The sequence below is a fragment of the Oncorhynchus tshawytscha genome, linkage group LG13, assembly GCF_018296145.1.
Source record: "Oncorhynchus tshawytscha isolate Ot180627B linkage group LG13, Otsh_v2.0, whole genome shotgun sequence".
In the NCBI taxonomy this organism is placed as follows: domain Eukaryota; kingdom Metazoa; phylum Chordata; class Actinopteri; order Salmoniformes; family Salmonidae; genus Oncorhynchus; species Oncorhynchus tshawytscha.
In genome coordinates this window covers 42,337,026-42,481,204 of record NC_056441.1, presented here as the reverse complement: position 1 = coordinate 42,481,204, position 144,179 = coordinate 42,337,026, and the positions used below count along the sequence as shown (strand labels likewise).

General features: G+C 43.2%; 1 long non-coding RNA gene across 2 annotated transcripts; it reads left to right on the top strand.

The window, feature by feature from the left end:
- Nucleotides 1-48,015: 48,015 nt before the first annotated feature.
- On the top strand, nucleotides 48,016-128,299 carry LOC121839068. Of its 2 annotated transcripts, none has more exons than XR_006078624.1 (4): nucleotides 48,016-48,441; nucleotides 57,997-58,199; nucleotides 96,611-96,684; nucleotides 107,799-108,143. It is a non-coding gene; the product is annotated as an uncharacterized LOC121839068 (long non-coding RNA). The 2 variants fall into 2 exon arrangements; XR_006078623.1 differs by lacking the exon at nucleotides 107,799-108,143 and adding an exon at nucleotides 125,967-128,299 and having other exon boundaries at nucleotides 48,017-48,441.
- The last annotated feature ends 15,880 nt before the right edge of the window (nucleotides 128,300-144,179 follow it).

Genomic DNA, 144,179 nt, shown 5'->3' with positions numbered 1-144,179 from the left:
GGGTCTTGACTTGACAGCCTGTATGGTGTCGTGTGGGCGAGCGGTTTGCTGAAGGTAGGGAGATTTGAATTTAACACTGAGCTTCAACCAACTATCGTCGTGTCTATAATAACAAGTATATTAATGCACCAAATTAAACTTTATACATCTCCTGTCTTCCTACATCACCTTGTAAATGACAAGACAAGAGGCTGGGCAGCTAAATGTTTGAAACACACACCCTCCAGGCGCTAAACAAACACCCTTCAACCACAACGTGCCACGTCCTCCAAGCCACGTCCCCTTGATTGAAACAGAAGTAGGTGTCCATTGTGTTTTCTTCATCTGCAGTTAATAAGTGAGTGAGGCGGAGGGGGTGACTGTCTGATACACAAATCAAATCAAATTTTATTTGTCACATACACAGGGTTAGCAGATGTTATTGCGAGTGTAGCGAAATGCTTTTGTTTCTAGATCCGACAATGCAGCAATATCTAACAGGAAAAATCTAACAATTCCACAACAAAACCTAATATCTAATAAATTCCACAACAAAACCTAATACACACAATCTAGTAAAGGAATGGGACAAGGATATATAAGAATAAAATACAGTGCCTTGCGAAAGTATTCGGCCCCCTTGAACTTTGCAAACTTTTGCCACATTTCAGGCTTCAAACATAAAGATATAAAACTGTATTTTTTTGTGAAGAATCAACAACAAGTGGGACACAATCATGAAGTGGAACGACATTTATTGGATATTTCAAACTTTTTTAACAAATCAAAAACTGAAAAATTGGGCGTGCAAAATTATTCAGCCCCTTTACTTTCAGTGCAGCAAACTCTCTCCAGAAGTTCAGTGAGGATCTCTGAATGATCCAATGTTGACCTAAATGACTAATGATGATAAATACAATCCACCTGTGTGTAATCAAGTCTCCGTATAAATGCACCTGCACTGTGATTGTCTCAGAGGTCCGTTAAAAGCGCAGAGAGCATCATGAAGAACAAGGAACACACCAGGCAGGTCCGAGATACTGTTGTGAAGAAGTTTAATGCTGGATTGGGATACAAAAAGATTTCCCAAGCTTTAAACATCCCAAGGAGCACTGTGCAAGCGATAATATTGAAATTGAAGGAGTATCAGACCACTGCAAATCTACCAAGACCTGGCCGTCCCTCTAAACTTTCAGCTCATACAAGGAGAAGACTGATCAGAGATGCAGCCAAGAGGCCCATGATCACTCTGGATGAACTGCAGAGATCTACAGCTGAGGTGGGAGACTCTGTCCATAGGACAACAATCAGTCGTATATTGCACAAATCTGGCCTTTATGGAAGAGTGGCAAGAAGAAAGCCATTTCTTAAAGATATCCATAAAAAGTGTTGTTTAAAGTTTGCCACAAGCCACCTGGGAGACACACCAAACATGTGGAAGAAGGTGCTCTGGTCAGATGAAACCAAAATGTAACTTTTTGGCAACAATGCAAAACGTTATGTTTGGCGTAAAAGCAACACAGCTCATCACCCTGAACACATCATCCCCACTGTCAAACATGGTGGTAGCAGCATCATGGTTTGGGCCTGCTTCTATTCAGCAGGGACAGGGAAGATGGTTAAAATTGATGGGAAGATGGATGGAGCCAAATACAGGACCATTCTGGAAGAAAACCTGATGGAGTCTGCAAAAGACCTGAGACTGGGACGGAGATTTGTCTTCCAACAAGACAATGATCCAAAACATAAAGCAAAATCTACAATGGAATGGTTCAAAAATAAACATATCCAGGGGTTAGAATGGCCAAGTCAAAGTCCAGACCTGAATCCAATCGAGAATCTGTGGAAAGAACTGAAAACTGCTGTTCACAAATGCTCTCCATCCAACCTCACTGAGCTTGATCTGTTTTGCAAGGAGGAATGGGAAAAGATTTCAGTCTCTCGATGTGCAAAACTGATAGAGACATACCCCAAGCGACTTACAGCTGTAATCGCAGCAAAAGGTGGCGCTACAAAGTATTAACTTAAGGGGGCTGAATAATTTTGCACGCCCAATTTTTCAGTTTTTGATTTGTTAAAAAAGTTTGAAATATCCAATAAATGTCGTTCCACTTCATGATTGTGTCCCACTTGTTGTTGATTCTTCACAAAAAAATACAGTTTTATATCTTTATGTTTGAAGCCTGAAATGTGGCAAAAGGTCGCAAAGTTCAAGGGGGCCGAATACTTTCGCAAGGCACTGTACATGTATGAGCGGTGACAGAGCGGCTAAGATGGAATAGATAGTGAAGAATAGATAGTGAATGATACAGTATATAGTAAATACATATGAGATGAGTAATGAGAGATATGTAAACATTCTTAAAGTGGCATTATTAAAGTGACTAGTGTTCCATTTATTAAAGTGGCCAATCATATCAAGTCTGTAGTGACAGAGCGGCTAAGATGCAATAGATAGTAAAGAATAGATAGTGAAGGATACAGTGTACAGTATATACATATGAGATGAGTAATGTGAGATATGTAAACGTTCTTAAAGTGGCCAATGATATCAAGTCTGTAGTGTCAATGGTGTGCGTACTGGGAGCGGAGTCAGGTGCAGGAGGGTAGAGAGTTGTGAACAAGCTCACACTTTATTGAGGCAGGAGAAACCAACAGACGGCCACTGTGTCGAAACCTCCAGCCAATGCAAAAGTGCAAACGCACAAACAGTCACAATAATATGGTATAAACACAATAACATACCTCGTGAAATAAAACACGGAACAAACGCAAACCAGTAAAGCACGTCAACATAGACATGTAACAGAAAACAATCTCACACAAAGACATGAGGGGGAACAGAGGAATAAATACATGCAGTGTGATTGGGGAATGAAAACCAGGTGTGCAGGGAACAAGACAAAACAAATGGATAAATGAAAAATGGAGCGGCGATGGCTAGAAAGCCGGTGACGTCGACCGCCAAACGCCACCCGAACAAGGAGAGGGGCCGACTTCGGCGGAAGTCGTGGCGTAGGTAGTCATCCGTCTCTCTGTGCTAGTGGTGGCTGTTTAACAGTCTGATGGCCTTGAGATAGAAGCTGTTTTTCAATCTCTCTGTCCCAACTTTGATGCACCTGTACTGACCTCGCCTTCTGGATGGAAACAGGGTGAACAGGCAGTGGCTTGGGTGGTTATTGTCCTTAATTATCTTTTCTGCCTTCCTGTGATACCAGGTGTTGTAGGTGTCCTGGAGGGCAGGTAGCTGGCTCCTGGTGATGCGTTGTGCAGACCACACCACCCTCTTGAGAGCCTTGCAGTTGTGGAGGGTGCAGTTGCCGTACCAGGCAGTGATACAGTCTGACAGGATGCTCTCAATTGTGCACCTGTAAAAGTTAGTGAGGCTTTTTGGTGACAAAAGCCACATTTTTACAGCCTCCTGAGGTTGAAGAGGCGCTGTTGTGCCTTCTTCACCACACGGTCTGTGTGGGTGGACCATTTCAGTTTGTCAGTGATATGTACACAGAGGAACATAAAACTTTCCACCTTCTCCACTGCTGTGCCGTGGGTGTGGATAGAGGGGTGCTCCGTTTGCTGTTTCTTGAAGTCCACGATCATCTCTTTTGTTTTTCTGACATTAAGTGAGAGGTTATTTTCCTGACACCATACTCTGAGGGCCCTCACCTCCTCCCTGTAGGCTGTCTGGTCATTGTTGGTAATCAACCCTACCACTGTTGTGTCGTCTGCAAACTTGATGATTGAGTTGGAGGCGCGCATGGCCATTCAGTCGTGGGTGAACAGGGAGTACAGGAGGGGGCTGAGAACGCACCCTTGTGTGGTCCCAGTGTTGAGAATCAGCAGAGTGGAGATGTTGTTTCCTACCTTCACAACCTGGGGGAGACCCGTCAGGAAGTCTAGGACCCAGGTTCACAGGGCAGGGTCGAGACCCGGGGTCTCAAGCTTAATGATGAGTTTGGAGGGTACTATGGTGTTGAATGCTGAGCTGTAGTCAATGAACAGCCTTCTTACAGCCTTCCTCTTGTCCAATTGGGATAGGGCAGTGTGCAGTGTGATGGCGATTGCATCGTCTGTGGACCTATTGGGGCGGTAAGCAAATTGAAGTGGGTCTAGGCTGTCGGGCTGACAGGGCCATGACAAGCAAAGGTCACAGCTATCTTTTCAACAGGCTGACCTCACTGTTGTGGGCAGTTAGCGACGGTGGTGGTGACGGTGTCAGCGGCAGTCTAATGGATGCGAGGTCATTGGGCCAGTCTGTGTGTGGAGGGTGATGGTTCTTCAAAGGTGAATGAGCAGAGGGTGTACTGTTTGTCAATGGTGACGAGTCATAGTAATGGTGAAACTTTGAAAGCTCTTTGATCTGCTGTTTGAAAAGTGTTATATAAATGCAGTTGTTATTATTATCACAGTACTATGTGTCCATGGTGACAAACCATAGAGGAGAAGAGTGTTGTGAAAATATAAGTGCAACAAAGCAGCTCTTTCCTGCAGTCGAATGGCTGATGGGTGGAATGTTATTAATATTTTTTTACATTTCATAATTAATCAACATTTAAACAAATATATGCCAAAAATCCGGTGTTTCTATGTCAAACAGTTTTGTCATATTTCAGTCTTTTGTGATGTATATAAAGTGTAATATTGGGATGCAAACAATACATTCAAAGTAAATTTGTATGTCTGTGTGATCTTAATTTAGCCCACTACAGTGAATTATTAATCGCTGAAACACAACAGCACACAAAGGGGGTGGAGGTCCGGCTGCCTTTTGAGAATTCGTAGGCGAGTGAGTAAACCCCTACTAACATCAGTCCTATTAGCCAACGTGCAATCATTGGATAACAAAATGGATTAGCTTTGATCAAGGATATCATACCAACCAGACATTTAAAACTGTAATATCTTATGTTTCACCGAGTCGTGGCTGGAGGACGACATGGAAAACACACAACTGGCAGGGTTTTCGGCAAGATAGAAGAGCTGCCTCCGGTAAGACAAGGGGTTGCGGTCTGTGTCTATTTGTAAATATCAGCTGGTGCACAAAATCTAATATTAAGGAAGTCTTAAGGTTTTGCTAGCCTGAGGTAGAGTATCTCATGATAAGCTGTAGACCACACTATTTACCAAGAGAGTTTTGATCTTTATTTTTCGTAACTGTCTATTTACCACCACAGACCGATGCTGGCACTAAGAAGGCACTCAAAGAGCTGTATAGGGCCATAAGCAAACAGACGCTCCTAGTGGCCGGAGACTTTAATAAGGGAAACTTAAATCAGTTTTACTTTATTTCCATCAGCATGTTAAATGTGCAACCAGAGGGGAAAAAAACTCCACACACAGAGACTCGTACAAAGCACTCCCTCGCCCTCCATTTGGCAAATATGACCATAACTCTATCCTATCTATCTATCTCAAAATAGGACTTAATGTTAGATCGCTTACTTCAAAGGCAATTATAGTCAATGAACTAATCACTGACCATAATCTTGATGTGATTGGCCTGACTGAAACATGGCTTAAGCCTGATGAATTTACTGTGTTAAATGAGGCCTCACCTCCTGGCTACACTAGTGAACATATCCCCCGTGCATCCCGCAAAGGCGGAGGTGTTGCTAACATTTACGATAGCAAATTTCAATTTACAAAAAAAAAAAGAAGATTTCGTCTTTTGAGCTTCTAGTCATGAAATCTATGCAGCTTACTCAATCCCTTTTTATAGCTACTGTTTACAGGCCTCCTGGGCCATATACAGCATTCCTCACTGAGTTCCCTGAATTCCTATCGGACCTTGTAGTCATAGCAGATAATATTCTAATCTTTGGTGACTTTAATATTCACATGGAAAAGTCCACAGACCCACTCCAAAAGGCTTTCGGAGCCATCATCGACTCAGTGGGTTTTGTCCAACATGTCTCTGGACCCACTCACTGTCACAGTCATACGCTGGACCTAGTTTTGTCCCATGGAATAAATGTTGTGGATCTTAATGTTTTCCTCATAATCCTGGACTATCGGACCACTATTTTATTACGTTTGCAATTGCAACAAATAATCTGCTCAGACCCCAACCAAGGAACATCAAAAGTCGTGCTATAAATTCACAGACAACACAAAGATTCCTTGATGTCCTTCCAGATTCCCTCTGTCTACCCAAGGACGCCAGAGGACAAAAATCAGTTAACCACCTAACTGAGGAACTCAATTTAACCTTGCGCAATACCCTAGATGCAGTTGCTCCCCTAAAAACTAAAAACATTTCTCATAAGAAACTAGCTCCCTGGTACACAGAAAATACCCGAGCTCTGAAGCAAGCTTCCAGAAAATTGGAACGGAAATGGCGCCACACCAAACTGGAAGTCTTCCGACTAGCTTGGAAAGACAGTACCGTGCAGTACCGTAGAGCCCTTACTGCTGCTCGATCATCCTATTTTTCTAACTTAATTGAGGAAAATAAGAACAATCCGAAATTCCTTTTTGATACTGTCGCAAAGCTAACTAAAAAGCAGCATTCCCCAAGAGAGGATGACTTTCACTTTAGCAGTGATAAATTCCTGAACTTCTTTGAGGAAAAGATTATGATTATTAGAAAGCAAATTACGGACTCCTCTTTAAATCTGCGTATTCCTTCAAAGCTCAGTTGTCCTGAGTCTGCACAACTCTCCCAGGACCTAGGATCAAGAGAGACACTCAAATGTTTTAGTACTATATCTCTTGACACAATGATGAAAATAATCATGGCCTCTAAACCTTAAAGCTGCATACTGGACCCTATTCCAACTAAACTACTGAAAGAGCTGCTTCCTGTGCTTGGTCCTCCTATGTTGAACATAATAAACGGCTCTCTATCCACCGGATGTGTACCAAACTCACTAAAAGTGGCAGTAATAAAGCCTCTCTTGAAAAAGCCAAACCTTGACCCAGAAAATATAAAAAACTATAGGCCTATATCGAATCTTCCATTCCTCTCAAAAATTTTAGAAAAGGCTGTTGCGCAGCAACTTACTGCCTTCCTGAAGACAAACAATGTATACGAAATGCTTCAGTCTGGTTTTAGACCCCATCATAGCACTGAGACGGCACTTGTGAAGGTGGTAAATGACATTTTAATGGCATCGGACCGAGGCTCTGCATCTGTCCTCGTGCTCCTAGACCTTAGTGCTGCTTTTGATACCATCGATCACCACATTCTTTTGGAGAGATTGGAAACCCAAATTGGTCTACATGGACAAGTTCTGGCCTGGTTTAGATCTTATTTGTCGGAAAGATATCAGTTTGTCTCTGTGAATGGTTTGTCCTCTGACAAATCAACTGTAAATTTCAGTGTTCCTCAAGGTTCCGTTTTGGGACCACTATTGTTTTCACTATATATTTTACCTCTTGGGGATGTTATTCGAAAACATAATGTTAACTTTCACTGCTATGCGGATGACACACAGCTGTACATTTCAATGAAACAGGGTGAAGCCCCAAAATTACCCTTGCTAGAAGCATGTGTTTCAGACATAAGGAAGTGGATGGCTGCAAACTTTCTACTTTTAAACTCGGACAAAACAGAGATGCTTGTTCTAGGTCCCAAGAAACAAAGAGATCTTCTGTTGAATCTGACAATTCATCTTAATGGTTGTACAGTCGTCTCAAATAAAACTGTGAAGGACCTCGGCGTTACTCTGGACCCTGATCTCTCTTTTGAAGAACATATCAAGACCATTTCAAGGACAGCTTTTTTCCATCTACGTAACATTGCAAAAATCAGAAACTTTCTGTCCAAAAATGATGCAGAGAAATTAATCCATGCTTTTGTCACTTCTAGGTTAGACTACTGCAATGCTCTACTTTCCGGCTACCCGGATAAAGCACTAAATAAACTTCAGTTAGTACTAAATACGGCTGCTCGAATTCTGACTAGAACCAAAAAATTTGATCATATTACTCCAGTGCTAGCCTCTCTACACTGGCTTCCTGTCAAAGCAAGGGCTGATTTCAAGGTTTTACTGCTAACCTACAAGCATTACATGGGCTTGCTCCTACCTATCTCTCTGATTTGGTCCTGCCGTACATACCTACACGTACGCTACGGTCACAAGACGCAGGCCTCCTAATTGTCCCTAGAATTTCTAAGCAAACAGCTGGAGGCAGGGCTTTCTCCTATAGAGCTCCATTTTTATGGAACGGTCTGCCTACCCATGTCAGAGACGCAAACTCGGTCTCAACCTTTAAGTCCTTACTGAAGACTTATCTCTTCAGTGGGTCATATGATTGAGTGTAGTCTGGCCCAGGAGTGGGAAGGTGAACGGAAAGGCTCTGGAGCAACGAACCGCCCTTGCTGTCTCTGCCTGGCCGGTTCCCCTCTTCCCACTGGGATTCTCTGCCTCTAACCCTATTACAGGGGCTGAGTCACTGGTTTACTGGGGCTCTCTCTTGCCGTCCCTGGAAGGGGTGCGTCACCTGAGTGGGTTGATTCACTTGATGTGGTCATCCTGTCTGGGATGGCGCCCCCCCTTGGGTTGTGCCATGGCGGAGTTCTTTGTGGGCTATACTCAGCCTTGTCTCAGGATGGTAAGTTGGTGGTTGAAGATATCCCTCTAGTGGTGTGGGGGCTGTGCTTTGGCAAAGTGGGTGGGGTTATATCCTTCCTGTTTGGCCCTGTCTGGGGGTGTCCCCGGATGGGGCCACAGTGTCTCCTGACCCCTCCTGTCTCAGCCTCCAGTATTTATGCTGCAGTAGTTAATGTGTCGGGGGGCTAGGGTCAGTTTGTTATATCTGGAGTACCTCTCCTGTCCTATTCGGTGTCCTGTGTGAATCTAAGTGTGCGTTCTCTAATTCTCTCTTTCTCTCTCTCTCTCTCTCTCTCTCTCTCTCTCTCTCTCTCTGAGGACCTGAGCCCTAGGACCATGCCCCAGGACTACCTGACATGATGACTCCTTGCTGTCCCCAGTCCACCTGGCCGTGCTGCTGCTCCAGTTTCAACTGTTCTGCCTTATTATTATACGACCATGCTGGTCATTTATGAACATTTGAACATCTTGGCCATGTTCTGTTATAATCTCCACCCGGCACAGCCAGAAGAGGACTGGCCACCCCACATAGCCTGGTTCCTCTCTAGGTTTCTTCCTAGGTTTTGGCCTTTCTAGGGAGTTTTTCCTAGCCACCGTGCTTCTACACCTGCATTGCTTGCTGTTTGGGGTTTTAGGCTGGGTTTCTGTACAGCACTTTGGGATATCAGCTGATGTACGAAGGGCTATATAAATAAATTTGATTTGATTTGATTTGATCCTCCTGATTCCCGCTTACAATCAAGAACTAAAGCAGGAAGTACCAATAAGAAAGTGTCAGAGAACGGAGATGCTAAACTACAGGACTGTTTTGCTAGCACAGACTGGAATATGTTCCGGGATGCTTCCGATGGCATTGAGGAGTACACCACATCAGTCACTGGCTTCATTAATAAGTGCATCGATGACGTCGTCACCACAGTGACCGTACTAACATACCCCAACCAGAAGCCATGGATTACAGGAAACATCTGCAATGAGCTAAAGGGTAGAGCTGCCACTTTCAAGGAGCGGGACTCTAACCCGGACACTTATAAGAAATCCCGCTATGTTCTCAGACGAACCATCAAACAGGCAAAGCGTCAATACCGAACTAACATTGAATCATACTGCACCGGCTCCGATGCTCATGGATATGGCAGGGCTTGCAAAATATTACGGACTCCAAAGGGAAGCACAGCCACAAGCTGCCCAGTGACACGAGCCTACAAGACAAGCTAAATGACTTGTATGCCCTCTTTGAGGCAAGCAACACTGAAGCTTGCATGAGAGCATCAGCTGTTCCGGATGACTGTGTGATCACGCTCTCCTTAGCCGATGTGAGTAAGACCTTTAAACAGGTCAACATTCATAAGGCCGCAGGGCCAGACGGATTACCAGGATGTGTACTCCGAGCATGCGCTGACCAACTGGCAAGTGTCCACATTTTCAACCTCTCCCTGACCGAGTCTGTAATACCAACATGTTTCAAGCAGACCACCATAGTCCCTGCGCCCAAGAACACCAAGGTAACCTGCCTAAATGACTACCGACCCGTAGCACTCACGTCTGTAGCCATGAAGTGCTTTGAAAGTCTGGTCATGGCTCACATCAACACCATTATCCCAGAAACACTAGACCCACTCCAATTCTCATACCTCCCCAACAGATTCCCCAGATGATGCAATCTCTATTGCACTCCCTTTCCCACCTGGACAAAAGGATGCTATTCATTGACTACAGCTCAGCGTTCAACACCATAGTGCACTCAAAGCTCATCACTAAACTAAGGACCCTGGGACTAAACACCTCCCTCTGCAACTGGATCCTGGACTTCCTGACGGGCCGCCCCCAGGTGGAAAGGGTAGGTAACAACACATCTGCCACGCTGCTCCTCAGCACAGGGGTCCCTCGGGCGGCGTGCTCAGTCCCAGTCATATTTTTTTTTTCATTTTTTTTTCAACTGCGTTGATGGTTAAACCTCTTCAGGATCTGCCCCTTTTTTTAAATGTTCACCTAAAATGACATACCCAAATCTAACTGGCTGTAGCTCAGGACCTGAAACAGGGATATGCATATTCTTGATACTATTTAAAAGGAAACACTTTGAAGTTTGTTTAAATGTGAAATGAATGTAGGAGAATATAACACATTAGATCTGATAGAAGATAATACAAAGGGAAAACCATGCGTGTTTTTTGTCCCGTTATCTTTGAAATGCAAGAGAAAGACCATAACGTCTTATTCCAAGCCAGGATGCAATTTAGATTTTGGCCAATGGATAGCAGCAGTGTATGTGTAAAGTTACATGCGGATCCTGCGAACCATTACATTTCTGTTCAACATTTTGTATCAAGATTGCCCAAATGTGCCTAATTGGTTTATTAATAACCTTTGAAGTTCATAACTCCTCAAACAATAGCATGGCATTATTTCACTGTAATAGCTACTGTTAATTGGACAGTGCAGTTAAATTAATAAGATATGTAAGATATGTCAGCTATGTCTATGTCCTGGGAAATGTTCTTGTTACTTACAACCTCCCAGAGTAAAGAGACAGAATGACTTACATACAACACAAGTGTGTACGGACGGAGTTTGCGGACGACACAACAGTGGTAGGCTTGATTACCAACAACGACGAGACGGCCTACAGGGAGGAGGTGAGGGCCCTCGGAGTGTGGTGTCAGGAAAATAACCTCACACTCAACGTCAACAAAACTAAGGAGATGATTGTGGACTTCAGGAAACAGCAGAGGGAACACCCCCCCATCCACATCGATGGAACAGTAGTGGAGAGGGTAGCAAGTTTTAAGTTCCTCGGCATACACATCACAGACAAACTGAATTGGTCCACTCACACAGACAGCATCGTGAGGAAGGCGCAGCAGCGCCTCTTCAACCTCAGGAGGCTGAAGAAATTCGGCTTGTCACCAAAAGCACTCACAAACTTCTACAGATGCACAATCGAGAGCATCCTGGCGGGCTGTATCACCGCCTGGTATGGCAACTGCACCGCCCTCAACCGTAAGGCTCTCCAGAGGGTAGTGAGGTCTGCACAACGCATCACCGGGGGCAAACTACCTGCCCTCCAGGACACCTACACCACCCGATGCTACAGGAAGGCCATAAAGATCATCAAGGACATCAACCACCCGAGCCACTGCCTGTTCACCCCGCTGCCATCCAGAAGGCGAGGTCAGTACAGGTGCATCAAAGCTGGGACCGAGAGACTGAAAAACAGCTTCTATCTCAAGGCCATCAGACTGTTAAACAGCCACCACTAACATTGAGTGGCTACTGCCAACACACTGTCAATGACACTGACTCTACTCCAGCCACTTTAATCATGGGAATCGATGGGAAATGATGTAAATATATCACTAGCCACTTTAAACAATGCTACCTTATATAATGTTACTTACCCTACATTGTTCATCTCATATGCATACGTTGATACTGTACTCTATATCATCGACTGCATCCTTATGTAATACATGTATCACTAGCCACTTTAACTATGCCACTTGGTTTACATACTTATCTCATATGTATATACTGTACTCGATATCATCTACTGTATCTTGCCTATGCTGCTCTGTACCATCACTCATTCATATATCCTTATGTACATATTCTTTATCCCCTTACACTGTGTATGACAGTAGTTTTTTTTGGAATTGTTAGTTAGATTACTTGCTCGTTATTACTGCATTGTCGGAACTAGAAGCACAAGCATTTCGCTACACTCGCATTAACATCTGCTAACCATGTGTATGTGACAAATAAAATTTGATTTGATTGATTTTGATTTGTACTGAGTAGCTACTGGAAGAGCACAGATACTGCATTATACTGTATGTCACTGTTGAGGTATTATTTGGAGAAGTGCACTACAGTGGTAGAGGAACAAGAGCAGTGCAGGCATAGTCAGGCACCACACTGAGTGCTGTGAGATACAGATTCTTCCACACCTCGCCGTGTTCTGCCTGAGGGCTTCTCACAGGTACGATTTCTTACCCTCGAATCAGGAGCCGAAAATGAGAAATCTCCAAATTAGAGGCACAGAGTCGTGTCGGAGCCTGACCCCGGCTTCTCACCTCCCATTTTCTTGGGCCTGTGAACGCTCTGTGGCACGTCGCTTGGGCAGGCAGTCAGATCCATGGCCCTGGACTTGTTCTCCCCTCTCCCCTCATCTTGACTCGTCTGATCTGAGGTATGATCTCTTTTTCCATTTGTCTCTCTCTCTTGTTTCTTTCTCATCTCTCTCACTTTCTCTGGTTGTGATTGTCTATAGATTCATGCTGTAATCTATGGTATCAGTGGGTGCTACTGCACCTACAGTAAATAAATCTTATCCTATATAAAACATTTCAAATTATAAATAAATTACAAAAAAGGGACTCGGGACATTACATAATAGACAAATATCAAGCACAGAATAGGTTTACTTAAAATGTATTAATAGAGTACTGTCAGTTGTACATGATTGATACAGTGCCTTGTAAAAGTACGCCCTTGGCGTTTTTCCTATTTTGTTGCATTACAACCTGTAATTTAAATTGATTTGATTTGGATTTCATTTAATGGACATAAACAAAACAGTCCAAATTGGTGAAGTGAATCGAGAGAAATAAAGCAATAAAAAGGTCAGGGACAAAGTTGTGGAGAAGTATAGATCAGGGTTGGGTTATAAAAATATATATATATCTGAAACTTTGAACATCCCATGGAGCACCATTAAATCCATTATAAAAAAATTGAAAGAATATGGCACCACAACAAACCCGCCAAGAGAGGGCCACCCACCAAAACTCACAGACCAGGCAAGGAGTGCATTAATCAGAGAGGCAACAAAGAGACCAAAGATAAGCCTGAATAGCATAACGGAGATTAGAGTATCTACCACTTTAAGCTGTACACTCCACAGAGCTGGGCTTTATGGAAGAGTGGCCAGAAAAAAGCCATCACTTAAAGAAAAAAATAAACAAAAAATGTGGTGTTCGCCAAAAGGCATGTGGGAAACTCCCCAAACATATGGAAGAAGGTACTCTGGTCAGGTGAGACAAAAATTTAGCTTTTTGGCCATCAAGGAAAACGCTATGTCTGGTGCAAACCCAACACCTCTCATCACCACGAGAACACCATCCCCACAGTGAAGCATGGTGGTGGCAGCATCATGCTGTGGGGATGTTTTTCATTGGCAGGGCTTGGGAAACTGGTCAGAATTGAAGTAATGATGGACAGCGCTAAATACAGGGAAATACTTGAGGGAAACCTGTTTCACTCTACCAGAATTTGAGACTGGGACGGAGGTTCACCTTCCAGCAGGACAATGACCCTAAGCATACTACTAATACTAAAGCAACACTCAAGTGGTTTAAGGGGAAACATTTACATGTCTTTGAATGGCCTAGTCAAAGCCCAATTGAGAAACTGTGGTACGACTTAAAGGTGGCTGTACACCAGCGGAACCCATCCAACTTGAAGGAGCTGGAGCAGTTTTCCCTTGAAGAATGGGCAAAAATCCCAGTGGTTAGATGTGCCAAGCTTATAGAGACATAACCCAAGAGACTTAATTGGGTTGTAATTGGGTGAAAAGTTGTGTACGCTCAAGTTTTCCGTTTTTTTTGTCTTATTTCTTGTTCATCACAAGAAAAAATATTTTGCATCTTCAAGGTGGTAGGCATGTTGTGTAAATCAAATGATACAAACCCCCCAAAAACCTATTTTAATTCCAAGTTGTTAGGCAACAAAATAGGAAAAATGCCAAGGGGGGTGAATACTTTCGCAAGCCACTGTACATCATGGCAGTAGCATAGCATACTGTGTATAATTTTAAATGGTTAATATCCAGTAATATGAGGTCACAGGGATGGAAGCTTCTGACCAATTCAGATCTGGGACACCAGGAGAGTGCAAATTACTACCAGGTAAAAACTAAAAAAGTATTTCGGCCCTCCAGGACCGGAATTGTGCAACCCTGGTTTATCATTAATTAAAGTCAAAGATACTTTTGAGACAGCAGCGACAAACAACTTGAAACCTCAAATCTCTGTTATCATTGTCTTGACATTAATCAACCTCTAAGTTATACAACATTTCCAACTTTTATCAATCGTTTAATCATTGGGTCCCATATGAAGACAAGGACTTTGAAGAAAGAGAGTTCACACAGATATAAACTGTCCTGCTGGGTTCCAGGACTGTGAAAGGATTGGGACATACAGACCCATTACGGGACATGTCCTGTTAGTGGCTCCAGGAGTGCTACTTTTGTTTTGGACGAGGCAGGCTGGCCGCAGGAGGGTTTTTAACATCAGCCCTTCTATTCAGTTCAGTTTTTGTGAGAGAATATGAGAGGAGCGGAGAAGAGAGGAAAGGAAAATAAAAGAACATTTAAAAAAAGGAGAGGTGGTGCTAGGGGACCTGGGCAGCTTGTGTGACACGGCCTATCTGCACTCCGTTAGTGCTGGATGGATGAACTCCATCCACTGGGCCCGGGAGGGGGCCGCAGACTGCCTTCTGCACCAGTGTGGTAGGCAAGAGAAGGGGGGCTTGTTGTGGTTGGAGGTGGTGGGGGTTTAGTAAAGTGTGCATCATTGGACCCTGCTGGTACACGGGCCCTGGAACCACCACAGCAGTTATTTGAGTACGGCCCGAGGCTAAACGCGGCACCTTTGACAGTGCCGGGGTGCCACTATAGCGTCGGGCTGGCAGACACTTCTGCTACATTACACACCAACTGCTTGTCTATATTCATGCTGATTGAGATTAAGGTATTGGGAAGGAGCATTCTTACTGCACATAGAGCTCATGCTAAGGAAACAACTGTTTGACATTATCAAAATGCTAATACCTGGTATTACACAATTTGCCATTTATTTAGCATTTTTTTTGCTATGGTCATTTTAGCTAAACTGATTTTTGTAAGAAATATAATGCTCCATGTAAATACCATAGTCCTGCAATTGTACAATACTGCCACCATCAGTTGTCAGTCATCGGGGTTGAATCTTCACCACCAAACTTGCTTGAGTTAAAGTTATGAGCAATGAGTAATAGATTTATATTTGAGAACGGATGAGAATCACACAGGCCGTACCTCCCTCTGCGCTTGGGGAGCACTCTCAGAGCAGAAAAAACACCTGTCCTAGACACCTCTCTTGGTGTGTGACTGCATCACTTCTATTAATTAAACCCAACAAATGCAACTCAGGAGAATTAAATATGCTCCGTCTGTTTCTTTTTATACATTTCCAAATTTAAAAAAGTCTCAATGATATGCTGATTAATTATTCTCTTCGTTATCTTTCTTTCTCACTCTCTTTCTCTCTCTCTGTCACTCTCTCTCTCTCTCTCGCTCTCTTTCTCTCTCACTCTGTCTGTCTGTCTCTCTCTGTCACTCTCTCTCTCTCTCTCTCGCTCTCTTTCTCTCTCACTCTGTCTGTCTGTCTCTCTCTCTCTCTCTTTCTCTCTCTCACTCTGTCTCTCTCTCTCTCTCTTTCTCTCACTCTCTCACTCTGTCTCTCTCTCTCTCACTCTTTGTCTTGTTTTGAATGTCTTTAAATTTGAGCTTTTCATCCAGGGTTACATTGCTGTATGCATTACTCATTTCTTAAAATTGCATTGTAAGTAGGCTTGTAAGTAAGCATTTCACTGTAAGGTCTACACCTGTTGTATTTGGCGCATGTGACAATTAAAATTGGATTTGATTTGATGTGATTAACATGATGCACCATTCAGCTTAAAATAAAATGTATGTCCCATACAACAATCCTTAAATGAGACATTCAAGATATGCTCAGAATTGATTTCACATTAATTGTCATAGGATTTCAACTTCAGACAGAATTGTTCCACATTAAGTAGAAATGTTCACGTTCTGTGATCCTAGTGAAATACTGTGCATGACATATTGTATTTGACAGTGAGACAATGGTATGGATAAACCTATACAATAGAGTGCGAGTACACTGACTTTTTAGGCGAACTCGACAGGCCGAGTTAGAGGGCAACTGCACTGTGGCGTTAATGAATGGCCACACGTGGTACAGAATATATGAACATTTACTTCTTGTCTTAGGTCTATCTTTAGTTCTGAGAAAGGCTGTTTCACCTCAGTTTTCACACCTTAGGAACAGTAGCTGAACTTGCTAAGATAAGCACTCACTCTATTTCAGCTGGAGGCATGCTTCACTTCATCAAACTGCTGTACATGGCAGGCCAGATGCACACACTGACCTTTACATATCATTGAGTGTTAACCTGGATAGGACGAACAGAGATCTTTATGTCTCACGTAGGTTCAAATGTGGAAAAACTGTATGTCTGAAATGTTAGTCCAGTTTATTTTTGATTAGCACTTAAACTCTAACTTGATTGTCCAATTTTGGATCTGTGTATGTTTTCTATATTGTTGATTTGTTTTGTGCAAATATCTGTACCATGTAACATTGAAGACAACACCCACCTCACTATATCCATCCAGTGTTGCTTCAGGTTTGACTATGTTTAGATCTATTACCATCACGTGCATCACTTGAATGAGCGTAGTTAAGTGTCAGGGTTAAAGACTTCCCATTGATTCAAAAACAGAATGAATATTTGCCAGCTTCGATAGTTCCCTTCAGCAGCCATTGTCGCTAAAGAAATTGGCATCCACACACACACAAATACATCTATGTCAACCATTGTTAACCAATGATGGACTACTCTCACTGCCTTGAACAACATACATGAAATCAATTTCAGCTTCCATAAAGCCACCATTGTGGAGTGGACCTGTGGTAATTATGCTACGCTAGCCTCCATTGAAGGCAGCCATTTAGCCGCATGGCGCTGGCCTGTGCCTCTGTTAGTTGATCTCATTTACTGGCACTAATTAGCTTCGCTACGATTCGCCGACACTTGGCGTTAACACAGGACAGGAGCCACCAGTTGGGGACGACAAACAGGGCTATCTGTTGTAGGAGTGTAGGGAGGTTCTGCCCCCCCCCAATCTGCCTCCCTCCCCCCAGTCAATGACAGCTGGGACAGCACAGAGGGCACGACTAGCCCCCATTCACTGCATTCAGCGCATTACCCAGGGCCGCACAATAGTGCCTGCCTGTCCCATTTGCATGAGCAACTCCCTTTCTACCCCTGTCATAATTGGACATTCTCCCCTTTCCGCCAAACCTACGGGGTAGTAGCCTACTAGGTTCGGAGTTGTTTTGGGCAATGTATTTGAGATCTTAATGTGGTATGCTTTGAGACGATTGTCATATCTTTTATTAGCGTGATGAAGATGAGGAGTGAGAAAACTGAAATGCTGAGTTTACTTCCGTAGCCTGTATGTCAGTTGCCAATGTTGTGAGTGATGCCCATGGGATCATTTGTGTGTTAGTTTGGGCTAATGAATATGACACAGGATGTTACTTATCTTCTAAGAAAATCTAGTACTTGCAGGCACACCAACTGGTTACCAAACCACCAAATATAAAATCCTGCAGAGCTCTTTATTAAACAGTCTATGTGGAAAAACAACTTATTCTTTTTTATGAACCTTCTACTTTAGTGGGCTAAAATCAGGGTAACACGGAGTGATTCTTGGTAGTCTAAAACAGATCTACTGTTAAAAAAGTATACAGTACACCTCACACACATGGTTATTGGCTTAAAAAAAAGAAGACACCACACCATAAATCAAATCAAATTTAAAAAAAGAAGACACCACAGCATAAATCAAATCAAATTTAAAAAAGAAGACACCACACCATAAATCAAATCAAATTTTTTAAAAAGAAGACACCACACCATAAATCAAATTAAATCAAATTGTATTTGTCACATGCGCCGAATAAAACAGGTGACCTTACAGTGAAATGCTTACTTACAAGCCCTTAACCAACAATGCTTTAAGAAGTTTAGAGAAAAAGTGTTGAGTAGAAAACAGATAAATTAAAAATAGAAACTAGAAAAAAAGTAGCAAATAATTAAACAGCAGCAGTAAAATAACAAGCAAGGCTGTATACAGGGGGTACCGGTACAGAGTCAATGTGGAGGCTATACACAGGGTATTACGGTACAGAGTCAATGTGGAGGCTATATACAGGGGATTACGGTACAGAGTCAATGTGGAGGCTATATACAGGGGGTTCCAGTACAGAGTCAATGTGGAGGCTATATACAGGGGGTACTGGTACAGAGTCAATGTGGAGGCTATATACAGGGGGTATCGGTACAGAGTCAATGTGGAGGCTATATACAGGGGGTACCAGTACAGAGTCAATGTGGAGGCTATATACAAGGCATTACGGTACAGAGTCAATGTGGAGGATATATACAGGGTATTATGGTACAGAGTCAATGTGGAGGCTATATACAGGGGCTACCAGTACAGAGTCAATGTGGAGACTATATACAGGGGGTACCGGTACAGAGTCAATGTGGAGGCTATATACAGGGGGTACCGGTACAGAGTCAATGTGGAGGCTATATACAGGGGGTACCGGTACAGAGTCAATGTGCGGGGGCACCGGTTAGTTGAGGTAATTGAGGTAATCCTGTATGTACATGTAGGTAGCAGCGTAAAAGAGGGGTCTGGGTAGCCCTTTGATTAGCTATTCAGGAGTCTTATGGCTTGGTGGTAGAAGCTGTTAAGAAGCCTTTTGGACCTCGACTTGGCGCTCCGGTACCGTTTGCCGTGCGGTAGCAGAGAGAACAGGATATCACTAGGGTGGCTGGAGTCTTTTACAATTTTTAGGGCCTTCCTCTGACACCACCTGATATAGAGGTCCTGGATGGCAGGACGCTTGGCCCCGGTGATGTACTGAGCCATATGCACTACCCTCTGTAGTGCCATGCAGTTGCCATACCAGGCAGTGATGCAACCAGTCAGGATGCTCTCAATGGTGCAGCTGTAGAACCTTTTGAGGATCTGAGGACCCATGCCAAGTCTTTTCAGTCTCCTGAGGTGAAATAGGCTTTGTTGTGCCCTCTTTGCGACTGTCTTAGTGTGTTTGGACCATGATAGTTTGTTGGTGATGTGGACACCAAGGAACTTGAAGCTCTCAACCTGTTCCACTACAGCCCTGTCGATGAGAATGGGGGCGTGTATTCAATTTTGAGTTTGCATTCAATATTGCACTTTTTATACATCACAAAAGACTGAAATATAACAAAACAGTTTGACACCAGCAAAGCACCCCCAGCACCACCACACATGCGGAGATCATCCGTTCACCTACTCTGCGTCTCACAAAGACACGGCAGTTGAAACCAAAAACCTCAAATTTGGACTCATCAGACCAAAGGACAGATTTCCACCGGTCTAATGTCCATTGCTCGGGTGTCTTGGCCCAAGCAAGTCTCTTCTTCCCAAGCAAGTATTTTAGTTTCTTTACATCAATTTGACCATGAAGGCCTGATTCACGTCGTCTCCTATGAACAGTTTATGTTGAGATCTGTCTGCTACTTGAACTCTGCAAGGCATTTATTTGGGCTGCAATTTCTGAGGCTGGTAACTCTACTCAACTTATCCTCTGCAGCAGAGGTAACTCTGGGTCTTCTTTTCCTGTGGCGGTCCTCATGAGAGCCAGTTTCATTATAGCGCTTGATGGTTTTTGCGACTGCTCTTGAATAAACTTTCAAAGTTCTTGAAATTTTAGTTAAATGAAGGTTAAATAAAAAATTAAATAAAACCTTCATGTCTTAAAGTAACGATGGACTTGCTTATTTGAGCTGTTCTTGCCATAATATGGACTTGGTCTTTTACCAAAAAGTGCTATCTTCTGTATATCACCCCTACCTTGTCACAACACAGCTGATTAACTCAAACGCATTAAGAAGGAAAGAAATTAACAAGGCACACCTGTTAATTGAAATGCATTCCAGGTGACTACCTCATGAAGCTGGTTGAGAGAATGCCAAGAATGTGCAAAGCTGTTATCAAGGCAAAGGGTGGCTACTTTAAAGAATCTCAAATCTCAAATATATTTGGATTTGCTTAACCCTTTTTTGGTTACTACATGATGTGTTATTTCATAGTTTTGATGTCTTCACTATTGTTTTACAATGTAGAAAATAGTAAAAATAAAGAAAAACCCTTTGAATGAGTCCAAACTTTTGACTTGTACTTTTTTTTATTACAAGAACTCAGATAAAATAGTAAAAGGTGTTGAAAATAAAAAACGTATGTATCCATTGATTTGTTGTACGATGGTGGCCACCACCCATGCCTCTACACATCGGTGAAGAACAATTTCAAAGAGAACCGGAGAAAGATGGAAACACCCACCCACACCAGAGACACCCTTTGTGTTGAGCGCTTACCACTCTCTCCGTCTCTGCACACTTCACTGTATGTTCTAGGTCACTTCAAATAATAGATTTTGAACCTTTTCTTATTTCTGTCAAGCACCCTAAAAGTGTTTGAGAAACTGTCTTATTTCCCAACAGAGCATTAATTTACTTCTTCTAATTAACCCAAGCCTTTGTGGGCCTGAGTATTGACATTAAAATAAAACAAAGAAGGGAAAGATCTTAAGCTTCACAGTGCGTATTCCCTTGCTTTACAATGAAGCAGACAAGAACACGACAAGATCCAAAACCTGCAACCCTCCCAGTCCAACCCATCCCTAGTGAAGGTGAGCCATGTGTTCCGGGTCAGGCCCGCAGTAGGTCATTTCCATAAGGTGGCAATTGTGCAGGTGGTGGAGGGGCTAGCTGATGCTGTAGTGGTGCAGCAGGCCGAGGCGAGGTGCCGTGCGGGGCAGATGGACCTGTCTTGCACTGACCGAGCATCCCTGTACCACGCTGGGAGACCAGGAGGGGGCCGGCCATGCAGCCTCCCAGAAAGGGGTGCATCCCACTGAGACCCTGGCACCCAGCCCTTGCCAGCCTTGGCCTGCACCCATCCCCATCCACCACCACCCACCCCCTGAAGAAGAAAACGCTGACCAAGCCCTCCGGGTGTATAGACCTAGCCTCCTGGGCTCTCAAGGCCCCAGACTACAAGCTGGTCCTCAGGCAGGCCATGCCAAGTGTGGATGCCAGGGTTGGATGTTGGATGGCAAGGGAGAGGAATTACAGTACCATTGCGATTTTGGATTCAGCTTTGACATATATTCTTACCACCCCTCCGGTTGTCTCCAGTAAACACCACTCCAATAAAGACGTTTTGTATTGTTAGCACATCTTTTTAAAATTCTTTCTTGTTTACTATTTGGTCCTGATTTTTGAATTGTTTTAAAATAAAGACAACGATTAAACACTTCCTTCAGCGTCTAAGGACGTATTTCTATTTATTTGCTTTGTCTACACGTACGGTAATTTTGGGTTATGTGGCAAACACACATTTTGAGCGGTGAACTTTCTTGCCAGGTGCAATTTCCTGGCTATGTGCAAACAAGGCAACACAGAAACAAACATAAAGACCAAGCAAAAACATAACTGTACAAGGCCCTGTTGATAAAGTCCTGAATGTAACACAGGCCAGATATTTCATACAGTAAAATGAATATGCCAGTGATGCCTGCTAATGTACTTGGGTGAGCTCACCTTTCCTTCACACTATTGAAAAGCCCTAGCAGACCCCCTCGTGACCACCCCATTAAAAGAGACCTGAACTCAGCTACTACTGTGTGAGGAAAACTGTGTGAGCGTGTATGAGCTTGTGAGAGTGTGTATCGTGGTATAAGCATGGGTGGGGACCCCTGTCGAGTAGCCCCACCAAGTCTTCTCAATCCCTTGATTCAATTTGCAGTCACATTTATGAAGGATTACAGAGAACAGATCTTACTGTAGACTAGTTGGTAAGTGTCCTTACAAACCTCTATGAGTGGGGTTGTTGGACAATGGACCATAAATTGATCATAATTGAGCATACGAGAATGTACTGTAATAGGCTAAATACCTGCCATTTTGTGCTTCCTTTGATGTTTTCTCACTTTCATCTTCATGCCAATTAACCCTTGTGATGAGGAAAAGATCATGTGATGAGGAAAATTAGGTGTGAAGAAACCGTATAATATTCTAACTGTAGGTTAACCTTTCCTAAATGGTAATACAGAAGAGTTGCTGATGAGCGCTTTTCACCAGAGCCAAATATTCTACAATAAATCAGAATATTGGTCTTTGTGGAGAGCATTTTTTATTTTGGCCTTCCCTGGATTGTCTGTTTGAAAGAAGATGTGTAGGAAGATTGCTCTCCAAGCTCTGTCCATTTCTGTTCTGTCTACATCGTTCGTGTTCCTCCCCCTTATCGGTCATACACTGTCGTTATTGACACAAAACCCGAAATGGAGTAATGTTACTGTTTGTAAACATGCTGATTGTCATAAGATTTATTTTTGAAAAATGGTTCAGTGAAAGGCCTTACAGGCAACCACTGTGCTGCTTCTGAAGACACATTGCTGTATAAGAGTGGTGGGAAACGTGACTTCCTGTGTAGCTAACCACACCAGACATACTGTAGCTATCGGCAAGCCCAAGAGAGGTGGAAAACTCTTTGTCAAAAATGTGTTCACGTGTTCATGACAAATCTTTAAACGTTTTGTAGCCATTGTGTCATTGTTGTTACTGTACAGTGCATGACGCCTTCTAGCAAACATCCAAATAGTTCAAACCCCAAACAATGAACAGGACTATCCAGCGTATCGACAGTTGTTTAACAGAGCAAGCGGCTTGATGGGAGTTTGGGATCGTGTTAGCAGAACAGGGTTTGTGAATATTGAGTGATTCCTTTGACAGGATATCTCTGATTGAAATATGGATAAGCTTACCTTTGCTACCCTGTGGCTCATTCAAATAGGGAAGGAGGGATAGAGAGAGAGATAGAGAGAGAGAGAGAGAGAGAGAGAGAGAGAGAGACGAGGCTGAAGTAGATAGTCTCCAGAGATTCCTCCTCCTCTCCGATGATGAGTCTACTTTAATCCATGAGGACAACTGCGACTCATTTCAAAGTAAGATTGGGAGATTTGATTTCACTTTTGACTATGAGAGAGAGACAGAGAACCCCCGCAAATAAGTGCTGATGGAATTGGCTTTGGTGCATTAGATATTCGGCAGCCATCGGACCATGACCATGAGGGATCTGGTGTTTTGTCGCATCGTACATGCTGAGCAATATAGGATTGCCTCCACCGCCTCCACTGCTGTGGACAAGCATGCCACCAAGGCCTTGACCTCTTCCTTTCCTTTTGCAGGTGCTTAAAACAGATGAACGGATGCTGAATATAAATGGTTTTCATAGACAGCTGACCTTTGGCTCTCATGTGTTGCAAACACGTTTTTGAAACTACAGAATTCAGTGGGTCAGTGGTCCAATGCAACATAGGGAATACAGGCCGTAGGACTTGGTAGCGTAAGGACAGAGCAAAGCTGAGGTGTCCTCGCCTGGTCCAGGCTGCGAGTAGGATCCCTCCACGGCACTGCGTCTGTGTTTACATTAGCCCTCAAGTGTTTCCCCCCATGGCGCTCCATCCAATTCTCCTCAACAAGAGAAAACGAGAGACTAGCATAGAAGCGAGTGAAGACCATGAATGAAGGGGGTACAAATTGACATGTGGCGTTCTGTGAGGTGAGTGCGCAACCTCTCGGCCGGCAATTACCATTCGCTAATGAGTGCCCTGCGTTTGTCTCTCTCTGTTTCTCCTTCTCTCTCCCTCCGCGGTCCCCTTTTCTCCCCGACAGCTTTGTGCAGGCCCGCGGTGGCCACTGGACCATAGGTGTGCCGTTAATGGGGAGGCGCACATTGCAGTAATTAAACCAGCAGGGGGGCTTGTACGCACCCTTGATGCACCCCACTCCTCCAAAACTCCTCCCTCCCTCCCCCTTTTCAATCCCCTCCGCCGAATTGATCATTGTGCCGGAGCCAATTTTGCCCCCAGCAGTTTTGTCACATTCTAATGAAGGCTTTCAGAGAGGCAAGGCCTGTGTCCCTACCAGTACTGGGACCAGTTGGGGCCAATCAGTGTCTCTCACTCACACACAAACCCTTTCCCCAATCAACCTCACATGTAACCACACACACACACACATACACACACACACACACACACACACACACACACACACACACACACACACACACATGAATCCTCCCATCCTCATCACATCCCTCCAGCTGCTTCTCTCCTCTCCAGAAGAAAATACTAGGTGTTGAAATATCACTCAGGGTTGTTTTGAAGTCCTTTCCATGATGAGCCCTTTAAATGGACTGTATAAAATTCAACATGTGATCTTATTGTATTGCATTTTAAGGCTACCTGACAAGATGCCAATTCTAACAAAATGTGAAAAAAACAACTTGCTTTAGTTCTTGTGCTTATTAACTGTATGTGCTAAAATCAAGTGAACTGCACACACCATATTGCAATATTTTACTATGAAAACATGTTCAGGCAACTTTGCATCGTCAATAGACCACTCAATGGTTGTGAAATTGAAAAAGCACATTCAACTACATAGTCTTGTGTAATCTGTATTGATTCAGTAGTGTTATAAATCAGTGTTCTGATTAGACAGGGCTATCTGAATGGTCTTGATAGTCCCTACCCCGGAGCGGTACTCAGCAGGCTAACACAACCCATGGGGAACGTCTCTCACATTCGCTGATTGCTCTTGCGTTGTGTGTGTACTGACGACAACAGTGGAGAGTCACTATGGAGCTAATATTGTAGGCCAAAAAGCACTGTACTTATTCACTGTGGACATTAAAGTGTGTTTTAAGTGAGTGTGTGGGTTTGTTTGTGTTTATTAATGTACTTGGGTGTACTTGTTGACATATTTTCAATGAGTTGAAGAGAATGATTCTTCTATAAGATACATGCCATTCGTAGATTTTTATCAAATTGATGAGCTCCTGTACACATCCATTTGGTCAGTAGTTTTGTTTTGAATTAGCTTGACATTGCCTTTTTTTAGCTGTACTTGATTTGCCATATTTACCGCGCTTGCTTTCGATTATGGTGCCAGGAAGCAAAAGGTTACAGGAAATGCCATGAGTAGCAGCGACCAACAGTGTTCTCCCTCTGTACACCTTCTTCCACTCCACACTAAGCTGAGGCTATTATTGTTGATGGTGTAGCAGTCGTTCAGTATATAAATAAAATAACCTCAGTCATTGAGGTGTTTGTAAGGCATTAGATGCCTCTCTAGGCCACGTTTTGCATCGTTTCCTGCCCTGCTCAGCTCACCCCTTTATCTCTCAGACCCCCTTGAGTATGGCGTTTTACATTTCTGTTTGTAAAACTGTCAACACTTCCACTGGCTGTACTAACGTGTGATTTAGCGCCGACAGAGAGGAGGGATAGAGAGTGAGAGAGAGACAACTGCATGAGATCTTGCACATTCTGAAAGTGGAATATTTTTTTCTATCCCCAAGAAGATGCCTTGTTATGTACAGTGTATTGTGTTCTCTCACCCCCAGAAAAGCATTCTGTTGTCTTTCTCTCTTCTTTATGTTTCCTTCTATTGTTTTGATCTATAATGAATCTATAATGAATGATTATATTCCAAGCGTCGATATGCAGTGTCTTCAGTAAGTATTCACAACCCTTGATCTTTTTTGTCGATGTTGTATCAATGGACTGGCACTATGTTTTTGAAATTTTTACAAATTAATTTAAAAAATGAGAAGCTGAAATGTCTTCAATCAAAAACTATTAAACCCCTTTGTTATGACAAGCCTAAATAAATTCAGGAGTAAAACTTTGCTGAACAAGTCACATAATAAGTTGCATGGAATCACTCTGTGTGCAATAATAGTGTTTAACATGATTTTTGAATGACTACCTAATCTCTTTACCCCACATACAATGAATTATCTGTAAGGTCCCTCAGTCAAGCACTGAAAACTAACAACAAAGACCAGGGAGGTTTTCCAATGTCTCTCAAAGAAGGGCACCTATTGGTAGATGTGTAAAAGTTTAAAAAAGCAGACATTGAATATACATTTGAGCATGGTGAAGTTATTAATTATGCTTTAGATGGTGTATCAATACACCCAGTCACTACAAAGATGCAGGCATCCTTCCTACCTCAGTTGCCGGAGAGGAAGGAAACCCTGATTTCACCATGAGGTCAATGGTGATTTTAAAACAGTTACATAGTTTAATGGCTGTGATAGGGCAAAACTGAGAATGGATCAACAACATTGTAGTTACTCCACAATACTAACCCAATTGACAGATTGAAAAGAAGGAAGCCTGTACAGAATAAAAAATACTCCAAGACACGCATCCTGTTGCCACAAGGAACTTAAGTAACACTTCCAAAAAAGCAATTCACTGTTTGTCCTGAATACAAAGTGCTAGGTTTGGGGCAAATCCAATACAACACATTACTGAGTACCACTCTCTATTTTTTCAAGCATGGTGGTGGATGCATCATGTTATTGGTATGCTGGTAATCGTTAAGGACTGGGGAGTTTTTCAGGATAAAAAAGAAATGGAATGGAGCTAAGCACGGGCAAAATCCTAGCGGAAAACCTGGTTCAGTCTGCTTTCCAGATTAATTCACCTTTCAGCAGGACAATAACCTAAAACACAAGGCCAAATCTACACTGTTGCTTACCAAGAAGATAGTGAATGTTCCTGAGTGGCCCAGTTACAGTTTTGACATGAATCTGCTTAAAAATCTATGGCAAGACCTGAAAATGTCTGTCTAGAAATTATCAATAACCAATTTGACAGAGCCTGAAGAATTTGGAAATGAATAACGGGCAAATGTTGCACAATCGAGGTGTGGATAGCTCTTAGCTCCAGAAAGACTCACAGCTGTAATCGCTGCCAAATGTGAATCTAACATGTATTGACTGAGGGGGTTGAATACTAAATGTATTAGTGTTTGATTTTTCATGCATGTTTTACAAATGTTAGAATTCTTTCCCACTTTACAGTACAGTGTATTTTCTGTAGATCATTGACGAAAAATTACAATGAAATCCATTTGAATCCAACTTTGTAACACAACAAAATGTGGAAAAAGTCCAGGGTTGTGAATACTTTCTGATGGCACTGTATAAAACTATAGGTAAAACACAAGCGTTATGTTTTTAACAATACAATAAAGTGTATATTTTTAGGACTGCTAAAGAGGACCGGATTAAGAAATCATAGGCCCGCGGGCTTTGTTTAAAAAAAATATTATAATAAAAAATATAACGTAATAAAATAAACCCAAAGAAATGCCTGATGGGCTCCCTACGGGCTTGGGCCCAGCCCCTGACCCACACAATTGACCAGTCACATTTTTTTATTATGCATTTTTTTATATATACTTTTTTTAAATGAATCAGTTACCCAATCAAGGCAGGGCCACCCAATTACCCAGGTGAGCCCCCTACCTCCTCTCCTCCCCCCATCTGATGATTAGCAGAGTGCCAGCAAGAAGCAGCAGGCTGTCTACACATTGAAAGCAGGCTTCTGAGTCCTCCTGTGGTTGGATACAAAATATATACGACATATATAAAATATACTGTATATATAATATATACATTTAAGGACATCTGCGCTTTCCATGACATAGACTGACCAGGTGAATTCAGGTGAAAGCTATGACCCCTTATTGATGTCCCTTGTTAAATCAAGTTCAGTCAGTGTAGAGGAAAGGGAGGAGACGGGTTAAAGAAGGATTGTTACGCTTTGAGACATGTCTTGTGTATGTATGCCATTCAGAAGGTGAATGGGCAAGACTAAAGGTTTAAGTGCCTTTGAACAGAGTATTAGGTGCCAGGCGCACCCGTTTGTGTCAAGAACTGCAGCGCTGCTGGGTTTTTCAACCTCAAAAGTTTCCCATGTGTACCAAGAATGGTCCACTACCCAAAGGACATGAAGGCAACTTGACACAACTGTGGGAAGCGTTGGAGTCTACATGGGCCGGCATCCCTGTGGAACGCTTTCCACACCTTGTGGAGTCCACTGAGGCTGTTCTGAGGGTAAAAGGGCAGGATGTAACTCAATATTAGGAACATGTCCTTAATGTTTTGTACACTCAGTGTATTTCCTTTAATATAACTTTTTTTTTTTTTTTTGCTTCCTCTTGAGCCCCTGCATCAATTAATCTGTCCTTGCTGCTAAATCATTGATACAAAATGAATAACATTGATTTATACAAAGAAAATCTACAAACGTCTCAATGCAGCTCTCCATAACAAGCACAGAAAATGCAGTTACAGTATTTAACAAAAGCCTGTTATTTCTAAGCACCGTACTGAGATTTTAATCAGATGTATGAAAAAAATACCACAGGTTCAGAAATGTCTTGGATTAGTGTGGGAGGCTGCTGAATAGTGTGTGAAATGTACACTGTTCTCAAATCAGCCATCAGCCGTCAAGGCTAATAGTAGTGACAGCCTCCTCAGGACTGGTAAAACAGCAGCAGTGAATTTCAACACTGTGTCTGACTGTTAATTACACGTTCATGGGCATCCCCATGCACTTACACAACAGAAACACACACACACTCACACACTCATGTACACACTCAACACCAAACACACCACATTGTGGATACCACGATAACAAATATCCCCTTTTCTCTCCCCTATAGTCCTTTCCACAGGAGAAAAAAATGCATTTCACACTTAAATCACTGGAATACTGTAGCCTACTTACATAGTCTTTTTCTTTTTTTTTACCCTGTTTTGCTTTAATTTACACCTCTGTTTTGCAGCTGCAATAGTAATACAGCACCCCTCCCTTCAGAGTGAACAGTGGCAGAGAGGAACGTTATCTCATTATAAAGGCCACTGTAATAATCTGCCTACCGGAGGGCCTTCGGTTGGGAGTGCTGCTTCGCTCCAAAGCACTGGGCTCCCCTGTCAATAACATGACAGTCACTTCATTATAGCTTCACAAGTTAGCCATTTATTATCTATTGGCCCCATCAGAGAGTGCTCGGTAAAAGATGCTTCAACACAACACGTCTCGTGTCGCACGCCGAAATGTAATTTGGGTTTGTTAAAATGATTGGATGTTTGGATATAGTGAAGAGCATACAGGAATACACAAACACATTCGCAGGGTAGACGTAGACGCCTTGCTGTGCTGTTGCTGCTGGGATGTTCACTCATAATGTTCCATCTCTTTGTACCATCTTGCACTCTTAGTAATGGGTGAAAAAAAGACAAGTGAGATTATCATTAGAGGGCAAGAGATGAATTGCAATGGGTCTGAAAATCAAAATGAATTGTCAGAACTGCATTGAAATGCAGATTCGATGTACATTTAACGCATATTCGTCAGATACAATTTTACATTATTTAAGTCAAATATAGATTTGAGATTAATTTTTGAATATTCAAGGCTCTTATAGTGTCAAGTGTTATCAGACTAATACAAAGAGCAACGCCTCTGAGTGTATACTGACAGTATCGGAGCCTGCTACTTGTACCAGTTTCCATATGACGGATAGCACAATTAATGCGTTTAACACCCTCCTGCTCTTCCTGACCAAGTACCACTCATCACAAAAAACAAGTGGAAACAAGACCTACCCCTGTGGAGTGCCAAAGTTCCCCCCACAACAACACACAACACAGGCAATGAGCTTGTGTGAAACTCTTTTCACTTGTAATGATTACATCCCCTTCATTAAAACTGCAACTAACCCTGTTAAACTGGAATAGAATCGCTACGGGTAATCTCGAAAAAAAAAGGGAAAAAAATTAATCAATGAACAACAACAGCAGAGACCTTGCTAGAACGCATTCACTCCAAATAAAGAGGGCTGTTTTAAAAACACACCCGGCAAAAGCAAAGACCCTGATAAGACCTGCTACTTCTCCTCATCATGGCGAAACCTGCTTGTGAATCTTTCCTGACAGCTCCTAAGACCTTGTTAGGGAGAATCACCTCCTAATGATTTAACCCGGCTTGGAGACAACACACGCATACACAAACATGCGCACACACACATACCCATGCACACACACATACACACAATTGTATTACTGTATTACTGTATTTAACACTGATCAACAAACTATGGCTCAATATTCAGTTGTTTGTAAGCCCAATGTCAGTTCTGACCAAATCACTGCCCGCGGATTAAGCGGCAACAAATATCACATTCATGTTATAACTGATGCACCCTACATTTTAGATTTCAAATTAATGTAAATATCTATAATTTTAACATCGTATTTTGGTGATTTTTGGTGTGCATAGACGTGCTGATTGAGCGTTTTTAAAAATACGACTTAAAAAAAAATACAATGTTGAAAAGTGAATAATTAGATGTAAAAAAAATAACAGCAATACACATTTTCTATTTTAATTATTCATTTTGATAATACATTATAAAAAATCTAATAAAAAATCTAATAGCAGCAATGATGGGATGTTGTATTTTTTAGAGAAAATTAGACATTCACAGTAAAGCTAATTACACAGTTATTCTTCTAGAATTCACACCCCACAAAGCCTTTCAAAAAACGATTTGCCACATTCGTACCATGCAGTCTCTACAGCTAACACACACACACATGCACGCGCACGCACACACACACACACACACACACACACACACACACACACACACACACACACACACACACACACACACACACACACACACACAGACACACACACACACCGCTCAAACCCAGATTGACACACGTTGTGTTGGCTCATTATTTTGAGCAGTACCACATCTCATGGAACACATTGTGCTTCTGCACAGTGTCTTGTAGAAATGAAATGCAAATGACTACAATGCACTCTATTAATTAAAGACTGCAACTACAGTATTTTTGTATTGTCACTTCCATAACTAAGCCTGGTTACATTGATCACATTAATATATCAATGGACATTTCAAAAGAGATCCAATCTAATCCTTCCATTTTCCATTAACCTGATCATCTATTGACTAAGATTGATTTGTGACTAAGACTTTTAGCCTACTGTTATACAATATGACTCAGAAGGGTTGGTTTCTCTAATACAACAGCAGCTGTATTTTGTAGATGGCGTGGAACATTAGTAAGCGTTTGATCTGAACTTTGCCAGTACCAGTGATCTGGGGGTTGATGGGATCTGAGTCACCACAGCTACAACGTGGCTCTGGCTGGTATGACTCACTACCGGGGTTCAGGCACGGTGTCTCCACACACACAGTCACGCACACACACACACAAAGGTGCACCAACAAACACACAAGTCTATTCCCCACTTTGTTGCACAGGGTCTATGTCTATGCTAGCATAGATTGAATAGGAATCAGGACCAGACTGCATTCAATGTTTAGCATCACATCCCATGCAATGCACAGCTACAGTCAGTGCTGCCCAGAACTGACCTGGGTCCGGTTTTCTGATAGCTATGGAATTTAGGCTTAAGAGTGTTTTAACACTGCATATTTCCTACAACGGCCAAAGATGTAACATGCGTTTCCCAAAACACCACGCAGAAAGAATGTTCGCTAAGTATGTCGATGGAGGTGTGTTAACACTGATCAAAAGAAAGGAAGCACTGCTCTTGGATCCGCAATTTCCCTTTCCAAGCTTACTTTAACATTAGAATTATTCCACAATACTGACTGACGACGGATCAGCTCCTGGAGAGATATCATCATCTATGGCTACAAATATTAAGCTGGCTTATTGTAATGCTTACCTTATAATAATGCACTAAATCAAGATTTGACACATCATGAATTAGGCTATATTGAGGCAAAATATTTCATACAGTAGTGTACAAATTGTCAAGACTCAGGAGAAGACCCAGATCCAGACAGTTTAGAAGTAACAAAAGTTTAATACAAAAACAGGGGGCCTAGCATAATGACAGGTCAAAGGCAGGCAGAGGTCAGTAATCCATGGTGGTGTGATATGGTACATAACGACAGGCAGGCTCAGGGTCAGGCCAGGCAGAATGGTCAAAACCGGGAAAACTAGAAACCAGGGTCCGGTGGCGGTCCCGCTTGTTGCCGATACCTGGAGGTAGTCTTGAGAAGAGCCGACCAGGCTCTCTTCCTGGTATGGCGACAGCAGCGGACAAACATCTGGGCTGAGGGTATGCCGACCTCTTCCTCTTGTTCCAGGAAGAGCGGGGCTGATAACCCAGGGAACACTTGAAAGGCGAGAGCCCAGTGGCAGAGCAGGGGAGTGTGTTGCTGGTGTATTCAGCCCACAGAAGTTGCTGGCTCCAGGTGGTGGTTTTGGCGGAGACAAGGCAGCGAAGAGTCGTCTCAAGGTCTTGATTGTCTCGCTCCGACTGGCCGTTGGACTGAGGGTGGAACCTGGAGGACAGGCTGGCTGACGACCCAATGACAGTGCAGAAGGCCTTCCAGAACCCGGACGAGAACTGAAGACCCCGGTCGAAGACTATGTCCATCGGGAGTCCATGGATCCCGAAGACGTGCTGCACCATGAGCTGGGCTGTCTCTTTGGCAGATGGTAGCTTGGGGAGAGGAATGAAATGGGCAGCTTTGGAAAACCGGTCCACCACAGTCAGGATGGTGGTGTTGTCATCAGATGGGGGAGACCCGTGACGAAGTCCAGGGATTTGTGAGACCGGGGACGGTGAGGGACATGTTGTGGTTGCTGGAGACCTGCCGGAGCTTGCCAAAGAGTCTTAGACTGTGCACAGATCATGCAGGCGGCTTCGAACATTGAGACGTCCGGAACCATGGTAGGCCACCAAAAGCGTTGCTGCACAAAGGCCACAGGGTTCGACAGGAGCCTGGGTGGCAGGTAAGCCTGGAGGAGTAGACACACTCCAGGTTCAAGGGGAGGACAGCATCAGGAACAAACATCCGGTTATCTCCACTCTTCCAACGCCATCTTCACCGCGAGAAGCTCACGATTCCCCACATCGTAATTCCTCTCCATGGCATTGAGGTGAATGGGAGAAGAAGGTGCACAGATGTAACTTGAGATCCAGGGCAGAACGCTGGGACAGGACAGCCCCCACTCTGACATCCGAAGCATCGGCTTCCATCACAAACTAATGGGACGGGTCAGGATGAACCAGGAGATTGGAGTCTTCAACACCGAAACCATTCACCTCATGGAACTCTCATCCCCCAAACAGCCACTCATCCTCGGACACCGCAGGCTTTGTCGTCACGATCCTGCCATCTTGCGGCAACAAGGTGAACTACTGTCCCTGTCTTCTACCTGCTTCTCCAGTTGTCTCAGGCTATCATGCAGAGCCACCACCATTGAGGACTCTGCCTTGGCAGTGCCACCTACTATACCATCTGAATACGCCCAGTACAGCAATGTCAAGGTCTCTACTCTGCCACCACATCGTACAGGGGACTGTGCTATTGACTTACTCCCTGGAGTGTCCCCACCAAAGGGCCATGTTTACCCCCTATCTATCACGGAAAATGAGGCAATGGAGAGCTACATTGATGAATCACTTAAACGGTTTCATTAGCCCTTCTTCTTCCCTGGCTTCTACTTCATTGGAAAAAAGGACGTTGGTCTCCATCCATGTATTGATTATTGTTCCCTGAATGACGTCACGGTCAAGAACCGTTTCCCTTTTCCTCTGAACAAGTGGGCCGCGCCAACATCTATACTAAACTCGACCTGCGAAGTGCATATAACCTTGTCCATATACATGAAGGTGTCAAATGGAAGTCGGCCTTTATCACCGCTCGAGAGCATTACGAATACCTGGTCATGCCCTACGGCCTTACGACCACACCCGCTGTCTTCCAATCCTTTATGAATAAGGTTTTCCAGGATATAATCAACTGCTTTCTCATCGTCTACATTGATGACATCCTGATTTACTCCCACTCCCTGAAGGAACACATACAGCATATGCATATTGGCTCCTTGACCATAACCTTTATGTGAAGACTGAAAAGAGTGCCTTCCATGTAACCTCGGTAAACTTCCTCGGCTTCGTACTGACACCTGGAGGGGTCAGCATGAATGAGAACAAAGTCACCACCGTCAGTAACTGGCCCAAATCCACCACCGTTGGGGAACTCCAACGTTTCATTGGATTCTCCAACTTCTATCGCAGGTTCATTCCAAACTTCAGTTCTACTGCCACTCCCCTCACTGCTCTTACCAGCCAAAAGACCCAGACCCTTCAATGGACTGATACCGCCCTGACTGCGTTCAACAACTTGAAACGCCTCTTCACCTCAGCTCCTGTCCTTCGCCAACCTGATCCGACCCTTCCTTTCACCCTGGAGGTGGATGCCTCCGAAGTAGGAGCCATACTCTCTCAGCGGATGAGAAAACCTCCCTAATCACATCCCTGTGCCTTCTTCTCCAGGAAGTTATCCCCCTGCTGAGCAGAATTACGATGTGGGGAACCAAAAACTCTGAAGTTCTGGTGGTCCTCACTGGCATCCGACGTAAGGGATTACGTACTCTCCTGTCCAGTCTGTGTCCAAACCAAAAGTCCTTGTCATCTCCCTTACGGGAAGCTTCAACCTTTGCCAATCCCTCACAGACCCTGGTCCCACATAGCAGTTGACTTCATCACAGACCTTCATGAATCCTCTGGTAACACCACCATCCTTGTCATAGTAGACCGTTTAAAAAAAATGTGTCGTCTGGTTCCTCTTCCTCATTTACCTGTATGTTCAAATCAAATCAAATCAAATTTTATTTGCAGGTGTTCTGTCTGTTTGGGATTCCGGAGGATATCGTCTCTGACCGCAGGCCCCAGTTTGTCTCCAGGGTGTGGCGAACCTTCTGTGACCGACTGGGGGTTGCCCTCATCCTCTCCTCCGGATACCACCCCCAGACCAATGGACAGACGGAATGCCTGAACCAAGAAATAGGGAAGTACCTCCCGCAACAATGTTCTGCCTCTCCACATGACTGGAGTCGGTATATGGCCTGGGCCGAATACGCTCAGAACTCTCATGCACTCATCCCTCTGCCTTACTCCGTTTCAGTGTGTCCTTGGTAACCAACCCCCCATGTTTCCCTGGGAGGTGGAGCCTGGTACTGTCCCAGCTGTCAACGACTGGTTTTGGAGTAGTGAGCGGGGAATGGGAGACCACTCACCGGCATCTGCAGGAAGCCTCTAATACCCAGAAACGCTTTGCCGACAGACACCACCGACCTCCACCACTCTTTCACCCCAGACTGCTTGTGTGGCTCTCTACCAGAGACATCCTGCTCCGCCTCCCCCGCAAAACGTTCTGCCCTCACTTCATTGGTCCCTTCAAGATAACCCATCGCACCAATCCTGTCACGTACTGCCTCCAGTTACCCCATCAGTATAAAATCTCCTCGTCCTTCCATGTGTCTCTGTTAAAACCGGTCACCTACAGTCCTCTTCATCCTCCAGTCTCTACCCGCAGTGCGCCCCCACCGTTGAACATCGGAGGGGAGCCTGCCTACGCCATTCAGGCTATCCTTGATTCCAAACGCCTGTGAGGTTGCATCCACTACCTAGTGGACTGGGAAGGTTATGGGCCTGAAGACCGGTCCTGGGTCCCCGACCAGGACATCCTCGATCCAGAGATGATTCAGTCATTTCACCATAACAGTCCGGATCGCGCCGCTCCCCTCGGGGTCAACCCACAAACAGACCCCCTGGACATCAGCCTCAACGCAGAACGTCAAGTCAGTTCACGACCTCGTCGAACCAGCCTGCGAACCAGACGACCTCGCCCTCAAGGTATGCATCCGCCTCTGCTCCCCCGCCCGCCCGCTCCACCCTCCGGTGCCATTGGGTCATCAGGAGCCTCCCTTCCGGGGAGGAGGGGGGGTACTGTAAGGTTCTTCTTTTCTTTTCTTAGTCAACCTTAGTTTTTTTTGTGTTCTTGAACGTAGCCCTGTCTTTAATTTTTGTTCATTGATTTCACCTGTGTTCGTTTCTCACCTGGTCCCATCAGCTCCCTATTTAGTTCAGTTCTTTCTGTTTGTATGGTTGTGAGATATTGTTTGTTTTTGACTGCCTACCTGTGTTTGACCTTTACCTGCCTGTGACCTCGATTCTTGCTTTCTGCGAAGGCGTAATTAACATCTGCCACACTCTGCGCGTGAATCTACACCTTTTTCTCCCTAAGTATTCATTACATTTCCTGTTTTGTCTTCTGCGGTCACAAAAGGCCGATGTAGTCTGTAGGATTGTGACAATTTATCACCAACAACAAGTAGTAAAAACTCAGATTACTAGTGAAAAGCCTGTGTAGTAAAGCTTTAGTATTTTCACTACTTATTTACTACCAACGTTAAGTAGTACAAATCCTTACCTGACTACTATTGACAAATCAAATCAAAGTGCATTTGTCACGTGCGCCGAATACAACAGGTGTCCCTTACAGTGAAATGCTTACTTACAGGCTCTAACCAATAGTGCGAAAAAAAGTATGTGTGTGTGTGTGTGTGTGTGTAGGTAAGTAAAGAAATTGAACACATTAAAAATAAAAGACATTTGAAAATAAGAGTAGCAAGGCTATATACAGACAACGGTTAGTCAGGCTTATTGAGGTAGTATGTACATGCAGGTATGGTTAAAGTGACTATGCATATGATGAACAGAGAGTAGCAGTAGTGTAAAAAAAGAGGGGTTGGCGGGTGGTGGGACACAATGCAGATAGCCCGGTTAGCCATTGTGCGGGAGCACTGGTTGGTCGGAACAATTGAGGTGGTATGTACATGAATGTATAGTTAAAGTGACTATGCATATAAGATAAACAGAGAGTAGCAGCAGCGTAAAAGAGGGGTTGGGGGGGGGTACACAATGCAAATAGTCCGGGTAACCATTTGGTTACCTGTTCAGGAGTCTTATGGCTTGGGGGTAAAAACTGTTGAGAAGCCTTTTTGTCCTAGACTTGGCACTCCTGTACTGCTTGCCATGTGGTAGTAGAGAGAACAGTCTATGACTGGGGTGGCTGGAGTCTTTGACAATTTTTAGGGCCTCCTTCTGACACTCCATTTTGTAGTGGTCCTGGATGGCAGGCAGCTTTGCCCCAGTGATGTACTGGGCCGTACGCACTACCCTCTGAAGTGCCTTGCGGTCGGAGGCCGAGCAATTGCCGTACCAGGCAGTGACGCAACCGGTCAGGATGCTCTCGATGTTGCAGCTGTAGAACCTTTTGAGGATCTCAGGACCCATGCCAAATCTTTTTAGTTTCCTGAGGGGGAATAGGCTTTGTCGTGCCCTCTTCACGACTGTCATGGTGTGTTTGGACCATTCTAGTTTGTTGTTGATGTGGACACCAAGGAATTTGAAGCTCTCAACCTGCTCCACTACGTCGATGAGAATGGGGACTTGCTCGGTGCTCCTTTTCCTGTAGTCCACAATCATCTCCTTAGTCTTGGTTACGTTGAGGGATAGGTTGATATTCTGGCACCACCCAGCCAGGTCTCTGACCTTTATAGGCTGTCTCATCGTTGTCGGTCATCAAGCTTACCACTGTTGTGTCATCTGCAAACTTAATGATGGTGTTGGAGTCGTGCCTGGCCGTGCAGTTGTGGGTGAACAAGGAGTACAGGAGGGGACTGAGCACGCACCCCTGGGGAGCTCCAGTGTTGAGGATCAGCACGGCAGATGTGTTGCTACCTACCCTCACCCTCTGGGGGCGGCCCGTCTGGAAGTCCAGGATCCAGTTGCAGAGGGAGGTGTTTAGTCCCAGGTTCCTTAGCTTGTGTACTGTAGTAAACCTGTAGTGTTTTGACTACTCATTTACTACAAACATGAAGTAGTAAAAATCTATACCTAATTACTACTGGAAACACTACTGTTTTCCTACTGAATAGTACAAAACTCTACTTGTGTATCTTGTGTAGTGCATAAACAACACATTCACTACACAATACCTACAAATCTCTACATAGTCACTACAAAACAAATAGGTTTTGTGTAGTAATTCAGTAGCACTTTTTCATTAGGGGGCACAGCCACAAAGTCATAAAATCTGATTTTAACCCTAACCTTAACCCTAACCTTAACCACACTGATAACCCTAATGCCTAACCATAACCTTAAATTATTCATTTTTGTTTTCATAAATGTTTACGATATAGCCAATTCTGACTTTGTAGCTGGCCCATCTAGCGGAAATCACTCAGTTCTGCCTCCAGGGAAAGATTCATGACAATAAACGTCAACCTGCGAGAAATCTGGTCCTGAGGTGCTACTCCACAATCAGGCCTGGCTTTTGTTAACCAGCCAGTCTGCCAGACAGCGTAGTGCTAGCGTATACGTGAGACGTGCTGCTGTTAACCGTGGCAGCTTCACAGGTCTGCCCCCCTCCCGGACTCCACGGCTTCACGGCTGGGGCCTGGTCACCTCGCGCTCTGTCAGGCGTTAGTGGGGTGGTAGCCGTACAGTAAAGCTAAGCACTGACAGTTATACAGCCAACACAGGCCCAACGCTGCCAAAACGAACATCTCTGAACAACATTTCCACAGATGCTGTGTATGTTGTCATTTAAAATGAATGCCAGGGCAAGAGGCGCAGAGGGCAAGAGGTGGGTCTGTTGAGGTAATCTGGATGCTTTCACATGACTGTTCGGTCATAATGGTGTGTTTATGTTAAAACACTTACAGTGGCTGGCGAAAGTATTCACCCCCCTTGGCATTTTTCCTATTTCGTTGCCTTACAACCTGGAATTAGAATATATTTTTGGGGGGTTTGTATCATTTGATTTACCCTTGAAGATGCAAAATATTTGTTTATTGTGAAATAAAGAAGAAATAAGACAAAAAAACAAAACTTGAGTGTGCATAAATATCCCCCCCCCCCCTTGTAGAACCACCATTTGCAAGTATCTTAGGTTATGTCTCTATAAGCTTGGCACATCTAGCCACTGTGTTGTTGCCCATTCTTCAAGGAAAAACTGCTCCAGCTCCTTCAGGTTGGATGGGTTCCACTGGTGTACAGCAATGTTTAAGTCATACCACAGTTTCTCAATTGGATTGAGGTCTGGGCTTTGACTAGGCCATTTCCAAGACATTTAAATGTTTCCCCTTAAGTGTTGCTTTAGCAGTATGCTTAGAGTTATTGTCCTGCTGGAATATGAACCTCCCAAATCTCTGGAAGATTGAAACAGGTTTCCCTCAAGAGTTTCCCTGTATTTAGCGCCATCCATCATTCCTTACATTTTGATCATTGTCCCAGTTCCTGCCGATGAAAAACATCCCCACAGCATGATGCTGCCACCACCATGCTTCACTGTGGGGATGCTATTCTCTGGGTGATGAGGGGTTTTGGGTTTGCGCTAGACATAGCATTTTCCTTGATGACCAAAAAGCTCAATTTTAGTCTCATCTGACCAGAGTACCTTCTTCCATGTTTGGGGAGTCTCCCACATGCCTTTTGGCGAACACCAAATGTGTGTGCTTATTTTTTTCTTGAAGCAATGTCTTTTTTTCTGACCACTCTTCCCTAAGCCCAGCTCTGTGGAGTGTATGGCTTATTAATGTGGTCCTATGGACAGATACTCCAATCTCCACTGTGGAGCTTTGCAGCTCCTTCAGAGTTATCTTTGGTCCCTTTGTTGCCTCTGATTAATGCCCTCCTTGCCTGGTCTGTGAGTTTTGGTGGGTGGCTCTCTCTTGGCAGGTTTGTTGTGGTGCCATATTCTTTCCATATTTTAATAATGGATTTAATGGTGCTCTGTGAGATGTTCTGATCTGTACTTCTCCACAACTTTGTCCCTGATCTGTTTGGAGAGCTCCTTGGTCTTCATGGTGCTGCTTGCTTGGTGGTGCCCCTTGCTTGGTGGTGTTGCAGGCTCTGGGGCCTTTCAGAACAGGTGTATATATACTGAGATTAAGTTACAGATCATGTGACACTTAGATTGCACACAGGTGCACTTTATTTAAATAATTATGTGACTTCTGAAGTAATTAATTGGTTGCACCAGATCTTATTTAGGGGCTTCACGGCAAAGGGGGTGAATACATATGCATGCACCCATTTTACATATTTTTGTATTTTTAAAACGTTTTAAAATAAGTTATTTTTTAAATTTCACTTCACCAATTTGGACTATTTTGTGTATGTCCATTACATGAAATCCAAATAAAAATCTATTTAAATTACAGGGTGTAATGCAACAAAATAGCAAAAACGCAAAGGGGGGTGAATACTTTTGCAAAGCACTGTAGGTGCAGATTATTGAAACCCAATGCACAACAATTGAATAGCCTGATTGTATTTTCCAGGCCTTTTGTGTGCATCTTGTATGGTCATGCACCTTACAACACTCTTTGGCAAGGGCATTTGAAATGACTTTAGAAAAGTAATAATTCAGCTAAAAATAATTTGCATCTTGCATCTGTCATTCGTCATGGCTTTTAAGGCAAACAGTAACTTGACAGAAGTGTGGCAGGCAGTGAGCTGAATACAGCCTGGCTACAGCCAAGGCTCTGTGTGTTGAGTTGGCACTCTCTCTAGTGGAGGAATGAGAACAACCACATGGCGTGTACCTCAGCCTTCGCTCCACTGTGTTTGTCCGAACGATCGTTGCCAGGTCCCCCTTGCAAAAGAGGTTTCTAGCCTCAAGTGTCTTATCCTGATTAAAACTAAATTACATCTTAAAAGCATGGGCTTACCATGCTTACCCTATCAATACCCTAAATGATGTCTATTCGTATACTGTATCAATTAAATAATTATAAACACATTGTAGTAGTATTATACAAGACAACAAAGCATTCTTGTAGGGGCTATTTTGGCCTACTTACGTGGTTGTTGTGTTGTGTTTTCTTGTCTATAGATAAATCTGTCTTTGTATATTCCACTTATTTTGTACACAAAACTGTGAGGAGTCATGTTAGGTTATGGGTCACTGACCAGGGGCAAACAGGTGACCCGGAAGTGGGATGCACAGGTATGGAGAGCACACAATTTTTCCTCACTACAATTATTATTGAAACTCATATTACTGAGAAAATAAGTATTTATCTCTCGAGGGGATTGGATTTATTGCCATTGGATGGAATCGTTTTCCTGCAATGGATTAAAACTTTCAAATACTATTTACCAACAAACAAGTTTAAGGGAAAAACAAATCTCCTGCACAGAAACGCATGAATGGTGGCAGTGGTGGATTGGTATGTGAGCTTGGAAGGTTTGAAAATGCATGTTAACCATAGCATGTTGAAGGGACAATTTTGAAATAACTATTTAACTATGGAGTCCTTTTTTTATCAACTCCAGCCTAGAACAGGCCCGCGAGTGATTATATTTGGCCCCCAAGTTTTTTATAGCATATATTTTTCTTTTTCTGTTTTAGGACAAAAAATACTGCAAAATCGTCAGGAAATTAGTTCAAATAGATTTTAATTTAGGAAGTCTGTTCCTAAGTATTCCCAAGCATAAATAAATAGGGATATGTGATCGTATCCCAATGTAAACAAGGTTTGAAATGGTTATGTTTTTCTCAAAAACTAGTTATATCTGTTTGGGATTCTGGCAGTCAATTTGCAGTGCACAAAATATGTATAATTATGTTCTGGCCCCCCAACCATCCGCTCAAGGAGAAATCAGACCACGGCTGAATATAATTGGGGGCCTCTGCCTTAGGCTATGCCGGGACATTTGAAAATTGTGGGAGGCAACACAGTTGTCTAGAGAAACAAAGTGGTTATCAGGAACTTTTTACTAGGTTAGCCACTGCATTTATTATTGAAACGGATTTGTTTTATACTCTGTTTTATACTCTGTAGGACTACAGCAGATGGATATGCATGACATGAACATTATTTAAAAAATTTAATAATTTAGCAGACGCTCTAATCCAGAGCAATTTAGCGATTACTTTAAGAACTTTAGGGCCTTTAGCCTGTGTTCTGTAAGGTGACAAACTTGCAATAAGAAGTGTGCAAGTGCCCTCTAGTGGCTTAAATTCAGGGCCATACTGGCTGTAAAACAGTGTCCTCTTACCAAAGACTGGGTAATGGCCTGATAGTAGAGCCTTGGTCACTCAGTAACTGTCTGATAAGTGTCTGCTAAGACCAAACCAGAGCTCTGTGTGCTAAAGCAGTTGACTGCTGCACAGCATGTCTTTGGGTATACAGCAAAGTTGTTACTATAACCATGTAAACAAATACAAACACATTAAACTTAATGCACATATGTCATGATGAAAAATATCCTTTAAAAGACCGGAACTCAGTCATAAATGGAAGTCATAAATGGAGAGTGCATTATGTCAGTGGTTCATACCAACATAAATACACCATTATCTTTAAAATAGGGCATATGTTGTGAGTCAGAAGGCTCTACCTTCATATTTTTAGGCATCTCTTCTGCTTACAGAATCATTGTTTTCCCATTGTCTGTTGTCTATTCAAACCACATGGAGATGCTGGACGGAAGGGAGAATGCTGGACGCTCAGCTGCATGGAACTGCCAACCCCACATATCCATCCCTGCCTGCATCCTCAGGCACTCCCTGGCACCTCAGCCCTTGGCTGCTCCTGAAAGAAAACAATTACCAATGGGGCGGAACAACAATGTCCAGAAAACATCTGTCTGCACCGGATGGATAGGGTGGTGAGGTGTCCATGTCTGCATATCTGCTGGTTTAAACCAAGCCCAGCCGGATGGGCATGCGTACAGTTACTCTACAGCAGACCGCCACAGATCTCTGATTCCACACAAAGCCTGTCTCCTTGGCGATGGTTGCCGTTAACACAGACGAAGACCCAAATGTCGGAGCAGTTGTTCGTTTGGGTGGTTTCCATTCTTTTTGGATGATGCACCAGTATGAATGGCCCCTGAGTAGAGCCAAAGGATGTGTCCCAAAGGCTCCCAAATATTATTCAAAAGTAATGCACTATATTGGGTACAGGGTGCCATGTCTATGGGCTCTCATCAAAAGTAGTGCACTATATAGGGGAAAAGGGTGCCATTTGGGATGCAATCCTGGACTCTGGAAAAAAAGACTGTTGATTTACTCTTAGCAATACTTGACATAAGCTATAACAAAAACCATTAATTTAAAAGTTTAACAAACTTTGTGCACAAGGACTCATTTTAACAATGTACACTGGAAGAATTGTGCAGATACAAAGTTTGGTAACATAATTTTGGTAAAATCTCCCTTAGCTATTTATGTGACCACATTTTCCAAAAACACTGTTAAATATCTTCTGCGAATTAAGATTCAATGATGTCTGCAGAAGAATGGGGTGACATGAGACCTTGATTTAAAAAGAAATCTATTTTGGTTGTTGAACTACAGTAAGTGAAGTGGATTTACATCCGGTAACTGAATTATGGTAAAGGAATTACATCATGGGTCCCAAATCTGTACTATACAGAAATGTATAATTATGGATATGAATATCATTCTCTTTCTGAATAGGTAGACAAATGCAATAACCTTTTGCATATTTGTTACCGACTGGCTCAAATCGATCTTATGTAGCAAATTTTGAAGTGTTATTTTTTACATTGGATAAAGTAGCTACAAAATGGTGTATCATACACTACAGTTGAGGAACAATGGGAAAGTAATTTTGCTTTGACAGTTGATAAACTTGTAAACTCACTTGTGAGAAAATAGCCTTTGATTGTTTTGGGAGTACTATTGGAGAGCCCTTTGTCGACACCCATTCAGCATTGTTCACACCCTTTCATGCTTTAGCCCCACCCATCTCTTTAAGGGTTGATCCGAATGTACTAACAGCAGTGAAGCACCCAAGCTAACTTGCTAGCTACTTCCAGACATCTAAGTGAGAGAGAACAGCTCATTGAACATTATTCGCCCTATCAGAGCTGGTCAGGCTGTTATGTTATCCAGAGTGTTGGTGACTGCAACTGTGCTGTCAGATTGTCCATTCATAAATTCAGAGCTTTTCACATGCAGAGCTCACACTGGATGCTCTGGCTAGGGTTGATCCGGACCTCACAACGGCAGTCAAGCACCCAAGCTAACTGGCTAACTTGCTAGCTACTTCCAGACACATAATGACAGAACACCCCACTCTGACCGTTTTACTCGCCATAGCAGAGCTGGTTAGGCTGTTTTCATGTTATCCAGAGCGTTGGTGACTGTAACTGTGGTGCTGGCAACAATTTAATTACACTTTTTTTGCCGACGTTTACTGACACCGGCCATCCCCCACATACAACACCCGTTCTGCCATTCACATTCTGTTAAAGGTCACCAGAGCACACACATCTCTGGGTCGCTCGTCTTTTCAGTTCGCTGAAGCTAGCGATTTGAACGAGCTACAACCAACACTCAAACTGGACAGCTTTATCTCAATCTCTTCATTCAAATACTCAATCATGGATACTCTTACTGACACTATTGGCTGTTTTGCATGTATTGTTGTCTCTACCTTCTTGCCCTTTGTGCTGTTGTCTGTGCCTAATAATGTTGGTACCATGGTTTGGGCTGCAACCATGTTGTGCTGCTGCCATGTTGTGTTGCTACTATGTTGTTGTCAAGCTGTGTTGCTGCTATGTTGTTGTCAAGCTGTGTTGCTGCTATGCTATGTGGTTGTCTTAGGTCTCTCTTTATGTAGTGTTGTGTTCTCTCTTGTCGTGATGTGTGTTTGGAGGCTATTTGCCTTTTGGTTACCCGTCATTGTAAATAAGAATTTGTTCTTAACTGACATGCCTAGTTGAATAAAGGTTAAAAATATATTTAAATAGAATATTCAACGGGTGTTGAGCGTTCGTAAATTCATCAGTTATTCTGCGCTCTCTGGCATACTCAGACGAGAGTGCTCTGAAATCAGAGTAGATGGCCAGACTGAATTTATGAACGCACCTGAAATGGCTACTTGCATATTTGAGTATTTTGTTTAGACATGTAGCTAGGTAAATAGTGAAGCATAATCTCAACTCATGACGTTACTACCCCGCATGAATCTGCAGGTAGCTAACCAACCAGGTTCTATATTAGCTAGCTAACATTAGGCTATAGCTAGCTAAGCAAATGGCTCTGAGATACGAATAATAAGCTAACATTAGGCTATAGGTAGCCAAGCGAATGTCTTTTTCTGTCAAAATTAGAAACGTGTAACATTTGAAAATGTAGCCAGCTAGACTATACATCATTCATGGTTGGACGTGTCTCCCGTTGGATGCCATGGTTTCCCTTCGTTTGAAGATGTAACCTGGAGACAGGTGTTATCTCCATCTCCTTAGCTGTCATACTCGAATTCCACTGATTTCCAAACTCAGTCCTCCAGAAAGTGGAGAGCAACACTTATGCAGTTTTAATACAAGATACATTAAAAAAAGCTGTGTTAGACAGGATTACCTAGATATACTGACCAGCTCAAATAGACAGAAGCGTGCTATATGGAAGACCAATTCAAACTCATCTCTCGGCATGTCCAGCCCACTCATCAGCCAATCATGGCTAGCAAGAAGGTTGTTGACTTTTTCTTTGGCTAAACCAACTAGGCTGGTGATTTAACCTTTTTATTCGTAATTACAGATGGCATACAAGTTTGTTATTAAGGCACATGAAAGTTCACATGTTCGAGAAGGCATTTCTGCCCAAAATAACGATAAAAAAAAGATTACATTCAAACGGCTCTCCTGTGAAGTAGTGACCCACAACATCTACACATGACACATTATTCTAATGAGCTCCGCCCCCAAACAAGACACCATTTGGCTGGTCCGGACCAGACCAAATCTGAACCAATCATAGATGTTTTTGTTTCACAAGTTTGGACATCACAGTCTAGCGCTATACAGTACAGTAGACTTCAGTACAGAAGAGTACAGTAAAGTAGATATGTACAGTACAGTAGAGTACAGTACATTATACTGTACTCTACACTACACTAGTGTGCTGTACTGAACTCTACTGTACTTTTCTTTACTGTTCTGCACTTTGCTGTACTGTTCTCTACTGTGCCCTACTGTACTGTGCTGTCCAAACTTGTGTAACATCGACACATATGATTGGTTTAGATCAGTGGGTGAGGATGCTTGTTACAGTAAATGGAAAGAGGGTAGGTGTCATTGAGAGCCGGGAGAGGTGACATTAACTGGAGAGAGAGAGAGAGAGAGAGAGCGAGAGAGAGTGTTTTCACAGTCTTGCTTTGAGCACCAGACAACAGAAAGAGAAAGACAACAGTTATGACCTGAACATAACAGTATGTCAGTGGAAGGGAAGACAGTTGCAGGTGACCCAACTGTGGTTGGTGACTACTATGATTTCCCATTGTAGCCAATTCTACTGCAGTAATTCCATTACCGATTTGGAATTTTAATCATTTAATAATTCACAACAAAATGTGATATCAGTAAAAACTATATGAACAGAGTACTGGTCTAGCTTGCTAGCTAATACTATGAAAGTATCATGTTGACATGAGCAGTCCAATTAAAGCTACAGTAAGATATGATGTGATTTGAGGTCATTTTATCTGTGGACAATGACCATGAGCCTTCATGGATGAGCACTTCTAATGAAAGTATGGCAGCACCCAAGGGGCTTGAATTTTTGAGCTCTACCCGTAGATTTGCGGTGACGTAGTGTCCCCTTGAGTGACAGAACACTGAGCCAATCACGGCGCAACTAGAGAACATTACCAACCCCTATGCTCCGTATTTCCGCTGGCTGCCCCACCACCACAGAAAGCACTGAGCTAGGCTGAAACACCTGCATTTTGGAGCTGCTTTACTCAAGAAAGCAAAAAAAGAGACCATTTTTGTATGCTGTTTATTAACTCAATTATTAATTTATTTAACATTGTTTGCAAACTGATATGTGACATGTATTAATGCCAAAATAACATGCAAAACAGAATAAATGTTATTATATATTTTGGGCTAAACATGCCCTGAATGACCGTCGTCACTGTCAATTTGACATGCTCCTATGAACTTCACGTTGGTGCTCATGGGTCCTTTTGCATGGAAATGTAAACATGTAGGTCTACTCCCCTCCTTGGAGATATTTTTCCTCTCGATGTCATCTCCCTGCAAAGCAAGTACTTTCAAGCTAATTAAATGGATTTAATACCAATAATAAAAGTATGTTCTTGCAACAGCATGTGTGGATATTGCAAAATGATTAAAAGTTATGCCAGCTCTCAAAAGACTAGCTCTGGGCAATTAGCAATGCTTACTGTAAGCAGAAAACAAATTACAATTTGTCAAATTACTTTATGGAAGTTTGTAGTTGCTTTACTTAATGTCCTTTATAAAAGTGTGTGTTGCCACCTTGTGGTTATAGCTTGCACCTTCCACAAATATAAAACATTTTGGTAGCAGTTATTACAACACAGAATAAAGTAATTACATGATAGAATGGTCAGAGGTACTCTCATGCATTTCAACTATCACACATTCGGATCAAGGTGATTGCATGTAATTATACTGATGAAAAGCAAAACAAATATTTCTGAACTCAATCATCTGAATACATTTAAACTCATTGAAGACCCATTGCTGTCTACAAAGTGGTATAGGTGAGCCTACAAGACTGTTGCTGACTTCTTGACCGTGACTTTTTTTGTGACCACTTTTATGAAGGTGATGAGGCCACCACGGTCAAGGGAAGAAGGATGGAAGAATTTTGATTCAGGGCATGTGGTGGTACCAAAAACGCACCACCACATGCAAAATATTATTTTACCCACCAAAAAAGTATCACCACATGCCCCGAATCACGTTCTTCCATCCTCTTCCTTGTTGGTGGCCTCTTATCACCTTCATAAGTGGGTTAGTCCCGCACACTAACTCCATGGGAACCGGGACTTTTTGACGAAGAGCTCGGTTGAACCGCAAAGAGGAGGAAGATTTGTGACAGCGCACAAGGAAGGACACGGCTGCTCGTTACACGACAGTTCGTGTGGGTAGACCGTGCTTGTCGGCAGTGTGGCGAACCGAACCGCAGCCTCTTCTACAGTTGTTTTTTTGACGGAGAATGTATCATACTCACCTCTACTCAATGAACCTACCTTGAGCTCATTATTTTGTTGTGGTTTTCGGCGTCAAAGCGACAGAGATGGAAAGCAAGTTAGCCAGCACTACTCCATCTTCCTCTTCATTTGATATGCAGCTACTGACATAACCAGGTGCGCTGAAGTGACAGAGGTATTTCGGTGTTCTGGCGACGTGTTTCTGTTAGCTACGTTGAATACATTGGCTGTTGAAAATGCTATCCTCACTAGCTTACTAGGTACAGGTAGACTATGTCCAATAGGCTATGTTCACCGAAATGTAAATATGACATTATGCCATAGAGACCTCTGATGATATACTGTTAAGGGTTTATACACATTTTCCATGACTGCTCCATGACTTTTAACCAAATTGTCATGACTATTATTATAGCCTACATGAAAAAGTAAGCATTATTGACAGTGGAAGGCAGCTGTGTCTGATCCCATGTAGACCTAACATATCTTGCCTTTGTGACATTGATCAAGGCACGTAACCCACCACAAGGTAAAAACTGTACTGTTAGTTACATGTGGTCAGCCCTCCACCTGGAGAACTCCTGTGTTGCAGGCTTGGAAAAAGCCAAGTCTGCTTATCAAGGTGCTGTTGAGCAGCTGATGATTAGTCTATAATGTGGTTAGACTAGGGCTTGAACAAAAGCCTGCAAACCCATGCAGTAGCTATCACGGAGGATCCTTGATATCAAATATTGCACCATTACAAGCAAATACTTTTGTCTTTATACATTTTTTTTCATTCAATGAATCAGGGTTCAAATGGATAAGCTAGGCTACCTCAAAGCAAAATATCTATCTAGACACGTTTATCTATAAGGCTCAAATATAATATACATTTTTCATGGGAGCTATATGCACAACAAGTTATTTGTCATTTAGGCTATTCTTAGAATTTCTTTTTTTCGTTGGCACAGTTACATGGCTACTGTTTAGTAGAGGGGAATCCCAGCTTTACAACTGTGCAGTTATTTAGGCTTTACAGTGCTGGTGGAAAGGCGACAGCGACATAAGTGCTTAGTTAGCTACAGTTACCTAGCAAGGTAACTGCTATACGTTATGTTTTGAATTGGCCGTCTGGTCGGGTGCCTGTCATTATTTTATACCTGCTGATAAATGTCCTGTTCTCTCTCTTTGGGCAACGGCCCGCTCCCAATGGCAGACACCCAGCACACACAGACATGCACTGAAGGGTCATTCATATAAGTCCTGATATGTAGATTTTTAAGTGATTCATCATATTTAAAAGTGCGCCCTTAATGAATTACATTAACAAAAAGTATGACCTTACAAACCCTCATTTGACAATTTGGAACAGCGCATCATGCGCATTCAAACAGGCGCATTTTCAACCTGCCCAATCTCGAACAGCCTACTGTCACACACATATTCACAGACGAGCAGCGAATACATTTGAACAATGCGTAATCAAGAAATACATGCCCACTCCCCATTGCTATTCATTGCAGATCCCGCCTTCATTCCTATTTTTTAATCAACCTTTTTTGCCGTGGTGTGTGAATCTGGGCCGGCAATAGGCTACTTTGTCACAGTTTCTAAACCCAGAGGCGCAACATGGCCAGGCTTCCGGAATGGCTTGCAAAACAGACCAAGCAGAGCAGGCCGGGGCTTGGGGTTTGAGAAGTCAATAAGAGAAGTGAAAAATTATTGTTTAGTTGTTCATTTTCTCAAAATCTAAAGGCACAACCTAGATTGGACCGAATGTCTTAAGTAGTTGAACATTTCTCCAACATCGTAAAAGTGAAAAACTGACACGTTTTCATTTTTGTCAAAAACAACTTTATCAAAGGAGTGGTTTTGATTTGATAGCTAATGCGCAGTTCGCCGCGAGACGACTGTTACACGGAACCCAAACTGGCTGCGCGCGTTCGCCATCGTGCACTATAGTGCACAAATTAATTTTGTCCCCCCACACCAAACGCAATTACGACACGCAGGTTAAAATATCAAAACAAACTCTGAACCAATGACATTAATTTGGGGACAGGTCGAAAAGCATTAAACATGTATGGCAATTTAGCTAGTTAGCTTGCACTTGCTAGCTAATTGGTCCTATTTAGCTAGCTTGCTGTTGCAAGCTAATATGTCCTGGGATATAAACATGGAGTTGTTATTTTACCTGAAATGTACAAGGTCCTCTACTCCGACAATTAATCCACACATAAAACGGTCAACTGGATCGTTTCTAGTCATCTCTCCTCCTTCCAGACTTTTTCATCTTTGAACTTATATGGTGATCAGCATCTAAACTTTCATAGTATTACCACGACAACCAGCAAAACAGTTTGTCTTTCAATCATCCACATGGGTATAACCAATGAGGAGATGGCACGTGGGTACCTGCTTCTATAAACCAATGAGGAGATGGGAGACTTGCAGCACGATCTGCATCAGAAATAGGAATGACTTCTATTTTAGCCCGTGGCAACGCAGACGCTCATTGGCGCACGTGAGCAGTGTGGGTGCAATAATTGAATAACATGGATATCTACATTTATTTTGCAATGCTCGCGCAAGCGATGTGTCTGGTCTGGTCGGTATGTTAGACCGATGACGTGTTTCTATGCATGAGCATAGCCAGCCAACGTCGCCATGACATCGCATATAAGTGTAATAGAGGATTTCTATTGGAGAAGTAGTTAATGCCTATCTTCATACTGTACTTTCTTTGACTTTGTTTTTATAGATAGTATGCAATTCCCCCAAAATTATAAGTGTCGGTATGGCGCTCTGGACAGCTCCGGCCCAAGTCAAGCACTGTCATATGTAACGGATGTGAAACGGCTAGCTTAGTTAGCGGTGCGCGCTAAATAGCTTTTCAATCGGTGACGTCACTTGCTCTGAGACCGTGAAGAGTTCCCCTTGCTCATTTTTGGAGAGATGGGTAACGATGCTTCGAGGGTGACTGTTGTTGATGTGTGCAGAGGGTCCCTGGTTCGCGCCCGGGTATGGGCAAGGGGACGGTCTAAAGTTATACTGTTACATTGGTGCCGTGACCCGGATCACTGGTTGCTGCGGAGGAAGGTCAAAAGGGGGGTGAGTGAAACGGCTAGCTTAGTTAGCGGTACGCGCTAAATAGCGGTTCAATCGGTGACGTCACTTGCTCTGAGACCTTGAAGTAGTAGTTCCCCTTGCTCTGCAAGGGCCGTGGCTTTTGTGGAGCGATGGGTAACGATGCTTCGAGGGTGACTGTTGTTCATGTGTGCAGAGGGTCCCTGGTTCGCGTCTGGGTATGGGCGAGGGGACGGTCTAAAGTTATACTGTTACACATACACAGCCTACAATTAAGATTGTTTTATTTCATTATGTCAATTGGCCATTATAACAAGCCTAGATTTTTAATGGACAAATAACCCTACATTTGTCCATTTGCCTTGTTTTCTCAGTCACACATCATGAGCAGTCATTTCAACATAATGTGGTAGGCTATTGTGGTTGTAGCCTAGTTAAAAAATATATTGCACCCTAGGTTAAATCAACAGAAAGTTCATGTTATATTCCTTCAGAACTTCTAGCTTACCAGGTTCCGCAAGACTGACTTGGATGGAATTAGTGATATATCACATTAATATGTATAGCCTAGATACCTGTAAAGCTCACAATGTGGGACAAGAAAGGCAGTTGATAGGCCTGACATCTAGGCTTTACAAACCAACTTTCCCTATAATTTTTTAAGAGGTTGTTTGTCAAAGAAAGTGTCCTCCAACTTGAGACAGCAGGGTCTTTCCACATGATTTCAGTTAATTTCTTACTGCACTCCTTTTGATTTGATGGTGGAAGTGGTCAGAAAGTGCCTTTGGTCCTGAATGCCAAAGCATTCATGAGATAGAGGTGCTCAAAGTTGACCGATTTTGTATACCCCACACTACCATGAGACGTCCATGTCTTAATTAATCACTGAAAAAGATAAATGGATGAGTTTGATATTCTTTGAAAGCTTACAAACAGGATTGTGAAATTATTCATTGATTTCATGGAGAGAAAAAAAATGAATTAAACAATTACCTTTTTTAAGCTTTAACGTCAATTATCTAAAAATGCGTAAACAGAATTTTTGTTTATTTTCACAGATGTTGTAGTTTAGACTGGAGGTCGACTGATTAATCGGAATGGCCGATTAATTATGGCCGATTTCAAGTTTTCATAACAATCGGTAATTGGCATTTTTGGACACCGATCATGGCCAATTACATTGCACTCCACGAGGAGACTAAGTGGCAGGCAGGCTGACTAGCTGTTATGCAAGTGCAGCAAGGAGTGCAGCAAGGTAAGGTGCTAGCTAGCATTAAACGTATCTTATAAAAAACAATCAATCTTAACATAATCACTAGTTAACTACACATGGTTGATGATATTACTAGTTTATCTAGCTTGTCCTTGTCACGCCCTGACCATAGTTTGCTTTGCATGTTTATATGTTTTGTTTGGTCTTGGTGTGATCTGAGTGGGCATTCTATGTTGTATGTCTAGTTTGTCTGTTTCTGTGTTTGGCCTGATATGGTTCTCAATCAGAGGCAGGTGTTAGTCATTGTCTCTGATTGGGAACCATATTTAGGTAGCCTGGGTTTCACTGTGTGTTTGTGGGTGATTGTTCCTGTCTTTGTGTTTTGCACCAGATAGGGATGTTTTGAGTTCTCACGTTTATTGTTTTCGTTAGTTTATTCATGTATAGCATCTTCATTAAAGAAACATGAATAACCACCACGCTGCGTTTTGGTCCTACTCTCCTTCACCACAAGAGAACCGTTACAGAATCACCCACCGCAACGGGACCAAGCGGCGTGGAACAGGTGGAGGCAGCGAGGAGAGCAGAGGCAGCCGGAGAGAGGAGCCGGCGATATGAGGGAACACGGTTGGCAAGGAAGCCCGAGAGTCAGCCCCAAAAATTTCTTGGGGGGGGGCTCACAGGGAGTAGGGCTATGCCAGGTAGGAGACCTGCGCAAACTCCCTGTGCTTACCGGGGGGCTAGAGAGACCGGGCAGGCACCGTGTTATGCAGTGGTGCGCACGGTGTCCCCAGTGCGGGTGCATAGCCGGTGCGGTATATTCCAGCTCCGCGTATCGGCCGGGCTAGATTGAGCGTCGAGCCAAATGCCATGAAGCCGGCTCTACGCATCTGGTCCCCAGTGCGTCTCCTTGGGCCGGCTTACATGGCACCAGCCTTGCGCTCGGTGTCTCCGGTTCGCCTGCATAGCCCAGTGCGGGCTATTCCACCTCGCCGCACTGGCAGGGCGACCGAGAGCATTCAACCAGGTAAGGTTGGGCAGGCTCGGTGCTCAAGAGCTCCAGTGCGCCTGCACGGTCTGGTCTATCCAGTACCACCTCCACACCCCAGCCCTCCGGTAGCAGCTCCCCGCACCAGGCTTCCTGTGGGTGTTCTCGGTCCAGTACCACCAGTACCAGCACCACGCATCAGGCCTACAGTGCGCCTCGCCTCTCCAGCGCTGTCGGAGTCTCCCGCCTGTTAAGCGCAGCCAGAGCCTTCCTCCTCTACAGCGCTGCTGGAGTCTCCTGTCTGTTCAGCGCAGCCAGAGCTGCCAGCCTGCATGGAGCAGCCAGAGCTGTCAGTCTGCATGGAGCAGCCAGAGCTGTCAGTCTGCATGGAGCAGCCAGATATGTCAGTCTGCATGGAGCAGCCAGAGCTGTCAGTCTGCATGGAGCAGCCAGAGCTGTCAGTCTGCATGAAGCAGCCAGAGCTGTCAGTCTGCATGAAGCAGCCAGAGCTGCCAGCCTGCATGGAGCAGCCAGAGATGTCAGTCTGCATGGAGCAGCCAGAGCTGTCAGTCTGCATGAAGCAGCCAGAGATGTCAGTCTGCATGGAGCAGCCAGAGCTGTCAGTCTGCATGAAGCAGCCAGAGATGTCAGTCTGCATGAAGCAGCCAGAGCTGCCAGCCTGCATGGAGCAGCCAGAGATGTCAGTCTGCATGGAGCAGCCAGAGATGTCAGTCTGCATGAAGCAGCCAGAGCTGTCAGTCTGCATGGAGAGGCCAGTCTGCAAGGTGCTGCCAGTCTGCAAGGAGCTGCCAGTCTGCACGGAGCTGTCAGTCTGCAAGGAGCTGTCAGTCTGCAAGGAGCTGTCAGTCTGCACGGAGCTGCCAGTCTGCACGGAGCTGCCAGTCTGCACGGAGCTGCCAGTCTGCAAGGAGCTGCCAGTCTGTAAGGAGCTGCCAGTCTGCTAGGAGCTGCCAGTCAGCCAGACTCTTCCAGATCCGCCAGTCAGCCAGACTCTTCCAGATCCGCCAGTCAGCCAGACTCTTCCAGATCCGCCAGTCAGCCAGACTCTTCCAGATCCGCCAGTCAGCCAGACTCTTCCAGATCAGCCAGTCAGCCAGACTCTTCCAGATCCGCCAGTCAACCAGACTCTTCCAGTGCCGCCAGTCAGCCAGACTCTTTCAGATCCGCCAGTCAACCAGACTCTTCCAGTGCCGCCAGTCAGCATGGAGCAGCCAGAGCCGCCAGTCAGCATGGAGCAGCCAGAGCCGTCAGTCTGCCAGGATCCGCCAGTCAGCCAGACTCTTCCAGATCCGCCAGTCAGCCAGAGTCTTCCAGATCCGCCAGTCAACCAGACTCTTCCAGTGCCGCCAGTCAGCATGGAGCAGCCAGAGCCGCCAGTCAGCATGGAGCAGCCAGAGCCGCCAGCCTGCATGGAGCAGCCAGAGCTGTCAGTCTGCATGAAGCAGCCAGAGCTGTCAGTCTGCATGGAGCAGCCGGAGCTGCCAGTCTGCAAGGAGCTGCCAGTCTGCAAGGAGCTGCCAGTCTGCACGGAGCTGTCAGTCTGCAAGGAGCTGCCAGTCTGCAAGGAGCTGCCAGTCTGCACGGAGCTGCCAGTCTGCACGGAGCTGCCAGTCTGCAAGGAGCTGCCAGTCTGTAAGGAGCTGCCAGTCTGCAAGGAGCTGCCAGTCAGCCAGACTCTTCCAGATCTGCCAGTCAGCCAGACTCTTCCAGATCTGCCAGTCAGACTCTTCCAGATCCGCCAGTCAGCCAGACTCTTCCAGATCCGCCAGTCAGCCAGACTCTTCCACATCTTCCAGATCCGCCAGACTCTTCAGCCAGACTCTTCCAGATCCGCCAGTCAGCCAGACTCTTCCAAATCTGCCAGTCAGCCAGACTCTTCCAGATCCGCCAGTCAGCCAGACTCTTCCACATCTGCCAGTCAGCCAGGATCCGCCAGTCAGCCAGACTCTTCCAGATCCGCCAGTCAGCCAGACTCTTCCAGATCTGCCAGTCAGCCAGACTCTTCCAGATCCGCCAGTCAACCAGACTCTTCCAGTGCCGCTAGTCAGCATGGAGCAGCCAGAGCCGCCAGTCAGCATGGAGCAGCCAGAGCCGCCAGTCAGCATGGAGCAGCCAGAGCCGCCAGTCAGCCAGGATCCGCCAGTCAGCCAGACTCTTCCAGATCCCCAGTCAGCCAGACTCTTCCAGATCCGCCAGTCAGCCAGACTCTTCCAGATCCGCCAGTCAGCCAGACTCTTCCAGATCCTCCAGTCTGCCAGACTCTTCCAGATCCGCCAGTCAGCCAGACTCTTCCAGATTCCCCAGTCAGCCAGACTCTGCCAGAGCCTTCCTCCTCTCCTGTGCTGCCGGAGTCTGAAGAGCCCCTCTGTCCCGAGCTGCCCCTCTGTCCCGAGCTGCCCCTCTGTCCCGAGCTGCCCCTCTGTCCAGTGTTATTAAAGTAGGGTTGCCGTGGCTAGGAGGTCACGGAAGCGGACAAGGTGGAGGAAGACTACGGTGAAGTGGGGGCCACGTCCAGCACCAGAGCCGCCACCGCGGACAGATGCCCACCCAGACCCTCCCCTATAGGTTCAGGTTTTGCGGCCGGAGTCCGCACCTGGGGGTACTGTCACACCCTGACCATAGTTTGCTTTGTATGTTTCTATGTTTTGGTTGGTCAGGGTGTGAGCTGAGTGGGCATTCTATGTTGGATGTCTTGTTTGTCTATTTCTATGTCTGGCCTGATATGGTTCTCAATCAGAGGCAGGTGTTAGTCATTGTCTCTGATTGGGAACCATATTTAGGTAGCCTGGGTTTCACTGTGTGTTTGTGGGTGATTGTTCCTGTCTTTGTGTTTTGCACCAGATAGGGCTGTTTTGAGTTCTCACGTTTATTGTTTTCGTTAGTTTATTCATGTATAGCATCTTCATTAAAGAAACATGAATAACCACCACGCTGCGTTTTGGTCCTCTCCTTCACCACAAGAGAACCGTTACAAGTCACCTTGAATGCATTTCAATTAATAGGTTCAATTAACTTGTTAAAAGTTAAATTGGGAATTTCTTTCCTTCTTAATGCGTTTGAGCCAATCTGTTGTGTTGTGACAAGGTAGGGGTGGTTTACAGAAGATAGCCCTGTTTGGTAAAAGACCAAGTCCATATTATGGCAAGAACCGCTCAAATAAGCAAAGAGAAACAACAGTCCATCGTTACGTTAAGACATACAGGTCAGTCTGGAAAATTTCAAGAACTTTGAAAGTTTCTTCAAGTGCAGTTGCAAAAACCATCAAGCTCTATGATGAAGCTGGCTCTCATGAGGACCGCCACAGGAAATGAAGACCCAGAGGTACCTCTAATGAACTTATTCTCTGCAGCAGAGTTACTAGCCTCAGAAATTGCAGCCCAAATAAATGCTTCACAGAGTTCAAGTAACAGACACATCTCAACATCAACTGTTCAGAGGAGACTGCGTGAATCAGGCCTTCATGGTCGAATTTCTGCTACTAATGGACACTAATAAGAAGAGACTTGCTTCGCCCAAGAAACACAAGCAATGGACATTAGACCGGTGGAAATCTGTCCTTTGGTCTGATGATTCCAAATTTGAGATTTTTGGTTCCAACCGCCGTGTCTTTGTGAGACACAGTGTAGGCGAACAGATTATCTCCGCATGTGTGGTTCCCACTGTGAAGCATGGAGGAGGAGGAGGTGTGATGGTGTGGTGGTGCTTTGCTGGTGACACTGTCAGTGATTTATTTAGAATTCAAGGAACACTTATCCAGCATGGCTACCACAGCATTCTGCAGCGATACGCCATCCCATCTGGTTTGCACTGAGATGGGGCTATCATTTGTTTTCAACAGGACAATGACCCAACACACCTCTAGGCTGTGTAAGGGCTATTTGACCAAGAAGGAGAGTGATGGAGTGACTCGGCATTCTCTTGACCTCAACCCAATTAAGATGGTTTGGGATGAGTTGAACCGAAGAGTGAAGGAAAGCAGCCAACAAGTGCTCAGCATATGTAGGAACTCCTTCAAGACCTTTCAAAAAGCATTCCAGGTGAAACTGGTTGAGAGAATGCCAAGAGTGTGCAATGCTGTCATCAAGGCAAAGGATGGCTACTTTGAAGATTCTAAAATCTATTTTCATTTGTTTAACACTTTTTTGTTTACTACATGATTCCAAATGTATTATTTCAAAGTTTTGATGCCTTCACTATTATTGTACAATGTAGAAATAAAGAAAAACCCTTGAATGAGTAGCTGTGTCCAACCTTTTGACTGGTACTGTATATTATGTGCACATGCGCTTGCAGGTGTGTGACGATGTGTCTACCAGTTTATCAGCTGTGTGAATTTGTGTATCCTATTTATTTTCCCTCTGACTCTATGGTTCTTTCTCTCCCCTCTCCCTTCTCACTCTCTAACTCCTTTGGATGGCAGTGCAGCGGAAGATGGACATCCAGAGTGGCATACAAAAGGCAGTGGAGCCCCTCCCTACCTCTCTCCCCTCCTCCCCTCAACAGTCGGGTGCCCATCAGCAGAGCGAGCCGGAGGACAGCCAGGCAGAGCAGAGCGCCAGGCCCACCGCTGACAACCACAGCAAGGACACCCAGCCAGCCGCCGGCCACCGAGACGACAAAAAAGTAAGTCTCTCCTTTCCTTTCTCCTTCCACATCACCTGTGTGTGTGAGTGTACGTCTGTGTGTTAACGTGTGTTAACACATGGGGGCTGCCTCCAATGCACTGTTTCTGTTTGCAGAAAAGGCTCCCTCTAATGCTAAAAAGAGACAGCTTGGCTGTTTAGTACTGCTCACCTGTGTGTTTATGTGTCCATTGGTGAATATGTGTGTGTGTGTGTGTGTGTGTGTGTGTGTGTGTGTGTGTGTGTGTGTGTGTGTGTGTGTGTGTGTGTGTGTGTGTGTGTGTGTGTGTGTGTGTGTGGTATTGTTACGGTTAAAGCTATCTGGGGAAATCCATTGATTATTCAAGGGTACATTTAATGTGGTAATGTGTGCCCAGTTGGTATTGACTAGTTTCTTTGGGTGTGTTGAGTAATTAATTGGCCTCAGCTACAGTAGTTAGTTATCTTACAGCTGCTAGCATGCATCATTTTACGATAAGTGTGGGCATGGTTGTCTAAACATTTTTGCATTAATGGTGCTGCCAGTAATTTCGACTGGCTGGCATAATTGCGGAACAGCAAAATGCCATCCAATGCCACGCAAAGATAAAATGAAACTGGGACTAAATTGGTGGTTTCAAAGGTATGCGATGTGCATGTTAAAAGCAATGAGTCATGGCACTTTTATGACTACTGTGGGATAGAGCAGGTCAATAATATAGCTGTAGCTGTACTTGTACCTTGAATTATCTTTTTAAAATTCCACAATAATCGGTTTATTCTTAATATAGAATACATGCCAAAGCAACTTAGTTATGCTTGAATATGGGCATTTCTCTCGAAAAAGACCCTTGAGCACCAACATGTGAAGTTCATAAGAGCATATCAAATTGGGTGTCAAATGAAAGCTAAGAGTCTATGTTTTTGGGAAATGAAGGTATAGATACATTTTCAACCATTTTCCATCTTAAAAATGAGGAATAAGTAAAAGGCTTTGATTGTTGGATTAACAGATGGAAAAGGGGTCTTAGGATACATCTACCAGAAACATTCTTAAAAGTTACCAGAAATACACAAACATCAAAACACAATAATGTTGATGTAAAGACCTCTGCCAACTAATGTTAGCATTTATATTATGTTGGAGAAATGGTTTACCTTCTGTAACTTTAAGAAGTATTGCCTTAGCAAAACCCCACATATCTTTAAAGATGTTTTCTAATTTCTCTCCCTCATAAGGAGGGAGGACAATGAAAGTTCACAGAAGTAACAAGTAAAGGTAGATCTACCAATGAATTTGCTATTTTACTGATATCAATTTAGTTTATTAATTGATTCAAACTCGTATTTCCGTTACCAGATTTCAAACGGAATTACCCAAAAATCTGTAACGGAATTACCGCACCTGAATTGGCTACAATGGGTAATCATAATAGTCACAAATCACAGTTGGGTCACCTGTTCTGTCCTCCCTTCCAATGGCATACTTTTCTTTCTCTTTCTGTTGTGTGATGGTCAAATCAAGTGTTGAAACATTCTGAGTCTGGACAACCCCTCCCTATCTATCTCCCTCTCTATCTGCCTTTATCTCTCACTCTCCAGTTGATGACACCTCTCCCAGCTCTTACGGACAACTAGCCATGAGCCCCCTGGGTACACAAGAAAGTGGATATCGGCACCCACCATCTCAAATCAAACTTCACATGCGCTGAATACAACAAATGTAGACCTTACCGTGAAATGATTTACTTACAAGCCCTTAACCAACAGTGCAGTTCAGGAAGAGTTAAGAAAATATTTACTAAATAAACTAAAGTAAAAAAATTATAAAAAGTAACACAATAACATAACAATAACGAGGCTATATACAGTGTGCTGGGGTACAGGTTAGTTGAGGTAATTTGTACATGTAGGTAGGGGTGAGTGAATATGCATAGATAATCAACAGCGAGGAGCAGCAGCGTACAAAACAAATGGGGGGGGGGTCAATGTAAATAGTCCGGTGGCTAGTTGATTAATTGTTCAGCAGTGATGTACTGGGCCGTACACTCTACCCTCTGTAGCGCCTTACGGTCAGAGGCTGAACAGTTGCCATACCAGGCGGTGATGCAACCGGTCAGGATGCTCTCGATCGTGCAGCTGTAGAACTTTTTGAGGATCTAGGGACCCATGCCAAATCTTTTCAGTCTTCTGAGGGGGAAAAGGTTTTGTCGTTGCGCTCTTCACTGTCTTGTTGTGTTGTGTTTGGACCATGATAGTTTGTTGGTGATGTGGACGCCAAGGAACTTGAAACTTTCGACCCGTTCCACTACAGCCACGTTTCAGAATGTTCTGAAATCGTTTCTGTTGTTGGAAACAGATATGGATTAGCATTCCTGCAACATTTTGTTGAAGTATAATTTGACACATCAAACATCCTGATAGTACCAGTTTCTGATCACTAGTTGGTGCTGTTCACATTATTAGCTAAAAAAGTTTGTTAAAGGGATAGTTCACACAAATTACAAAATTACATACGGGTTTCCTTACCTTTTAAAAACCCTAGAGTCGATTGACGCACTGGTGCTAGAGCAGTGTTTGTCAGACCATGAGACATCCTGAAAATTGGTCTTCTTATGAAAACGTCTGTAGAAGTGATGCGCGGGTTGACTCATAACCCGCAGTCCCTGTGGTTATATCACGCGAGGATGGGTTTAGGGTCATTAAATATTGTGTGGCTGAAGGGCAGGTGGGTACGTGGCGGGACGGTTGAATAAAGATTTTAAAAATACCTACACAGCCAATCGCCAAATAATGCTTTTGGAATGGGCAGAAAAAGTTAACGTCAATCTACAGAGGCAAAAGGGACATTGTCGAAGTTTAATTCAATAAGACAAAAGCTGCGGAAGGAGAGTTGAAAATTAAGAGAAGAGAGGGCCAGCAAAATAATTTTTGTAAAAGATCTGGTGAAGTGGTAGAAGAGGATGATAGCAGTGCCTGCTATGTTATTTGTGATGATTGTGAGGCACTAATCAAATTAAGACAGTCACAAGACAGGACTTCAAATAGACCTATGGCATGTCAAGGGAAATGTAGCCTTCTGTTTTGATGGGTTAAATGGAACTGAAATCTGGACAGTGACTGTAGGTGTATAACCTCACAAATAGCCTTAATAATAACTCCTGCAGAATTAAGCATTTCTTGCAGTAAAATGATACACCAAATGTAGACTAAATTTGGACTTTGGAACAGGAGTGGAGAAATAGGATTTCTTTCTTTCTGCATCTTGTGAGAATGCAATTCTCAGTTTGATACCATCTGTAGAGGTGCTTTCTTCATCATAAAAAATGATTAGTATTTCAACTAAATAAAATATGCATTGAAGCCGAACTGAAATCTTATCAGAAACACTTTGGGTCGTTTTCACAGCTTTCTTTTTCCTTACAACCGGTCAAACTGACGTCATTTGGACATGCACAGAAAATCTTCAATTTTTTGTTATTGTATTTTCTCCCCAGTCCCTAAACTCCTTTGCTCCGCGAAAGATGACAGAGAAAACTTTACCGATGTCAACTAGATTGAAGCATTCATACTATTGATCTATTACATTATTCTGTTGGGCAAGGGTTTATTTAGTCTTCTAGGGCAACATATAATGACAAAAGAGAAGCTATGTACCTAATCATAGACAAGTTGACTAACAAATAGCCTACCAAAATGTTGGAAATTTAAACTGGAACATATCTAAAACAGGCAACAACAAATCCTGCACGCCTGTCAAATCGTTCTGCAGTCATTGACTGTAGCCTATAGCACATGTTCTATATATGCAGGTTAGGGTTGGGTGCGGAGCTCAGATTTTCACTTTGTCACATAGTCGGGCAGTTGTGGATGGGTTATTAGCAATTGCAGGCGAGTGAACAAACAGCTGACCCACGCACCACTAGTCTGTAGTGTCCGAACGATTTGACCTAAAAAACTATTATGACCACTCTATGGGAAAGGCGGAGACTCTCCGTGTTGTACTCTACCAGTGCTGGTTAAAAGAAATATGGAAGTATGAAGGTAGTGGTTAAATATGTGAGGTTAAATATGTGTAAAAAAAAAACACATTTACTTCCTGAGCTTTCTTATATCTCGTAAGTATAGGACAAACTGTTCAAAACCTTGTTTCTTATCATTTTTTTTTTGTTGCCATTTATGAATGTGTTATTTGATGCATTTCTCTGGGCTATAGTAGTACACTTTTTTATATATTTTTTTGATACCTAAAGGGGTCCTAAAATTCAAAATTAAATAGCTAAATGATCCATAGTATGACCATCTTAAAACAATTCCACGTGTCAGCTCAGAACCCCCCCCCCTCCTCCCAAACAGCTTACATTTTTAAGAATGAATCAGTACACAAAAAAATCTACTAATAGCAGGAACAGCACCATCTACACCTTCAATAATTCATTTCTCTGAACAGATGTGGGAAAAAACATCACCACTGAGAATACATTACATAGGATGAAGATACAATACTCTGAGCCTCAGCTACAATCTATTTACACTTGACATTTTTAATATTTAGCAGACTCTCTTATCCAGAGCAACTTCGTGGATTCATCTTAAGATAGCTAGGTGAGACAATAACACATGCAGCAGCTACTCTTCCCGGAGTCCACATAAAACGTACAAACACATGACAAAGTACAGAACAGTGTCTGGGACGCTGTGAGAGTTATTTAAGATACTCTTCAAAGAGGTAGGGTTTCAGACGTTTTCGGACAAAGAGAACTGATACTGTATACTCGTTGTTGGGGTGGGATTGGTGTGGGACGGGGGAGGTCCAAGGCAGGCTTTTTACCATTTCTTTGGATTCCTTGCCTTACTCATTGTTAAATAAAAGTTTGGTCCAAATCGGATATTATATATAGTATAGTGACGAAACATGCAACCCATGAATTTTGTACTGTATTCTACCGTAATGCTATAATCTACTGTACTGTACTGAACTTTACTCTACCCTACTCTACTCTACTCTGCTGTGCTTTTCTGTACTGTATTGTACTGCACGGTACTTTACTGTGCTCTGCTATGCTGCGCTGTGATGTCCAAACTTCTGAAACCTGAGGAGAATGACGTTCATATCCATAATTATGCATTTCTGTGTAGTACAGATCAGGGACCCATGATGTCACTCTGTTACCATAATTCCATTACCGCGTGTAAAATCCACTTCACTTACTGTATGTTGTTCAGTAACCAAAAGAGATGTTTTCAAAGTCATTAGCTGACACCCCATTGTTTCTGCAGACATCTTTGAATCTTCATTCGGAGGAGATATTTAAACATTTTTGGAAAACATGGAGGCATAAAAACCTGATGGAGATTTTACCGTATTTCCTTTACCAAAGTTTGCATCTGCACAGTCCAAATGAGTTTTTGTACATATTTCAGTGGAAATTCTTAAAAGTTGTCATTGTGCATTGTGTATGGTTTGTTCAACTTTGAAATCAATGTTTTTTTTTGGCATACATTTTGAAATGAGAAATAATTGAGTTAATGCGTAATTCCATTACAGTGGAATTGCCCATACATACCAACTGAGCTACTGAGCTTGTGTGTCTAGGGCCTGTGTTTCCCAATCATGGTTCTGGGGACCCAAAGCGGTGCACATTTTAGTTTTTGCCCTACCATTAACACGTCTGATTCAACCAAAAGCTTGATGAGTTGATTAGTTCAGCCAAGTGTGTTAGTTATATGGCAAAAACAAAAAATGTCTCCAGGATTGGGAAACACTGTGTGAGTAAATGCGCTCAGCATATTCACTCCCCACTCTCTATGGCCTTCATCAACATGCAGAATGACAGCAGCCTCCACTCCCCCTCCCTCCATCTATGCGATGTCAATCACCGGGCCTGGCAGGAACCTTACCCCTCCCCCATCAATCATCACAGAGAGACAGTAGGCCTTGGATGATAGGAGGGCAGGCCTATGGAGATCACCAGAGTAAACACAACACAGCACAGAGAAAAACACACTCGTTAATAGCCTGCTGTTGCTAATTTGGATGTAAGTCTTGCCATGGCAAGTCATTGATTGGAAGCTCAAGGTCATGCGAAGTCTGGCGTCATGGTGAAGAAAGGAAACGGTCCAGATGAAGATATAGTTCTCTGATTACTTCTCCTTGGCTTTGGCCATATAGATTCAATATTGTATTTATGGTGTGCAATATTGTAGACTCCTCTCTCTCTCTCTCTCTCCATTGTTGTTTGTGTTGCTTCTGCTGGGGTAATGAGGCGTCCAGTGTGCTTTGAGAGAGCCAAGATACTACATCTATAACAATAGCAGCATCAACATTTGTCGCTTGCCTCTTGGTGGGTGGCCCTAAGGATACAACACTTCAATGTGGTGCATTGGCCAATGGCCCTTGGTGTCTGTGTCCTAACCCTGCCTCTCTTACATTTGTGTGTGTGTGTGTTAGTGTGTATGTGAGGGAGGGAGGGAGGGAGGGAGGGAGAGAAAATAAGAAAGTGTGTGTGTGTTTCTGTCGAATTCAGTGCAGACACCACTGCCTGAAATGTTGTTCGGGCTGCCCCGGGGTCTGTGCCTTTCACACCAGCTGCAGCGCTATCATCGATTCGTTTGGAGAGTTTATTCATCAAGATGTCATCGGTGGAAGTGGACCAATGTTATGTTCCCTGTTAAACTGGGCTCGCCTCTAGACTGCCCTCATGTTTATTAGTGATTCATCATAAACTGTGGGCACTGGGAACAGCCTCCAGGGCTTTTGGTACTGATTCTGAACAGCCTATTTGCTGTATGGCATAGCTCTGCTGTCAGTCTGTTTACGGCTGTGTTTATGACTGTCGTAGCTTAGCTGGGACTGTAGTGGTTCCTACAGGACACGGATGTGGAACGTTGGTCCTACATCTTAGCTTTAGATGTACAGCTGTGACAGGGAAATACAAGGTGTAGAAATCAAACCATCCTTAGTGCCGAGTGATTCTTGCTTTTTGAGGTCGGTTCAGTTTTGGTTGTGTGTATTACATACGTTTTAGGTCTATTTGATAACTTTATTATTTCATTCCAAGTCATCATCTCATCTCTATAGAGCTGCTGCCTATGCTATCTAACAAAATCGCTATTTTAGTAGTTCTTCAAAGTAAATAAGACACACTTTTATGACTGCCGAATACCAACTATCAATCTTAGATCATGTATTTTTAGGTAGAGATACCTCGCGAAGCAACTGCTCTCTATCCCTCTCGATCACGCGTTCTTCTGTCTCTTCTCTCCATCTCAGACCGGACAAGTAGGCGTGTATTGGATTATGGTCACTGTAGTTAATTACCACGTTTTCTGCACTAAGTTATGTAGAATATTGGCCTGTTGGAAACTACAGCTCCCTGTTACATCAGTTCGGGCTTGATCTGATTTATCTCTAGATAAACTGTACAACAGACCGAAATGGAATTCAAATAACAGAACTGATGTCAGTCAGTTAGTTGTTTAAAAACCAGTTAAGCGCTCAGCATTATACTTCCTTCACTGTGTTCTTCTGGACTTGATGTTTTGTCTCATTGCAGCAGACAGTCTCTGTTGAACTCACACAGAATGCTAAGCTAGCTGGGCACCATGCTCTGCTGAGCTATGTTGCTGATTTGTCATTTTTATATAGACAGTCTAATTACCTTTAACTCATTAACGGCACTGGAAGGCAGAATGTCCACCAATAAGCACAAAGCTTTAAACCACACACAGGAGTTGGGCTGTTTTTCTAACTATGCTGTATTTTTGTGAATGTATATATCTGTTCTCACAGAAACCAATGTTAAAGATGTCATAAACATATAATGGAGAGTGAGAATTCAGAAGATTGGTCATTTCCGGTCTGTTTTCATTAAGGACGACTCATTTGGGAGAAAGCTTTTCAACACGGAGTGGAATTGTTATACTGGCAATTATGTCTGGAGTATTTGATTACAAAGATGACAAACATGCTAATTTATAAAGTGAGGTTACAAATTATATTCCAATTGCTCACCACGCAAACTGCGTGTGTGTGTGTTTGAAAATAAAACAAAAGCCATAGCGTGAGCAAAATGAATGTTTAGCAGATGAGATTGACTTTATTTCAATTTACATTTTTTGCCAGATAGAATAGGTTTTCTGGTGAAATTTGACTCTGCTTTAATCTCAATGCTTTATTACGAAACTATTACAGGGAGAGATGGGGGGTTATTTTTGATGGTTTGTTGGCCAGGTGTGATCTTTAACGCCTTGGGTCTATGGATTCCCTGATTCCCAGTCAGCCTTACTGAAGCTCCAGAACAGATGGTCTCTTGCTATATGGTTCAGCTAGATAAATCCCTAGCTGAACCAGTGATAGTGATTAACACCGGTGGCTGTCGTTAAAGCTACTGGCTAATTATTCTATGAAAATAGAATAGCTGTGAAGTATAGCGGTATTTTCAACCTCTTCCTGGAACGGAGAGAAGCTGCGAAGCGTTGTGTGCTCCTCGTGACGGATACTCCGTATCAAGCCCAGGTGTTTGTTATGTACCTTTTGCCGGCTTCATTGACTGCATTTGACACTTTTACTGCATTGCTCGTTTGACATTGACTTGTTGTGACTGTCGGCCCTTCGGAGATACTTGTGTAATAGCTCAAAGGTGCAAGTCGTTCATCCATTGGAGATTTGACAGTCAAGTTATGTGTGTGTATCTCAAGTCAATATTCTGCATCCTCCCCTCATCACACACACACGCACACACGCACACACACACACACACACACACACACACACACACACACACACACACACACACACACACACACACACACACACACACACCACACACACCTTCGGCAAACCTTATTAGCTGCTGCCACAACTCATTTGTCCCTCATCTTTCGGTCTAAGCATCTTGGAGCAAGGGGTTGTTCTCCGCCGCAAAGTGGGCTCCTTTTAGGGTTTTTATTCGCTCTAAAGGAGAGCGATGGCAAAGGGCCGGCCATCCCATACTCTTGTCCAGATCAGTGATTTTTCCCCCTAAAATAGCCCTGCTGTCAGCTTGCCTTAGGAACTCTGGCCTCTGAGAGGCTGTTAATGGGATCAGTGCTTGCTGGAGTGTGCGGCTCAGTGGGAAGACATGGTGCTGGTGACCCAATCCTCTTTTGATGGGATCACGGCTTGTTCCTAATCCCCCTCTGACCCGTCTAACCTAAGGGACTAGATCCAGGGGTACCACACGTTCCCCACTTCTCCTCGATACATTTTACATACAGTTGTTTCACAAATGGAACAGTGGTGGTGTTAATGTATTAACCTCGCAGTAGAATTCTTGCACTGCCCATCGCATGGAGAGAGTTGTTCTTCTTGTTAATATTGAGTTGCACCCCCTTTTCCCCCCCAGAACAGCCTCAATGTCACGACTTCTGCCGAAGTTGGTGCCTCTCCTTATTCGGGCGGCGTTCGTCGGTCGACGTCACCGGTTTTCTAGCCGCCACCGATCTACGTTTCATTGTCCGTTTGTCTTTATTGTACACACCTTGATTCCATTCCATTATTATTTATTCCCTATTTAACCCACGGGTTCCCACATGGTTTTGTGTGTGTTTGTTCGTTGTTAAGTTTCGCTATTTCTGTGAGCTGGATTCTTTTCCCTGCGTGGAATTATTTTTGTTGTTTATTCGAGTAAAGTAATTTTTTTTACTCAGTTCTGTGTCCTGCGCCTGACTCCGTCCTACCGGCTGCACATTGACACTTGACAGAAACACGCACTTAAATATGGAGTCAACAGGTGCACCCAGTCCTCCGTTACCGGTGGAGGAGCGTGTCCAGCACGTGACGATGCTCCAACATCTTGGCACAGCCATGGATCGCGTGCTGCACACCATGGAGCGATGGGAGAGAGGGGGTTTTCCCACAACACCATCAACTTCACCCCAACCCACACCGCTGTCCACCCCTCTGTCATCTGGACCCAGTGGGATTTGGCTCTCGCTCCTGAGGGCATATGATGGGTGCCAAGGGTTCCTGCTCCAGTTGGAGCTCAACCTGGCGACCGTCCACCCGGCTCCCTCGGGACACGAGAGCGGGTCCGCCATCATCTCCTGTTTGTCGGGGAGAGCACTTTAGTGGGCCAATGCCATATGGGGGAGAGAAGGCACAGCGTTGGTCCACTATGAGGATTTTACCCACCGCTTCTGGACGGTCTTCGATCATCCACCTGAGGGGAGAGCGTTTGTTCCATCTTACACAGGATGAGGAGCGCACAGGACTTTGCACTGGCCTTCAGGACCCTGGCAGCTATCGCGGGATGGAATGAAAGGGCCCTGATCGACCATTACCGGTGCAGTCTATGTGAGGACTTTCGTCAGGAGCTGGCATGCAGGGACACCACCCTTACCATCGACCAGTCGGTGGTTTATCCATCTGGCTGGATAACCTTTGGAGCTCGGAGGTGCTGCTCTGAGGGTGACCGGAGGGGGGGCCATTTCCTGCACCACATGTGGCCGCAGAGGACACACTGCTGGTCGGTGCTGGAGAGGTTCCCCAGGAAGTCGAGGCAGCAGGCAGGGCACAGGTGGATCATCCCAGGTGAGTAGGCACCCGACTCACCCAGAGCTCCCATTTGTGCACATGTGTGTGTGTATAGAATTTCCTGAGTTTTCCCTGCATTCCCAGCATAAGGCGCTAGTAGATTCAGGCGCAGCTGGGAACTTTATTGACCGTTCATTTGCACTAAGTTTAGGGATCCCCATTGTTCCTGTTGATGTGCCCTTCCCTGTACATGCCTTAGATAGTCGTCCATTAGGGTCGGGGCTGATTAGGGAGGCCACTGCTCCACTATGTATGATAACGCAGGAGGGTCATGAGGAGAGAATTAGTCTCTTCCTGATTGATTCTCTTGCGTTTCCCGTGGTGTTGGGCCTTCCCTGGTTGGCCTATCATGACCCCACTATTTCGTGGCAACAGAGGTCTCTCAAGGGAGGGTCACATAGGTGCTTAGGGAGATGTATAGGTGTTTCCATCGGTGCAGCTACAGTGGAGAGTCCAAACCAGATCTCCACTGTGCACATCCCCTCTGAATATGCCGATTTGGCTCTCGCCTTCTGTAAGAAGAAGGCGACTCATCTACCACCCCATCGACGGGGGGATTGTGTGATAAATCTCCTGGTAGACGCTGCACTTCCCAGGAGTCACGTGTATCCTCTGTCACAGGAGGAGACGGCGGCTATGGAAACATATGTCACCAAATCTCTGGGACAGGGATACATTCGGCACTCCACTTCACCTGCCTCCTCGAGTTTCTTTTTTGTGAAGAAGAAGGATGTCGGTCTGTGCCTGTGTATTGACTATCGAGGCATCAATCAGATCACTGTGAGGTACAGTGACCTGCTGCCTCTCATAGCCAGTGCGATCGAGTCAATACACGGGGCGCACTTCTTCACCAAATTGGATCTCAGGAGAGCGTACAATCTGGTGCGTATCCCGGAGGGGGACGAGTGAAAGACGGCATTTAGTACCACCTCTGGGCACTATGAGTACCTCGTCATGCCGTACGGGTTGATGAATGCTCCATCAATCTTCCAATCCTTTGTAGACGAGATTTTCCGGGATCTGCACGGGCAGGGTGTAGTGGTGTATATCGACGACATTCTGATACACTCCGCTCCACGCGCTGTGCACGTGTCCCTGGTGCGCAAGGTGCTTGGTCGACTGTTGGAGCATGACCTGTTCGTGGCCTGTTCATCATGACCAAAATTGGAGGTTGCATGTTTAAATAAGCAGCTCGTTGGCCACTTATTTCACTTCATAAAGGGTCCTTGTAGGTGATCGCCTCTTCTCTGAACCTGAACGTCCTATATTTTACAATTGTAGACAAGATATACAGCACATAGAATTCTCTGAGATACTTTTACTACCCTCAGTGTAAAGTCATGACCAAAAACATTAAACAATTATTAAGTCTTTTCCAACCCTTCTTACCTAATGAGGAATTCGTTTCTCCATTTTAAACATAGCTTCAGCACCTGCTCTTTGAAGGTCTTGTCGATCTGGGGAAGAAACAGCTGTCAGATGATCACTCCTGACAATATTAACAATGGATGTATAGAACAAACTAGAGCCCTTGTTGTGGTACTTATTCAGACAAGTGTCAGATCTGCTCATACACACATGTGCGGTAAAGTAACCTTACTGTAGCATCACTACCTCACTTAGTTTCCCCCAGTTGTTGGCTTAAAGAATTTCAGGCTGATACCTGGAAGACTATATTCAGAATAGTATTCTGGTAGTAGCCATCTTGATCAGTATCTGGCTCCATATCTTTCTGCCCGCCCGCCCTGTCCGTCTGCAGAGCCTCGTGCAGCCAGCCTGTAATGTTGGCCTGTGGAAGGGTGAGAAAGAGAGAGTGTAAGCCTCTCTATCTGCACACCTCGTCCTGGTTTGTCATAATAACAACTCTAGGGCACCCATCATCTCCACACTGGAACATGTAACTACAGTGGGATATATGGTTGAGAGAACCATGTATATGCTGTACTGTAATGTGGACATTCACACATACAGCAATGCACGCACGGCACACACGCACAGCACGCCCGCACACACACACACACACACACACACACACACACACACACAACATTTCACACACACATAAACTCACTCATGAGTGCAGACATATGATTCAACTGGTGATCCCCCCCCACCTTCCCTGGAACCGAGAAGTAGACGTTTCCCTTGGCCGCAGCTTTTGTTGAGCGATAGGTAGCAGTTGTCGATGTGTTCAGAGGGTGCCTGGTTCGATGGAAGCAACACTGTTACATACAGAAACACACAGCAATCACAGGAAATCGAAAATCGGAGAGAATATAATATGAGTGGTTCCCAACGTTGATGCAGGCTAGCTAAACAAACAAAATATATTTCTGAGCTGGCACTTACGACAGCAGCAGCGACCATGTATTTAGTTTACAACCTCAGACGATAGAAAAGGAACAGAGACTCAGTAACGGAGATAATGTATTTCCATTCCTGCATATTCCGCGGAGCTGTGATTGGACTGGTGCTCAGGTATCACTGATGCTGCATGAGTCACAGAAAGTGTTGTGTGGACAGGGCACTACAGACTTACTTTTGTAAGTATTAGTTGAGGATCCCAAGTGACGGGGGACACAATCTCGTTGGCTGTCAGGCCCTCTGAATCAAGCTCCTGCACCCTCACGGACACAGTGTTGAGGCTTGACCAACCTGTCAAGACGTGGTAGTGGGGCAGCTCTGCACCGACGTCACCAGCCACATCCTATCCGACTCGCTTGTCACCGACTGGGCACCGACTGGGTGCCCTTGATGCCCGTGTTCACTGTGGCTTCCAGCCTTAACCATGGCGCCCCGCGGCACTATCGTCCGACACACCCTGTACCTTGCCAGAGTGGTTTTGATTGAGGTTCACGTTGTGTTTGTTCATGCTGTCAATGCGGCACTGTTCGTACATGAGGTCATTCCATGAAGTCCAGGTTCATCAGCTTGTGGTGGCCCTCCTGCAGATATTCTTCAGGTTCTCCGCGGCTGAGGCAGTTCTCAATGGTGTTCATACTTTGCCTCCAGTCCTTGCTGATGTCTGCCAGAGAATTCTGGATGCCCTTCAGAATGGATGCCCTTCAGAATGGATGCCCTTCAGAGAGCTGACTGAGGGCTGTAAGTACACTGCCTAACTGGGGACCTGGGGACAGACAACTGGAAATGGTTTAGATAGGACTTTACATAAATCAAAGTGCAGTACAGATTCACATAATGCAGCCAATGTAAAAGCGAAAATAAAAAAAGGTTCTACCTCCGGTCGTGCTTCTACTAAAACACCACATCTTACTGGGTGATAAATAAATCATGGGATTTATGTCAGTTGTGAGGCCTTAGCAGGTGAATAATTCCTTTCCTAATAATTACACTAGCTATGGCTCCATACAGAAGAATTGACCTGCTGCCTAGCTCTGGTTAAAATTGCTTGCAAAATAACTTTACCTGAAAGATTTATGTAGCTAGCATCAGACTACAACGTTACAGTTACACTTAGAGCAAAATCCTGATAATAATGACTTGGACAATAGTTTCCAAAAAAACATAAAAATATATTAAAATGCTTACTACCTAGTCAGAGCAGAAAGAAATGTAAACTTTTAGTGGACATGCACACGCGGTGTCAGTTAATCTTCCAAAATCACCATTGAAAGGGTCGCCTACCACACAGTACGACGTGTGGCAACTGCTCGACCTCCGACCTCAAGGCACTACAGAGGGTAGTGCGTACGGCCCAGTACATCACTGGGGCCAAACTTCCTGCCATCCAGGACTTCTATACCAGGCGGTGTTAGAGGAAGGTCCTACAAATTGCCAGACTCCAGCCACCATAGTCATAGACTGTTCTCTCTGCTACTACATGGCAAGCGGTACCGGAGTGCCAAGTCTAGGTCCAAGAGGCTTCTAACAGCTTCTACCCCCAAGCCATAAGACTCCTGAACACCTAATCAAATGGCTACCCAGACTATTTGCATTGCCCCCCCCCCCCCACACACATTTTACGCTGCTGCTACTCTCTGTTTATTATCTATGCATAGTCACTTTAACTCTACCTACGTGCGAATATTACCTCAATTACCTCGACTAACCGGTGCCCCCGCACATTGACTCTGTACCGGTACCCCCTTTTACATGTATATAGCCTTGCTATTGTTATTTTTCTAAAGGTATTTTTCTTAACTGCGTTGTTGGTTAAGAGCTTGTAAGTAAGCATTGTGACAAATACAGTTTGATTTGATTCTGACTCACCATTCAAAGGTATCACGTACCACATATGTGGCGGTAGGGCACCACATATCACCATATGAGTGGTGTGATTGGTGAGATGATTTCCACCTTTTAATGGGGCGATTGTAGTCTAAATCGGGTGCCACAGCACCGAAGGAAACGAGACCAAAAATACATTCATAAAAACGAAATTATCTTGCGATACAGGCATTTGGAACATTGTGCGAAAACATACATTTGAATTAATCCAATTAATTCGATATATCGCCTGTTAAGTAGGCAGCCCACATGTGGCGGCTAGGGTCATCATTAAAACTTGCACCGTTACATTCCTTTTCTAATTCCGCTTTCCTCGCTCTCTTGGAGTTTAATGTGTGCACGTCCTGGCCAGCCTGCTTGTATTAAACCCCATTAGTTACACATTGCCCCAGCCGCAGGCTCTCAACACAACAACACACTGAGGCTGAACAGCAATAATAGTCTCCCCTTTTTTTTACTCTTATCCCATACTAAATTGTGTAGGTTTTGTGTGTGTGTGTTTTTGTCTTTGTCTGTTGTGTTTGTGTCTGTGTGTGTGAGCACACGCGTGTAGCTGTGTACACATGATTGCTCTTTAAACCCAACGTTGTATGATAATCGCACACCACTTAAACGGCGTAAAAAGATCTACTTTTATGCGTAGACTGGTCATTCAAGTTGTAAGAAGAGCAAACCGCTCATATGGGACGATGACCTTAGTTCATATTGCAGCAACAGATGCTTCAGCTTGTGTTTAATAGTGACATCTCCCCTCAAATATTTCACTCTGGAAGGTCTGTTTCCATTCGGAAGGGCCACACAATGAATTATAATCAAGCACTATTTGAATCAATATTTTCTGTTGTTTAGTTGATATTTGGCCCTCTATCTCAATAACATCTTGAGGAAGCGAAAAAGAGACAGATTGATTAAACATTTGCCCTGGTGCAAACTCTGCACCACTGATTTCCAAACAAATAGAAAACAGAAAGTTGAAACCCAAATCTATTCAATCAAATCCGACAGCAATAAATTAAACACACAAATCTTCTTTTACTGGAAACATGTATGTAGATTCATGTTTAATGCATGTTTTTGCACTTGGGATTTCCCAAAACCGTCTTTCCTACGGGCCACATATTAAATACCTTCTAAGGATCATTAAGCAGCACCATTGTACCATTGGCACAGTAGGGAGCCCATGTTTCTAAACCCACTTAAGCCCTGCATGTGTGCAATGTACAGCCAACCCAGGGTCTGTCCAAAATGGTACCCTATAGTGCACTACTTTTGACCAGTGCCCATAGGGCAAAAAAGAAGTGTGGTATATAGGGAATAGGGTGCCATTTGGACAGGACACAGCCAACCCAGGACACAGCCAACCCAGGAGACAGCCAATCCAGGAGACAGCCAATCCAGGAGACAGCTAACCCAGGACACAGCTAACCCAGGACACAGCTAACCCAGGACACAGCTAACCCAGGACACAGCCAACCCAGGACACAGCCAACCCAGGACACAGCCAACCCAGGACACAGCTAACCCAGGACACAGCTAACCCAGGACACAGCTAACCCAGGACACAGCTAACCCAGGACACAGCTAACACAGTCCATCTGCATTAGATATTTAGCAAAACAAGAGGATGAACACTACCTCGCCTCACCTGGGCATAAGTAAGTTAACCCACAGGCTCTGTCATAGTAAGTGCAAACACCCCCCTCCCATTCCCCAGGAGTCTGTAATATATAATGACACCCTATTAGGCTGTGTGACCAGCTCCGAGGTGCAGCAGTTTCTGCCTATGCTCACTCATTACCACAAGACACACACACACACACACACACACACACACACAATATAGGCCTACTGTACCACCTTCCAAAGGCTAGTGAGGAAAAAAGAACCCATTTGCCATCAAAGGTCTCCAGCATTAGATGCTGTGTTAGATGCTGTGTTTGATGCTGTGTTTGATGCTGTGTTAGATGCTGTGTTTGTGCGTTCAAAAAGAGGATGATGATGTGCATTTCATTTTCAAAGCCATGAACGAAGGACCACTTGCCTTGCCTAGTCTCTGTAGATTGTGTCCTGCAAAAGGTTAGGCAAAATGAAACAATATTTGAATATGTCACACAATTTCGAAATGACTGTTCTGGTGTTCCTCCACATTTTTAGTGATGGTCTTAATTAGGCAAACTGCCATTCCACTACACTGTGTTTTACAGAGCTCTGCTGTAAATCCATCAATTCGACTACTAAAGAGAGAGAGAGTGGTCAATAAGTTATTACTTCTGAAGCAATAATAGTTGTGCTTATTAAAGGAGTTAATTGTATGTGAAGGCATACTAGATGTTCCATCTCATATCTGACAGTGAAGTGAAATGCCTCAGCACTGTCAACATGACAGATGTTATATGATGCTATAGCACAGGGAAAGCTATTAAAACATAGATCTATTGAACCTTATCCTAAAGTGTCAGTGATTCCTCTGATTGTTCTACACAAGGGAGTTCACATCTTGATATCTACTTATATCTCACAATAGAATTGTTAAATCCATAAAACCTTGCTTAATAATAGAATGTAGAATCATACATGCAATTTAGCAGACACTCTTCTCCAAAGGGACTTATAGTCAGTCACGCGTGCATACATTTTACAAACGGGTGGCCCCGGGGAATCAAACCCACTATCCTGGCATTGCAAGCACCATGCTCTACCAACTGAGCTACAGACCACTAATCACAGGTCAGTATCTCGGACTTTCCCATTGGACCTTTAACTTTGGCCAACAGTCTCCAGCAGAAGAGAGAGAGAGAAGATCCCTGACTAATCCAGATTGCTCTCTATTCCAGGCCCTGCCTGCTCTCTTGATCCTCTCATTCACTTCACTGTTTTGGCACAATTTGACACGGGGGGGTATTCTTGTTAGTACTTTTTGAGGTCGGGTAGTTTTCGGTTCGATTTCGGGTTCGATTTTCTTTGTTATCACATTAAATGTGCTATGCATTTTATGGGTTGAATGCTGTAAAAACACTGCATTAATCCATTTATAAAAGTCCCATGGTGGTAGTGACGGCCCATTACTGCTTATCACTTATTAACCATCCTTTATTCACATTACTTTACTTTAATAAAACATTTGTTTTATTTGATGACTTCATTATTTCATTCCAAGTCATCATCTCATCTCTATAGAACACGATTTTAGTAGTTCTTGAAGGTAAATAAGGCCTACTTTTATGACTGCTCAATACCAACTATCAATCACTTAGATCATGTATTTTCAGGGTCGCAAAGCAGCTGCTTTCTATTCCTATCGATCAGGCCTTCTCTTCTCTCAGTCTGCTTGTCTGCCGGCCACAGACCTGACAAGTTTAAGCGGGCCCACAATGGATTATGGTCATTGTAGTTAATTACTACTTTTTCTGTTCAAAACTAGGTCGATTATTGACCTGTTGGAAACTACAACTCCCTATTACATCGCACAGTTCAGGCTTGATCTGATTTATATCTACAGGAACTCTACATCTTCTTCACAGAAAAAAAACGGAACAAAATGGAATTCAAGTAATTGAACTGACATCGGTCAATTAGTTGTTTAAAATACGAAACTTAACTTACATTTCGGTTAATCGCTCAACACTAATTCTTGTATTCTTGGGAATCCTGACCTCCTCCAACATAACAGGCATATTCAACACCTACACTCACCAGACAAGTTAGAAATTGTGCTACGCCGCAAACACGTATCGTAAAAGTAATGATGTTTTTGTTTGGTTAGCTTTTGGGAACGCCATCTAGCGCATGCAACTTTCCTTGACGCCACACTTATACATTGCAATTTTCAATTGACCTGATATCGTCGGATGGCTAGTATTCGATGTCTGCGGATGCGTTGTCTTCTAGCCAAGATATGAAATGCGATCATAATTGACTGTAGCGCATATAAACACACACAACAGCTACCGGTGGTTCCATGATGACTGAAAACACAACCGTGGGATGAACGAGTGATGAATTTCTGGGCAAGTGCGGTCTATTTAAAATGTATTCATTCTTCCCTCATCCTGCAAGTGTCAACTCATCATATGTCATGATACATAGTCAGAAGTGTCCACTTAATCTGAGGGGAGAGGGTGTGTTTTTTACGTGCTTGCAATGCAGCCACAGCCTCTCTCCCAAAGTTCATAGACGCCCATTTCTGCCACCATTTCTGCCTCCACCCCCTTACAGTCCTGGCCCCTCAGGTGTGCGTTGAGTAACACCCTTAATGATGGTGTAATCACTGTATTTAGAGGGCTGTAAACAACATTTGAAGGGAGAGGGAGCAGCGAGAGAGATTTGGTTCGTGGCACATTGGAAAAGGACAGGTAAATCCCATCAACTGTGGGCAAGGAAGGATTTATACTCTGCATGGGAAGTGGGAACCACTCCTCATGTCTTCAGATATTGGCGGATAGTCTACTTTTCTTACTCTTTTTTTTGGATGATTAATTCAATGGCTCTTATATCCCTTTTAGACATATGGAAGGTGGCGCCTTAAAAGTGCCTCAGCTACGGCATGTTTATTTGTCTGAAAAGGATCCACTACAGCTTTTTAAATGCCGCCACGAAACCTTCTCTGGAGATAGTTTCGAAGCGGGCATTTGACTTGTCTGTAAAGGAATGCCGCTTCTGAAGCGGTACTAACATCCATCACTAGGCAACCAGAACTGTCAATCAAATGATCTTGAGCTGCCTGAGCGCAGCCTGCCTGCTGCCTGCACACAGACCACTTGCTCCCAAGAAAAGTACTTTGAAGTTCGTTAAATACAATGACTCAGGGGCAGAACTTTCACTGGGGACGGGCCCACGTTCTGAAATTGCATTTTTTTGTCCCCCCCAGTTTTATCATTGGAATGTTATACAAAATGAGGCAACGGTGTGCTTTAGGACCATGCAGACACCTCCGAGGGGTCGGGTAGACTGTTTGGAATGTTTATAAATATATAAATATATTCAGTACCAGTCAAAAGTTTTGACACCTACTCATTCCAGGGTTTTTCTTTCTTTTTTTAAACAATTTTCTACATTGTAGAATAATAGTGAAGACATCAAAACTATGAAATAACACATATGGAATCATGTATTATCATGTTTTTGGGCTCCCGAGTGGCGCAGTGGTCTAAGGCACTGTGTCTCAGTGTCTCTTCAGACACCCTGGTTTGAATCCAGGCTGCATCACAACCAGCCGGGAGACCCATAGGGCAGCTCACAATTGGCTCAGCATCTTGAACTTCTTCCATTTTCTAATAATTGTGCCAACGGTTGATGCCTTCTCACCAAGCTGCTTGCCTATTGTCCTGTAGCCCATCCCAGCCTTGTGCAGGTCTACAATTTATTCCTGATGTCCTTACACAGTTCTCTGGTCTTGGCCATTGTGGAGAGGTTGGAGTCTGTTTGATTGAGTGTGTGGACAGGTGTCTTTTATACAGGTAACGAGTTCAAACAGGTGCACTTAATACAGGTAATGAGTGGAGAACAGGAGGGATTCTTAAAGAAAAACTAATAGGTCTGTGAGAGCCGGAATTCTTACTGGTTGGTAGGTGATCAAATACTTCTGTCATGCAATAAAATACAAATTAATTACTTAAAAATCATATAATGTGATTTTCTGGATTTCACAGTTGAAGTGTACCTATGATAAAAATTACAGACCTCTACATGCTTTGTAAGTAGGAAAACCTGCAAAATCGGCAGTGTATCAAATACTTGTTCTCCCCACTGTATTTATATATAGTTATATCCCCCCACTTCAAAAACCAAAGTTGCGCCCATGCAATGACTTATCAATACATTCAGTAGAAAGAAAACACTAACTACCATACCATAAAAACAGCAGAAAACCAACCCCACCAACCTTTTTTGCTGTCAGGGAAACAATACCGAACGTTCCATGCCGGAGCAGAATTCTACTGTCTGAAAAGGTACAGACGCTTCTGATGTGGCGCTTTTTAAAATTGTCTGCGCTATTGATCCGTTACTGTAGCGGCACCCTACAGTATGTATGAGAATGGTATTATACTAACAAGCTCTGTGCTGAGGATCTCTCATGGGATCTGTTGGATTACCTTCTAGTGTGTGAGATCATTATTATGCCATTATTCAGTAATGCACAAGTTATCTTCAGATAGGACACAAATGGTTTATTGAGTGGTAATGAGCAAGTGGCAGTTACAGTATGTGAAAGGTTATGCATTTTCAGAAATAGGGTGTAGTGCTCTGTAAACGCTACAAGAACAGAAATAGAGTTTTGTTGAGTATGCAGGGCCCGAAATGGATGTGATGCCCGGGGTTAGTAAATCACATTTACAATTGGCCTGGAAATATCCCTCCCTCTCTCTCTACTCCTCCCGCCCTCTTTCTCTCCCCTCTCTCTTTCTCTCTCCCTCCTCTCCTCCCGGCCTCTCTCTATTTCTCTCTCTGCCTCTCCTCGTGTCCTCTGTTAGCAGCCAAAATAAGCCATCTCGTTCAACAGAGCTGCTGGCCCGAGGCCAAGTCATTCAAAGAAACCCACGTGGAAAGCACTGCCCAGTACCAGTACCCCCATAGAGCTCAGTACATCTCAGTCTAACTCTGCATCGCTAATCCCACCATTATGTCACCGCAAGGTGATCCTTCCTCACTAAGGTCTTGAGTTACTGGATCCCTCTCGTGCAAGAAAGTTCACTCTGTTTTGCTCAGACTTGATTGTGAGTTTTAGGGATATTCTTATAATTATGGTATTAGGCAAGAAAGTTTGATTTGCTTTGGACTTGATAATTGTGAGTTTGAGGGGGAAATCAAATCAAATGACATTTTATTGGTTGCATACACATATTTAGCGCATATTTAGAAATTACAATTACACGTGTTTCCAAATTGGCCATTTTCCAAAATCTCTGGCCATTTTGACCTGCTGAAAACATTAGGTATATGTTTGTTACAAAAGACTGAAGAGTAACCTTTAAGGAAGGAGATGTCAGAAAGGCCATCTAGAGAGAAATCCCTATGGGAAGTGTGTCTTTAAGGATTCGGAGAAGCCCGTTTTGAAAAATCCAATGGGATTCACAATGACCCACTTAGAATTAAACAATATCTGAGAGTGGCATGAGGGAAGGTGACCCTCTGCAGCACTGATACAATGTCAGTGTAACTGAACTCACAGTGCAATAGAGACTGAGATAAATAGTGAGGAGTTTCAGGCCCCCTGTCCTGGTAGAGGACAGCTCAACTATGTGTAAAGTTTAGTATGCGTTGCTTCATTTGGGAATTGTGGTAAAGAAAAAAATTCATACGATTTGTTTTGAAGGGAGACTTGCTCAGAGGCAATAAATTGTAATGGACCGCAAACTCATCCCTAATAAAATTCTGGAATTAGACTAAAGATAGACATGCACTGTCTAGTATGCACAACCAGGCTTCCATCTGCAATCAATATCCCTTTATCCATGTTTTCACTGTTGCATCATAATGCCAAGGGGAGAATTCCAATATGGAACAGTGGCACTGGCCACCCTGTCCCATGCGTGTCGGCCCTACCTAGCCCGGCTCAGCCCCGTCCCTGCTTCACTGTAATGCTGCAGCAGGTGTGCAAGTCCCAAATGGCACCCTATTCCCTATATAGTCCACTACTTTTAACCAGAGGCAAAAGAAGACTTTGACGTCCAGGATGCAGGTCGTGGGCAAAGTCTTCCCCCTTGTAGCAGGTTGGACTCTGGTCAAAAGTAGTGGACCGTCTAGAGATTGGGAATAGGGTACCATTTGGGACGCAGACAGTGAGTCTGTGATGTAAGGGACACTCCTGTCACAGGCCAGAACAGCAGATATTAATCCTGCGTCTGTCAGCCAGACAGTCAGTCAGTGAGAGAGGGTAACTGCAGGAAAGACTCAGCTCAGTACGTAGGCCAAAGACAGTGGGTCGTGTCCTAAATGGCCCGTAGGGTTCTGGTTAAAAATAGTGCACTATATAGGTAATAGGTTGCCATTTTGACACACAGAATGAAATGCCCCCTGTCAGTAAGCCAGCTAGTCAGTCAGTCAGCCGTGGGCGAGGTTGAGTGGCGTGCAGCAGGATGCTGAACCTACAGTCTGAGGGACGGAGCACAGACATGTTTGTAGCATCTTACTCTGATGTAAGAGATCAAACGATTGGAAGGAAAGCAAATAAGAGAGAAGGAAACAGGACTGAATTAAAGAGCACATGATTTATGTAGTACATGCTGTATGTGGTATCATGTGTAAGGGCGTTTGTATGCAGTGTCGCCCTACGTATGTATCGAAAGAGTATGGGGGAGGGTGTATTAAAACACCATGGTGCATACACAGCACATATCTGCTGACTGACATGTTTGCATGAATGTTCTATTTCATATTCACGGGCATTGTGTTCCAGAAGTCAAATGTTACCCCAGAGTCTAGCTGACATGCTTCAGTCAGTTGATCCAGAGCACAGCTGAGCTGACCTTCACCGAGCAGGAGAGTTGAGTTAGGGCCTATCCCTTAGTTACTATCGTCGGCCGGGTCGTATTTACAGTACACCCTGCTAGCCACTATGGGTGCGTCACAAATGGCACCCTGTCACCCATATAGTGCACTACTTTTGACCAGAGCCCTATGTTTCCAGCCTGGGTGACCAGCTGCATTGAGGAAGGGTTTTCATGCACAGCCTGAGCGCCCCCCGGGCAGAACCAACAGCAGCGACTCTCTGACCTCTCACTCTCCTCTTAACAGCCACCTGTAAAACCGTGGTAAATAATGGTGTGTGTGTGTCTGGGATGTTTTAGGATGTAGTGTGTGTGTGTGTCTGTGTGCAGTACTAAAGAATTATCCCCGTCAATTCACACACAATACACCATAATGACAAAGTGAAAACGGGTTGTTAGAGTTGTTTACAAATGTAAAAAAATTCAAAACAGAAATGCCTAATTTACAGAAGTATTCAGACCCTTTGCTATGAGACTCGAAATTGAACTCAGTTGCATCCTGTTTCCACTGATCATTCTTGAGATGTTTCTACAACTTGATTGGAGTCCACCTATAGTAAATTCAATTGAATGGAAATTATTTGAAAAGGCACACACCTGTCTATATACAGTCGTGGCCAAAAGTTTTGAGAATGACACAAATATTAATTTGTGTCTTCTGCCTCAGTTTGTATGATGGCAATTTGCATATACTCCAGAATGTTATGAAGAGTGATCAGATGAATTGCATGCAAATGAACTGAATCTCCAAAAAACATTTCCACTGCATTTCAGCCCTGCCAAAAAAGGACTAGCTGACATCATGTCAGTGATTCTCTCGTTAACACAGGTGTGAGTGTTGACGAGGGCAAGGCTGGAGATCATTCTGTCATGCTGATTGAGTTTGAATAACAGACTGGAAGATTCAAAAGGAGGGTGGTGCTTGGAATCATTGTTCTTCCTCTGTCAACCATGGTTACCTAAAAGGAAACACGTGCTGTCATCATTGCTTTGCACAAAAAGGGCTTCACAGGCAAGGATATTGCTGCCAGTAAGATTGCACCTAAATCAACCACTTATCGGATCATTAAGAACTTCAAGGACAGAGGTTCAATTGTTGTGAAGAAGGCTTCAGGGCGTCCAAGAAAGTCCAGCAAGCGCCAGGACCGTCTCCTAAAGTTGATTCAGTTGCGGGATCGGGGCACCACCAGTACAGAGCTTGCTCAGGGGGCAGGTGTGAGTGCATCTGCACGCACAGTGAGGCGAAGACTTTTGGAGGATGGCCTGGTGTCAAGAAGGGCAGCAAAGAAGCCACTTCTCTCCAGGAAAAACATCAGGAACATAATAATATTCTGCAAAAGGTACAGGGATTGGACTGCTGAGGACTGGGGTAAAGTCATTTTCTCTGATGAATCCCCTTTCTGATTGTTTGGGGCATTTGGAAATAAGCTTGTCCGGAGAAGACAAGGTGAGCGCTACCATCAGTCCTGTGTCATGCCAACAGTAAAGCATCCTGAGACGATTCATGTGTGGGGTTGCTTCTCAGCCAAGGGAGTGGGCTCACTCACAATTTTGCCTAAGAACACAGCCATGAATAAAGAATGGTACCAACACATCCTCCTGAGAGCAACTTCTCCCAACCATCCAGGAACAGTTTGGTGATGAACAATGCCTTTTCCAGCATGATGGAGCACCTTGCCATAAGGCAAAAGTGATAACTAAGTGGCTTGGGGAACAAAACATCGATATTTTGGGTCAATGGCCAGGAAACTCCCCAGACCTTAATCCCATTGAGAACTTGTGGTCAATCCTCAAGAGGCGGGTGGACAAACAAAAACCCACACATTCTGACAAACTTCAAGCATTGATTATGCAAGACTGGGCTGCCATCTGTCACGCCCTGGTCTAAGTATTTTGTGTTTAGCTTCATGTATTGGGTCAGGCCAGGGTGTGGCATGGGGTTTTTGTATTGTGGTGTGTTTTGTCTTGGGGTTTTGGTGTATATGTATTGGGATTGTAGCTAGTGGGGTTATCTAGCAAAGTCTATGGCTGTCTGGAGTGGTTCTCAATCAGAGGCAGGTGTTTATCGTTGTCTCTGATTGGGAACCATATTTAGGCAGCCATATTCTTTGAGTTTGTCGTGGGTGATTGTCCTTAGTGTCCTATGTGTACTCTCTATTAGTTTGCACCAGATAGGCTGTTTCGGTTTCGTTTATTGTTTTTTGTAAGTTCGTGTTTCTTTGTTGTATTAAACATGGATCGCAATCGACACGCTGCAGTTTGGTCCGACTCTCCTTCATCACCACTAGAAAACCGTTACACCATCAGTCAGGATGCAGCCCAGAAGTTAATTGACAGCATGTCAGGGCAGATTACAGAGGTTTTTAAAAAGAAGGGTCAATTCTGCAAATATTGACTCTTTACATCAACTTCATGTAATTGTCAATAAAAGCCTTTGACACTTATGAAATGCTTGTAATTATACTTCAGTATTCCATAGTAACATCTGACACAAATATCAAAAGACACTGAAGCAGCAACTTTGTGGAAATTAATATTTGTGTTATTCTCAATACTTTTGGACACAGCTGTATAGTTGAAGTTGGAAGTTTACATACACCATAGCCAAATACATTTAAACTCAGTTTTTCACAATTCCTGACATTTAATCTGAGTAAAAATTCCCTGTCATAAGTCAGTTACGATCACCACTTTATTTTAAGAATGTGAAATGTCAAAATAATAGTAGAGATAATGATTTATTTCAGCTTTTATTTCTTTCATCACATTCCCAGAGGGTCAAAAGTTAACATACATTCAATTAGTATTTGCAAGCATTGCCTTTCAATTGTTTAACTTTTTTCAAACGTTTCGGGTTGCCATCCACAAGCTGCCCCCAATAAGTTGGGTGAATTTTGGCCCATTCCTCCTGACAGAGCTGGTGTAACTGAGTCAGGTTTGTAGGCCTCCTACGTGCTCGCACACGTTTTTTCAGTTCTGCCCACATATTTTCTATAGGGTTGAGGCCAGGGCTTTGTGATGGCCACTCTAATACCTTGACTTTGTTGTCCTTAAGCCATTTTTCCACAACTGTTGCTTCAATATATCCACATAATTTCCCCCCCTCGTGATGCCATCTATTTTGTGAAGTGCACCAGTCCCTCCTGCAGCAATACACCCCCACAACATGATTGTGCCATTGTGCCATCAGACTAGAGGACATTTCTCCAAAAAGTATAATCTTTGTCCCCATGTGCATTTGCAAACCTTAGTCTGGCTTTTTTATGTCAGTTTTGGAGCAGTGGAGTCTTCCTTGCTGAGTGGTCTTTCAGGTTATGTCGATATAGAACTCATTTGACTGTGGATAGATACTTTTGTACCTGTTTCTTCAAGCATCTGTTCTGGGATAGATTTGCACTTTTCGCACCAAAGTACGTTCATCTCTAGGAGACAGAACGCATCTCCTTCCTGAGCAGTATGACAGCTGCGTGGTCCCATGGTGTTTATTCATGTGTACTATTGTTTGTACAGATGAAAGTGGTACCTTCAGGTGTTTGGAAATGGCTCCCAAGGATGAACCAGACTAGTGGAGGTCTACAGTTTTTTTTCTGAGGTCTTGGCTGATTTCTTTTGATTTTTCCATGATGTCAAGCGAGTTTGAAGGTAGGCCTTGAAATACATCCACAGGTACACATCCCATTAACTGAAATGATGTCAATTAGCCTATCAGAAGCTTCTAAAGCCATGACATCATTTTCTGGAATTTTCCAAGCTGTTTAAAGGCACAGTCAACTTAGTGTATGTAACTTCTGACCCACTAGGATTGTGATACAATTAATTATAAGTGAAATAATCTGTCTATATACAATTGTTGGAACAATTACTTGTGTCATGCACAAAGTAGATGTCCTAACTGACTTGCCAAAACTATAGTTTGTTAACAAGAAATTTGTGGAGTGGTTGAAAAATGAGTTTTAATGACTCCAACTTAAGTGTTTGTAAACTTCTGACTTCAACTGTAAGGTCCCACAGCTGACAGTGCATGTCAGTGCAACAACCAAGCCATGAGCTAAAAGGAATTGACCGTAGAACTCCGAGACAGGATTGTGTCGCGGCACACTGGGGAAGGGGGTACCAAAACATGTCTGCAGCATTGATGGTCCCCAAGAACACAATGGCCTCCATCATTCTAAAATGGAGGAAGTTTGGAACCACCAAGACTCTTCCTAGAGCTGGCTGCTATGCCTAACTGAGCAATCAGGGGAGAAGGGCCTTGGTTAGGGAGGTGACCAAGAACCCACTGGTCACTCTGACAAAGCTCCAGAGTTCCTCTGTGGAGATGGGAGAACCCTCCAGAAGGACAACCATCTCTGTAGCACTCCACCAATCAGGCCTTTATGGTAGAGTGGCCAGACAGATCCACTCCTCAGGAAAAGCATGACAGCCTGCTTGGAGTTTGCCAAAAGGCACTTAAAGGACTCTCAGACCATGAGAAACAAGATTCTCTGGTCTGACTGAGAGACTAGTCAGGATCAAGGGAAAGATGAACGATGCAATGTACAAAGAGATCCTTGATTAAAACCCGCTCCAGAGCGCCCAGGACCTCAGACTGGGGCAAAGGTTAATCTTCCAACAGAACAACGACCCTAATCACACAGCCAAGACAATGCAGGAGTGGCTTCGGGACAAGTCTCTGAATGTCCTGAATTGGCCTAGCCAGAGCCAGGACATGAACCTGATCAAACATCTCTGGAGAGAACTGAAAATAGCTGTGCAACTACGCTACCCGTCCAACTGACAGAGCATGAGAGGATCTGCAGAGATGAGTGGGAGAAACTCCCCAAATACAGGTGTTCCAAGCTTGTAGCGTCATACTCAAGAAGAGTTGAGGCTGTAAATGTAAAGTAGTAAATGAGTAAATGTAATATTCAATTTTTTTTTTATAAATTAGAAAAAAAATCTAAATCCTGTTTTTGCTTTTTCATCATGGGATATTGTGTGAAGATTGAGGGAAAAACAACTATTTGATCCATTTTAGAATGAAGCAAAACGTCAACAGTTACGGGGTCTGGATACTTTCCCGAATGCACTGTATGTGTGTGACGGTAGCGAAGGCTGAGGGTCAGATCAGTGGCTGCTGGTCAGTTAACACCACCTGCATCTGAGGTTATGTCCTTAGCTACCCCAGCATTAGAATGCCTTATATGATTGAGGCAGTCTTCTTATTGGTATTTATGTCTCTACCACAGGCTGCAGGGTTTTTTTTGGCTGGAGCAGACCCATGATTGGATTTTGATGGTCTGATTTTGACTAGCCTAATCATTTCAATGTGCAGTATATTTCAATGTGCATTAGAATATACAGTGGCAAGAAAAAGTATGTGAACCCTTTTGAATTCCCTGGATTTCTGCATAAATTGGTCATCCAATTTGAACTGATCTTCATCGAAGTCACAACAATAGACAAACATAGTGTGCTTAAACAATTAACACACAAATTATTATATTTTTCTTGTCTATATTATTTACATTATTTAAACATTCACGGTGTAGGTTTGAAAAAGTATGTGAACCCCTAGGCTAATGACTTCTCCAAAAGCTAATTATAGTCAGAAGTCAGCTAACCTGGAGATTGGAGATGTTGGTTTGAGCTGCCTTGCCCTATAAAAAACACTCACAAAATTTGAGTTTGCTATTCACAAGAAGCATTGCCTTGATGTGAACCATGATCTCAGAAGACCTAAGATTAAGAATTGTTGACTTGCATAAAGCTGGAAAGGATGACAAAAAGTATCTCTCAAAGCCTTGATGTTCATCAGTCCACGGTAAGACAAATTGTCTATAAATGAAGAAAGTTCAGCACTGTTGCTACTCTCCCTAGGAGTGACTGTCCTGCGAAGATGACTGCAAGAGCACAGCGCAAAATGCTGAATAAGGTTAAGAAGAATCCTAGAGTGTCAGCTAAAGACTTACAGAAATCTCTGGAACATGCTAACATCTCTGTTGACGAGTCTATGATATGTAAAACACTAATCAAGAACGGTGTTCATGGGAGGACACCAGGGAAGAAGCCACAGCTGTCCAAAATAAACATTGCTGCACGTCTGAAGTTCGCAAAAGTGCACCTGGATGTTCCACAGCGCTACTGGCAAAATATTCTGTGGACAGATGAAACTACAGTTGAGTTGTTTGGAAGGAACATACAACACTATGTGTGGAGAAAAAAAGGCACAGCACACCAACATCAACACCTCATCCCAACTGTAAAGTATGGTGGAGGGAGCATTATGGTTTGGGGCTGCTTTGCTGCCTCAGGGCCTGGACAGCTTGCTATCATCGACGGAAAAATAAATTCCCAAACTTATCAAGACATTTTGCAGGAGAATGTTAGGCTATCTGTCCGCCAATTGAAGCTCAACAGAAGTTGTGTGACGCAACAGAACAACGACCCAAAACACAGAAGTAAATCAACAACAGAATGGCTTCAACAGAAGATAATGCACCTTCTGGAGTGGCCCAGTCAGAGTCCTGACCTCAGCCCGATTGGGATGCTGTGGCATGACCTCAAGAGAGCAGTTCACACCAGACATCCCAAGAATATTGCTAAACTGAAAGGTCCAAAATTCCTGCTGACCATTGTACAGGTCTGATCCGCAACTACAGAAAACGTTTGGTTGAGGTTATTGCTGCCAAAGGAGGGTCAACCAGTTATTAAATCCAAGGGTTCAAATACTTTTTTCACCCTGGACTGTGAATGTTTACACGGTGTGTTCAATAAAGACATGAAAACTTATAATTGTTTGTATGTTATTAGTTTAAATCAGACTGTGTTTGTCTATTGTTGTGACCTAGATGAAGATCAGATCAAATGTTATGACCAATTTATGCAGGAATCCAGGTATTTCCAAAGGGTTCACATACTTTTTCTTGCCACTATAAGTCTGACTGTGTGTCACTTTTGCTACATTTGAATGACTTCTTTAGTATTGCTCCATATGTTCCAAATGCCAACCATGCCAATCATATGCCACCTATAACAAACAGAAAATACATTTTAAAAAATGTATATTTTTTTATGGATAACTCGTTTGAAAAGTTCTCCACTTCTGAACTGATGGGCATCATAATTAATTAGACGTCATTATTCCTTAGAGGGATGCCATCGATTGGGTTTGCACATAGTGAGTGTTCACTGGCACTCCAGACAGCAGCATCCAGTCTAGGAGGACATATACATTTCAAAATGAGTGGCTGCAAGTCCCAATGATGAATCACATTGCCGATTACCCAGCAAATAGGGAGAGTGTGTGAGTTTACTTACGTGTGTGTGTGTGTGAGTCAACACTCGCGCTGTTAGAGCCCCTGTTGAACCACTTAAAGGATTCTATTTAACGGGTCAGCCGAGCAATTAATCAAGGGTTTAATTGGAATCCCGAGTGGAGTGACATGATTTATGCAAATTAGGTCCTTAATATGCAGCCCTGCGTCCGACGCACAAATTAAAAAGGCTCATTCCGCCCGCGCTGGCTCATGGTTTCATTACGGTAAATTAGAGAGCGATAATAACTCCAAATACACATTTATTTTCTATTGGCCAACTGAAGCTCACTGCCCCAAGGAAGAAACTAAAGAGGTGGATGCTTTCACTGGTAGTCAGTCAGTCCGTCAGGGTTTACATCCCAAATGGCACCCTATTCCCTATTATAGTGTACTACTTTTGACCAGGGCCCATAGGACTTTGGTCAAAAGTCGTGCTCTATGTAGGGAATACAGTGCTATTTGGGACATCAGGGATATATGCAGGGCTGTGGCACCGTCTAACTAACGATCTTAATTTGAGCACGTTAGAAACCAGCAGATATCTGCAGGGCCTCAATTTTAATTGGGTCACTGAGATATTTAAACTGCATTTGACTCTTAATTGCTTTTTGTGGCTCTTTTAAGAAAAGTATAGCAGTAGCTAGCCTATGCAGTATGGCAGCCTGACCAGTTACACACCAAGGCTGCTTCCCAAATGGCATCCTATTCCCTTTATAGTTCAATAATTTTGACAAGAACTCATAGAAATGAGTACAAAAGTAATATCACTACTTATGACCAGGGCCCATAAGGCTCTGCTCAAAAGTAGTATACTACATAGGAAATAGGGAGATGTATCTAATTTGAGAAGTATCCCAAACCAAACTGCACAGTCAGGCCCTTGGTGATGCCCAGACATGTCCTAAGCTGTTGCTTTGTTGCCCCTGGTAACGGTCCCCATGGGGATGGAACATGTGCCCAGTCTGATTCTTGTCTCCAAGTGTCCGGGCCACTCAGTCTCACTATGTGCTGATGCTTTTAGAAAATAAAGACGTTTGCAGACAGAACAGAAATCCAAGAAGCCTCAAGTGACGGGCTACTTTTTGGCCTCTGTGCTCCTGTAGCAGTGCACAGAGATTTGGAGCAAAGTAAGTAAATCCTTCATACTGAGAAGTTGACTTCATGAAAATTGGAGGAAGCTCTGACATGTAACACAATTACTGCATGGTCTGAGAACCATGATGTTTCAACCACATTTTGGACCATGTTTACAAGTGCATTTGTGTCCATGTGTGCCAGTGCTTGAGAGAAATAGTAAAGTCAAAATGTGAGAGGTTTAGATGATGAATTAGGAAGAGTTTGGTCAACAGAAGTATGCTTTCCCTGAATGCTGACCATGTGTGTGCAGATGTGTGAATGTGCTGGTTTACCTGTCACTGATGTGTTGGTTGGTCAGCAAAAAAGTGTCTACCTCTGACCCATCGTAGTGGTGGCTCAAGGGTGCAGGATGAGTGGACACACACACACACCTCTGTAGGCTTGCTGACTGGATGGAATTTTCTGTAATTGCAGCAAACGGGCCCCTGCGAGGCACCGGTTTCTCCTTTACGTGGCAGATGGTCCGGCACTCTGCTGTTGCATCAGGTAACCATGACAACCACCTCCCTCCCCAGCAGCTAGCTTCAGGACCATGTCTCCTTATAGAGATCAATAGTCTCCATAGTGTCTGCAGCAAGCAAGAGCCTCCTCTACATTGTCTAAGGAGGGAGAGAATGGCGTTTTGTCAGGGCACCATAGCTGCTGTTATGTAATACATTCAGGCAGCGGATAGGGAAAGACAAGGCACTGCTGATGATATACAGCAACAACGCCAGCTTTAGAATGATTTCATTGTGCTCAACTGGTTTATCTTTAACACCAGTTTTTGTAACATTAGATTTCCTCCCTTAACTCACAGGACTTACAAGCCAGTAAATGAATGTTCTGTGAAGGAGCTGTGTCTCCTATTGATTTAAGCTGATAAACAGTCAAGAGGTTTCCTTTTCTCACAATTACGTCAATGGCACATAGATCAGCGTGCACAATTTATTCCACTGTTCTCAGAAATGTGTGATTGTGTCTCCCACCTCGCTCTTGTAATAATACCATCCGTCCTCTAGTTTATCTCTTACTTGTGTTCTTGATGCACTATTGCTGCTCATGTAAATATGATGTTTTGAGATCAGTAGAAGAAGAACACTTTATTGTCCATTAACTTGCAGAGAACGGAAATGTGTCTTAATGCTCACTTCCCAACCCCCCGAGTCCCACTAAGCGTATCATAGGTATCATATGAATTGGTACACTCAGTGTCATGACTGTCCACGAGAATCCAAATAGGTCAGATCAGGTTTGGAAGGAATAACTTCAATCAGACCCCCTCTTACCCGTAGGGGGGAGGAAAGAACTAGTGGGGATTAACAACTCACGTCCTGTTGTAAATCAAGGGAGAAAATTCAGGCTCTCCATCTCCAAATGCACTAAAAGAATGTGCTTTGTCTCAACAGACCTTTTTCCCGTTGAAACTCTAACACGTTCAAAAGCATCTACTGGAACAATATAGAACGTGGGGAATGGTCAGAGGCGATCTATTAAACACTAATATAATTTTGTTTGTTATTTTGTGATGTCAATAAAAATGTTATAAATGAAATACTGTAACTTGGAAAGCATACCCACTACATATATGACGTTTCCATACTATGTGTTGTGCATGTAATATGAAAATTATGAAAGTGTTTTGTTAAGAGACTTCTTGGCGCACCCATCCCTTTAGCGGGATCATTTTTGTCAATATCCGCTGAATTGCAGAGCGCCAACTTCAAATTAAATTACAAAAAATATTTAATTTTCATGGAATCACAAGTGCAATATAGCAAAACACAGCGTAGCTTGTTGTTAATCCACCTGCGTGTCGGATTTCAAAAAAGATCTACAGCAAAAGCAAACCAAGCGTTCGTGAGGACATCTCTCTCAGCAGACAAAACATTACAAACAGCTAGCAGCAAAGTAGATTGGTCACGAAAGTCAGAAAAGCAATAAAATTAATCGCTTTGATGATCTTCGGATTTTTGCACGAGACTCCCAGTTACACAATAAATGTTCCTTTTGTTCGATAAAGATTATTTTTATATCCAAAAACCTACATTTGGTTGTCGCGTTTTGTTCAGTAATCTATAGGCTCGAGCGGTCACGACAGGGCAGATGAAAAAGTTTGTAGAAACATGTCAAAAGTTTTTTAATCAATCCTCAGGTTGTTTATACAATAAATAATCGATAATATTTCAACCGGACCGTAGCTTTTTCAATAGGCGAGAGAGGGAAAATGTCTGCTCCAAGCTGTTGGTGCATGCAAAACTCTGCTGGCACCCAGCCATCCACTGACACAATGTGATCGTTCTCACTACTTTTTCAGAATAAAAGGCTGAAACTATGTCTAAAGACTGTTCACACCATGTGGAAGCCATAGGGAAAGGAATCTGGTTGATATCCCTTTAAATGGAGGGAAGGCATGCAATGGAACAGGGAGTTTTCAAAATAAGAGGCACTTCCTTGTTGGATTTTCCTCAGGTTTTCGCCTGCAATATCAGTTCTGTTATACGCATAGACAATATTTTATATGCATATTCTAGCTTCTGGGACTGAGAAATAGGCAGTTTCATTTGGGTACGGTTTTTATCCAAACATCAAAGTACTGCCCCCGACACTCAACAGGTTAAGAGAGGGGTGTGATTTGATAAGCTATAAGAGATAATTGTTTTATATAGCTTTGCACAGTGAGTAGTCACCGCCCCAGAGTGAGGGGCAAAAGGTATAAAGGAAAAAAACACATTAGACCAGAAAAAGCGTGAAGCAGCAGCTGCACGTTTAAAATGGTTTGAACTTTGAATCTCAACACGAGGTGGACAATCACTGGTACGGCTGATTAGCTGTCCTAAGTAAAGTATCTTAGAAAGTGAATTTAAGTAGGACCATTCTGTTACTCTACTCAAACTATCTTATTACGCTACTCTCATCACCGAACTGGGGAACCATCGATACGACTGGCTAGCCTATCTTCAAAGAAGCATCTTCAAGAGCAAATGGAAGGAAAATCAACTCTGTTGTTCTGTTCAAGACTACACGACAAGTCACCAAATACCAGACAACTACAAAGAAGGACAACAGTGGAAGAGTTGTTGGAACCATTTCGGACAATCAGAGACAAGCATGTCGCAAAAAGGCCCAACCCCCTTTCAAAGGCTGCCATGTTCACCAAGAGATCCCCGGTGAACTCAGGCATTTCACTAAATACATTCATGATTTCTTACTCAAAGTGTGTGGCGGTTTGTGTGCAAAATGTATGGGTACTGTAGGTGAAAGTAGTTTCTGAATATACCAATGTTAAGTGTCTCTGTCCCTTTAAATGCAGCATTTTCACTTTTGGATGATGCTACTCAGTCCCATATGCTACTATATGCATATTATTCGTAGTATAGGATAGAAACCACTCTGACGTTTCTAAAACTGTTTGAATGATGTCTGTGAGTGTAACAAAACTCATATGGCAGGCAAAAACCAGAGAAAAAAATCCAACCAGGAAGTGGTAAATCTGAGGTTGGTCGTTTTTCAACTCAGCCCCTATTGAAGCTACAGTGGGATATTGGTCATCTTGCTTTTCCTAAGGCTTCCACTAGATGTCAATAGTCTTTAGAACGTTGTTTCAGGCTTCTACTGTGAAGGGGGCTGAATGAGAGGGGAATGAGTCAGAGGTCTGCCAGCAGCCACGAGCTCATGACGCGCGGTCATGTTAAAGTTACCTCGCGTTCCTTTGCTTTTCTACAGACAAAGGAATTCTCCGGTTGGGACATTATTGAAGATTTATGTTAAAAACATCCTAAAGATTGATTCTATACTTCGTTTGATATGTTTCTACGACCAGTAATATAACTGTTTGGACTTTTCGTCTGACCTTTCCACTGGACTTGCACACGCGTTTGGATTTGATTACCAAACGCCCTAACAAATCAAACATTTATTGTGGAACTGTGATTCCTGGGAGTGCATTCTGATGAAGATCATCAAAGGTAAGTGAATATTTATAATGCTATTTCTGACTAATGTTGACTACACAACATGGCTGATATTTCATTGGCTGTTTTGGGCTCTGAGCGCTGTACTCAGATTATTGCATGGAATACTTTTTCCGTAAAGTAAAAAAAAAAAAAATCTGACACAGCGGTTGCATTAAGGAGAAGTTTATTTAAAGTTCCATGTATAATAGTTGTATCTATTATCAATGTTTATGATGAATATTTCTGTGAATTGATGTGGCTCTCTGCAAAATATCCGCATGTTGTGGAACTACTGAACATAACACGCTAATGTAAAATGAGATTTTTTGGATATAAATATGCACTTTATCGAACAAAACATACACGTATTGTGTAACATGAAGTCCTATGAGTGTCATCTGATGGAGATCATCAAAGGTTAGTGATTAATTTTATCTATATTTCTGCTTTTTGTGACTCCTGTCTTTGGCTGGGAAAATGGCTGTGTTTTTCTGTGACTTGGTGGTGACCTGACATAATCGTTTGTGGAGCTTTCGCTGTAAAGCCTTTTTGAAATCAGGATTAACGAGAATTGTATCTTTAAAATGGTGCCTAATACTTGTATGTTTGAGAAAATAGATTTATGAGATTTCTGTTGTTTGAATTTTGTACCCTGCAATTTCACTGGCTGTTGGAGAGGGGTTCCGCCCGTTCCCAGACAGGTTAACAAGCGGCCATGTTGTTGTCATTCCGCTAGGGACCTGTTTTCAGCGTATTAAGTCTCCAGTCAATAACCGGTGCAGAGTGTATGTTTATCCTGTGTTCCCGTTTAATTTGCTAGTAAATAAATAATTAAACCAGTTTGTGTAGTACTGAATCATAAGTAAGGCTTGGGTTTTTGCAGATGCAAGGTTATGACTGTTCAGACTGATGGTATGATACAAGGTTATGATTAATATGTTGACTGTTTATAGATGTAATAGGCAGTGGTGTAAAGTACTTAAGAAAAAATACTTAAGTATTACTTAAGTAGTTTTTTGGGGTATCTGTACTTTACTTTACTATTTATATTTTTGACTACTTTTACTTTACTTCACTACATTCCTTAAGAAAATATTGTACTTTTTACTCCATATATTTTCCTTGACACCCAAAAATACTCATTACATTTTAAATGCTTAGCAGGACAGAAAAATAGTCAAATTCACGCACTTATCAACCGAACATCCCTGGTCATCCCTACTGTCTCTAATCTGGCAGACTCACTAAACACACATGCTTTGTTTGTAAATGATGTCTGAGTGTACCCCTGGCTTTCCGTAAAGAAAATGGTGCCATCTGGTTTGCTTAATATAAGGAATTTGAATATACAGTGGGGCAAAAAAGTATTTAGTCAGCCACCAATTGTGCAAGTTCTCCCACTTAAAAAGATGAGAGAGGCCTGTAATTTTCATCATAGGTACACTTCAAAATGAGAGAAAAAAATCCAGAAAATTACATTGTAGGATTTTTAATGAATTTATTTGCAAATTATGGTGGAAAATGAGTATTTGGTCAATAACAAAAGTTTATCTCAATACTTTGTTATATACCCTTTGTTGGCAATGACAGAGGTCAAACATTTTCTGTAAGTCTTCACGAGGTTTTCACACACTGTTCCTGGTATTTTGGCCCATTCCTCCATGCAGATCTCCTCTAGAGCAGTGATGTTTTGGGGCTGTTGCTGGGCAACACAGACTTTCAACTCCCTCCAAAGATTTTCTATGGTGTTGAGATCTGGAGACTATTTTTTTGATACTTAAGTACATTTTAAACCAAATACTTTTAGACTTTTACTCAAGTAGAATTTTACTGGGTGACTTTTACTTTAGTCATTTTCTATTAAGGTATATTTACTTTTACTCAAGTATGACATTTGGGTACTTTTCCACCACTGGAGATTGGTAAAGACCTTTTAGAGTTATTTCAGGAGATGATAACTCTTTAAAGAACCGCTCTCGTGGTGCCCCGTATCCTGACAAATTAATTGTTACATGATTAATTTAACCGGGTAAAAAATGAAACATAATTAGTTAAATAGATAAATAACAGTCTTCAGATGAATGTTAAATTCAAGTCACGACATCAGTAAAGGTCACTGTAATATAATATAGGTATAATCAACTCAAAGGTGTGTACTTCCTTAAAGTGCCAGAGGGAGGCAGTGCCACACCTTACAATGGCCTGAAGTGTCAAATAGTATCTCTAATGTTGATTTGAATATTCAATCATCAATCACTTATTCTCCCATTCATTAGCTCAGGTTATTAGATTGCTGCTATGCATTCGTTTTTAAATCATGGGTCTTTGTCTGGTTAGTGCAGAGTATCAAGCACATTGCCTCACGAGGTTATGGAGGATTTGTCGATGACAGACAGAGCTCATAACCATTTCATAGTATATTCTCCCTATGTTTTACTTTCTCACTATTTCTCCCTCCATCTCTTTAAGGTAAGCAAAGTTGATTATTGAATTCAAATATATGAAGCCAAAGTCATATGATAAACTACAGGCTAGATAAATAAAGTTGAACCTTTATTAGAATTTGAGCATGTTTGTAAGCTGGCTAGCTAATTTAGCTAGCTAAACAGAAAAGGTTAGGCTACTTTAGTTTGCCACTTTACAAGCTAGCAAGCTGACTCCTTAAAATACTTTTTTTAGTTATAGGATATGCCAAATAGAGCTACAGACCCAGCCTGACATTGGAAATGAGGTAATTGCATCTTGTTTTTCAGTATTTCAGTGTGGAGTCGATTGATGGGACTATGTTTCATGAAGCCATTAGAAGACTGTTGCTGACTGAGAGGAGGTATGTATACATTATTTCTTATGAATGAATCAGAAGCATCTTTCTTTCAGCTGCTGCTGAGAACAACTGCATGGAAGTTGTTCTTCCACATTATAGTACTTATTTGTCTCCATAGCATTTTGTCTTCATTTTATCAGATTAATTTTTGCAAATCTCTTATTATTTTCTGGAACTAGTCAGGCAACAACCCATACTGTACTGGCGGTAGATAGCCCAGCGGCTAAAGAGGTGGACCTGTGGCAGGAGTTGGATCTGTGGCCAGTTTGAATCCTGGGCCGGGTTCTGGAAAAAACGAACGGAATTGGTCTGACAAGTGGAGGGCTGCAGGGTTCATATCCTCAAAACATTCACCTACCGTTGGGCCGTTGAGCAAGGTCTTTTAACCCCAAAACATCTCCATCCAGGGTCGCTGCACTGCAGCTTCAATCTGTGCTCCTCAAACTGTATGTGCCAGGTCTGCTGTTTGGGGGTGTAGAAACAGAGCAGAAGGCATGTTTTTTTGGTTCGCTGTAACTAATGGACAAAGTTGTATTGTATTTTATTGTAAAGAAGTCAGCCAGAGTTGACATGGGCCATCATTCAAACAAAGAGATGTCAGCCAGAGTTGACATGGGCCATCATTCAAACAAAGAGATGTCAGCCAGAGTTGACGTTGGCACATTTCCAAATTATGACAATAATAATAATAATAATAATAATAATAATAATAATAATAATAATAATAATAATAATATGACAATAAATTCTAAATACTATGCAGGTATTCTTTTGTCCATGATTGAATTGTTTATTAAATGATATTCTTAGCAAAAAATATGACTATTTAATAGTAGTAGACATCATTCATAAGTGGCACCATGCAAGGTTCTTTATGGAACCATTTTGTTTCAGTGAAGAAAAACCTCTAGGATTCTGATCAAAGAACCCTATAAAAGGGTTCTATAACTTTTAGGGGTTCCATATATGAAGAAAGCGATGGAACACTTTTTAGTTCTATAAGGAACCTTTTTTTCTAAGAGTGCACATGTCTGCTGCATAGAGAAAAGAGAGCAGGACAAAATGAGATTTGATCAGTCATGGAAATAAAAGTGATGAAAACATGTTGGCTCACTATTTAAAAGAGAAGATGGAAAACAAGGTATAGAACAAGCTATAGAACAAGCTATAGAACAAGCTATATGAAAAATACCAGAAGCCAACTAGCGCTACCTGCACCAAATATATATATATATATATCTTGACTTGGAGTCAAAGTATCGATATACTGTATACATTTATACAGCACACAAATTCAACCTATCTCCGTGTACACCATTTTCACAGCGATGAGCGTGAACACCTTTTCCCCCTTCACTCACACATTCACACTACGGGACAAGTTTGTCAAATAAACCTCAGCCCCCAAGCAGCTTCACAGAAAGAGGCCTTTTGATAAAGCTATCTCCAGTTTGGTGCTGGTAGATGGATGAGCTCTCCGTCTCTAATGGCCAGATTAAGATGCTCGGAGTTGGATGATGGATCCTGCTGATTGCACCTTCTGCAGTCAATCCTCTTCACTACTTTCCTCTCAGCGGCAGGCATCCACTGCATGCTGGGAGGAAAATTACTGCAGTGGACTCCAATCTCCTGGTCTGTCTGGTGTGAGCAGCTAACACTGACCCTAGCCGTCCAGGGCAGAGCTGCTTAACAGTTCTTACTGTACCCACCGATCAATAGTGGATTTAGGGAATTACTGGGGCTATCGTATCATTTCTTGCACCCTGAGCATTCATAAATGTTCCTCTGAATGCAAGATCCGTTTCTGCTGGGGAAATCAATAGCCGTCCGGTAGGCCAGCTGTTGGATTTTTATTACTTCTGAAATCAGATCACAAGTCTCTGCTGCTGCGAGATACTGGGGAGAGAAGCAAAAGGCAACATTTAGACTACTTAGTTCATAAAAGTAACATGTTTCCCACCCTTCACTTAAAAGGAAAATGCATTGAATTTCATGCAAATGGAAATGGATTGAGCTGGACCAACTAGAACCTATGACTGATGCTAGCCACCAAGTTCAATTTAGAAACTAGGTCATTAGGATTTTGACCTTTGTAGCAGCAATGCTTTCCTTTTTTTCACTGGATGAGGAATTGGAAAAGGGCTGACGGTGGGACAACATTTGGCCATGAGGAGTCCTACTCGTCCCACCTCTCAAATGGATGATCGTCCCCTGTGAGCTGCACACTAATCTGCCAGTCATCCGCGTCCAGACCCTCATCTCGCCAATGTCGGGATGAAAGAAGCACCCACCGGTTCTGTGCGTGTCAGGAGTACAGGGAGACGGCCTTAGTGCGAAATGTCAGCGTTTTGCCTCTGAAGCTGGACTCATCAAAGGGGGATTAGTGTCCAACTCGTGGCCTCGGCAGGACGAGGAGGCCGGACTGACGGGGTAATCTCTCTGCATCAGGACTGCCCAAATGGCACACTATTCCCTATTGTCTGGTCAAAAGTAGTGCACTATGTAGGGAATAGGGTGCCATTTGGGACGCAGCCCAGGAGTGATGGGCCGTGTTGAGGGGACTCTGGTGGCCCTAGCTGCCCCGCACACCTCAACCGCCATCTTTCCCCAGGACTTGAGGCTTATTCAATGACAGGTTTTACTTCTCGGGTCTCACTGGGGTCAATATCATTAGATATTAGGACATAATTATCTCCCTTCCCCTGGCCTACTTAATGCTGTTTGGTAAAAAACATAATTATTTATTTATATATAAAAAAACATGCTGAGTTTTGTAATGTTGACCTCAGATATATCCTCAACATTAAGTATGTACTGTGCCTTTGGAAAGTATTCAGACCCCTTGACTTCATCCACATTTATTTATGTTACACCCTCCATTAAAATGGATAATATAACAAAAAAATCATCAATCTACACACAATACCCCATAATGACAAAGCGAAAACAGGATTTTAGCCATTTTTGCAGAAAACAATAACACAGAAATAGCTTATTTACATAAGTATTCAGACCCTTTGCTATGAGACTTGAAATTGAGCTCAGGAGCATCCTGTCTCCATTTATCATTCTTGAGATGTTTCTGCTTTGTCATTATGGGGTATTGTGTGTAGATTGATGAGGAAAAAAACAATTGAATCAATTCTAGAATAAGGCTGTAACGTAACAAAATGTGGAAAAATTCAAGGGGTCTGAATTCTTTCTGAAGGCACTGCATGTATTCTCACCAGGCTCCTCTTAGCTAATCCTATATTGATGTGATTACAATTTTCTATGGACCACTTACAATTCCAAAGTTTGTTTGTTGTTTCAAAGCATCTTTATGTGAATTAATCATTCCCATACTGTAATTACATAAAGACATTGTCGATCGGCTATTCCCAAACTGAGGCGCCGTCGGCGCTACGCTAAATGAAAATGTGACTCACGTTTTCAAACAGTCCATTTCGATTTACCAACAGGGCTATACATTTGTAGCCTCGTTTCACTGCCAAAAATCAAATTAAACCATCTAGTGTTCAGCGAAATAACAACAATGTCAAATACAGGTAGCCTAGTCAAATAATTAACATCCAATCACATTAAACGTTGGTCTCTCACGGGAATTCCACTAACGGTCCGTATGTAGCCAAATGTAGCTGCTGCTCATTCAGTTTGCTCGAAAATTGATAAATGGTTAAAAAAATTACTTCTTACGTCCATAGACACATCAAATCAAATGTTAGTCACATGCGCCGAATATAACAGGTCGGTGTATGCTTACTTACAGTGAAATGCTTACTTACAAGCCCCTAACAAAAACGCAGTTTAAAACATACAGCAGTAAAATAACAATAGCTAGACTATATACAGGGGGGTACCGGTACAGAGTCAATGTTCAGAGTCCAGAGTCAACCGGTTAGTCGAGGTAATTGAGGTAATATGTACATGTAGGTAGAGTTAAAGTGACTATGCATAGATTATAAACAGAGTAGCCGCAACGTATAAGACAACTCTTGAGTATCCCTATATGAGAACTACATTTGGGTTTTCACTTATATTGGGACTAGTGCCTTTCCTCAGCCACTGTGTGTTGTATTTCACAACTCGATGAAACATGCCAATTTGAAAAATAAACCACTGGAGTTTTCAGCAAGAATTAAGATGACTTTCAAGTAGTAAGACGTATAAAAGCAACAGATACCATTAATAAGAAGGGGCTAGAAGTGTCTTATATGGTGAGCTACCGAGTGGCTAGGACAGGCAAGACCCATACTATTGTGGAGGACTTAATTCTTCATGCTGCCGCAGATATGTCTGGGACAATGCTGGGGGAAGGGCCCAAAAACTATACATGTTAGTTGTGGCGGAGCAGGTGAACCCAAGTGCAGACTCAGATGAGGAGACAGGGAGGAGGTAACTAAGGTATTTATTGAAAAGCTGGGGGGAGATGGGGTGCAGGCCAGGGGAAGCTTTGGCGGGTAGCAGGGAACCAGGAACTGAGGCTGGGGCAAGGGGAGTAGGGGCAGGGTAAGCAGGTCCGGAGTGGAATCCAAGGAAGCAGTATAGTGGGGGTCCAGGGCAGGGAAGCATGACTGACGAGACGAAGGACTGGAGACGGACCCGAGTCAGAGTGGACAGAACTGTAGCGGAGAGAAAAGCAGCGCTAGGCTAGGGAAGAACAGGCACAACAGGATAACAAGATCTATGCAGGAACAAACAGCTTGAAACACAGACTGACTGAGCAGAGGCTACGATCTGGCAGTGTGGAAGTGGCAGGGCTGGGTATTGTAGAGGTATTGATTATGGAACAGGTTGCAGCTTGTGGGGATCTGCTCTGCCTCCAGCACACTTGTCTCCTTGCGCACAATCACATTCACCCACATGGCGAGAGGAAGAGAGCACTGGGGGAGTGGCGGCTGGTTAGGGAGACAGGATGAGAAGTAGAGGGCGTGGCAGGAGAAGATGTAACAATACATACAATGCCTTCATCCATAACACTGTTTCACGACGCATCAGTGACAAGGCAGGAGATGTTTTGAAACAATTACTGCTTTGTTTACAAGCCAGTGAATTCTATGCGTTACAGCTGGATGAGTCAACAGACACCACTGTGGTGGTATATGTCCGTTACGTTTATGGGGGGTCAATTAAGAAAGACATCCTCTTCTGCAAACCACTGGAAAATGATATTATATTTTTAAAGTACTGGATGGCTTTGTGGCATCAAGATGTTGGTATCTGTACGGATGGTGCAAAAGCTATGACAGGGAGACATAGTGGAGAGGTAAGACACGTGCAAGCAGTTGCTCCCGACGCCACTTGGGTACACTGCAGCATCTACCGAGAGGCTCTTGCTGCCAAGGGAATGCCTGGCAGCTTAAAATACGTTTTGGACACTACAGTAAAAATGGTTACCTTTGTTTAAGCAATGTCCCTGAACTCTCGTGTATTTTCAGCATTATGCAATGATATGGGATGTGACCATGTAACGCTTTGACAACATACAGTAGTGCGCTGGTTATCAAGGGGCAAAGTATTGACAACTTTTTTTGAATTGAGAGACGAGCTTAACGTTTTCTTTACTGACCATAATTTTCACTTGTCTGACCGCTTGCATGAATACAAGTTTCTCACACAACTGGCCTATCTGGGTGATGTTTTTTCTCACCTGAATGATCTGAATCTTGGACTACAGGGATTCTCCACAACTATATTCAGTGTGCGGAACAAAATTGAGGCTATGATTAAGAAGTTGGAGGTCTTCTCTGTCTGCATTAACAAGGACAACACACAGGTCTTTCCATCATTGTATGATATTTTGTGTGCAAATGAACTCAAGCTTACGGACAATGTCAAATGTGATATAGCAAAGCACTTGAGTGAGCTGGGTGCGCATGTACGCGGGTACTTTCCCAAACGGATGACACATGCCATTGGATTTATTATCCCTTTCATGCTCTGCCTCCAGTCCACTAACCAATATCTGAACAAGAGAGCCTCATTGAAATTGCATCAAGCGGTTCCGAAAAAATGTTATTTAATCAGAAGCCACTGCCAGATTTCTATTTAGGGCTGCGCTCAGAGTATCCTGCCTTGGCAAATCCCACGGTTAAGACACTGATGCCCTTTGCAACCACGTACCAATATGAGAGTGGATTCTCGGCCCTCACTAGCATGAAAACTAAATACAGGCACAGACTGTGTGTGGAAAATGATTTGAGACTGAGACTCTCTCCAATACAACCCAACATTGCAGAGGTATGTGCATCCTTTCAAGCACACCCTTCTCATTAACCTGTGGTGAGTTATTCACAATTTTTGATGAACAAATAAGGTTTTATATGTAAGATGGTTAAATAAAGTGCAAAATTATTGATTATTATTATATTATTATTTGTGCCCTGGTCCTATAAGAGCTCTTTGTCACTTCCCACGAGCCGGGTTGTGATAAAAACTCACACTCATTCTTATGTTTAATAAATGTATCGTACAGTGTGTGTGTGGCAGGCTTACAATGATGGCAAAAAAACAACATTCTGACCCCTGATGCTAGAGGGGGTACGCAGCTGGAGGTTGAATGTTTGAAGGGGTACGGGATTATAAAATGTTTGGGAACCACTGCTGTAGATGATTCATATGTTTTTGAGTGTTTAACCTCTCACTGTTGGGTGGTTCACTGGTCTATATCCTATGGGCCTCTCTAACTCTGGATCTTGGATGGCCTGGCTACCCATCCACATCGCTCCGGCCAAACGCCACGCCCATTGTCATTTACTTTTCAGTGCCACGATGAGTCTCGATTTTGCTTCCTCCCCGACTACTTCTCGAATGCAAACACATTTGAACTGTTATGATTGGTCCCAGAAACCGATGGGTTGGACCAGAGTCAGCCTATACGAATCGTGAATCACTTCATCTTGACGTCAGCACAAACGACTTAGGATAACCGGTTCAGACTGATGCATAGAGTGATTGATTGAGCAGCGGAATTAAATTCGGAATGAGTCGTCAGGCAAGGTCTTGGCACATTACCTCTCAGTTTGAACATGTTGCACTTTAGTGTTTCTGGTTATAACCTCCTTTTCATGTTCAGTCACTTTATGTGGCTTTAACTGTTGTTGTTTTATGGCCTTGGAGTTATGGGGGTGTGGTGTAGGTTAGGCCAATGTGTACTAAACTAACTCAACCATTGTACAGCAAATAAACACAAAGGAAAATGAAGAACATCATTCTTAATTTGGAGAGCTGACAAGGCAAGAAATGAGAGCAGTGCTAAGACCTGCCTTGGCAGGGTTCTTCATTAGGTTTGCTGTCCTCCACTCACACAACAAAACAGATTGTGATTGTTGGACTGACACGGCGTGTAGGATTAGAAGTGATGTATTTATGGATTTTAATAGGATCCGGGGCCGTATTCATAAAGCTTAGAGAGTGCTGTTCTAGGGTTCAGTGTAGCCTTTTAGATCATAATGAATACGATTATATTGACATGGGGGACTTGATCCTAGACTGGCACTCCTACGCTGAGATGCTTGACGCATACGACCCCAGGTCTGTGAAATACCAGCCTTTTGACCTGTTATTGAACCTGAGATTGAAGATTTGTTTTTTATTTTGTTTCTGGTTTTGTGCATTGTGATTGTTAGGCCTGCAGATTTATCTCTGAATGTTTACCAACGTTTGGTTTTGCTGACGTCGGGGCAGATGAATGATTCTTCTGTTTCAGTTACTTGCCAATGTGGTTTGTTGCTGTAGTCTTGGCTTGGTACGGGAATCCAAACTCAACATAATGTCAAATTTAACATCTAGATTAGGTTTTTGGTCAACCAATACACAGACTAATAAAGTTGATATATGTTACAGTATATTATTTTCTATACGATTTCATTCCTACCTTTACCCGCCTTTCCAGATTCAAAGCATGTCCATCATAAGGACTACCAGGGAATTGGGTCGGTCTAATGTCTTCTCAACCATGAGATGAAGAAACATAATTGTCAAGAGTCTATAGTGCCAGGAAATCACCTGGTTACCTATCAGTCTCTATCAGAGTGAGAAAGAGATTGCATCCCCTCCAATATTGTACTTCCACCCTCTCGTTATATTTCCATTATATTTCCACCTTATCCACCTCACCCGGATGTGTGGGACTTCATTTCTAGATCTCAAAGAGCATTTCAGGTTATCTACAACTATCCTCTCAACCTTCCCTGAGAAGCAGTTTTGGAGTGAGCTTTAGGAATTGTATATGTTCTTTGATCATAACATTTTATTGAAGTTTTGTGTTTTTGCACACATATTTGGGAATAAGAAATCTTTCTCTCTTAGACAAGCAGTGGGTATTGCAGAATGAGTGGACATGCTCGGAATCAGAAATGCTTACAGGGATCAGTGAGAGAATGTGGCAATTCTCTAGCGGTACTAATGGCAAATTCTTGACAGCAGATATGTCTTTTGTCCTATCTGCATCAAGGTCGCCAAGGCAATTACCGCGGCGCGGAAAACTTCCTTAAATATACAACAAATCACCTACGCTGTTTGGGGCAGGGACATTCTAAAATGGGGGGAATAAAGTGTGGCTCCGATGCAGAACATTTAAGTAGGTAGGGAGAGTGAATGGGATCAGGTCTGTAAGAGCCTACGGCGAGATGAGACTATAGACCTAACTTTACTGCTTTCATTTATTTTTTTGCTCACACCAATAGCAGTCCAGCTGACAATCCAGCAAAAGCAATTAACAGGAATCCTCACAGCTCTACCAACCTCATTAATATGAAGAAGCCAGCGTGGCTCATGGGCTGTTTGTCACCGAACGATGCTCCTTCTCACCTGAATGGATGCTGCATCGCTGTCCTGATCCCCCTGCCACCAGTACCTTTCCTGTCTCCTTCAGTTTGTTCCTGAGCCATGGATGCAGGGACCAGATTGGCATGCACAGCATGTCTCCAGGACTGACCCACCTGCCTGCTTTGCTCTCCTATTAAAATTCCGGTACCAGATCCCCAGTGAAGAGATTGTAGCAGGGTCAGCCTGGCTCCCTGGCCCCCACTCCTCTGTCCTTCCTAATGAAGATGATGCCTGGTGGGTTCATTATTAAGCTGAGCTAATAACGCCGGCAGGAGTGTGGCCACGGGGACAAAACTGCCAGGATATTGAGAATGATGCGGCACTTAAGGAAAGACAAAGGACCTTGCTCGGGGTCTTTTGTTTTTTGGTCCTTCCCCCACTTACATATGAACCCGAGGGACAACATGTGAATACATGTCGGCTGGGCTGTGTATGTGGGCTGCATCCCAAATGGCACCCTATTACCTTTTGTAATGCACTACCCATAGGGCTCTGGTCAAAAGTAGTGCACTAAATATGCAATAGGGTGCCATTTGGGATGCAACCGTGGTACTTTAAGGCAGCTCAGGGAAAGATGAGGCTATGGGAGTTTTTCTAATAGGAAGGTCTCTAGATGGCTGTAAGAGGGCATGTTTACCTCAATGTCCATTAAATATTCCAATAGTTTGCGACAAAATCCATGTGTTCAATGGCTGCACATGCATTAATCAGGCGCTCACCAGAAGAACCATTAATTACACTGGGATTATCATGTATCTACCCACAGCACACACATTACGGGGAAATTACCATATAGATACTTGCTTTTTGGGAGCAATAATAGAATTCCTTATAACCGCCAGAAGCACATCCACATCCAAACGAGCCTCCCTCCTTCTCCCCCTTCCCTTCCTACAGCAGATGCTCTCAGTAACTGTGCAGGTATTATACAGGGTATTACCAAACCCCTCTGCGGCCTCACCTCGGTCCCGGGGACGACATGTGTGTCTCTGGTTTGGATATTCATACCTTCATTCCCCACCATATGTCTCTCAGGTGTCCTTCCTCTCGGACGCAGTCCTGCAGAGGATTAATGCAAATCACAAGCCATAAACAGTCACTCAGGTGTAAGCAATAAACTATAAATATGGATCCTGATCCAACGTTACGTTACTTCCACTTTGGAAGAGTTGCGCGCCCCATTATCATGACTGGAGAGCTTGGGAAAAACAAAAGATGGAATGCACTCTCTTTTGGGGTGGGGGCAGACAGCAGATATGTTTCTATGGTTTTCATGCTGCGTGACTGGGTCGTTAAGCCCTTGCTGCTGTTCAGGGGCTGTCCACAGGGGGGAGGAGAAACTTGCACAATTAATTGAGGCTGGATTTAGAGTCCGGTTGCACGTCAGGGAAGCTCCCAAAACGCAAACTATGTCAAATATGTGGGGGGGATTAATGGAAGCCACGTCGTCTCCATTTCCTTTTCAAAGTGTTAGTATGTTTTATTCAGCTGGAGCGTCTGTTTCACAGAGGTTGTGTCCCAAATGGCACCCTAATCCCTTTATAGTGCACAACTTTATAGGGCTCTGGTCAAAAGTAGTGCACTATATAGGGAAAAGGTTCCATTTGGGAGGCAACCAGAGACTGGGAAAGGGAGACTGTCCTAGTTTAGCATAATAGCTCTTCCTGTCAGATCAAATCAGCCTCTGGTGTTTACAGTCAATCATCTATGGAATGACAACAATCCAGCCCAAGACCACTGCGGTCATATAAGGCGTTCAAAGACCTACTAATTAAATTAAATATTTGGTTTAAAACCCACTGATTCCTAGAAGGGGTGTTCATGATCAATTATTTGAACTGCCGAATGATGAACTATTTTCCCAATTCTGTGAACAGACAGAATGGCACGATTGCATGATTTCGACCACATCAAGTTCATCATGATCAAGGGGTAAAGTGTAGAGATGGTCCGTGTTTCCCTGTGCATCAGCTCTAATCTCAGTAACGATTGGATTGCTCATCTCTGTGCAGAGAGAGTGAATCCGGCAAACAATTGTCGAATGCCTTATCCCCCTGTTTACAGCGAGCCTTCAATCGATATCCATGGAGCGCTTGAATAAACAAAACATAAAAGCAGAGCTTCTGCTAGCCTCGGAGATCCCAGCTGTAACAATGATTAATTTTAACAACCTGAGCTAATTGTCTCCCAAACTTTAGTTAACAGCCAATATGATCTGGCCCTGGGTGCTTTTCTCCACTGTAATGAAGAATAATGAGCGATGGAATTACTGCTGGCACTTTTTTCAGGTGGATTTCTTCCAAAGCGGAGGACAGAGGGGGCCGAGTCTGTGAATGAAGAGAGAGCCTGGAACGTGTTTGTCGGGAGAGTTCAACTGCGGAGCTTTGGGTTCAAATCGAATGACATCGGGAAATCAGAGCCTTGTGTTACATGGAGGAATTAGATCTCTGTGTTTTATGTTATTCTTGTCGAGGCTTTGCTTAATACTCGTGGGGCATTGCATGCCGTCAGACACCTTGTGAGGCACTTACAGTGCCTTCAGAAAGTATTCATACCCGTTGACTTATTTCATATTGTGTTACAGCCTAAATTCAAAATGGATGAAAAAAAAAATTCTCACCCATCTTCACACAATACCCTGTAATAACAAAGTGAAAACATGTTTTTAGACATTTTTGCAAATGTATTGAAAATGAAATACATAAATTAGTGTGCACACCCCTGAGTCAATGTGTCACACCCTGACCATAGTTTGCTTTGTATGTTCTATGTTTTGTTTGGTCAGGGTGTGATCTGAGTGGGCATTCTATGTTGTGTGTCTAGTTTGTCTGTTTCTGTGTTTGGCCTGATATGGTTCTCAATCAGAGGCAGGTGTTAGTCATTGTCTCTGATTGGGAACCATATTTAGGTAGCCTGTTTGGTGTTGGGTTTTGTGGGTGATTGTCTCCTGTGTCAGTGTTTGTGCCACACGGGACTGTTTTGGGTTTACACGTTTGTTGTTTTTGTAGTTTATTCATGTATAGTTTTCTTATTAAAAAACAAACATGAATTTCAACCATGCTGTATTTTGGTCCTCCTCTCCTTCAACAGAAGAATCCTGTTACACAATGTATGTTTAGAATCACCTTTGGCAGCGTTTACAGCTGTGAGTCTTTCTGGGTAAGTCTCTTAAGAGATTTCCACACCTTGATTGTGTAAAATTTGCCCCATTATTCTTTTCAAAATTCTTCCAGCTCTGTCAAATCATTGCTGGACAACAGTTGCAGTCAGTGGCGTTTGAGATGGCGGAGGATGATTCATTGTTTTATGAGCATGGCTGTATTTCTATTACAGCATATTGGATGACTGTCGTTCATATTCTATTCACCCAGCTCAATGTAACGTTGATAGGTTTAGGCTACTACATGATACTCACATTTTCCCTGTAACCGTCAGGAGGAATCGAGGTGACAGACCATGTCACGGATCCCTCCAGAACTGTCATTACGCACACCTGGTCCCTATTCCCATTGATTAGTAATTGTGTAAGTGTTCACCATTGTCCTGTCGCTTATTGTTCCAATATCCGTTCGTCGTGCGAGTACCTGTGCTGTGTGTTTTGGCTTTCGTGCCATTGTGGATTGCATAGATGATTTCGGGCCTCGTCCCGTGTGATATCATTGTGCACTTGTATGTTACGGGTCTCGCCCCGCTCTATTTATTCCAGGTACTCCTCAGTCTTTTCTTTGGGTTTCAACCCTGTGTTTTGTATACGTGTTTGTTTGGTCTCCGTCCCGTGCTTTTACGCTGGATCAATAAAAAACCCTATTACGCATTTCTGAGCCTGTCTTCCGATCCCTTTTATACCAATGTGACAGACAATGACAAATTCAATTCCACTCTTGCCTGCATCTAGCTGATCTAGGGTGTAATCATTAGTCCAATAGTTGTGAACAATGATTTATAATGGAAGAATTCAGGTATGTTTATCCCGGTTCCATTTGCTTCCGTTTAAGAAAAGTTTTCAACAGAATCGGCAGAATGAATACACCCCTGATCACACGCAAACACTTTCATTTTCATAGCAGCCACATACAAACAGCATGATCATTTTGCTCATTGTATAATTGCTTCTTGCATCTACATGCTTTCCTCCTCTCACCTTTTCCCTTTGTTTGTGGATTTTAGTGCACAATTAGCTGTCTGTGACCAGGCAAAAAAAACTCCAAAGCCAAACCTAAATATCATAACTGCTAATCTCTACACACAGCCTACATCATTGTCACAATATTAGCTAACATCATAGTCAACATAGCTACTAGAACTAACGCGTTAGTAAACCTGCTATGTTCATACCGTAAAGTGTACAGTCAGCTAGCAGTTACACCGCCGGGTCCCGGTGGCAATAAATTTGTAAAACCAAAAGCTTACCTTGACATGGAAGAGTTCCAGTGTTGGATAGCCATAACCACCTAGCTAACATAGCATCCCTATCTGTTTGAGCCAGGTGTTTGAGTAAACTAAACTAGCTAGATGCATTCACTACCGAAGTGAAAAAATATAGCTAGCTACAGTATGTTTGGGGTAAATCCAATATAGCACATTACTGAGTACCACTCTTCATATTTTCAAGCATAGTGGTGACTGCATCATTTTATGGGTATACTTGTTGGGTATGACTGGGGAGTTTTTCAGGATAAAAAAAGTATTAAATGGATCTAAGCACAGGCAAAATCCTAGAGGAAAACCTGGTTCAGTCTGCTTTCCACCAGATACTGGGAGATTAATTCAATTTCCAGCAGGACAATAACCTAAAACACACATCGACACTGGAATTGCTTAACAAGAAGACAGTGAATGTTCCTGAGTGGCTGAGTTGAAAATATGTGCCAAGACTTGAAAATGGTTGTTTAGCAGTGGAGGCTTCTCAGAGGAGGAACGGGAGATAATTCTCCCTCAGTGATTTTCATAAAAATAAAGAGTGAAACATTAAAGTTTAAACTACACTAAATATATTCACATGTCAACAAATAATTGATTAAAAAACTACAGTAGCCTCAACAGCACTCTGTAGGGTAGCACCAAGGTGTGGCCGGAGGACAGCTAGCTTCCATCCTCCTCCGGGTACATTGATTTCAATACAAAACCTAGGAGGCTCATGGTTCTCACCCCCTTCCATAGACTTACACTGTAATTATAACATCTGGAGGACATCCTCCAATCTATCAGAGCTCTTACAGCATGAACTGACATGTTGTCCACCCAATCAAAAGATCAGAGAATGAATCTAGTACTGAAAGCAATCGCTACAGCTAGCTCGCAGTGCAGTGCATAACATGTGGTGAGTAGTTGACTCAAAGAGAGAGAGACAGTAGTTGAACAGTTAACTAATTCATGTATTTAAAAATGAAGGAGAAGCAAGAGAGCGAGAGAGCTACACTATGTATACAAAAGTATATGGACACCCCTTCAAGTCCATGGATTTGGCTATTTCAGCCACACCTGTTGTTGACAGGTGTATAAAATTGAGCACACCGCCATGCTATCTCCATAGACAAACATTGGCAGCAGTATGGCATTTCTGAAGAGTTCAGTGACATTCACCGTGGCACCGTCATCTGGCAGTCCGACGGACAAATATCAGTTTGGTGGGCCTCCCGGTGGCGCAGTGGTTTAAGGCACTGCATAGCAGTGCTAGCTTTGTGCCACCAGAGACTCTGGGTTTGAGCCCAGGCTCTGTCACAGCTGGCCGCGACCGGGAGGTCCATGGGGCAATGCACAGTTGTTCAGGTTAGGGAGGGTTTGGCCTGTAGGGATATCCTTATCTCATCGTCCACTAGCAACACCAGTGGCAGGCCGGGTGCAGTGCACGCACCTTACAGATAATTGTATGTGTGGGGTACAGAGAAGTAGTCATTCAAAAATCCTGTTAAACACCATTATTGCGACTGTGACATGCTAAGCACATTTTTACTCCTGAACTTATTTAGGCTTGCAAAGGGGTTGAATACTTACTGACTCAAGACATTTCAGCTTTTAATTTTCAATACATTTGTAAAATGTTCAATGAACATAAATCCACTTTAACCTTATGAGGCATTGTGTGTAGGCCAGTGACAAAAAAATACAAATGTAATCCATTTTAAATTCAGGCTGTAACACAACAAAATGTGGAAAAATCAAGGGGTGTGACTAGTTTCTGACGGCACTGTATACAGTAAACAGCCTGAGTGTTGTTGTCCTTGTACTGTTAGCTAAAGCTGTGGGCCACCCCTCCTCCTCTTCGTGTCTGTGAAGAGGACTATTGCAGCATCTGTAGACGTGTGGCCTAGAGCAGTGGCTGTGATGTCTACCCGCCAGAGCTGTGCAATGGACAACACCTGCGGCTGCAGATGAGACCTCTCTTCAAGTGGCGCAGCTTAAACACCTCTCTTTATCCACACTATCTCCCTCTGCTGAAGTGAGGGAGAGGGAGGGCTGAGTTTTTTTTAACCTTTTATTCAACTAGGCAAGTCAGATGAGAACAAATTCTTATTTTCAATGACAGCCTAGGAACAGTGGGTTAACTGACTTGGTCAGGGGCAGAACTGTAGCTCGGGGATTCAATCTTGCTACCTTTCGGTTACTAGTCCAACGCTCTAACGACTAGGCTACCTGTTTTGCTTGCTATGTTGTGTGAGGAGGAAGGCCTTGCTACAGGATCCTGCGTTATCCTGCTTCTGTATGTCGTGCTTTGTAGTCTTCTCTTACTTTCCTCTTTGTAATGCTTCTAACATGCCTACAGCTTGTAAGAGTTGGCAGCCATAAATAATGTAAAGGACAACATTCACAAGGATATTCTTTATCCTCCTCCTCCTCCTCCTCTTTTGCCTCCTCGTTGTCATTTATCTCCCTTTCCAACATGATTGCATTGTGTTACTCACATACAGTTGAAGTCGTTTTTCAACCACTCCACAAATTTCACAAACTATAGTTTTAGCAAGTCGGTTAGGACATCTACTTTGTGCATGACACAAGTAATTTTTCCCAACAATAGTTTACAGACAGATTATTTCACTTATAATTCACTGTATCACACTTCCAGTGGGTCAGAAGTTTACATACAATAAGTTGACTGTGCTTTTAAACAGCTTGGAAAATTCCAGAAAATTATGTCATGGCTTCAGAAGCTTCTGATATGCTAATTGATCATTTGAGTCAATTGGAGGAGTACCTGTGGATGTATTTCAAGGCCTAACTTCAAACTCAGTGCCTCTTTGCTTGACATCATGGGGAAATGATGTCAAACACCATGGGATCACGCAGCCGTCATACCGCTCAGGAAGGAGACCCGTTCTGTGTCCTAAAGATGAACGTACTTTGGTGCGAAAAGTGCAAATCAATCCCAGAACAACAGCAAAGGACCTTGTGAAGATGCTGGAGGAAACCGGTACAAAAGTATCTATATCCACAGCAAAACGAGTCCTATATCAACATAACCTGAAAGTCTGCTCAGCAAGGAAGAAGCCACTACTCCAAAACTGCCATACAAAAGCCAGACTACAGTTTGCAGCTGCACATGGGGTCAAAGATCATACTTTTTGGAGAAATGTCCTCTGGTCTGATGAAACAAAAATAGAACTGTTTGGCCATAATGACCATCTTAATGTTTGAAGGAAAAAGGGGGAGGCTTGCAAGCCAAAGAACACCATCCCAACCGTGAAGCACAGGGGTGGCAGCATGATGTTGTGGGGGTGCTTTGCTGCTGGAGGGGCTGGTGCACTTCACAAAATAGATGGCATTATGAGGGATCAAACTTGTGGATATATTGAAGCAACATCTCAAGACATCAGTCAGTCAGGAAGGAAGGAAGGAAGTTAAATCTTGGTCACAAATGGGTCTTCCAAATGGACAATGACCCCAAGCATACTTCCAAAGTTGTGGACAAATGGCTTAAGGATAACAAAGTCAAGGTATTGGAGTGGCCATCACAAAGCCCTGACCTCAACCCTATAGAAGATTTGTGGGCAGAACTGAAAAAGTGTGTGTGAGTACGTAGGAGGCCTACAAACCTGACTCAGTTACACCAGCTCTGTCAGGAGGAATGGGCCAAAATTCACCCAACTTATTGGGGGAAGCTTGTGGAAGGCAACCCGAAGGTGACCCAAGTTAAACAATTTAAATGCAATGCTACCAAATACTAATTGAGTGTATGTGAACTTCTGACCCACTGGGAATGTGATGAAACAAATAAAATCTGAAATAAATAATTATCTCTACTATTATTCTGACATTTCACATTCTTAAAATAAAGTGATGATCCTAACTGACCTAGGACAGGGAATTTTTACTTGGATTAAATGTCAGGAATTGTGAAAAACTGAGTTTAAATGTATTTGGCTAAGGTGTATGTAAACTTCCGACTTCAACTGTAAATGGTATGGAGTTTATCACATCTCACCTCGGTCGTACACCAAGGGGCAACAAGCCTCTAACCCTTAACACAATCATACTAACCAATATCAGGCACATTACAAGCAGTTCCCTATCCCTTTCTCCAGCAGCAGGCGTCTAGTACTGCTTATCACATGGCACCCTATTCCCTATTGAATTTGTCCCAGAGAATAGAGTGCCATTTGGGACTTCCTGTGTCTCTGCCCAGGGAGAGTCAATAGACATAATAGAAGTTATTAAAGCCGCCGGATTGAATATGTACGTTACACTTGAGATGCCGTACCCGTCGAGTCTCTGCTCCCTCACCGAGAGAGAACACAACGTTAAATCCAATCACATCACGACCAGCAGCAGGCAACTCCATTACTGGAAAGGTTGTTGTTTCCTTGGCAATTTCTGGGGAAAGGAAATTGGCAGCCTTCACTCCCATTCCAGTGTGCTCACAGGGACCTTTTCAGATGCCCCTTAGAACAGTGAACTTTAATTGAACCGTGATCATGATGGCCAGGGTAGGCTTGGCAGGAAAGTGACCACGTGTTCTTGGGTGAAAGGCCTAAGCTATGTGGTTTTTGAGTTTGGACAGATTTCCTGCAGTGGGACAAGGACCTCTGGATTCCTGTAAATGGAGAGACTTCCGCTCCCCTGACCCTGCTTGTGTGGTTACCTTCGTCCTCTCTAACAGCAACTCCTGTTGCAATGGTTTTGCAGTCTCATTCTTTTTTTTCAGCTTAACTTCATGTTTTTTTGGGTAGAACGTTTTGCCTGTATGGAACATGGCATCAAATGCAACAGATGATGTTTGTCTGTGGTGGATTTTTGCTCTTAATTGCTGGCCCTGAATTGTTTTTACTGTATGTTATATTTAACTTAAAAGACTGGAAAAAGTTGTACTCTCCTACAATGTTGCCAGCTGTATTTATTTGCCTGTGTTCAACGTGTGGGTGTTGGCTTGATTGAGATTTCTATGCCGCAGGTTCAGGTTCACATCAGAGAAGCCTCTATTGTTGAGGATGTAACATATTTCCGCAACTGTCTTATTCGAGATATGCGAGTCATAGGCTAATTCCCAAATGACACCCTATTCTCTATGCAGTGCCCTACTTTGACCAGAGGCCAGGGCTCTGGTCCATAGTAGCGCACCACATTGAGAATAGGGTGCAATCTGGGACACTGTCAAACTAAGCAGAGAGTGCTCTAATACTCAGTCAGCCCTGCTGAGAAGCACATGGGGGGGGGGGCATTGATCTGCAGAGCAAAGCATGACTGTTTGGAGTGTGTGTGTTGGGGGTTTTCAAGTCTACATCCTCCAGTTCTGTAGAACAAGCTGTGAACTCTGGTGCAGTGTCAGGGTCAACGCGACTTTATAAACAAATACGTTTCTAACGATTGACCCTCTTGAGACATTGAGGTCAGTATAAAAATGGACATGATTAAAGATACATGTGCAACCCGTTTATGACATCTACCTTTGATGCCATAGCAACGTGTGCCTGTTTTCATTCGGTTGGTTGTCATAAACAGATCCATAGATCTCTATCTCTATCTATGCTTTTATAAAGGCCTTTATCAAATATGAATCAAAGATATCGTACACTAAACTCATTATTAAATGTTCATCACTTACTATCTACGGTATCATCGGCTTGTTGAGACAAGGAAGCCATTTTAGAATCCGTCTTGACCATCTATCCTCAGGAGAATTAATTCAATGTTTTCGGTTTTATAAAAACGCATTAGATCACACACTATAAAGGGGACGCATTGTGAATGATTTAATCCAGAGCTAAACCTGTTTTGGGGCCGTGATAATGCCCTTCAAGTGGAAATTCATTCTGTTAATTTAAGCACATTGGCGCATGCATGCTTTTAACATACCACCCTGCATCCCACTGCTGGCTTACCTCTGAAGCAGGGTTGGTCCCTGGATGGGAGACCAGATGCTGCTGGAGGTGGTGTTGGGGGGCCAATAGGAGGCACTCTTTCCTCTGGTCTGTAAAATATCCCAATACCCCAGGGCAGTGATTGGGAACATTGCTCGGTGTAAGGTGCTTTCTTTTGGATGGGACGTTACACGTTTGTCCTGACTCTCTGTGGTCACTAAAGAACCCATGCCACTTATCGTGTGTGCAGGGGTGTTAATCCCGGTGTCCTGGCTAAATTCTCAATCTGACCCTCATTCCATCACAACCACCTAATCATCCCCAGCTTCCAATTGGCTCATTCTCCCCTGTAACTGTTCCCCAGGTCATTGCTGTAAATGGAAATGTTTTCTCAGTCAACCTACCTGGTAAAATAAGGGTTAAATAAAAAAGTACAATTCACTCCGTTTGGTCTGACATTAGCTAACAGTCATTGGAGGGGACAGCCAGCTTCAAAACAAAAGCAGACAAAGTTCTTAAGTTGTCACATCACTCCAATTTGGCTAATTTGAGGGCCATCTCGAAACAGAGCCGTTTCATAAAAAGGCAGCATCTGCCGTGCCGGATTTAATTAATTTCCGTCACCTCGGGGGGATAGAGTGAGTCCACTTCTTGTTCGCTTCCTAGCTGAGATGTCCATTTTTAGACCCTCTCTCCTAGCTATAAAATATTCCATTCTCCATTGTGTGAAAACAGTGTGTTTATAGACAGAGATCACTTATTCTGAACAACTCCGTTGTGTAAAACGCACAGTTGGCTTTGTACTCGTAGACCGATTTGTTTCCACCCTCTGAAAGGAGAGAGCAGTAAGGGGAGAAGTTATGGGGCCAGCTAGACTGTTAAGTGCCAGAGGAGTCAAGTACTCCTATTGTGTTCAGTACTTTTGTACGGTAAAATTGGAGTCGTGATGCGTGCCTGCCAGTACTCTGCTCTGGTTGTCTTGGCCTGGTGCTGGCCTGTCTTGATGAGGAATGTCACGTCCTGACCTTAGTTCCTTTTTTAGGTCCCTATTTTGGTTTGGTCAGTGCGTGAGTTGGGGTGGGCATTCTATATTGTTCATTCTATGTTTTGTTCTGTGTGGTGTATTTCTATGTGTTTGGCCTGGTATGGTTCCCAATCAGAGGCAGCTGTCAATCGTTGTCTCTGATTGAGAACCATACTTAGGTAGCCTGTTCTCACCTGTGTTTGTGGGTAGTCTGCACCAGACAGAACTGTTTCGTGTTGGTCTAGTTTTGTTATTTTGTCTTAGTGTTCTGAGTTAAAATAAATATTAACATGGACACTTACCACGCTGCGTTTTGGTCCTATCTTGACTACTCTTCATCAGAGGAAGAGGATCGTTACAAGGAATTTCAATCGTAACAACGTAGCATTGAATGGTATGGCCTAGCTTGAACCAGCTCGCCGTAGGTCCTCTACAAATGAAGAACAAATTAGTGTCTACGTTTTTTTGTTTGTTCTTGTCCTTTGTAGCTATTTCGTGCTCACTGTCATTGACATGGAATGTTGAATTTATGTTAAAAAATTATGGTAGTCATATGCCTTAATCAGTTTCTAAAAGCTTGAGACAAAGCCTGTGGTTGGTTCATTGAATTCAGCAGATTCCTCTGTGGCCTATGGGAAAAATAGGGAGGCTATTAGGAGCATTCTTGAATCCAATCAGGCGCTTCGCAGGCATCCAAAACAGAGGCTGGTGCACTAAGCAACGCTACTCAAGGGCTTAATTAGAAGGATGCTTTGCTATTGTTGGTTTTCAGGCATTAGTACACTCTGTCTGTCCTGATAATGAACTTGGCTGCGAAATGAAATCGTTTGGCCTGCCTTCACACTGCTAGGCCCGATAGCGCTTGTCAAAACTATTGTTTTCCCACTTTCAAAGCCCCTATATCGATGTCAGGGATAGGAGGACAGCTCCACTGCAGAACCACTCAGGTCTGACTTTCTTTCAGGTATAACAAGGCCTGCCACATCAATGGAGACCTGAGAGCCCCACATTGGGACCTCTCTCGAATTAGGAAGCCCCACAGTTCATCACCTACAGCCTAATGTTTAAAATCACCTCTGCATGCATGCAATTTCATCATGCACAACTCCAGTGTTCTTTCATGCTGTTTGGACATCGTTTTGCCACACTTTTGTCTCTCTAACTTCTTCTCACTTGGAATGTTTGACCTGCATCGTGGCAGGCAGCCATGCGGTTATCGCAGCAGTGCACATCTGCTGTCTGTGGGAGGCGACGATGAGGCGATGAAAATGAATGATTCTAGAGCAGGCTTCAATGGCACTCCAGGGCTCAGCAGAAAGCAGCCCTCCAAGCCGCACCTGGGACTCGACTGGTAATTGTGCAGCATTCTGCTGCTAAAAATACCAGCATTTCTCTCAAATACCCATTCACAAACTTTGTTGCTCCCATACCGACCTGAAACGGAAGATTTTTGTTTTTCTTTCATGGCATTAAGAGTCCCAGGTGCATGGGGCAAATCTGGCAAGATGGAGGTAATGGGAGGAAAGGGAGTGGGAGAAAGAGAGAAAAAAAGGAAGGAGTGTGAAGCTGGGTGTACCACACTGTTGCCAGGATAAAATAACAGGGGACCAAAGTTCCCCATTGACTTTGGCAGGCAACTCCTCCAGGTAGCTGAGTAGAAAGTACGGAGGAATGTCTCCTAAACTTTTAGTTTGTTTACCATGATGTAATTTCATGGATTTTTTTATAGGTAATGTTCGAGAAACGCTTCAGCTAGTGTTTAATGGGTATTTTGAAACTTCATGTTTTTGTCATATCTTGTTCCCATGGGTTGGCATCTTTTGACTTTAGATATTCAAACAATTGCTCTGGTAACCCGTCGGGTTAGTTAAGAACCCAACCGAACGGAACCCAATGCTTAATATGGGAGCAACTGGAGCTTAGGAATTATTCCATTGGGCGAGGCAGGAATTCAATCAGTTGGGCTCGGGGTAGTAGAAGGTTGGGCATCCGACACAGTTATGCTGTAGCTCTTTTCTATTTGGGTTTGGCCTGCCTCAGCCTCTGGCTGCTAGCATAGCGCTAATGAAAGTCACATTAGCCTCAACCATTCAATAGTGGTTTTCATAGCTGCGCTGGGGGGGGGTAATGTTCTTAGCCATATCCTGCAGGGATGTTCCCCTCTTCCATTCTAAGGCAGCTGGAGGTTGCTCTCTCAGCTCCCTCTCAGTGCATGTGGGTATTGAAAAGGAGAACGTCTCCTGTTATTTTGAAAATTCATGCTCAGCTACTGTATATCTGTTGTGGATAAAACTCCCTTTGGTCAAGTGGAGGCATTCAGTTTGGGAGGCTTGGAATTGTGATGTGGGGCGGTGTAAATACAGTCAATTCTGTGGAATGGTGCATTCAGCACATTGACTACTGTTCATTCATTTTGTTTGAATAACACATTGTACTCATTTCTGTTTGATTATTTTTCAACATGGTGATGGTTTAATTTTCTGCAAGACATCACCTCCTCACCCCCGACCCTTTGAACGCAATCGTTCTTAATGATTCAGAATGTTTTGGCGGTTCCCTTCCCCTCAGAGGGATATGTTATAAGGAGGTCACAGCAGTCTCTCCAAGCCTGGGTCATACCAAACGAGATGGATGTGTTAGATTTCCTCACACTGTGACCCGATAGTGTCTCAACACCACTCTAGCCTGCGCCCCAAATGGCACCCTATTTTCCATTTAGTGCACTAGTTTTGACCAGGGACTCTGGTCAGAAGTATTGCACCAAATGGTTAATAGTTTTTCATTTGGGACGCACCCTACTCCCAGCCAGGCCTGTGGTCTCTCAGACCTTTGATCTCTAGCTGGTGTGAAAAGACCAAGAGGAGTCCAATACTGCATGATCTCCTGCAAGGAACGCTTATGTTGCCTAATTTTTACTTCTTGGGTTTGACGAATGGTCTCACAGTAAAAGTATGTGTCATGTCTTTAGGGTCATTCTCCACTGTCCCTCAGTTATCCTCATCAAGGGCATATGATGAGACATACAGTACTTTGACTTCAGAAGTGTGTGTGTCCTCTTCATTTCAGATTCACATAGCCCATATGACTCTTATGTTGAATATATTTTTGTCCACTTTGGGTTCAAGTATGTTGTCTGTTTCAAATGGTATATCCCTACAACTTTGCCTGGCTATCCAGACTCCCTGCTTAGTTTCTTCACTGCAATGAGTCTGGATCTGAGTACATCCCCAACCCTTCACCAAATGCGAAAACATTCCGGACCGCTTGATTGGTCCAGAAACCAATGGGTTGGGCCAGAGCCAGAACACACGTTGGTAAAGCGGCAGTTTGATACTCTGATTGATTAGAGACGATCCAATCGCTTATTACTTTGTGGTGGCAGTCTCAGTCGTATCACTTTGTGGTGGCAGTCTCAGTCGTATCACTTTGTGGTGGCAGTCTCAGTCGTATCACTTTGTGGTGCCCCTCATCACCACAAACTACTTAAATGATGGCAGTCTCAGACTAAAGTATGTAGCGAATAACAGAGCACCGGGAAGAATTTAGTGTGATTCATCAGGCTAACTACAATTTAGGGCTGGGCTATATGGCAAAAGAAATCAAACCTACATTTTTTCAAACTTATGTGCGATTCAAGATATACAGTGTATCTACAGTTATCACAATGTTTTCTCTCCATGAGCTTTAATGTACAATTAACGGTCATATGCACTGCAGTTCAAACAATCAGCAATAATCAAATGAATTCAGGGCTTGTGAAGTTATACCTAGGCGAAATATAAGCCTTCCACAACCATAAAGTCCACTAATTGTCTTATTTTATAAAAACAGTTTGCAATAATCACTGAACTGGCTGAACAAGTTACTGAACAAGACTGTCTATGAAAATGCCCTTTTGTTACAAATTTAACCATAACCATGCATAATGCATATTCACTAATAATGCCTAACTTCTTGTAGCCGGCATTATGCTATAGACAATTAACACGTCTCATAAACAATCTCTCAAGCACAAGCCCATGTACTAGTGAGTAGCCAGCTAATCTTTGTATTTCAAGTTTAGCCAACTTGGATCTATTTGCTGGCTAACAAGGTAGAACAGTTGAATTGTTATGAACACACTTCTGTCTGTCTCCAACGGTTTGAACAGCATGTAAGCCTGTCCACTTTGTTCAGATGTTGAAATCAAATGGCCTACCTTTATTTCTCAGAATGAGAATGAGTTTCCAGTTCTTTATATCTTATGCTTATTGCACATTTATAAAAGACAGACAAGACAGCTAGTATAACAGTCTTTGGCTAAAATGCTGGTAGTGGTACTTACTACCGAAATGCTGTGTGCGACAAAAGTGAGCATTCATTTTCCACAATCAATGTTCATTGATACTCTTGTTTTAGTAGTGTATGCTCTGCGTGCTATTTGAGTAGTTGAGACATAAAAAGGGCATCATTAGAAAGGGGAACTTCTCTATTACTGTAAAATAATTTCTCAATGTGTTTTGGTGTCTGTTGGACAAAAATGTCAAATAGCAAGTTAATTAAAACCGCGTGTCAGAGCCCAGTCAACACGGTGAGTTCGGGCCTATTCCGTTTGAGACTCGGCGGACTCGACATCGATTTGGACTTGGGTGGGTTTCATACGGCCTGAGTCCGGCAGAATCATATTACTCTGGGTTCCGGCTAATGGTTCTCGGGCCGAGTCCACTTAAGCATATCTAGCCTGATTCACTTTTTCAGAAGTAGGGCCATATGAGGTTTTTATTCGGCAGGTGATTTGAAGAATTAAAAGAATTATGAATGTAATAATTTCACCTCATTTGCTAGGTCATTTGCAAGCTAACATTCGGCCCATTAGGCTATTAGATGGAGAAACACCCTAGAGAATCAATGCTATAAATGAATGAGATTTTACAGATTTCTATTTTTAATCCCACTCACACTAATTCCAGTTGTGACTGGGAGACCTATGAGGCGGAGCACAATGGGCCCAGCGTTGTCCGGGTTAAGGGAGGGTTAGGCCGGCTGTGATTTCCTTGTCCCATTGTGCTCTAGCAACTCCTTGTGGAGGACAGGGACCCTGCAAGCTGACTTCAGTTGCCAGCTGGATGGTGTTTCCTCTGACACATTGGTGCGGCAGGCTTCTGGGTTAAGCAAGCTGTGCGGATTGGCAGGGTTGTGTTTCGGAAGACAAATGTCTCTTGACCTTTGCCTCTCCTGAGTCTGTAGTGGTTGTAGCAATAGGACAAGACTGTAACTACCAATTGGATATCATTGAAAAGGGCTAAATGTAACAAAATTAATAAATAGCCTACGTCACTGTTGTTGTAGCCTAGGAGGTAGAACAAAATAATGGTATTTTCTAAAAACGTAGGCCTAATGATATCAATAGTGGAGCGTGCCTGGCAACCACAGAGCGCAGCCTGGAGGAACGAATAAGCCTATATCTTCCATTTGATAATCTGCTACCTAGGCTGGAAGGATTGATGCAGCCATGCATGGTGAATTATTGCAATAGCTGTTACAAATGTAGTCTATTAAAATAGATAAATAACGACCATGACAGTCAATGGAAAAAATCCTGGCGCTCAAAATGTCATGATTGTGGGTTCGATTCCCGGGGCCATGAACAGAAAATAAATGTACGCATATATACTGTCACTTTGGATAAAAGCTTCTGCTTAATGTCACAATTTTTTCACACCTCATATTTGTGAGACATCGAACATTTTCCTGCATGGAATTTTTGACAGTAGCTATGGGTTGCCAGAAGAAAAGTCAGAAGAAAATAAAACCGCGTATCTTAACCAGGTAAGTTATGAATTGTGTCACCTACTGTGTAACTTTGCCATAGTGTTTCTATAGACAAAGTTTAAGTCCACAACGGGGTGGCAGGTATCTCAGCTAGATCGAATCCCTGAGCTGACAAGGTTAAAATCTGACATTTTGCCCCTGAACAAGGCACTGTTCCTAGGCTATCATTGTAAATAAGAGTTTGTTCATAACTGACTTGCCTAGTTAAATTAAAAAATCTATTTCCTGTCTGTTTTACAAATCTGTGATTCAAATGTTCAACATAGCAAAACGCAGCATACATGTATCATCACTGCTTGCTTAAGTATCCTTAACAGGGAGCTAGCATTACCTCTAAAGGAACCAAAAAACACACGATCCAGCAGTGGTGGCCTCTGCTGTTTGAGCCGTCTGCCTTGCAGCTAGAGCCGGCCTCGGTGCCTGACTTTCTAGCGGTCGTTGTGAGAGTCAGTCAGTTGGTTAACAGTCGAGACCAGCAGTAGAAGATACGAAAAAGTTTTAAAAAAGTAGGTAATTGTAGGTTTTGTGTTTGTAGTAATTTATTTTGTCGCAGTCGCTAAGTCGTTTGTGACATTGTGGCTAGCTTCATTTTGGACTGGTCATGATTGTCAAAGTTAACGTTAATGTTAGCTCGCTATCTTAGCTAACTGTTAGAGTAGAGGTAGCTAGCTTAGTCAATACGTTTAGGGTCTAGCCTATGTGATATTAGGTAGCTAAATAAGCTAGCTAGTGTTTTTAAAAACATAGGTAGTCTAGCTAAGACTAGGCAAGAAAGCATCCGGTTAACATAGCTAACAGTTAGCAAGCTAGCTATGTCCAGTGAGTCACAAAGGACTCGCACAACCCCAACTGGTCTCGAGCGGAGATGGCAAAGAGCGCTCCAAGATTCATAATGATGATAATAATGGTTTATTTAGCTTCATGTGCACCAGGACAGCTAAACGCTGAATTACAGTAACACACATATACATAATACACTGTTCAAAAAAATAAAGGGAAAACTTAAACAACACAATGTAACTCCAAGTCAATCACACTTCTGTGAAATCAAACTGTCCACTTTGGAAGCAACACTGATTGACAATAAATTTCACATGCTGTTGTGCAAATGGAATAGACAACAGGTGGAAATTATAGGCAATTAGCAAGACACCCCCAATAACGGAGTGGTTCTGCAGGTGGTGACCACAGACCACTTCTCAGTTCCTATGCTTCCTGGCTGTTGTTTTGGTCACTTTTGAATGCTGGCGGTGCTTTCACTCTAGTGGTAGCAACCACAACTTATTATACTTATTTTCCACCATAATTTGCAAATAAATTCATTAATAATCCTACAATGTGATTTTCTGGATTTTTTTCTCATTTTGTCTGTCATAGTTGCAGTGTACCTATGATGAAAATTACAGGCCTCTCATCTTTTTAAGTGGGAGAACTTGCACAATTGGTGGCTGACTAAATACTTTTTTGCCCCACTGTATATTTATTATATAGTCCCAGTGGTTATTTAACGTTAGCTACTTGAATAATTTGGATCTAGCTAACGCTAGCTAGATCCAAAACAATAAATAGTTTTGTGAAACTAGTCATGGTTGACCCTATACAGTCAATGGGTCAATCAGCTGCTGTCTTTCATTAAGAAGCAAATCTATTAAAAAAACTAAGTATAATCTTAAACATTCTATTGGTTGAATTATTAGTGTTCCCAGCTGATCCCATTCCTCACTTGAACCCCATGTAAAGGGATGTGCTCGACAATAGTCTTCTTGTTTGTCTTCCTGCCAGCAGACTCTTGTCTCTCCACCCTCAGCCTCTCTGATGGACTGTCTCCTCGTTCCACCTCCATGCATCAAATACTCTCGTCTCACAGCGAGAAAACAGTTATCCCTCACAATAACATTATTTGTTGAACAACAATTACAGTACATCCATTTTGGTTTACAATACATTTGAACTTTCAGCTAATAATAGAAGTATAATGTAAAACAACATTCTATAGGTTGAATGATGAGTATTTCCAGCAGACCCCATTCTTCACTTAAAGTGATGTGCTCTACAACACATGACTTATTGTTTGTCTCCCTACCAGCAGACTCTGTTTCTCCACCCTCAGCCTCTCTGATGGACTGTATCCACCACCGTGCTACAAATACTCAAAATGTGAATCTGAAGGATGGCACCCTGAGCCTGAGATGGTGTGGCTGGACAGTAAAAGAGTCAATCTCAAATGTGAAAATTGTTCAAGGGTGTGTAGACTTTCACTAGTCACTGTATACCTATTGCTTCTCGAAGAAAATATGTTAATGCTTGTTGCGCTTCGGTCAACTGTTCTTCCCCATCAGAACCAAACATAGGATTAACTGAAAACAAACACTGTATAGCCTCAAAACTATAGTTTCTATGTAACGGATGGCCAGTCCTTGCATCCATAGCTCCTATATGATCAGTGCAATTTGGAATCCTAAACCATAACCCTAATCTTAAACCTTACCCTAACATTACACATAACCAAATCCCTCACCTAACCTTAACCATTTTACATGTCAACTTCAATGGGGTAGCGACATCCAAAGGATGCTGAATAGCACGGACCATATGTTTATCATCTGAGAGCTGTATCCATGAATACTGGGCAGGGGACACAAGATAAGAGACTGTTGTGAGGGACAGACAGTGGCCTGACCATAGAATTAGGGATGAAAATACTATTATGACATAGCCTGGCAATAGATCACATAAAATAGTTATTTTCCTTGGGAAATTTATCCGAGGCCTTTGTGGGCCGCCAGTTGCCCATCCCTGACCTAGAGTCCTAATTTTCTGTGCATAGGTCTTTTCACAAGGAACACATTTGCCTCAAGGACCCACAAGGTCTGCCATGATGGATTTTCCACCATTTAGATTTTTTTTTAAAGACTTAAATGTAATTTCCTCCGGAACCACAGGGCCGATCTGGATGAAACTTAATATATTGCATCTACAGTATGTACCAAGGTCCTTCAAGGCAATCCTTTACAGAATAGTATATAAATGCATCAAATCAGACACGGATATTTGTATTGTAACCAAACTTGGTAAACATGTTCCAAACCCTGTCAAGACTCAACATTCGCAAGCACATTCAGATTGACCACACGGCGGGGCTACAACGCGCACATATTCATATCTCTTGATCTGTTTGACTCACTGTTGAAATGGAAAACTTCTGCAGTTGATGTGCTTCCCACTTGAGGTCTGGATTGTGATTCCTAAGATTTTTGTGTGGTGTCAAAATCCAATAAATTGTTCTAACTACACATAGTTTTTTTGCTCTTTTTTTCTGTTATTCAAAGGGGCTGTCAGGAGAAACACTTTCACATCCAAGGTTACAGATGGAGAGACAGAGAAGTTCGTCATAAGGTGGCTGCAGCTTGCACCAGACAGAGACGGACACAGGAAGGAGAGGACCGAACACAGCAAGGAAAGGGCAGATAGACCCCAAGAGAAATAGATACATTGACATACACGCATACATACATGGGATAAAGGGATGAACACTGACTCTTTGTACATTATCTGGAAATAATGGACGACTTGGTACTGCCCGAGTTTATTAGTTCCAAGTAATGTACAGAGCGGAGGCGTTTATCCCGCTTATTCCACGGTTGCCAAAGAAAACAAGACCACATTTACTGGTAAAAATGTACATGTTTTCTTTGAGATTAGAATTTTGATAAGTAAATTCATGCTATTTCATCCTTCCCGTTGTGCTGTCGGTTCGGTTGATAGAGAAGCGGACTTGTTGTTCATTCGATTAATTTGATTGCTATGCAGGCTGGCAATGTTCTTATCCCTTACTTGCTAGGTAGCCAACTATGGCTAACCCAGTCGCTTCAACTATGCACAGAATAACATCAAAGTAGCTGCATTAGCGTTTTTTTTAAGCTGTTTTCTAGTGACATTTATTTGGATATGACCATGCTACTGTACCTAAGTAGTACTTGTTGAGGGATGACACGCACTCAAAAGTAAATTTCATATATTTAAATAAAAAAGGTAAAATGAGAAAATGTCATGTCTTTTTTTATGCTTATGTTGTTCATAGTTCGGTTAATAGCTGCAATATTACTTCCTCAATTTAACATCATTATTCTTTTTTGAGTGTGTGTGTGGGGTGGGGGGTTGAATCAAGTGGATCTGGGCCAATTCTGGCCCTAAAATGGCAGCTTTGGCTTAGTTCAGGCTGCCAGATCTGGGCCGAATTACTCTGGCCTAGTCTGCCGTCATTCATTTCGGACTCGGGCGAAATCCAGCTTCCAGACCCAGGCCAGCAGTTTTAGATCTGGCATGTCAGAATCAGGCCAGATGTGGGCCAGACATTTTTGTTGTTAGTGAGAGGGGCTTGGTGTGTGTGTGTAAACCAGAGGAAGAGAAGAAGTAAGAAGTTTCACTCTCACTAAATTCCGTCCAAAATAAGTCCAATGCGTTGCTATGGGCTTGTTTTGGACCTAACTTGTCACCTGCATTCCCTCCTTTGGGACAATGACTCCCATTGTTAGGGCGGAGTCGTGCATTTCCTCATTTTATACAGATCTCTGGTCTAAATGGAAAGATGCACACAGCACAGGAGCGAAGGAGACGAGAAAACATGTGGACAAACGTTCATAAACTCAAACGACTTAAAAACGTGATTCTTGTAATACAGGCATTTGGAATATCGTGCAAAAACATAAAATTGGAATTCATCGAATTAAATTGATATATTGCCCAGCCCTACTACAACTAGCTTTTTGCCTCTATTTTCATGCTCAGGCTGTCAAAAAAAATCCCACAAATATTCCTGGGCTGAAAGACAGCATGTAGAAAAAGGTTCTCCGTGTACAGTGTATTCTGACACAAACAATAAGCGAGATGGAAAAAGACCAAGAAAACTCAGAAGGGTTCAGACTTCAGAGTCAAAAGCCTTCATGTAATTTTTATGTGACACACACCAGGGTTTCCATTAGCCGGTAAATGCTGGCTTTTGGCCGATTAAAAAAAAAAAAAACGAAAAGCAGATAAGTAAAATTATTGCCGCTCAAATTGTAGAGAAAAATAAAAAACCATTGCGAAATAATGCGTTTTATTCATTGATGGAAATACCAGTCGATGTGCTCCAACTTCAAAGGCAAATATACTTCATAGACTAATAAAGTAAGCTTTCTCTCAATGATTAGCCAAATGTGTTTTATTTACATATCGAATTTGATTGTTCAACATCAGTTTTGGAATTTCTTCATTTTGTGGCCACCTAGAGTGTCCTCTTGCCACTGCTGTGGTGCTGAATCGCAATGGGAATGAGGAGTAGGGTGGGACAGCCCAGTCATGGCTAGAAGGGATCTAGCTTTTGTCAAATTAATGTCAAATGTAGATTTTTTTTTATTTTAGCTAACCCTAACTCTTTTCCTAACCTAAACCTAATTTTCAACACCCTCTTTTATACTACCTCTCAGGCTGGGAGAGGGGGGAGCTGGGTGATATCAGAGTAAAATTGATTACTCACAGAGCACACACCTGCCAGAGCCACAGGTTGTGTGTCATTTACATTAAATGTTTGTCACTTACAGGAGCAATCAGGGTTAAGTGCCTTGCTCAAGGGTTACTGGCCCAACGCTCTTAACCGATAGGCTACCTGCCGCCTGCTGTGTGTGAGTGTGTGAGAGAGAGAGAAATAAAGAGTGTGTGTGTGTGTGTGTGTGTCAGGGTTTCCGCCAGGAAAATTTGGCACCGGATTAACCTGAGTTAATTCTCCAAACCTGCTGTGTAAATTCTCCTAACCTGCTACGAAAAGTCAAATCTGATGTTTACAAAAACTGGATCCCTTCTAGCCATGACCGGCCGGCCCTGGTGTTTGTAGACAGCCATGTTTTGTTATTTATTAGTTAAAATGTTCATTCCTAGGCTAAATTAAATTAGAGGCCTAGATTGTATTTGGAATCAGTTGTTTTATTATTTATTCATTAAAATGTGCATACAAATAGCCTTTAGGACAGGTCGTTCGCAAATTATTTTATACAAAATCTATATTTTGAAGTAGGCGACTTCTTATAGGCTAATTATTGTTATTATGTTTTATGATAATCATTTGTGATTTATAGCAAGGATGAAGACGCAACAGGCAATGCTTTGCTTATCAAATAAAACCTGTCATGTTGCTATAAGAACATCATTCTACTTTATTTGTTTACAACTTTACAAGCTAATTTCTATTCTGTTAAAATGAATGACAATCTAAATGTGATTTTTGAGCACCGTGGGTAGACATCCTAATGGGTTACAAAGCCAATGCATATGGATGTCCAGTATATTTCTCAAATGTCCAGTAAATTTAAAATCTGTCCGGTCACGTTGTCCGGTGCCAAATTTTCCTGGCGGAAACCCTGACACATACACACACACACACACACACACTTTATGTATCTTTCTCTCTCATACACACACAGCAGGTGGTAGGTAGCCTATCGGTTAAGAGCGTTGGGCCAGTAACCCTTGAGCAAGGCACTTAACTAATTGCTCCAGTAAGTTACAAAAATGTCATGTAAATTATACACACACACACACCCACACACACACACAACCTGTGGCTCTGTCAGGTGTGTGCTCTGTGAGTAATCAATTTGACTCTGGCATTGCCCTGCTCCCTCCTCTCCCAGCCTGAGAGGCAGTATAAAAGAGGGTGTGGAATGTGTGGAAACTGTGAAACTCAGCCAGTCAGGCCGCAGTCGGCTGCTACCGCTGAGCAGGGTAGCCTAGTGGTTAGAGCGTTGGACTAGTAACCGAAAGATTGCAAGTTCAAATCCCCGAGCTGACAAGGTACAAATCTGTCGTTCTGCCCCTGAACAGGCAGTTAACCCACTGTTCCTAGGCCGTCATTGAAAATAAGAATTTGTTCTTAACTGACTTGCCTAGTAAAATAAAGGTAAAAAAAAAAAAGAGACATGCAGCATTGAGGGACAACGATCCATTGAATTCATGGGAATATCTGTCCTGTGCAATGAAAATTACTGCACCGTAGAACCTATATCTACTGTACCAAACATAAAATAGCCATCACACATGATGGTTTCATTGGACCCCATTACCTCGATGAACACAGTCTGAGCATTTTTGATTAGAGATTTTTTTTTTTCAATCTTTGGGCAGTGAAGTATATAGTAAATTGTTCAATTTCTTGCCCTGCGTTTGAACTACGTAGTCTTGGGCGTTGGCCTCTGATTTATAAGCAGTTTGGGCATTTTCAGAATGTTCCGGAACGCTTCGTTGTGCACCAAATCATCAGCCCCATGAGAAATGATGTTAGGAGGAGTGCAGCCGAAGCTCACACTCTTTACACCGTGGTCGATTTGTTGTGCACCATTTGATTTCAGAGGCAGATTACAGAGCACAAGCACCACTGTGCCCAAAATACAGTGCATAGGCTAGATGCCTTCAAATGATGAGCGATTGTTATGACCCATAGTCATCATCCTCAGTGCACACAAACCACTGGACTGCTGATAGCAAATCAGGAAGGTCTTGAGAACCATGAATGCTCAGTGGATATGTCATTTCATACGCTGCATGACAGGTTCAAAACAAAGTTCAACATACAGTACCTTTGATACCCATGTAGTGGTTTGGCTTGTATCTATCTCTCCGTCTAGTTTCTCCTCTGATTGTGACCTAAAATGCATTTGTCTGTTTATTTTCGCCGCATAACGATTTCACATTTCATAATAACTATATTGTCATGTAGCACAGCTCTATTACAGTCATTGCTGTTTGCCTAACCCAGTCCTCCTCTTGTGATGCTAGAAGACCTCCTCCTTTGCTATCTGTTGTGAAAGCCAGGATAGAAGGGCAGTTTCATACGCACTTAGCTGTATGCCTTTGCCTTGACTTTGGATGCATATTCAGTGATATCATCATGAACCAACAAATATTCACCACAATATTAAAGTTATTTTGGCTAAGGCAAAAATTATGATGAAGAATACATGGATGGTTTGGTGACAAATTATGAATGGGCAAATGGATTACAAATGTCGGTAGCTAGCTTCATTCATTATCTTATGTCAATTAAATGACGACTTGCAGCAAGTGGGTTCAGAACAACGACAAAAAAGGTATACAAAAAATTTTTGGGGGGAGGAATTATACCATTAATTATTAAAGCTATTTGAGCTTTTTCAAAGGTCAAAATCAATCTGCTGCCACTTGAATAGAGAACAGTGTCAAATACAAAAATATACATCAGCTTTCTCAATCTGTCTCCCAATGTTGTTGATCTACATAATAAACAACAGTGGACCTAAAATGGACCCTTGAGGCACACCTGAGTGCATCTTTATGATGTCAGACAACCATCGGCCTTAATTGCCTTAACACACGGAGTTCAATTTGACAGGTAGTTCACAAACCACTCTAGGGCATTACCAGTAATCTCAACACAGTTTCACATCCCTTTAACAAATCTATGAACACAACGTTTTAACCAGAGCATAGTGAATATCATTCAAAACCTTCAATGTTGCTGTAACAGTGCTGTGGCTTCACCTGAAATCTGATTGCATTCCACTCAAAATATTGTACATTGTTGTGAGGTCTCTTGACATTTGCTTCTCATTTATCCATTTCCTGTGACTTCTATTTCTCTGACTGTTCCGATCCACTCAGTGCGCTTTCATCTGAAGCATGCGAGTTTGTCCTCGTTTATCTGTAGTTTGCCGTGCATGTGGCAAGAGGGGACTTAAATCGAAGCTCTTAGATGACAAATGCTGAAGAATGTGTCAACACATTAGATGTGGTAAATATCAATTTTACGCTCGAACTTCATTGGGCTTTTAAGTGTCTCTTCAGAATTAGCCAGATCAGATCTCCGTAAAAGCAAACAAACCCAGCCATAGCTTTTGACATGAAATATAAATTCCTCACATATCCCAGGTGCTCTTACAGGTCACATACAATGTACCGTTCATGAAATACAGCAGAGACTCTGTGGTATGAAAAAGGTAAGGACACAATTCCCACAGCTGTTGGACAGAAAAACAAATGTAAAGAAATGAAGGATGTCTGGAGCGCATAACACTCTGATATGCTCCCACTGTGATCTATGAAGACACACCAAAATGCAACGTTTCGTTCCCCATTGAGATCATTGTCAGGTCAAGTCAACACCCTCAGGTGGTGCTTTGATGATGATGGCGATACCACTGCGGTCTCTCTCCAGTGACTGCTTCCCAAATGACACTCAATTCCCTACATAATGCATTACCATGGCCCAAAGGCACTATGTGGAGAATAGGGTGCCATTTGGGAATCAGACAGTATTTTCAGATTGTACAGTATTGTCAATGTGTTCATGACTGTGCATGTATGGCTTGTTCTGCTCCACTAGGGTGAAGAGAGGTTGTCGAAAATATACTGGCCAAAACAAGATCACTCTGTTCCCATACCTTAGTAACCCCCACTCCCTGTCTCTCACGGAACGGGGGAACGAGAGAGGGTGAGATGGAGAGAAAATGGGGGAGTAAGAGAGAGAGAGAGAGAGAGAGAGAGAGGTGGGGAGGAAGAGAGAGAGAGAGGTGGGGAGGAAGAGAGAGGTGGATAGAACAGTGTGTTCTGTGAATTCAGCCTGACACCCTGTATACTGTGAATGTGCTGCTCCCTGCCATACCAGAATTAGATAAGCGGAGAATTGAATGTAGAGATTTTCAATCACAATGGACAAGCAGTCCAGTGACTGAATGTAATGGGTGTCACGTTCTGACCTTAGTTATTTTTGTTATGTCTTTGTTTTAGTATGGTCAGGGCGTGAGTTGGGTGGGTTGTCTATGTTCCTTTTTCTATGATTTAGGATTTCTGTGTTTGGCCTGGTATGGTTCTCAATCAGAGGCAGCTGTCATTCGTTGTCCCTGATTGAGAACCATACTTAGGTAGCCTGGTTTCACTTTTGAGTGGTGGGTGATTGTTTCCTGTGTCTGTACAATACGGGACTGTTTCGATTTTCGTTTGTTCATTCAAGTTGTTATTTTGTATTTTTGTAGTGTTCAGTTTTATATATTAAAATGGATACTTACCACGCTGCACATTGGTCTGACATCTCTTACTCCTCGTCAGAAGAAGAGGACAATCGTTACAATGGGGGCAATCAAGAGCATGTTTAAGTGGCTTGCTCCGCTATAGTGATAAATTATTTACATAATAGGTGCATTTGTTAAAGGTTAAATCCTGGGTAACATTTCTAAGCTATCAAGATCCATGGTAAATCTAGTGCAGGACCAAATGAGCTGTCCCTGACATAGTGAGTTGATTGTGCTTCTTGAACATTCCATAGAGTGAGCCCTACAGTACAAACAAAAAAAGATGTTTCATGGTCAGCTGTGTCTTTCAACAAGCTACAAAAGTTTTTGAAGGTACTCAAATCAAATCGTATTTGTCATGTGCCGAACACAACTGGTGTAGACTTTACTGTGAAATGCTTCCTTACGAGCCCTTCCCAACAATGCAGAGTTTAAAGATGACTATAAAATAGTAACACAAGAGAAAATGTAATGATGGTAATGATCGTTCCCAGGACCGGTGGTTAGTAAACCGGTGACGTCGAACGATGGAGGGGAGGAGCAGGGGTAGACATGACAACTCTCCATACTTTCAAGCATAGTGGTGGCTGCATCATGTTATGGGTATGCTTGTGATCATTAATGACTGGGGAGTTTTTCAGGATAGGCAAAATCCTAGAGGAAAACCTGTTTGAGTCTGCTTTCCACCAGACACTGGGAGATTAATTTACCTTTCAGCAGGACAATAACCTAAAACACCAAATGCCAAATGTGACTCACCACCTGGATTTGGTCTTATGTAGCAAAATGTTTAATTGTGTTTTTTACATGATTTAAAAGTAGAGACTCAGCTACAAAATGGTATATCATACACTGCATTTGAGGAACAATAGGAAAGTTGATCAACTTTAAACTCACTTTTGAGAAGATCGGCTTTGAATGTTTTGCTATTTAGTGAAGAGCTCTTTGTCTACACCCATTCAGCATAGTTCACGCCCTCACCCTAAGCTTTTTCCCCACCCATCTCGTTTCGCTCTCAAAGTGCACTCTTGACACTCTGGCCGATGATTTGTTTACTTTTGGATAACATGAAAACAGTCTAACCAGCTCTGCTGGCAACAATTTCATTATGCTTTTTTTACTGACACCAGCCATATTCAACGGGTATTGTACACACGTCACGTAGCGTTAGCTATCAAGCCAGCCAGCCAGCCAACGTTAGCTAGTTAACAACAATGAACAGTGCCAACAATGCCACAGTACTGGGAGTTAACCAACCATGTTCAATGTTAGCTAGCTAAAATTAGGTTCTAACTAGAACAGCACACATCTCTGGGAAACAATAACATCAGCTAGGGAGCCAGCCAGCTAACTTTAGCTAGCTAGCTAACAGTACACTTTAGCTTAAGACATCTAGCTTGCTAGCTAGGTAAACAATGTACCTAGATAGGTAAACAAATTGTAAGTTCACACACGTCACATAACTTTAGCTAACGAGCCAGCCAGCTAACGCTAGCTAGTTAAACAACAATGAACCGTGCCAACAACGCCACAGTGCTGGGAGTTAACTAAGCATGTTCAATGTTAGCTAGCTAACATTAGGCTCTAACTAGAACAGCAAACGGCTCTGGGAATTACTGTAAAGTTAACCCAATCGGATATCAGACCTACATGATGTAACCGCTGCTTTTCAGAGGTGTGACGAAGGGGTTTGGTGAGACCAACACAGAGAATGTTGAATACCTAGACAACACATTGCAAATTATTGCATACAGTTGATAAGAAGAGTCACTTCTGGGGCTGGGCTGCCCTACAAAGGTGCTTCAACAAAGTGTTGACTCACGGGTGTGAATAATTATGTAAATGAGATACAGTATTTCTGTATTTCTCTTTCAATAAATGTGCAAACATTTCTAAAAACATATTTTCCCTTTGTCATTATGGGATACTGTGTGTAGATGGATGAGAAAAAATATATATTTAATCCATTTTGAATTCACTTTCTATATACAGTGCCTTCGGAAAGTATTCAGACCCCTTGACTTTTTCCACATTTTGTTACGTTACAGCCTTATTATAAAATTGATTAAATTGTTTTTTCCCCTTCATCAAGCTACACACAATACCCCATAATGACAAAGCAAAAATATTTTTTTAGAAATTTGTGCACATTTATTACAAAAAAATATATTTATATATATCAAATGTACATAAGTATTCAGACCCTTTACTCAGTACTTTGTTGAAGCACCTTTGGCAGCGATTACTGCATTGAGTCTTCTTGACTCTACAAGCTAGGGAAACCTGTATTTGGGGAGTTTCTTCCATTCTTCTGTGCAGATCCTCTCAAGCTCTGTCATGTTGGATTGGGAGCGTTGCTGCTCAGCTATTTTCAGGTCTCTCCAGAGATGTTTGATCGGGTTCAAATCCGGGCTCTGGCAGGGCCACTCAAGGACATTCAGAGACTTGTCCCGAAGCCACTCCTGCATTGTCTTGGCTGTGTGCTTAGGGTCATGGTCCTGTTGGAAGGTGAACCTTTGTCCCAGTCTGAGGTCCTGAGCGCTCTGGAGCATGTTTTCATCAAGGATCTCTCTGTACTTTGCTCCGTTCATCTTTTCCTCGATCCTGACTCGTGTCTCAGTCCCTGCCGCTGAAAAACATCCCCACAGTATGCTGGCACCACCCCGCTTCACCGTTGGGATGATGCCATGTTTCCTCCAGATGTGAAGCTTGGAATTTAGTCCAAAGAGTTCAATCTTGGTTTCATCAGACCAGATAATCTTGTTTGTCATGGTCTGAGATTCCTTTAGGTGCCTTTTGGCAAACTCCAAGAGCGCTGTCATGTACCTTTAACTGAGGAGTGGCTTCCGTCTGGCCACTCTACCATAAAGGCCTGATTGGTGGAGTGTTACAGAGATGGTTGTCCTTCTGGATGGTTCTCCCATCTCCACAGAGAAACTCTAGAGCTCTGTCAGAGTGACCACCAGGTTCTTGGTCACCTCCCTGACCAAGACCCTTCTCCCCCAATTGCTCAGTATGGCCGTGCAGCCAGCTCTAGGAAGAGTCTTGGTGGTTCCAAACGTCTTCCATTTAAGAATGATGGAAGCTACTGTGTTCTTGGAGATCTTCAATGCTGCTGAATGCTGAATTTTGATACCCATCCCCAGATCTGTGCCTCTGCACAATCCTGTCTCGGAGCTCTACGCACAATTCCTTCGACCTCATGGCTTGGTTTTTGCTCTGATATGCACTGTCAGCTGTGGGACCTTATATAGACAGGTGTGTGCATTTCCAAATCATGTACAATAGGCTGACTCATCGCCGTCAGTTATCAGGCCAACCACTGTCGTGTTGTCGGAAAACTTGATGATGGTGTTGGAATTTTGCATTGTCACGCAGTCATGGGTTGAACAGGGACTACAGGAGGGGACTAAGCACACACCCCTGAAGGGCCCGCGTGTTGAGGGTCAGCGAGATGGTGTTGTTGCCTACCCTCACCACCTGGGGCCGGCCCATCAGGAAGTCAAGGATCCAGCTGCAGAGGGAGGGGTTCCGTTCCAGGGTCCCTAGCTTGGGGAAGAGTTTGGAGTGGACTATGTTGTTGAACTCTGAGCTGTAGTCTATGAACAGCATTCTCACATAGTTATTTCTCTTCTTGTCCAGTTGGGAGAGGGATGTGAGAAGTGCAATTGAGATTGTGTCATTTGTGGTTCTGTTGGGGCGGTATGTGAATCTGAGTGGGTCTAGGGTGTCTGGGATGATGGTGTTGATATGTGTCTTGAAATACAGCCTTTCAAACCACTTCATTATTATAGATGTGAGTGATACAGGTTGAGAGTCATTTAGGCAGATTACCTTGGAGCTCTTGGGAATAAGGACAATGGTGGTCACCTTGAAACATGTTGGGATAACAGACTGGGACAAGGATAGATTCCAAATGTCTGTGAAGACAATTGCCAGCTGGTCGTCGCATGCAGGGGATTGGAGTCATGATCAGATTTGCCGAAGGGAGGACTTGTATGCGTTTCTGTGGGTAGAATAAAAGTAGTCTATAGTTGTAGTGCCCCCAGTGGCGCAGGAGTGTTGGTAGAAGTCTCCCCGCGTTAAATTTGCCGCCCACCAGAAACACTGCCTCTGGGTGAGCGGTTTCTTGTTTGTTTATGGCCCCATACAGTTTGTTGAGTGCCAGAGTGGTGTTGGCTTGGGGTGGGATGTAGACAGCTGTGATAAATACGGACGAGAATTCTCTCGGTAGATTAAAGGGTCTGCAGCTTACTATGTCAGGTGAACAAAAGCTCAAGATTTCTTTCAGACTTGAAGCAGCACACCAGTTGTTATTTATTAAAAAACATACTCCACATCCTTTCGACTTTTCGAAACCACTGTATGATCCTGCCACTGCATGGAGAATCCACCGAGTACTACGTGCATAGCATCCAGCCACGTTTCAGTAAGAGATATACTAGTGCAGCTTTTCAAGTCTCTCTGAAAGGAGACTCTTGAACAAAGCTCATCCATCTTATTCTCGAGTGACTGGACATTTGCCAATAGAACGGAGGGAAGTGCTGTTCGGTTTTCTCTTCGCCTCAATTTCACCAGGACTCTATCTCGTCTACCTCTACGGCATTTTGGTAGCATATGGAACAAAGGAATAGGGTTCGGTATGAACAGCTAAGTCAGCATTGATGTCGAAATCGAAGTTAGTTACTGTCGATCTGATGTCCAGAAGTCCAAAAAGTAAAGATAAACACAATAAACATCACTATATAGTAAAGTTTTGTTGGAACTCGTAAGATGTTACCCTTCTCCGTCGGCGCCATCTTTGTAATCCTCATGGAGGAAAGGACAACTGTTTAGAGCCCGACCGAATTATCGGTTGACTGATATTATCAGCCGATATTAACCTTTGACCGATGTATTTGTATTTTGGCAATTAATCAATTGAAACGGACCAATTTAAGATGTAGAGAAAATGGCTATAAGCCTATCTTGCATTGTGGCGCTACACTAAGACACTGGACACTACCACTGGGCCAACACAACTACACCAGTTGGAGAGGAGAGTGAACTACTGTGAACGAGTTTAGTTTACTACTTCTATGGTGAGTGCTGAGTAGATGGATGCTTGCCAGCTCAATGAAGTGCCAAAAATGCGCACTGGCCATATACTGTTACGTGAAGTGTCATGGTAGGGTGTCAGGACAAACAATTAATGTTTTGTCCAAATGTAAAGTAAGTGCCTTGCTAAAAACGTTCAACTCTGTGGTAACATTAACTTTACAGCCCTTTGAAGTGAAGCCAATGAAATCTGGTGTGTTATTGTTCTTTGCGATGCGTATTCCTGAAACTCTTTCATTCAAATGTTTTCAGCTTGGTGCTAGAAGCAGCACTGTGCCAGCAGCAAATTATTGTTTTTCTTTCAAGTGACAACTGCCAGAAATCAGTGGCTACAGCCCTACAATCGATGAAAACGTACCTAAATAGTAATACATTGAAAATGTGTCCTATGTCTAGCATGAGGGAGCTCATTCTTCAGAATCTAGGCCAATTTTTGGCTGGAAGCACAGCAGTTTAACCTCCTTTTACTTAACTAGAGTAACAATGTCATGAATCCCTCTGGAACTTTCCTTGCGTACACCTGGCCCCTATTCCCACTGATTGTATTTGTATATATGTGCCCGTTGTTCACCATGGTGCTGTCAATTATTGTTACAATGTCCGATGGTGCGCGTGAGTACCTGTGCTGTGTGTTTTGGCTTTCGTGCCATTGTGGATTGCGCAGATGATTACGGGTCTCGTCCCGTGGGTTAATCATTGGGGGCTTGTATTATTTATTCAAGGTATTCCTCGCTCTTTTGGGTAATTTGGGTAAGAAAAATATATATATTACGTATTCCTGCACCTGTCTCCCAAATCATTCATACCGATGTGACAAACAAAACAAAACAAAAAATCTAGTCTTTCTGGTTCTCCTGAATTCTATGTGGCAGTTACATTAATGTTCTTTCCTCAAATGGAAGAACTCAACTTTCTGAGTGTCTTTGTAGGGCTGTTTTATGAACAATCCATAATGAGAAATAAATGCTAAATTAATTCCAGCTATAATAATAAAAATATTGGCTGATATATCGGTTAATCAAATCAAATGTTATTGGTCACATACACATGTTTAGCAGATGTTATTGCGGGTGTAAAGAGATGCTTGTGTTCCTACATCCAACAGTGCAGTAGTATCTAGCAATTCACAACAATATACACATCTAAAAGTAAAAGAATGGAATTAAGAAATATCTAAATATTAGGACGAGCAATGTCTGAGTGGCATAGACTAAAATACAGTAGAATAGAATACAGTATACCCCTGTGTGGGTGGACCATTTCAAGTTGTCAGTGATGTGTACGCCGAGGAACTTGAAACGTTCCACCTTCTCCGGTCTCGTCGATGTGGATAGGGGGGTGCTCCCGCTGCTATTTCCTAAAGTCCACGATCAGCTCCTTCGTTTTGTTGACTTTGAGGGAGAGGTTATTTTCCTGGCACCACTCTGCCAGGGCCCTCACCTCCTCCCTGTAGGCTGTCTCATCATTGTTGGCAACCAGGCCTACTACTGTTGTCATCCCTGCGAGGATTAACATGTTTAAATGTCTTTCTCACGTGGGCCACGGAGAACGAGAGCCCGCAGTCTTTTGGAACGGGCCGCATTAGTACAGTAGCACTGTGTTATGCTCACAGTGGGCGAAGAAGGTGTTTAGCTTGTCTGGGAGCAGGGCGTGGCTGACGTGGTTAGTTTTCCCTTTGTAATCCATGATTGTCTGTAGACCATGCCACATACGTCTCATGTCTGAGCCGTTGAATGGCGACTCCACTTTGTCTCTGTACTGACATTTTGCCTGTTTGATTGCCTTACGGGGGGAATAACTATGGTCACCTTGCCATGGTTAAGTCGGTGTATATATTTTTTATATTTCCACTAAAATCGGAATCATTATCGTATCCAAAAATCCCATATCGGTCGGGCTCTACAACTGTTTTAGTTGTTTCTTAATTCGGTGAAGTGAAATTGTGAATAGTTGTTTAGCAAAAAAATGTACAACACCTTCAGTAGAATGAGAAATAATGCAAGCATGGTCAAACACGTAAAAGGGTTATATTCAGACAAGGCTAACGTCTATGAAAGACAAGCAAAGAATCCCTCAAGGAAACTTGGTCTTGATGGTTGCATACAACAATTCTTACAAGCATTCAATTAGTCATTCTGGAGACAAGCCTCATGAGAAACTCATAACTACAACTCTAAGCCATACATTACAGTTTTCATTTGAGCACAAAAACATTATTGAATTGAAAGGAAAATGATCATAATCTGTCGAGACAAAGTGTTGAGAAAATATACTTTTATCGAGGACTGCGGTATTTCTCAAACTTCGTTCTGTCATTCTTCATCTCCCAGCCTCCATGGGGATCTGATGGAGAAAACACGAGAAAGAGAGAGAGAGAGAGATATTATGTGCACACATATTTGGGTGGTCAAAACCTATTATACTAAAATAATGCCATCACTGTCACATTTGTAGGAAACCATGTCTGTGTTTTCTCATACTTAGGTTGTACCCCGATGCATAGTATGGTATGTGCCCTGATGCACACAGATGTGTGAGTTTCAAAGGTACAGTGCAGGGTATCTGGCCCCAGAAAGAGCAGCAGGGCATGTGGAGTCCGAGTGCCTGTCATTCAGAGACGTGCTGCAGCACCCACTGCACCCCGGCCCATCTGGAGCTAGGGAACGCAGGCAACAGACCCAAGGACACTGCAGGGCGACCGGCTCACTCTCTCAAAGTGCATCCCAAACCCTGTTCCCTATATAACACCCTATGTTTGACCAGGGCCCATAGGGCTCTAGTCAAAAGTAGTGCACTATAGAGAGTATAAGGGGCCATTTGTGACTCAGCCTTCTCAGATTTAAACAGGCTCTGACAGACGCTGCCATGGAACACACTACGCCACCTCACCACACTGGGAGAGGGACAGCTGTTTCACGCCTGTACTAACAGACGCGAGATTCCACTGCCGCACTACAGGGACTTTTAATTCCACCCAAAAGTTATATATATATTGATCATTTTTTGCAATCAAACAGAAGACTTACTGGAATATTTGATATATAGTTACTGTATGTTAATGTTTCCACCAAACATGTCATGATGCATTCATTGAGGTACTTTTTGGAATCAAAGGTAACCCTACAGATTGACAGGTTCATTTCCACAGGTTATAGGCACAGGTGTAATTCCTTCCATGTAATTCAAGCCAGTCTATATGGTCCCCATCCCCAGCACTATGAGTACAGACTACTGAGCATGCTGCATCACTTAGTGGACACATGATACTGTACCTGCCAGTGCACAGGTGTTGTTCTAATGGGATGCCCCTCTGTGAGTCACCAGGGATTTACTCTCCTCTACTGAGGGGCATTTCACAGGCATCCATCATGTCCTGACTGAGAGAGAGGAGGGGGGGGGGGGGGGGAGATGAAGAGAGAGAGGGGGGGACAAAGTAAGAGAAGGAGAGAGAATAAAAAGAGAGGGAGAGAGCGAGAGGGAGCTCAAGAGAAGGAGAGATTGATAGACAAAGAGAGGAAGAGATACAGAGAAAGATGCAGAGGGAAAGCGAGAGAGCTGGGTCTGATGTCAGAGACAGAACATTCCTGTGTAGGTGTGAGTCACTTAGACACCGTGTGGGTGAAACAGTGGTTAACTGCTGTAATCATTGTGGATAACTGCTGTAAGCATTAGCAGGCACTCTATACAGCATTCAGGTGTTCAGCTCCGCTGCTAACAGGTTACAGCACAGTGCATTACTGTGCGTGGCATTTCGGCTTTCAGACAGGGCTTCCTGTTCTCTGGTGTGAAGTGTCAGAGGGGTGTACTTACAGTATGTCATAATGAACCTTGTCGCTGGGTAGATTTGCATACTTTTGCGTTCTTGCATTGGTTTTACATACTGTACAGTGAGAAAGCAGTCAGTTATTTTGCTGCTCCCGTTCCTCAGCCAATGACTGTATATGGTCATGGCCTCAGTCTGCCCTTTTGCTGAAGTACCTTCTTGTAAATGTTTTAGTCTTTTTTCCTTTGGGGGGCGAACCACTGCTTCTTTTCTCAACGTATCCAAACATGGGTCATTGAAGAGAGCTCTCGGATTTCTGGAGAGGGTTAGGTATCAGAAGGCTGAGCAGAGCAGCCCTTGATACTTGAGATATGTCCCAAATGGCACCCTATTCCCTATATAGTGTCTTTCTTTTTGACCAGTGCACTATATGGGGCATGGGGTGTCATTGGGGACACCGCCTAGGAGGCTGCGTTAACAACTGTAGATGAGTCAGTCAGTCACCTCCCAGAAAAGAACAGCTCCAGGATGCAGGCGGCTTCACATCCAATGTCGCAGCGGTACTCAACACTCCGGCTTCACAGCGGTACTCAACACTCCGGCTTCACAGCGGTACTCAACACTCCGGCTTCACAGCGGTATTCAACACTCCGGCTTCACAGCGGTATTCAACACTCCGGCTTCACAGCGGTATTCAACACTCCGGCTTCACAGCGGTATTCAACACTCCGGCTTCACAGCGGTACTCAACACTCCGGCTTCACAGTGGTACTCAACACTCCGGCTTCACAGCGGTACTCAACACTCCGGCTTCACAGCGGTACTCAACACTCCGGCTTCACAGCGGTACTCAACACTCCGGCTTCACAGCAGTATCCAACCCTCTGGCCCCAGGTTCATCAGTGCATAAACATGTGTCAGGGCCAGGAATAACATTTGGAGAGGATGGATAAGACTCAGACATGGGGTTCAGGGGCTACTTTGTAGAATGGACATCTTAGTTCAACAGGGAGTTTCTTAGGTTAGAGACAACCCAGTAAATCCCCTTATCAACACCTCAGAGGGCTTCACACCACTGTCCAGCATCAGAGCTCTGTTTGCAGAAGACGTTATTGTTGTCTCTTCGAACTGAAATAAAACATGAATGGTGTTCTATCTGTCAAATATGTGTCTCTGTCAAATTCTTGAAGGTAGCGGCACACTGCAAAACAGGTAGGTTTATAGTTGTGTAATGTATGTGGTGAATATGGGTCAGTAGGGATTTTGAGAACAGTTGGGCAGCAGTCTGCCTATATACTCAAAGCTGCTGCCCCAAGTCCAAGGTTATGCAGCCTGTTTGAGATGTTGTCAGGCAGCTACCCCATGTATAATGTTGCATTCTGACCCGGTTGCCTTGGTTACACCCCTCCACCAGCCACCGTCTCAGATCTTCAAGAGTTTGGAGCAAGAAACGAAGCAGGGAAAGAGAGAGAGAGAGAGAGAGAGAGAGAGAGAGAGAGAATGCTGGCCCTCTTCAGCCCCCTGCGATAGCTATAGCTACCGTAGGAAGCCCTTGGGTAAGTTCTCACTCTCAATCCTCTGTAGAGAAACAATCCAGAGAGAAGTGTGAACCTGTCAGACTTCCCACACTCTTCCCAACTAGAGGGGTTTGGCACCCTGTTGCCTTGGTTACACTTGAACCCATGCAATCCTCTGCCTCGGTAGGGGGGAGGGGCAGTGACTCACGGAACCAGTAGCATTCCCCTTCCCACCTGAGTTCTGACAGAGATATTGAAAGAAAGACAAGGCGGCATCTTGCAAGGTGACTGTGTAGGGATGGTACGCGATGGAGAACATCTGGGACAGAGGGGCCTATTTCACGCAACGCAAGTTTCAGGAAGCCAGTTATCAGAGGGATGCCAGTGAGGCTGTATCTCTTTCATACCCAGCCAAATGGGGCAACGAGGTGTGGCGATCGCTCTGGAAGACAATATCCTAGCTAATACCATCTGGGGTGACTTTTGTGTCGGTTGGTCTTTCACCCTGAAACCGCTCATTTCTCCCTTAATGAAAGTACTTTGGCACTCTATTATTTACTCATTGGGGATCGAGTTTTGGAACTTTCAGCATGAGGAGCCAAATTTCCATCGGCACCTTAGGGGTTTCAAATGAGACCCCACAAGTGATGTAATGTTTACATCCGTGTAATGGTGGTTTCTCTGTCATTTTCGATAACCGTTGTCTTGAGTCTCGACTGTACAGGAGACAGCACAATGGAGAAGGGGAGGGAACAATCCTTTGAGGTGGGACCCCTGCTCCTTCGATGGAGGGCTTAGCCCGAGCAAAGCAAGGCCAACAGGAAGCTTAGCCCGAGCAAAGCAAGACCAACAGGAAGCTTAGCCCGAGCAAAGCAAGACCAACAGGAAGCTTAGCCCGAGCAAAGCAAGACCAACAGGAAGCTTAGCCCGAGCAAAGCAAGACCAACAGGAAGCTTAGCCCGAGCAAAGCTGTCTGCGATCTAGAAGTCACAAACCCTACTCTACTTGTTGGGAAAAAGAAACATGGTCTTAGAAAACTTGTGGGAAAAAAGAAACATGATCTTAGATAACTTGAGGAAAAAAAGAAAC